General features: G+C 39.0%; 1 protein-coding gene across 1 annotated transcript; it reads right to left on the bottom strand.

Moving 5' to 3' along the window:
• Positions 1 to 23726: 23726 nt before the first annotated feature.
• crhr1 (corticotropin releasing hormone receptor 1) lies at positions 23727 to 95134 on the bottom strand. Its single transcript, XM_066699980.1, has 16 exons — positions 95111 to 95134; positions 94410 to 94475; positions 78779 to 78866; positions 66519 to 66560; positions 64765 to 64775; positions 64432 to 64591; positions 55620 to 55705; positions 47626 to 47732; positions 35461 to 35581; positions 31230 to 31383; positions 30399 to 30459; positions 29594 to 29666; positions 28862 to 28947; positions 28216 to 28351; positions 26645 to 26686; positions 23727 to 23878 (listed from the first exon to the last, which is right to left on the bottom strand). Exons 1-16 carry the CDS (start codon positions 95132 to 95134, stop codon positions 23738 to 23740), a joined length of 1398 nt encoding a protein of 465 aa, XP_066556077.1. The 3' UTR covers positions 23727 to 23737.
• Positions 95135 to 144179: the final 49045 nt, after the last annotated feature.

Below are 144179 nucleotides of genomic sequence, written 5' to 3'. Positions count from 1 at the left end.
TACTTCCATATTTCAATTTTTTCTCTTTAATTTTCACTGTCATTTACTGTAACTTACCCTTTTCCTGCCTTGCACCCTATGCCTGCCGGGATCGGCTTGGGTTTCCCCGTGACCCTCACCAGGATAAGCGGTTTTGAAAATGGATGGATGGATGGATGAATATCTTACCCTTAAACGTCTTCAGTTTGAGCATTCAAGTTTTAAATAATTTCACAAAATAGGACACCACAAGAAGGGTCTGAATACTTTTGCACAGCACTGTATATTCTATATTGCTATGGAAAAAAGAAACCCACTAAATATTCAAATTTTATGTTAGGCCCATTACTAAACCACAACTGCAATAAATCATTCCCCCCATTGCAGAAATGTAATGTATTGCACTCTGTTCCTATTAATGTCTTTGTGCAGCAAACAACGCTTTACTCCTTTACAAACGCCACACAGTTAATTTTGTTATAGCATGCTATCCCTGCTGGAAATTCAGTGCCAGGTTAGCTGCTGACATTGTGTGATAAATGATATGAATGGTATATCTATTAGTCAGGGAGAATGAGAACAGCATCACTCTCCAGCAGAAAACAGGAACAACCTGCTAACGTGCGTATAAAACAAAACAGAAGTGCCACCAAATTGAATTAGCCTTTAAGTGTGGAATGCCCTAATCATTTTCTATGAAAAAGGTGCAACAGTGCAACAGGACATTATTTTCTGGAGAAGCAGAGGTAAGATTATGTCTGGAGAATTGGTAAGTCTGGACTAAACACAACCATTTTAAGTATCTAGTTTGCTCCCATCTACCTCTTTGAAACAGCCTTTAAGAAAGATGTTGCAAATCAGCCAAAATGCTCTCAAATCATGTGTCCTTTGCAAACAATACACAAACAACTCTTAGCAGGAAGAGATGGACATGCTCAGATGTAAAGAGATGGTTGTTTTGAGGTGTTCTCATAGATTACAGCTTGGGGGGGGAGGGGGTTTGGGGGAGGGAGAGAAGCACAGCAGTGAGGCATGCTGAAAACACAATATATGGTAGTTGGCATGTTTCCCATTAATTAAAAGTCACTTTCATTCAAAACCAACAGCATAAGAGTGCTTCCTTCTTCCTCTGATGCTCTGAAATTTGTATTTTCTTTTTTTTTTTTTTAATATCCCTGCCACTGCACAATTTCCACCTGTATACATTTATGAACCCATTAGTTGGGGGTAACACATATCCCACTTTCTGAAAATGCCCCTTTTCCCTCCTTGTAGAATTCAAACCGGCTGCATCAGCATTTTCATTCAGTTTCGTGGCAGGAAACTCCAGACAAATATCAATGTGGCTGCCTGATGTTATTCACCTTTGCTCTAATGGAATTTGTAATAAGGTATCGACTTTCCATGCCATTGTTCAATCTTTTCAGTTCTTCCATACCGTTCTCACCAGGCTTGAGAAGCTTGTAGTTTGCAATCTAGATTTGAATCAAAACATTAATTTGGGTAACTCTAATCCCAAGCCTTCCCAAATCCCAAATTTAAACACATTACTAGAAATATAGATATTTTGTAATTATAATTAATCTGAAGAAAAGGTGCTAATTACATTCCCACCTTAAGTGTTTCCATCCATTGAATGATGATGGGTTTTGTTTTGTTTTTGTGAGAACATTTTAAAATACACCTTCAAAACATCAATATTTCATTTCTGGGTCAGTCAAGGAATAAGTGACACATTAGCATGTAATATAGGTAAGGCACCCAAGTGAAATACACAATTAGGCAGCTTCCTAATCCTTTAATTCAAGCAGAGATGTCTCATGCAGTAAGCAGCCCTGCATTATGAAAGATTGATTTTAGCACACGTTTTTATTTTAAGTACTGTCCATTCCTGTTCACAGAGCCTCCTTCTGAACAGATAACGGAAGCACAAAAAGTTTGAAACGAGCTGTGCAAATTCACCTCACGTCATCAGCCAATTACACCCGATTAATGTCTTCAGAAATACCAGAAAATAAGGTATGAAGCAGTTTACCTTTGGAGCAGCAAACTGTAGGAGCATTGGTATATCATGGAACTGACATAGTCCAGCACACTTGCAATATGGCAAAAACCACAGGAGTGACAGCCAGTGGAAAATGAACAAAACCATGAGAGCATGAAATGATGTACCTTTCTCAATTGATCTCCGGGCCCTGTTTCAGATGATGCTTTCCATTTGTTATTCATACGCTGTTGTGGTTGTCTGTTCAGGGATTGTTGACTACCATGGTAGTAGTTTAAACATGAATCGAGTGAACAGAACTCAACCCATACACAGATCATATTGTTTTGCTTAATGGTTCTTTATTTTGTTTTGCTGAAAGTCATTGTATTTATTGTACAATAGGCCAAAGTATCAGACCCTCTGGTGGTTTCTATTAAGACCAAGAAAAGAAATACAGGATGTCTCTACAATCTGCTTAGAATGAATTTGGTTAGTTTGCCAGCATTAAAAACAACGAAAACACAAAGAAACACAGTAACATTTCTAAACAACATGCAGAGCACATTAAGAAAGGGGAAAGGGTTCGCCATCCCATGCTTTATGGTCAGAGATTTTTAAAATCGATTAAATTGTCCCCTTTTCAGAACAAGGAACATAGCAATTAAGCCACTTATAGATAAATAGGTTTATTGAATTTCCCCCAATGAAAAGCTACTAGGAGATTTTTTCCTGAGGTCTTCACTTCTTTTATATGAATATGCCACAAACAAAAGAATTACCTTGCAATCAGAAAACATTTATAGAGGAAGGAAAGCAGACGAATAAACAAGTAAACAAGTTTAAGTCAAACCAATCAATATGAAATTCAAAGTAATTAAATAATAAAAAATATAAAATAAAAAAGCAGGAGCCGATGTGTGGCTGTGTGGTGATGCACTTTTTACGATTCGCTTCACAGTGAGCGAGTGCCAAGGTATCTTACCAAACACTCATCAGTATTCTTTGGGGTTGCCTGCCAGCGCGCTCGTGTCTGGTGTCTGTCAGGGATGAGGGATGGGTACAGGACACTTGTAAGACACAGTTTATCTCTCAAGATACAAGCAGCTTCCCTGAAGCGTGACGACACATTACGCGGATAATGGGACTGCGGTTGTCAGCAGTGCCTGAAACAGTGGCTGCATTAGAACGGGAGAGTAATGCACAGGAGGATGATGCGTTTCATTACACTTCACACATTATTTTACAAGAAGGCTGCTTCACCAGAGACAAGTCCTGTTTACCCGGGTATTCCTGAATTCAGTCAATGAACGAATGAAAAATTAGCTAAGCTTACTGATTCGTAAGCCAAGCTTCCAACATTACATGGTGACTGCACATTTCAGTGTGTGTTTCCTGTATTATGCTGTGGCATTTTTCTAACTTTCTTCCTTGCCTAAAGAGAGTTAGTGGTCACAACCCACAGGGAAACAAAGGCACAGGATCTAAATGCATTATCCTCAACAAAATGTGCAGAACTTTAGACAAGAATTAGATTTTTGAAAAATAATAAAAAGATAATGTTGAACTGTAGAATACTTCCCATGACAATGTAATTACATTTACAGCTTCCAATTATAGCAAATTAGGATTTTAATGGCAAACTAACATGCATACAAATACAAATGTTTGACAGATTTCCATGTTTCCCTGAGTATAAACAGCGATAATACCAGTTTATCAGTAACCATTAGACAACAACAAAGAGAGACAAGTTTACATCAAATAATAGATAATTACAATATAACAACAATAGTTGCTATTCTTACAGCCCTTTACTGAATGACTAAGCAATTATATACTTGCTATAAGAGAGTTTAGAACACTTCATAAATATGAAAAGTTAACATTATTATTATTGCATGTTCAGCCGTGTAGTACAGAGACTAAATTTCAGAAAAACGAATAAAAATTTTTTTAAAACTTTAAAAGGACTTTGTGAAAGGAGGACAACCAATGTTCCTCCTGCACTCTTGTCAAGGCACGGTGGTTTCAGCATTCATCTGTGACCTCTGATGTAACATGATCGATGAATGGGGATGTGTTCAATTTCACTGAAAGACGATCCAGGATTGAGATAAACCCATCAACCTCTAGAGCTACAAGACATGATATTTCCAGATAACTCTCAGTCACTTTCGGATGCTTACAGTACGCTGAGATTTTCCTTCTTTCCTTTCTTTCCTCCAGGGACCAGGAAGGTCACAGCGTGCAATACAAGGTGTAATACATTCAGCTTTATTGATTTGGTGGGGGAACTCTGTTGTCATGATCTAGCAAGAAGATGGTTTATCTTAAAAGGGACATTTTCCGCTAGATGTCTTAGCTTGTTATCATCCATCTTCAGCAAAATCAGGGAGTTCTGGTGTGATAAATGTAACTGATTTGAATTTTCTGGAAAGCAAAGGTTTTTTATTTACCAGGTCAAGTATCAGGCTAATTTCTGTGGACGTTCTTTCAGCCAAGTCTCAAATATGTGTACTTGTACTTTGGTAGCCAATCCTTAAACTGTTATGGCACAGTTTTACATTTCTGCATTCGCATTTCTTGAAACTGGGCTGATGATTAAACATGTGGTTTTACTGCAAGCACAGAAGCCTAGGCAGTCGAACGTGAGTGAAATCTAAACTGTGGTAAAATTCACATGCAGGTATCCAGAACGCCAATGAGCTTAAAGACCTGAGGGAAAAGAAAAGAAAAGAATGACAAACAAACCTATATACCAAGAGAAAGTGTTCTTTTCTGAACCATATCCAGAGTATTGAGTTACAATGAACACCTCAGGATCATGGGAGTAATCATGGCCATCTGTTTGAGCTCTCTGCCAGGCTTAATGTAGGTGGAGTGCTGGATATCTCCAGTCAGGGACAGCAGGGATGGACCAGGAGCGCTTGTGGGGACGGCGTCAGACAGTGACGCGTGATTAACTTGTTTTGATGTTGCTTTTTTTGTAAAAGCAATATTTTGTGGTTAACAGAAAACAGTACAACAATCCATATTTTACAGAAGTGCCTTCAATGCCCATGGAGAGAGATATCAGCCAACTGCATTGGGCCCTATATGACACTCATGATACATGCCAATTCTTTATTTTTTTAATTCTATTCATGAAGAAACCTGTTTATTTCCATCAAATCCATCCAAAAAACAAGCAATGAAAATAAATTTCAATTTCAATATTCAATTTTTCCTTATTGTGAGTTAGATAGACTGCAAAAACAAGACAAAACCGCAAAATAGGATACAGGACGCAGATACTAAAACAAGGATGAGGAAAGGAGAACACCACAGTGTTTGGGTTCATTTCACAGCTGAAAACGGCTACAACTCACAGCCAATCTGAATCTTAACTTTGATGTAATGCACGAACCGAAGAGGCGCTTACAAACAGTGCTGGCCTTAAACACATTCCCGACACCCTGAAAGAATATGCCGTGATAATAATTTGACCCATGAGACAGACCCCGAGAGTGATGAGATCTCCAATTACTACTTCAGGATCCCTTAGCATCACGCGCACAATAGACAGTGATTTATCTGTGTTTTTATCCATGCTGCGCTCCTCGGGGCTGATAAGTAAATAACATCTGAAAAGCCATTCCACATAAAAATAGCCTGCCAGCAATATGCTACACCATCCCTGTAGGGACATCCAATTTGCAAAGTGTATTACAAACCTCCCAGGTTTAAAATCTCTTGATAGCCGGTACTGTAGATGTCCTGAGTGGTCTGTGAGTGGGGTCACCGAGCCCATTGCTCAGTGAATATAGAAAAAAAGAGCTACACAAACACTAGCCTTATTGACTTATGTGGCTTACGTGCTGTGCGTTAGCAAGGTCATCGTGCTCCTGGGATATGGGCTTATCAATGTCAAACACTGTTGTCGTCTATTCTACAGAGCAGCGTTCCCTTCTTAAAATGAGTTTGCCAGTATGGTAACTAAAACACTGTGTCGACTCTGAGGGCAAAGATACTCCATCCATCCATCTTCGAAACCACTTATCCTGGCAAGGGTCATGGGGAAGCCAGGGCTAATCCCAGCAGGCATGGGGCGCAAGGCAGGAATACACCCAGGACAGGACAGCAGTCCATCACTGGGCAACACACACAGACACATGTCAATTTAGAGAGACCAACCAACCTAACATGCATGTTTTTGGACTGTGGGAGGAAACCAGAGTGCCTGGAGAAAACCCATGCAGACATGGGGAGAACATTCAAACTCCACACAGACAGGCTCCCCCAAGCCAGGACTTGAACCCAGGACCTTGGAGCTGTGAGGCAACAGCACTAATAACTACCGTGCCACCCTGGCAAGTGTACAAAATAAATGTTGCCTTCCAGGATCATTCTGGCCCAGGGGAATCGGTAATGAAGTCCGTGGTTAAGGCAGCGAGAACCTGATTTACCATGCCATGCTTCTGCTCATGTACTTCACAGTCACCCCCTGCATCCAAGAGGATCCACAGAGCTGAAGAAGCAAAGGGCAATTACCTTGTGATGCTGTGACACCCAAGCCATATAGAAAGAAGGAAAGAGAAAGAAAGGAAGAAAGACAGTATCTTACCTTCCTGTTTCACCCAAGGATTTACTTTTTAAAATCAATCTGAAGCAGTCATAGGTTTATTGTGGCTGTGTCCTGACTGATTTTGTTGAGAAGTGACAGCTATGGGAGAATGTATCACAGATTGATAGGCTAAAGTGCAATCAGAGCATAAGACACAGACTTGTCAAAAGAATGAGAGGAGAGATAAACAATTTCATTATTTATTTTTGTATCTTCTGCTTGTTCTGGTGACATGTGTACCAAGAACAGCATTAGGCCTACCAGAGCATTCAAAATCCCTGAAGATTCATTCTTTAGTTTGTTGAATAATGGGTAATAAGCCGATACATTATAAAAACGGTGAAGTCAAATAAAAATATAAAATGTACCCACAGTTACACACCCACATATACAACCAGAAACATATTGCAGGGTTCAAAATAACATGTATCTTTTTTCTTTTTTAAAACATTTTTCCCTTAATTCAAAACAGAAACAAACAAATACAAAAACCTTGTTTTCCTAAAACACTGATAGCTAAATCTCATGCTAAAGCAGAATGACATGCATTACATACATTGCAAAACCTTTCTACTTAGTGAGATTCCAACAATCCTATTGGGTGTTGAAATGAATCATTGTTGTGTTCATTAGTGGATTAGAAACTTGCTTTGGCTTTTGACAACTTTGCTAAGGGAATGATATCTTAGCCATGTGGATGAGACTAAGAAAATAGATTGAAAAATAAGACAAATTGCAATTTAGCCCTAGCAATGTGTGGCCAGGTACCCCTGATTTACTGTAGGTGGGTGTTTTAATTTAAAAGGGCTTGTCAAACATACATGGGGAACAACAAAAATTGAAATAAGCGGAAGCTGCAGTGACAAATGAACTTGACAAGTGCGGCTGCAGCAGGTCACCGGCTCCAGTCTTAGCGTGCCTCTCAACAAGTGCTGTCTCCTTGTGGGAGAGTGAGAAGTCTGCTACTGATAAATAATAGGTAATGGAGGGCCGGGGAGACCAATTGTAAACTGTAGCTCCCCGGCTGCAGTCTCACATTGAGACGTTTTCTCCCCCTCGGGGCCTGTTTGCTTTGTGCGACACGGGAATTTGTCTAATTGCCTGGACACTGACTGATAGCAGCCCACCCACCCGAAGGTCAACAAATTGATCTGAATCAACAAAATGAAAGTGAGGAACATGAGGTAGACAGACAGCTACAAAGTGCAAAGTCTCCCTCCCTGGATCGTGTGGGATATTAATTGCAACACAACAAACAAGGATGAACATTTTTAATGCAGCATGTAATCAAACTGACCCCCAAGTCCATTATTAATGTATGTATGTATTTTACTTATCTATTTATCAATTTTGCTAAAAGTTATTGGATTCTTATTAAACCAATTTATACAAGACATGACATAATTAATCTTCACCTTTTTTTTATACTTAACAGAAAAGCTAATAAGAAATGTAATCATGTGTAGCACTCGGTAATGATGGGCAATTAATTCGTGAAACTCTTATGTTTTCCACATGAGCACTGCACCTCAACCTCAAAAACAAAACAACAACAGGGAATTATTTTTATTGGATGTATGCCGGTCCCAGATCTTTTCTTTGACAGCCTTGAAGAGATATCTGTCAAGTGCATGACTTGACAGAATGCTGTGAATTTAAATTCCTTCAGACCTTTGGCTCAGGCTACTAAGTGGGTTGCTGCCTAAAGTTACACTGTGAGCTTTCATTGCCCAGTGAACTCAAACCGGCCTCAGTGCCATCATTTTTATGGCTGTATGTACATTCTGCGGGAGGTGACAACTGCATGGCCCTGCAGGTAAGACTTATGAAATGCTAGCTATAGAAACAAATAAGGAAAACAAGAGTAGGTGTGAAATGCATGTATTTTAAGCACACGCTTTGTGGTGAAGGTCAGTTCTGTTTTGCGGCGAACGGCGTGGGGATGAGAGCCAGCTGAAACCATGACTGCTCTTAGACTTACTCCGGTCGTCTCTTGGGGCAGTTCACTGGCCACATTTAAAAGGGGAAAGAAGCTGATCAAACTGAGAGAAAAGGAGAAAAAAATGAATACACTTCCTTGAATAGTCTGTTAATTAGAACAGATCTCACTCTCTTAGTCCTATGCACATACATACATATACATAAAATGATGGCTATGTGCTTTGAATGCCTGGGGAAGGCTTATTGCCTCCTGCAATTGTGGAAATGCTATGAGTCAGTGTTGACGCTAAGCACACATGAGCCCTGGATGTCTCAGGAAGAAAGCGGAGACATTTACAGAGGCATTCGTTCTAATTCTGTCTGCATTATATTGTGTTTAGGTTAAATGGTGCTAACAAGACTTGCTATAATTAGTCACTTTGGGAACACTTTTGTTCAACATCTCACGTCCTTTCACCCCTTCACCTTGCCTGCACTCAGTTTAGACCGTTTTTTATTAATCAAGTGTTTCCAAAGCCAATATATAATCAGATGCTTTGCAAAGTATTGACTGTGACTTGCTGAAGCCTCCCGAACTTGGAGCACTTTAAAACAATGTCAGCAAATTAGGCAAAAAGCTTGGGGTTTGTGTTTGGATGTTGGATGTGTCAACTATTGCATAACTATCGATAAACAACCTTAATTGAGAGCAGCCCATCGACTGTGTAATTGCTGGTGTTACACAATCGGAGGGCAGAGAGCATCTTAAGCAGCGTCTGATCTGCCCTTTCTCCTGAGCTTTTTTTTATCATTTTACAACATCATTGAACTTTTTGATGTGCGATTTGTTTCAGAAATTTGACGTGATTCATGAAATTTTACCCACCCCCCCTCTCAACCCCCACCTACTTAGCACAGAAGCAGCTGTCTGAAGCACTTGTCAGGGAAACTCTATAATTTACAAAGAGGTTTTGTAAATCATATTCTCTTGGCATTGAGCAGATTGGGTTCCCTCTGTCTGGCATCCACCTGTCAGTAGCATTTGTTTTCTGCCAGGCTTTCAAGGATGGGGTTTCACTATATAATAGATCAGAGGAAAAACAGACACCTTGAACTCTAAGCGATATACAGTATATTATTATAAATAAAACAGTAATAAAAAAGTGTTTACATTCGCAGACAAATACATTATTTCCACTGAGGTGTAGATTTTACACCGAGCAGCCTACATTTTGATTTTTTTTTTCCATAAGGGTTTTCTTAAAGCATCCCTGTGACTGGAATTGTCAAAACAAGTTTGTGTGTTTTTTACACAGAACTCTAAATTGGCTGTGACAGGAAGAGAAACCACTAATGACAGGTTGTCAAATATAATCCAAACAGTTAAAAATAATGCTATTTTATTCATCCTTGCATAGGTAACAAAAACATGTCGTTGTGAATAAATAACCTTTGTCAACTTATTTTCTCTTAAAAACTGTTAATACCCAAAGAGACTGCTTTCCCTGTTTGGTCTAGTACCCAGAATGCTTTGGCATGAAACAGTGAGTTTGTGTGAGATTGTAGCCCACGTGTATTGAGTGTTGTTTGTTTTGTTTTCAACTGGGTGGAAGATTAAAAAACAGTGGAGTGGAGCTGTGAAACTGTGCGATCCTGTGGAGTTTAGTAATGAGGCACTTCACTCAAGTGTTTTATTTGCAAAATCATGACTAATTGTTATTTTCAAATATATCATGTCAAGTGTTTTATTTTTTATTTTTTTTACATTGTATGGAAACCACACCCAGCTGTTCATCACTCTTATGATGAAGGATTAATTTATCTGTAAGAAAACATGAGATATTGGAGAAAATAAATTCAGTCTGAAAACATAAGTCTGAAACAGAAGATGTATAAATGAGTGTTGGCACAACAATACTCTAATTGGGGTTTTGGCTTTGCTACCTCTCAGAGGTTGTATCTCAAACACCACCGATGGGATTTATATGCAATGTATGTCATTTATCTTAAGATCCAATTCGGGCGCACCCTTTAAGGACATGAAAGAACAGAAAGAGCATATGCTACACGATGACAGAGTGCATGATGAAGAGGCTCTCATCAGATTGACTTTGAAGGTGCCCCTGGGTGTGAGCCGTCCAGTCCAGTGAGACATAACCTCTAATGCCTGGTATGGAATTCACGCTTTAAAGAAAGTCTGGGTCTAAATGGCAAAAGGTGTAAAATTCAAGAGGGAGAGGTGTGAACAGAGTTACTGCAAGAAGCTACTGTGCTGTCACTTGTCACTCAGTCTGAGGGCTGTGCCTTTTGTTCAGCCGTGGCAACCCTGAAACATCTTTCTTCAGGAGGTGGTCATATCTGGGAGCAACACAGCCCTACCTGCACAGATGGACTTCCGCGTTGTTCATCAGAACATCTGCAGCAATTGGCCAGCTACCTCGCCTGCCTCGACTGTAAGGGTTGATGATTCAAGGTTGGGGGGAGCCGGGTCAAGGGAAAGATAACATTACTGACTACAGCTATATGAGTTGCAATTTAAATCAAATGCTTCAGCAGCAATCTAGATTAATGTTGAATTAAAGTCATAAGGCTCAGAATTTAGACTTCTGCCTCAGGTGAATTCATATAGGTATCTAACAGGGCAGGTTTCAGGGATCAGGTTTAGGTGGGTGTTGGTTGCTGCAAGCTAACCTAAATTGAGCCATTTGGGCATCACATGGTGATCACATACTGTCAGGGACGTACAGAGACAATGCAGAAATTTTCAAGGGGAGAAATTTAGTCCCTGAATAGATAGGTGGACAAGGAACACTCAGGGCCTGATTTAAGTAGAACAATACCAAACATAGATTATTCAGCTATAACGAAGTGCTCTGGAGATGGCCAGTCGGAGGGGCTCATCTGAAGTTTTTTGAACATGCTATCATATAGGAGATTTCTCACTTTGGTGAGCTGGCAACCCTGTGAGGTGCCCCAAACATTATCACATTCATCTTGGTCATCTGGCCTCTATATGACCTTAAAAGACAGTTGTGTTTGTCCTAAAACAAAACACTAACTACACAGACACTAAACTGAGTCTGGCCAATACAAAAAGCTGTGCACATAATTTACACAATATTGCAGCAACAGAAATACAAATAATATATTTGGCATTTAGACAGGGCACTGTCCTGCATCAGAGTAGAAGTATAGCTTAAGGAACAAGATTTATTCAAACTAAACAAAATCACTGAATCACCTCGATTCAGGCGAAGGGTGTGAATATTACCAGCTACAGCTGTATGCTTTGTGCTCCCCTCGATGTTACGGCTTATTCACGAAAGCTGTGCAGAGAACATCCGTCTCATCCCAGTCAATCAATAATCATGAAGATTAGGCCGGATGGCAGCAATGAAGGGAGCACCTGTCGTTTGGGTTTTTGGTTTGTTTTGTTTTTCTTCAATTTTTAATCAGATTAGTTATGATATGCTGTTCGGATGACAGAGGCGGCTGAGTGATTGAGGTTCACTGATGAATAACTGCAATAAGACAGGGAGCACAGTGAAATTAATACAGAGAAAAGAGAAACAAAACCACAGCAGCAACAACATAAATCAGAGGCCGACATTTCAAACCAGTGTATATGCCAATGAAGGGGTACACAAGTGTACTGCATGATTACAGATTACAGAATATGTTGCAGATACTTACGGAGCAATGAGAGGACATTCATTCACGTGTTGTAATTTTGAGGTGCAAAGGTCCTTGCTGTGGGCTATTTCATTAGCAGTCCTCCCATTCGAATTTTTCTTTTTAAATACATTTTTTAAATGTCTGATCTTTCCTTCTGTCACCATGTTAACAAAATGTGTTGCTTTAAAAAAAAACTATCATCCTTTAGTCTTCACAGCCCTCCCATGTATATTAACAATGACAGGTGCTAAACAGTGACACACACATGCAGGCTGAGCAAAACCACTATTAAGGTTTTCTTTCTGACGTTCGTTTTTTCTTTAAAATATCACAAATATCATGTTTTGTTCCTTTCTTTTTTATATTTTTTTGTTATGCTGTGGTTTCTAAAATGACCCCTTTCCAATGGCAGAGTGGCACATAAAAGCCTGTTTGTATGAAAACAACTGTCAGGGAAAGAGGACAATTAACTTTGAATCTATCAAAACAAGGATGAGAAGAAAACATCAAAAACAAGACACTACAGTGTTATAGTGAGATATACTGCCAATGTGTCTGATTGTGTAACAGAAAAATGAATTAAGATGTGTATATTCTTTGTACTATCATCAATTTTTGTATTATTAAAATACCTGTTTGAAGGCTGATTAGTGTGCAGGAAGTCTGTTCAAGGAGATTAATTCCCCTTTGGAGTAAAGTTTTACAATGACATTTTGTTTCCTGAATCATTCGATGACGACCGTCATTTGTAAGAGGTTTTCTCATTTTTTTTCTGTTTGTTTGTTTGTTTCTTTCTTACCTGTGAAGCAAAGAAAAGAAAACAACAAAAATTAGCAGAGATTACTTTGACTAACAAATCTCTTCTTTGGAATGAAACATCCAGTTTGTATCACGAGTGACTTATAAATCTACTGACTGATTGATTGATTAGATGCAGGGTATTTGAAATCCAACTCCCATAGGCCACGGTACTGAACCTCATTCTAGCCAGGAGCCATTTCTTCACATTTATTTTCCTTCAAGGGATATTACTGGGAAAAAGAGAAAGAATCTAGCCCCAGGAGGCAGAGGCAGCAAACAATTATAATCATGCATCTGACATCAAGGCAGAGAACTATTGAAATCAAAATCCATGACCAGCATTCCCCTTAGCTCTTCAATGACTGTCTGGGCTCGCTCTTAACATAAAAAATAACAACAACAACAACAACAACAACAACAAAAAGCACAAAACTCCTTCATCATCCTCTAGAATCAGGATGAATCTGTGTCAGTTGTTGTTGTTGGGTGAGATTACAGAGAACGTCAGACTGCTGCCAATCTGCCAATTCTTAAAAGAAAACTTGTCTGCAACCTTGTGTAATCGAGTAGGCTCTGCATAACGAATAATAATTGTAAACAAATCCAAGAATCCTTGAAAATATCCAAGAAAGGGTCTTTTGAAGTAAATTACACTTGGCCTAAATCCTTTGCATCTATCTGTTTTCATGACTTTTAAATTTGTCTTAGTGATTAATGCTATAAAACATCTACAAAATATTCTAACGGCCACAAGGGGGCCGGAGCCGCCCAGGCTCATTAGTATGCGTGCCGCTGGGAAGCAGCCCACTGGACATTAAAGTGGACAGTATGGGATGTTTGGGGTTTGGGGATGTTTGTTTGTGTACTGCATTTTGTTTCCCTATGTCCTCCCACTGTATGTGTCCCTCTGTCTAATGTTCTGTTCCCCCCCGAGTTATCTCGTCTGGGATGGAAACAGCCTTCCCCACCTTTCATGTCTTTGTTGAGTTCTTTCTGCTGCCAATTCCTGCCTTTATAAAAGCGGGTTGTAAGTGCATGCGAGGAAATAAAGAGCGTATTGAGTTGATCACATTCATGAGTCTCATGTTTTTGAACCCTTGTTTGACAGTATGCTTGAAAACTGTTACAATATGAAGGAAAATCACACAGTTTAGCACATGTGCCCCCAGTGGAATGGCAACAACACTTTTTCTTCCTTTTCTTCTTTCTATTTCTTTTTTCAGTCTATCACACATTAATGCAATAACTCCATCCAGTCTGTTTATGAGGTGACATTTCAATCTCTCTTGGTTTTACAGTTCCATCTATATGGACACCCCCATGCTATTAGGCAGCTTAACCCATGTTGTAAATGGCTCCATCTTTATTAGTGTGGAGGTGATTGAATTGGTGGAAAGAAAAAAGAAAAAAATAAATTTCCCCCAAAACATCAGAAATTAAGGATTCGGAGACAGGGAAGCTGGAAATTAACCTCTGGATCCATTAAGTACTTTAAAAACTAACGGTGTGGAACAAGATATTGTATAATGGGAAATTTAGGTGGGGAACTGTTTCTGGCGTTTTTGGCAGGTTTGATTGAATCGCCAATTATACTTCCATCAAGCAAGCAATCCCACCCTCAAATGTGTTGCAGGGAGCAAAAGAGGAAATTGTTAACAGGGTTTGGACCAGCAATTTATTAAACTGTAGCAATGTCAATTTTAAAATACTTTAAGCGGTTAGATGGTCTGTCTGAAGTACCGGATAGTGAACACCTTGGTCGCCATGTTTTTGAAGACTCCCAGGCTGTGTGGAGAAAAGGCCTAGCATGACCTGTTCTTGACTTCCGCTGGAATTCCCCATTAAAAGTGGTTGAATATTAAATAATTATCTCAACTGTTAAGTACCAGGCACCTTTATTTATTCAGGTGTTTCACAGAGAGTTAGTGAAGTGCTTTAAACCATCTTGCCAGATTCACATGTCATTATGGCAAAGAGACTAGTGTTCCTGATTAATGAAATCTGTACTTTGAAAAAGTACTTTGCGGGAAATTGTACAGGAAATTGTTCTGAAGAACACCTGGAGCTTTGTGAAGATAAAAGACCTCCACTTTAATAAATACAGAGCAAGGGATATTTATAGAGTGAGGAAATATCACGCCACATGCCAGAAAAAAAATACATACATCAGTTTTTGCTACACAATGAAGTTTTGCTATGCGTGTGGTGTATATTTTTTCAATTTCGAGATTCTTTTTTCTCTCCGAGGTCTTCAAATTGGTGAAAATGGGCAGTTATAGCAGCATTTCAGAAATGTCAGCAAAGCCATAATCTCTTGGAATGCTGGAGGAGGCAACACACTGGATTATTCCAACGTGTAGTCTTACACAATGCAGTTTAGTTTCTTCAAAATGTTTGCGTCGCATTTAGAACGGTAACTCTTATTTTACGCAGATTGTGCATTTGAAAGAGCAGGTCTGTTGCAGATAGATAGCTTTTTTTTTAATTCCTCACTGCTCTGGTGGGTGAGGAATGAGATAAATCATTTCAGATCCACTGCTATCTCAGAACAGTTTGTGGCAGAAAGGGATACATTTGATTATGTTGGCGTTTCACAGGTTTATCAGGAGGACATTTATCACAAATCATCTAAACGATATAAGCCATACACTCATCATAAATTATGTGGTGAAAAAAGTAACCTACATGACCAATAAATAGTCTTCTACTAAACTGACTGGAAGTGACACTGGCTTGGAATGTGTTTACTGTAATTTATGTAAGGTAATGGTCAGCAGTTCTAATTTAATTGAATTTGGTCAGTCCCCTACTGACATTTAAAGGACAATCACTTTTTGTCTGCATGCATGAAAAGTACAATACCTTGGAGGTCCAAAACCATTTATGCTTAATTTATTTCAATGTTATTTTGATATTGCCCTTATATAAAAATGTTCTTCACCCTCGAAGCCTTTAATGGAAACTGTCCTGCCTATATCTTAAGACCAGGTCCAAGCTGGGGATTAGCCAGAAGCAGCTGCGAGTATAAAATATAATTAAACGAGTCTAGTGACTGAACGCTGTGCCTGTCCAAGCATTAGTCACCTCGCTGATGATATGAGTGGCAACCATTTTAATTATAATAGAATAACAAGACAATGTGACATTATTAGAAGACACTGAATCATTGAATGTGCAATACTGTGATAAACCGGCAAACATGCAATCCGAGACTGAAAACAATACCTCCAGAGCAATGATCCATCTCAAATCAGTCATGTGCAAGGAGAAAATAAAGGCACGGCTCTCCTCACAACTTACAAAAACACATTTTAATGCAACAATGTATTAAGCACTACTTCATATAGACTCACAGAGGAGCACTTTCCATCTTCACTTTTCATTTTTTTCTCTCCACTTTTTTTACAAAGTATTTACAATTCTTCACTTTTCCAAAATCTAACATGTACAAAGACAAACAAACAAACAAACAAACAACAACAACAACAAAACAGAACAAAACCAAAAGTAAATAAATATCCTCTTCTGTTCCACAATATCGGAAACAAAGCCATTGCAAGTTTGTCCCATAAAATTATGAAAGAATAAACCAAAACATGTTATACTATACACTTAGAACGTCTTTCTTAATTACTGTAAAGATATTCTTCACAAAGGAACACCCAAGACTGAATGTTTTTTAAAATATATATTATAATACACAAAATTGACCCTGTGCACTTTCAGGTTAATACTCTTAAATAAATGATAAATATAAAACTCTTTATGTGATAAATATACTTAAATACAAACATATATATATATATATATATATATATATATATATATATATATATATATATATATATATGTGTGTGTGTGCATATATATACACATATATATATATATATATATATATATATATATATACACACACACACATATATAGTATGTGTTTTGTATTTATACATATACTATAGAAACATATTAGCATATACAAATATAAGTAAAAGAATGTAATAGAGCACATGGACATATTATTGTATTAAAATAACTCTCTGACGCGGGGCTAGTGCTGTTTAAAGAGTGAAATAAAAAATGCCATAGGTATACAACAGGATTGAATAACTGCACTTCTGTCAGTGGCGTAGTTGTCAAAACTACCCTAATACAGCTTCTTACATAGAGAGGTAATGTGAACCACATATGTAACACTGATCAGATTGTGCAAGTCTGTATCACTGTTAAGCACATTGTGGTTGATCAGTCTAATTACAAAAGATTAAAAACAAACATATACAAAACACTGACATTTTGTGACATACAAACTTATTTATGTGCCTCTTGAGACTGTAAGCAAAGTTCCTAAGTGTAGTTTGACAAAAGACATCAAGTCTTCCCTTAACAAAAAGTTTGGCTTTTGGAGAAAGACTTGAATTATTTTGCCCCAAGATAGTATTTAGCAGGCTTGTTCAGTGGTTGTCCCTGTGTACAGTGAAGTGTTTACAGTTTAATTTGAAGGTGTACTGCATATTTTGTAATATAATAATTTTGTTAGATAGATCTTAATGAAGTTACAGATAAAATCAACACTATATGATTCACCAAAACCCCTTAAATTGAGTTTTGGAAAGAAGGAAATTAATTCAGTGGGTTTTATTTTCTGCTCTGTTTTACCCCAGACAACTGAATTCCTGACCACAGTGTGAGTAAACGAAAAGCTATACAGTGCAACACTGGCTCCTTTTAATTAAAAAGGCCCTGTATATCCTTCAACCTGATGAGAATTAGCCCCATGCAACTTTAGTGATGTCAACATCATATTCCTTAGTCAATACACAGATCCTAAGGCAAGCGTGAAGATATTGTCCTGTAACTGAACGTAGAATTGTTCACAAAAAAAAAAAAGATTAAATTGTGTTGCCTCCTGAAAGGCCAGCAATGAAATGATACCGATAGTTCTTCTGAACAAAGACGTAGTTTCTGCCAGAGTCATCGGATTTCATATTTCAGTCAGAGTCTGACTCTCACACAGCGCAGCCTTCTTACAGCAGTGCCCGCCTCGCTTGAAGAGCCGAGGCTTTGGGAATGCCAGCGAAACAGATGCCATGACAGAACATGCTGGATCGCATTTTCTTTCTTTTTTCCCTTGACACTCCTTGTGGCCTACTTCTACAGAGATACAGCTGACTCCATACAATGACAGATTCCAGCCCTGTGTTTGGGAACGGCAATGTTATGGCTGTTATGAGATTCCTACATGCATCTGCTAGGAGAAAGTGCTTAGAAAGGCCATTTTCAGGAAAAAATACATGGACCTACATTTATCTTTCAGTGTAGATTTAAATTATAACGCACTTTGGTAACTAAGAATATAATAATATCCAAATTAAGTTTTAATATTTGTTGGGATCTCACTATAAAACAAAACCAGTCTGTCCCCTATTTGTTCATATTTAATAATAATAATCATAATCATAATATATCTTTAGCTAAGCTGATATTAGCTGCTGTTTAGACACAACATGTGAGACTCCAGGCTGATTTCTATGTTAGACTGTGGTACGCCTGCTACTTGGGTTTTCCTTCCACCAAAAGATGACTGATCTGAAACGACTCAAGATGCAACCTGCCTGGGCAGAGAACCCCGGCCAACTCCTGTCAACACAGCCAACTCTCTCCGGCAGACATGAACAAGGATTCTTGTCCAAGCGTCTCTTTTACTGTTTTCTTCTACTGGCTGATGCTTTTATGGCAAATAGTTTTGAGGCTAATTATAGCAAATATGTTAATTTAAAATGAGATGACCTCATGCATTAAGCCTTTGCAGTCTAATTACCTTTCCTAGAAAAGCTTTGCATTCTAAACACAGAACAAAGCTTGTGCTCCTTAATTAGTTTCTCTGTGCAGAGCTATGAAGATATTCTGCAAACCTTCAAAACACTGGGCTGTGTGACCAGTGAAGCCACATCTGCTGAATATTCGTTGAATCGAATGCATATTTAGTTCATGTACAGCGGGTGTAGGAGTATCACTCAATTTCAGGATACAAAAAACATTGATATATATATACACACACATCTATAAATCTTCTGTGACCCTTCACTTTAGTTCAGTGACAACCTGCGATGCGGAATCTAAGGATAATCACAAAAATAACTCAACTCACTGGTAAAGAAATACAAGCGGAAACCTAAACGTCCTTCTGGCCAAAGGCGACGAGAGTTAAAATGAATTCCTAGCCTGTTGTGGTTTAGAAACACTGTATTTTAAAGGTCTGTGGTTCAAGGTGTACTCAGTCCTTGCAGTTTCAAAAGGCGCTATTGGGAAAATAGGATTTGTCCTACCTCTAATATCACTGTCATTAGGAATAGGCAGAGAGAATACGGACACCACAAATGGCTGCTTCGATCAAAATGTCACAGCATTTTTAAGGCTGGCACAGCATCAGAATTGCAATGCAGGAGCCTGCTGTTACAGTAGATACTGGCCTATCCATGCCAATGAAGTTGGTTGGCAACTATTTCTTAATCCACCCGACACTTCATTTTTAATTACATGAATTTAATTGACATTTGCTGCAAGCACATTTACCAACACTGAGATGCAACAATAACGCATCAAAGGCTCGTCGTGACTCTGAGACGAAGCTGAACAGCCAGCCATCTGAGGTGATTCTCTATCCTCCGGCGTGGGCTACACCTGCACCTCCTGTAATCCTCTCTTGCTTGGATACGACACTAGCCCCAGGGATGAGTCACATTCTCCTGTTAGCACGGCTCAGAAAAGTCAAACCTGTTGTTATTTTGCAGTAAAATCAGATTGTGGGGGGATTATAATATGATTTGTTCAGATTTCATTCTGTTTGGATCCAAGTAAAAAAAGGCATTGTAGGTTTTCTCACCATAAGAACACAATTTGAAGGTCTAAAATGCCGCCTACCTCTCCCTGTTTAATTAAAGATCCCTGTTGGCAATTTATTCATTTGGTCTTGCAATTCCACAATACATTTTGTGTTTTTTATAATTCATAGTTTTTGGTAATCACTATCTCTCTCCCCCTCCCTCCTTGGGGATAATAAAAGAAAGTTGGAAAAGAGTCAGTTGCATTATTGTATTCTGCCCATGAATGTGACAAATCAGGTGATTAACGTGGTCAGGAACGGGTAAGTTATTACCAGCTTCCTGATCATGAAGGTGAGCTTCAGCAACTACCTAATCACTTTCTCGACACACCAAGGTGAGGAAAGGTGGGCCTAAACTGGAGTGGCAAGGAGTGGACTGAGACAACAACAACAAAGAATCTTATGAAATGTTACTGCTACATCATCGTCCAAAATTTGGGATTTTTGTGAATCCTCACCCTCCTTCTTAAACAGTTAACATGTAGGGCTTTGAGTGAAGTGTTGCCATTTATGGTTTCAGTGTTGAGAAGAATCTTAATAACTCTCACTTCACTCTTCTGCTACCCTTTAAGGTGGTCCTTACTTCATGTACGTACGTGATTAACTGCCAAAAATTATCCACGGTACAAAATATTTCAGATTCCTATGGAAAGCTGACCCCGAATTGATTAGATTGAGTAATACTGTGCGATGCTGCGAAAACAGAGAGGATTACACAGTGCGCTTCAGCAGGAGAGCGGCTGTGCAAATTGGGGTAATGAGATATGAGAGGGCAGCAAATTTGTCTAAAATGACACGGCAAATATACATTTTCCCGAGGTATAATGCTCAATTTACAAATTAGATTAATTTTAGGGGCAATTATATAAACCTATCCTGGCTCATAGTGTCTGAGGGAATTATGATGCCAGATTGCACAATCTTACCCCAAACCAACACTTACAATAAGAGAATGGGCTGGCCATGTGATTCTCCCATCAAGGATCTGGTGTTGCTATTTCAGAGGGCTATGGTAAAGCCTGGAGGGAGCATAGCTGGATCTGTTATTAATTCAGAGAAACTGGCTTACCTCCAAAGGCATGCAGATTCAGACAAGATAATGCTAATTTCTGACAAAAAAGACATTGCATTCACTGGAGGAGAGAGTTAAAAGCAGGGAATAGACTAAGCTGGAAACTCCGTCCTCTGTTCCAAATCTATTTAAATGTTTTTTTCGACACTTTGAATTTTGTTTTGTTTTGCTTTTTCCAAGTCCCCCCTGCCAGTAATACCTGTTAACCTGAATGAAAAACATATTTGAAGAAATCTTGCATAATCTTGTGAGATCAACTGTTATTAGTCATTTAAAGGCTAAGCTCTATCTGACAGAGCTTCTCCAGAGACGTCAAGTTTAGTCAAATTTCACGTTCTTCCTTTCCCTGGGGTTCCACTGTAAAACCAGCCCGGCTGTGACAGCGCTTCATGCGTTCATTTAAATTAAATTCATGATCTGGCCCATGATACAGCTCAGATCTTTTTAAAATGTAAGTCCTTAGAACACAAAGCCTTCCTTCCTTAAAAATAAAATAAAAACTAAAAATGGTACTACTGTGCTGGCACCTGCCAAGCATGAATAAATTATAATGGGTACATTATTTATTCTCCAGGATCCTGTGATTCTTGGTTTACACAACTGGGTAAACTGGTTTCCTGGTTTTCTACAGCCTGACTGATGATTTGAATTGGCAGTTGATAAAGCTACAGCATGGCCCTGGATCTTAAGATGCTTCCTGAAGTTAATTTGTACAAATCTCTTTTATCAGGGTCAAAGTAAATGCATTATAGATGGGGAAGCCTTGAATAGGAACGGTAGCTCTCTCTCTCTCTCTCTCTCTCTCTCTCTCTCACACACACACACACACACACACACACAAACACAGTGGCTCCAATAAGAATATAAGAATATAGTAAAGACACTGCTATTATAAACTCACTTTAAGTCTATAAGTCTTGATTCCTGTTCAGAATGAAAGAAATAATGACTGGAATGGGATTTTCAAAATGGCAATATTTAAATGTTACTTCTTAATGGACCACTGCTTTGGAAATGTGTGATGGTTAATTAATGATAATAGGGAAAGAAGTAAATGTGATTACAGTGCAATTTGTGTGAAGACTAGTAACTGGAATCACTAGTTGGAATTGTCTCTATCTCTATCTCAGGAACGACACGTCCTGTGTCTGCATCTCCTTTGAAGAAAGGAGACTGTGTGATGGATAAATACATTCATTCTTTAGAGAATTGCAATGTTGTGCAATAGAATTGTACAAATGGTGACCCACCCCCCCTGCTCCCCCAAGAATGTAGAACATTGATTACTGATGTTAAAGAAAAAAAATATTTTCCTCTCTCAAGGCTCAAGTCAAATCTCTTACTGTGTGTTAAATTTGAAATCCCAAGCACTGCTGTGTTACAAATTAAAATAATTGCACATATCAGGGGAAAAATACAGGGGGAAAAAGGGCTAGACCAAATCAAAACTTTGACCCACCCATAGATGGCAAATTATGGAGTTGTACCCTATTGCATTTTGTTTTATAAATAATAGAAAGTGGCTGCTAACAATACATTAAACCACCACAGGGTACAGATTTGTACTTGGATTTGGAAGGTCAAAGTTTTGATTTGGTCTAGCCTTAAAATTGTCTTGCTTATCAAAACATCAATGAGATAAAAACCTGGCACTCTTCAAAAATATAATAGCACTTTTAATACCACGCAATGCATTCAGAGTATACATTCATTTTTCACATAACATAGTGTGAGCAAAAGAAGTGTCACAAGATGACTACATTTCTTCCCACTTTCTCTGCAACACACCTGATTATTATGCAAATTTTAAACCATTTTGTGCTTAAACATTTTGTTGAGTGCCAGGTGATCCTTTCTGCTTGCAGCCTCCACTCAGCAAATACGGCAGATAGGGCCATTATAACTAATGTAAAGAATATCATGAATTTACATTAGATATCTCTCTATATGCCTTCCTTCCATTTTCAGATCACACGATCAATGAAAAGGAAAAAGAAGATGAATTTATCCTATTATATGCTTTATGATAGTCGATCGCAAAAAAGGAGGCAAGAAAAGCCTTTTCCACTGAAAGGCTGTGGCCCCCAGAAGTAAGAAAAACACATTTAAACTCTGCTCTTACTCTGACGCTGGCTGAAGTCAAAGGTTTTACAGTGCTATAGAGAATAATATAAAGAGTGTTACTGAAGCAGGAAAAATACACCGTTGTACGTGGAAACTGACTGAAGGTATCCAGATTAAGTCTCCTTCTCCAAATTGCTCTTCATTCCTCCGTCTTTTTTCACAACAGCACTGTGCTCCTCAGAAATCCACACAGCTCCCCCTGATATTACCATCGTTATCTGCGTAGCACAGTATTGTAGGTTTCAGAAATACTCTGACCCTCAAATAAGCAGCCAGCGCAAACAGAATGGAGCACTGCATTGGTTTTTCAAAAGAAAATGAAAACGTTTTTTTGTTTTTTTTAAGTCAGACAAGAAGTAAAAGGAAAACCCTCTCTTAAAGCTATAGAAATCAGATTGTTTTGGACTTGAGTACATTTCTCCCCCACACATCTTTAGTTACAATTTCTTTGGTGGCTTCGGTCCACCCCACACTCACAGAGAGAGAGGCCTTTTATTTCTTCTTTTTTTCTCTACAGAATAGGAAGGTAAGGTCTCCGTTCCTGTGTTTGTGTCTCCACTTCATGATGCTGTAAGCTTGTACCCTGTTTGCACCATTGTGTGTTCCCTGGTTTAGTCTGTTGGGGGTTCGGTTTCCCCGCGTGGCCTCCCCCACCCCTACCCCACCACCCCGTCTGGTTTGCTGGCTCTGTCCTCACACCGCGGTGGACTGCTTAATGCTGTGAAAGCTGACACGTGTGGGCGAGGTGGGAATGGACATGGCTCGAGCCACTCGTGCCCGGATTGAATGCTTGTCTTGCCACCGGTGCCAGCGTTTCCTCACCGCGGATCGTACCTGCAAGGAAAATCAAGGGGGGGAACAAAAACAATCAAACAAAATACATAAAAAGCTAATTTGCATAATTGATATTCTACAAAACACAAATTAACTTTCCTGTTCATTCTTTTATTGTTTGTGCCTATGTTTGTGATCGCTTTTGCTTAGTTCTCTCCAATGAGAGAAAACAACAGCAGGCAGAAATAATGTGGTGAAATTCTTCCAGGATCAATTTGTATCTTTCTTTCCCTGTCTTTTGGGACACAGATCTCAAAAGGATCAGCATTTAAGCTCTCTGGCTTTCACACATCACCTTTCCCTCCCTACCAGAGGCTTCAACGACAAATCTGGATGTCTGAAAATTGCACCACAAAAAAAAAATGTATCAAAAAAGAACAGTTCGTTGCTTGCCTCTGTGTCTCAGTTAAATACCGGGGATTATTAGTCAGGGCTGAGCCCAGCCTTCAGGGGTTTATACAATCAAGCACTGAGCAGAATCTTTTAATCCGTCGGCTTTTTGTGCTTATCTAGCATATCTATAACGACTCAAACCTTTATGATCGGTATTATGTAAGCCGGGGTTAAAAAGCAAGAGAAGGAATGAAGAAAGGATTTTATACAGTAAAGTAGCTGAAGACGAGTTCATAAATACTTCTTCAAAACTGCAGCTCTGAATCACAGGGGCTTTAGAAGAAAACATCAGCTCATCTATAGAACCCACATTGAAATTAAATTTTAATGATGCATCAATTCAAAATCCTGTTATGTTATTCTGTGGTTTCGCAAATGTCCGCTGAATACTTAGGGATACATATTAATGTGACAAACTGACAAGTGTAATTAATGTCACTCTCATATGGAAGGCAACCCCACATTTTCTTCTATGAGCGTGAACATTATAACTCCACCAAATACAATGTAAAATGCAGTCATAACTTAACTCAGATGCCCACATTTTGGATAAAACTATCAAGAGAGAATAATTCTCATTGAAATACACTAAAAATCACAGTTCTAAGAAATGCACATTCATTACAGAGTCATATATGAATCCAGGTAAACAAACAGAGAAATGGGTTACAAATGTGTATTACATGAGGAAATCTGGGACCATTTCTGTCTCAAAATATATCGTGCTAGTGAAGCCAGGCTGTTTATTCTTTCTTTAGATATAAAACCTGACAGTTTGTGAGTCTGCCGTGTTAAAGCTCTTTGGAAAATGTCACTTATCGTCTTGCTGATGTTACACTCCTGACAAGTCAGTTTATGGCGCATAAGACGAATTAATAAAGTACTGTCTGGGCGAAATTTGTGTGATGGTGTTTTGAATGCATGCCTGCACACACTGAAGAGCGAGTGAAAAGTGAAGAATCTGCAAAATCAGACATCAGCTGAAGATGCTAAAAGAGTACACAAACGTAGCTCAGATCAGGAGGGGTTGTGACACATGACCTATGTCTGCTGAATCAAGATCAAGAAACATTTGAAAATTCATATTCTGATTATTGTATTATTATTATTATTATTATTATTATTATTATTATTATTATTATTATTATTATTATTATTATTATTATTTCTTGTCAGGCGCCCTCATCCAGGGCAACTCACAGTTTACACACAAGCATTGCAAAAGCATCACATTAGCATAATCAGGCAGGTTATTATATTTGAACCTTTCTCCGGATCAATAACATGAAGTTCATATCTGTAGTGTTTATGTATTCAAAAAGGAGACCTTGCGAAAGCTGGCAGATACATGCTGTTTGGAGCTGATCCTGTGACCTCACACCCCCTCCCCACCCCCTCTCCCGGTTTTACAACTTCCAGCAACTGCAGGGCAATCAATACATGTATCACCCCACAATCAACAATTGTGTTTATGATTTTGTTACCCATTATTGTATGACTGTAACATGTGGGATTGAACTGACTTACAGTTATAGCATTCTGATCCAGAAACTGTTTCACTGAAAAGTGTCCCTGAGTCATTCTTGTAAAAGTTGACGACAAAGGCCAAAATAAAAAGGTAGGCATATGTACTTTTTTTTTAATCACAACAAATTAAGAAAGTAGCTTTAAAGCGGATTCTTAGAGAGATATCCAACATTTTTCACAGTAGATAGACAGGAGAAAGGATTACGGATTTTTTCCCAGAAGGCATCGCAATGCATTGTAGACATTTCCTCATAATTTGCCTGCAACCAGTTTTGAATTTGAAAGAGATCAACAGGATCATTCTTGAGGTTATGTTCGTAAATTGAAACATGCCCTTCCTAAGTTTGGAATGAATTAAATTAAGGGAAATGGTTTTGTGTGGATGTATGTTTTTAAAATTGTCATCCAATGGAATGGAGAGGGTTTGTATTACAGGCCGATCGATCACACGGACTACACTGAGGTATATTATAGGAGCACTTTCAGGAGCTAAAAATACCTCGGAAAAATACAATACTCTGGAAACCCAGTAATCTGTACCAGATTTAGCCTGGTTGCATGAATATTTGATGATAAGTAATTTTAACTGGTATCGACTGAAAAAGGGGAGACATTACATTTGACTGCTCAATGTGTTCTCATTGATTTCCACCACACAGCCGGCAATCTACAGCCCATGCTCAAATTATCCTCCTAGTCTGTTTTGCATTGCGGGCCAGGCTATTGATTTGTACGTTTCAGTGATGGAACACACACACAGGCCAGACAACCTGTATCGAGTACACAGTGTCAGAGGTGGCAAGGGCTGGACACCACTGTTTGAATAAAGGTCACGGATGCGCTCACCTCACTGTTCAAGAAGCAGTAAAAGACGGAGACGAAGAAGCCCTAAAAGGAAGGATAAACAAACAAAATCAAGTTTTAAAAGAGATATCTACTTACAAAACATCACACTTAAAATGCCAACAGCCCGATAACCTCAACGCTGAAATTTCTTGGCCTTTCAAGATACAAACCACACCTCCTCAAACTTCTCACAAAGGATTGCTTCGTCACTCCCTGTTTTAGTGCCATGTGCTTTTCTCACAATGGAAAATGAAGACCTGTACAGTCATACAAGTTACAGTTATAAAAGGTCTGTCACTAGACTAGGCAGAATAGCACAGCTGGAGTAAAATATATGAAAACCAAGAAATTAAATAAATATTGCTATATATAGTCTTGGAAACTGTAGCCCTTTCAACAAGTCTATTCGCTACTATTTCATAGCATTATATATAACTTATATATACACCGATCAGCCATAACATTATGACCATCTGCCTAATATTGTGTAGGTCCCCCTTTTGCTGTCAAAACAGCCCTGACCCGTCGAGGCATGGACTCCACTAGACCTCTGAAGGTGTGCTGTGGTATCTGGCACCAAGACGTTAGCAGCAGATCCTTTAAGTCCTGTAATTTGCGAGGTGGGGCCTCCATGGATCGGACTTGTTTGTCCAGCACATCCCACAGATGCTCGATTGGATTGAGATCTGGGGAATTTGGATGCCAAGTCAACACCTTGAACTTGTGATTCATCAGACCAGGCTACCTTCTTCCATTGCTCCGGGGTCCAGTTCTGATGCCCACGTGCCCATTGTAGGCGCTTTCGGCAGTGCACAGGGGTCAGCATGGGCACCCTGACTGGTCTGTGGCTACGCAGCCCCATACGCAACAAACTGCAAAGCACTGTGTGTTCTGACACCTTTCTATCAGAACCAGCATTCACTTTTTCAACAATTTGAGCTACAGTAGCTCGTCTGTTGGATCGGACCACACGGGCCAGCCTTCACTCCCCACGTGCATCAATGAGCCTTGGCCGCCCATGACCCTGTCGCTGGTTCACCGCTTTTCCTTCCTTGGACCACTTTTGATAGGTACTGACCACTGCAGACCGGGAACACCCCACAAGAGCTGCAGTTTTGGAGATGCTCTGACCCAGTCGTCTAGCCATCACAATAAGTCGCTCAGATCCGTACTCTTGCCTATTTTTCCTGCTTCTAACACATCAACTTTGAGGACAAAATGTTCACTTGCTGCCTAATATATCCCACCCACTGACAGGTGCCATGATAATGAGATTATCAGTGTTATTCACTTCACCTGTCAGTGGTCATAATGTTGATCGGTGTATATATAAATATATATATAAATGTGCTGAAAGCATCATGTAAACCAGTTCCACATTGTTTATTATTATCTGTGTGAAACTACAGTTGGTTTTTGTTTTTTAAATCCTAAGAAACCCCAAACATGGGTGAGTTTCTGCCTGGACTCAGTGATGAGGTATTGTTGGACAAACCTATGACTATTCAAATGAATGTCATATAACTTTTTGGCACCAACATGAGAAAGGGGGGGAATGCTGCATAACACACCTGAAAAGACTCCAAAAAGGAGTTGAAATATATAAAGACAATCTGGGAAATTTCATCCTCTCCAGGGTTGACAAAAAACAGCATGTAGGTGATCCCCAGGAGTGGCAACAACACCAAGGTGGCTTTCACAGCTTTCCTTTAAGAGGCAGAGAAGGGAGGGTATTAAAAGAACCTCATAATATTCATCATCAATTCACCATCATCATCATCATCATCATCATCAGTGTAAATATAAACATAGTGTGAAAAGCCGGATTAGAATGTTGTACATTATAGAACCATAAGCAGATCAATTAAAATCGGTACATCATAATAAAAGATAAATGTCCTACTATAATAAAAGTGTTACCAAATCATCAGAGAACAAAGTGTGTCAGGAGCTGATTAAGTCAGCCTGTTTCACATCTATGTGCATGTGGTGTTATAGTGACAGCGACCACTCTTTTGCCAACTGTTAAAAACACAAAAACAGGCATATTCAATTTCATTTAAAAATAAAAACCACATTCCTCAATTATCTTGTGTCACACATTCGATCAGTTACTTATTTGCAACCTGTTATGAACCTATTTTAATTTAATTAATTATGTATTTTAACCCGTCTGTAATTTAAGTTTCGGGGGGGGGGGTTCGGTTATGACTTTACCTGTACTGTATAGTTTCTGATGTAGTTGAGGCTCTGAGTTTTGTCATCAGAATTCTTACAATGTTGAACAGAAAGATAAAATTGATCTGGAAAAAAACAAAAACAAGAAACAATGTCAGAAGTTGAGTTGCATGATACAAATTCCATCACCATCTTCAGAAATCAAATTCACCTTAAATAAAATCAAAGTAATATATGCATGTTGGTTCCTTACATGCCATAGACAATGTCTACGTGGAGTCTTTTTTATTGATAGATTATTAACATTCCCTGCAATTGATAGGAATTCAACACTTTTCTCGAGCTGATGCTCACATCATCTTTATAAGTATCATCATGTTTTAAAGAGCTCTTTTAAAATGGCCAGGATCATCACATAAAAACTCTATAAACACACCAGTGAATATATTATTGCCTATATCATAATTATATAGTAGTATTACATAAAATATTGTTGGTGATGAATCCTAATCTTTGCTGTGCTCTAACCCAGATTCTGGTAGAGACATTTATAGAGATTATAATCAGTAATTAAATTCAATCTTTCTTGCTTGAAGGACGAATTCAAGTTATGCATCATAACATATAGAATAAGGAGCATTTATGTGCGAGTAAAAGGGACAATTCTTCGTGTCAGGATTTATTGCTAAGAAGCAATAAATGCTCAACAGTGGATCCATCTTAAAAAGTGAAAGAAGCGAAAAAAGGACTGATGAGACAGATGATACTTACCAGCAGCACTAAAATCATGGGACCTTGATAGATATAATCGGTGTACACTCCAGCCCGCTTCCCAAACCAGCACCTGATATATCACACGCCAAAAGGGTAAAATGTTAAAGTCAAGTTCGCAGCTCTAACAAAAGTCAAATGCAGTGAGCTTGTCAAATAATAGGAAATGTGTAACTCCTACAACAAAGCAAGACAAAACAACAATAACAACAACAACATAAACAAATACTACGAGATCAACAACCACACTAAGACAGCCTAAATACTATGCAGCCCTTGTTTTGCTGTCTTCCTCTCCTTAGGGCTGTTTGTCTCTCTTACTCTATTTTCAGTAATGGTTCATTTTCCCATTCTGATTAGACTGATAAAAACGATAAATCCTGGATGAGTTTAATTATTCTATAATTGAACTGTGCAGTGTCACCTACATCAAGTACATCTGCTTAGATTACACCTGCAGACCTTTTCTGATCTTCTCTGGCCTTCATTTTATTCAATGTAGTGTGTGCACATAATGTTTTTAAGCTGTAGCTGATTTGTTGTAGTGATGATGCTGAGCAGATGTTATATAATAATAAAATAAACTTGTGATTAAATGACTCACTTTGCAATGGATTTGCAATGGATTGTGTATCGATCTGGGGAGAATGTTGTAAATAAGCTGAGTTAATGAATGACATCCATCTATCTAATGATGAGGCTTGGGTTATGACAGGCTTAAAGCAGAACAGACTGCTTGAGCATAGACATCTGCATGGGGGGGAAATGCTGTTTACTATTCAGACAAACGGGAGATTTGACTTACTTTTCATTGTCATAATAAAGCTTCCCGATAGCCCAGGCAACAATGATTGGAAACGGAATGCCTGCAAGCAAAATCCATGTTAATTCCCTTGCCCTTTTAATTAAATCACCTGGTTTAATTGCATAGAAAGGGATAATTATTTGTAGCTTTTGCTAAGCAGGGCATGAACATATTTCTTTACGAAAGCCTCAGCCGGGGAGTATTAATTTCTACTGCCAATAAGATTGCTTGGTTCTGCCTGTTACAGTGCATTCAAATCCAGAGAAAAGCTTAAAATCTATTAATTTTGATCCAAACATATGCAATGATATTTAATTTATATATATATATATATATATTTGGCATAAATAAGAGAAAATGTGCAGCTATATTCTACAAACCTTTTGACAGCAGAAAGGGGAACAAATCTGGGAACTCACATCAATAATGTAGCACTGCTCCAGTTTTGGCTGTAAAGCTGAGTGCAAATTTGTAACACTTTTGGAATATGGGTTTTATATTTTAGTCCCGTAGAAGATGAGAGGCTTTTTAAAGTGAACAAAGTTGTTCGGGTGCCGTCCTGAATTTCAGGAAGAGGCCTTCTGCAAAAAGATCTGCATCTTTCCAAAATATGGGACACTGGAGAACATTTGCAAATAAAGGCCTAAACCACATGCAAAACTCCAACCAATCCATGAGCAGCAGGTGACATAATTGCACCATATTTTATTGCCGGAGGTCACTTTCTACCACTTATAAATGAAAAACACAAGGTTAATTCACAGGCGGTGAATATTTTGATTTCTCCCGGCCAGAGGGCGACTGTTATTGCAGAGTTAGGGCTCAACTCACACCATCCAATGCAGATGAACATCCACTTGCGCAGTTTGTCCGTGGAGTAGGTGAGGACGATGGCGGTGTGGAGGTAGCATCCCTCTCCGAACATCCAGAAGAAATTCGTCACGTGGAAGTAATTGTATGCAGCTGTGACCAGTCGACACCAGATCTGAAAAACACATACAAAACACCACGTTTGAAGAGGTGTCACTTCCCTTTTACATTACAACAGTGCCTCGAGGGGGTATTATTCTCATACAGACAAAGGCAAACCTAGAGAGTTATAATAGCCCTTCTGTAGATGGACAGTCGGGGGTGGAGGTGATGCAGAGGAGTGGCACTCCTTGCAGTTAATAGAAAAATAAAATAGGTCCTTTAGAAGGCAGGAGCAGATCTATAAAAGCACCTCTGTTATTGGAAAAGGTAGTCAGTGAAAGAAGCCATGCTGTCGCAAATTACCAAAGGCCCGCCTTGCATTTCTCCTAAAGGCAATGTTCCCCTTGTTTTTTAATGACACATTTAAGGGGGTGTTTTCAGGATCACATTCATTATCCCACTAGGACTTATCCGCCGCCCGCTATGGTTCGATGTGTGTACTGAGAGTAATTGTTATCAAGATACGATTGCATGTGAGAAGGAATGGCCTCTCTGACAGTCAGCCTGCAAGGGATAGAGATTCTCTTTGGGAGAGAATGTGTTTCTCCTGTTGCATGGCTCTCCAGACATGTTGTAAAACTGTGTGCCTTACGATCTCTTACCATATGTTAAAACACTACATGTGGTAGAGCTGCCTCAGTTGCTACCAAGCAAGAGCAAAGATGCTTCTCTCCCAAGTACCACTGTGCAGAATGAGCTAAGAATGCCTGGTGTCACTACATTGACCTTGTGTTGCAGTGGCCATGTTGTGCAGCATTCATCAGGGACTTGGAAGTGGGACTCTGATGGATGTCTGAAGCCGTACATTTCCCAACTGATATACACAGCTGAAGAAAACTGTCACATTGAGATGGTGATGGATCTGCACGCTTTCCCTTGGAACAGAAACATTTGTTCGAGTCCACAGTGCATCCCAAAAGGCAATGCTGTGTGCTGTGTCCTTCTCATAGCAGGAGAAGTGAGTTTGGGAATAATAGAATAGCAATTGGGATAGCATAATGTTTGGCTCAAACCCCAAAGCAGCATTTGCAGTCTCTCCCTGGATTGCTCTCAAAGATAATACATTTGATGGCTGGGGTGGTAAGAACTACAGAAACTATTACTATGGCACCAGATTTGTGTTAATTTGCGGTTTTAGAAATACGCCAGTTTGTGGTTTGTGGAAATGCTTCTTTCTCTTTCTGTGTTAATGCTGTTGTATTGATTTGGAAAGGAGATATCTTCTAAAAGGACCTGGTTCTGAATTGTCCATGCTGTGGACTATTGTGCCCAAGGACTTCTGTCCCTGGAGACAAGCACTGTGAAAGTAAGTGTCCTCCTGATTTTGACCACAACACTGAGAGTGCTGCTGGCTCTGAAAGAAGAACTATGCCTTTGGGAATCAGACCTCTTAAAGGGTGAATCAGGTGCTCAGAATGCTTTCTGAATCAAGCACAAAGAGAGAGAGAGAGAGAGAGAGAGGAAAAAAATCGTTTTTGAAGTTTCTTGGATGCAGTTGCGCATTGTGCGGCCTAGAACAGACCACAGCATTTCAACAAACTTCAAAGTCGTCTGTATTCAACCAAACTGCTTTCTTTCATTTTTCCAAAACCAAACAAACAAAACCTTGTTATTCTCTGTTGCTTCTCCTATCTGTCCTCGCCTCTCAAACAGTACCGGCCAGGGACACTTATGTAAGCAGTGGGATGAGTCTAAAGTTTCGGTCAACAGATTTTGTTTACCACTGTAGAGATACACTCTGCCTTCACACAGAAATAAATAAAGAATAAGGGTACAGTAAACAGGAGGCCATTTATAATTTGTCAGAGCAGCTGTTTCATAACTACTTGATTAGATGCAAAATAACCTGAAAAACACACACACATAAAACAGCTGTTTACCATACAGGGCCTAGAATAGTGCATCTGGTAAAAGCCTCCACACAGTGTATAAGATGTGCCCATTCGAGTCCTATTGCTATTGATGACTTTAGCTGGGACTTCACAGGGGGCAGTGCACCAAAAGCCAAGTGTTGCCGAATCCCATGTGGGTGGAATTCAGCTGGGCAACCCTCACTCTACACAAGCGTCTCCCGGTGGCTTCTCGGGCACCGGCAGGTTCTGATTTCCAGAGGTTCCAGCTGCATCAGATCCTCCAAATTGGCGGTATAACTATGATGTGGGCGCCTTGTGCTTACAGTGTAAAAACAAAGCGTATGGCTTTGACAAATGGTGTTTCTGAATATAAATATTTTATGTGCAATGTTTCCATGAGCAATGACATTCTGGTCTCTGCAGATTGGAGAAAAGGCCAGAACAGACATCAGCGCATGCAATTATCCGGAAAAGACAATCCCCTTACTGTGCGTTCTGCTCACATCACAGTTGTTTCCCTATACAAAGACTGCATCGCTGCATTATAATACACATTTGGCCAGATTGGGTGACACAGTTTATTTGTGAGATAATGGCCCCCGCCGATCGGTGACCTCATTGACAGTGATAGCTGATTGGGTGAGAGCCCACAGAAAGAAGACGTCTTAGTCAGCACTAGCATTGACTATTCCTATTTCATCGAATCTTTCAAGGATCTTACGATTAGTCTGAAATGAGCAACTTCCTATCAAATGAAGCTGGCGTTAGAATAATGCAACTTCAAACCCTGATGTTGGATCATGCATGTTTTCATGTATCATACATAAACAGGAATAGACCTTACATTTGATCTCCTTTCTGAGAAACTTTTTCAGGACACTGTACTCGTATACAGAAGAAAACTGTACACTTTAATGTATGGCATAAAAAAACAAGTCTCCTAAATCTTTTGTCTTCTCTTAAACAAAACTTCCATCGTGATTTGAAAGATGTATTTATCATATAAACCAGTTTATCTGCAATTAAATGTATGTATTTAAATGATTGTGCTTAGTATTGCTAATTGTTTATGATACTGCTTGTGTCTATGCTATTATATTTCCTCACTACTTGATACAAATTTTATATTCTGTTTAAATATTTTTGTAATATAAATATCAAGTAATAATATATTTCAATCCCATTTAAATTATGCAGTAAAACTATTATTTTAAAGAGTTAAATCTGAATCTCTAGGCCGTTTATCAGATAAAATAATCAATTTAGAACCATTTCAAGAATTTAAAGCTTTATGATATCCATAAAAAAGACGTGCTTTTCTTGGGCTGGACATGTCACTGCTGGTTGCCAAAGTCTTCAATTACAAATTCCTCTGCCTCGGCTGCTTTTGTTCTGATCTAGTCCCAGCTTCAGATGTAATTGCCTAGGGAGTTGTGTGATACTCCTGCAACAGCACTTGCCTGTACTGTTTGTGCCGGGGTTTGTCTTCATGTCTCCCATGCATATATGAAGCACTAAACAGAATTATTTAATGATTGACAAAAATGTACATAATTACAGATTATTATTATTTTTTAATAAAAATCCTTTTCTTATGCCCATTAACATAACTCCAAAAGAAAGGAAATATCGCTATCCCAAGAATTGACGATATGACAGATATATAATGGGATATAAAGTAGAAGTAAAATCCAAGTGCGATAAGGCTGAAACCTGTCAGTAAACCTACATAAAACAAACAAATGCACTGATGTCTAATGTGTGACATCTAGTGCACACTTTCAGGTGCATTTGCAAGTAGTCAGGATTATATATTTAGGTTTTAAAAAGCTGATGATCAAATGGATTTAAACCTCTAACTGAAGACTATGTTATCTTTAAGTGTTATAGCAGTCTGTTAACCTGTTGGCTAGGCTCACAGTACCGCAGGCCTGGATTAAACCAGATCTGTCCGCCACCAACATCACATTCCACACACAGCATTTAAAAGCGAAAAAGTCTGATACACAAAGCAGTCTCTCGATACAGTGACAAACTTTGGAATTAATGAATTGATAATCAATTTAAAGACAATTCATGTACTATTTTATTTCTGTTTTATTTGGAAAAAATAAATAAAATAGTCCATTGCTTCCAATCTTGTCACTTTGAACAGTGCAGATATCATTCTATGGGCTGAGTCACACCGTGTGTGAGTGGCCGTGACTGTAGCTGTGCGTGATAATCACAGAACTTACCACGTTGCTTTCATGCACCTCTGGGTTCATAGTCAGCTGGACCACAAACCAGGTGGCATTGCGAAGAATGAAAGCGCTGATTAAATTCCAGTGGATTATGTTTCTCAGGCATCGGATGCTCCTGTCAAGAAGAGAAAGTGCCACAAAAATTAAATGCTTAGGAAGAGAAAACAATAATAAAATAATCAAAAGCTTACAAATTTTCACAAGATGTTTATTTTCAAGGGGTGAACGAACTTTAATCTGTTACTTTCCCCCCTCTGTGTCCTAGGTGCATTACAGACACTTATAATTCCTTGGAAGTATTACCATTGAATATGCCCTTCTAAGCATGTAAAAATTAATTTATTTGAAACTGCCATCCCATTAGTCATTTATGCGCTATTCATAGATATCTTGATCTTTAAAATCTTGCTTTCCCCTTTTATGATTCACATCAAAAACTGATTTCATGCCAAAAATGCTAAATACTTTCTTTCACCTTGAATCATACTATACTGTTCATATTGGCATTGATATTAAATTCTTGTAAACTTCTGAGATCAGCAAGGGAGAGATTACTTTTTAATCCTCAAGTGATTGGAACAGATTACTTGCAGGCTTCTGAACTAGCAACACTTTGAATGTATTTAAAATCAGAAGTGCACATATCCTCTCCAGAAAAAAGTATTTGATCCCCTGCTGATTTTGTACGTTTGCCCACTGACAAAAAAATGATTAGTCTAGAATTTTAATGGTAGGTGTATTTTAACAGTAAGAGACAGAATAACAACACAAAAATCCAGAAAAACGCATTTCAAAAAAGTTATAAATTGATTTGCATGTTAATGAGTGAAATAAGTATTTGACCCCTTCGACTTAGTACTTGGTGGCAAAACCCTTGTTGGTAATCACAGAGGTCAGACGTTTCTTGTAGTTGGCCACCAGGTTTGCACACATCTCAGGAGGGATTTTGTCCCACTCCTCTTTGCAGATCCTCTCCAAGTCATTAAGGTTTCGAGGCTGACGTTTGGCAACTCAAACCTTCAGCTCCCTCCACAGATTTTCTATGGGATTAAGGTCTGGAGACTGGCTAGGCCACTGCAGGACCTTAATGTGCTTCTTCTTGAGCCACTCCTTTGTTGCCTTGGCTGTGTGTTTTGGGTCATTGTCATGCTGGAATACCCATCCACGAATCATTTTCAATGCCCTGGCTGAGGGAAGGAGGTTCTCACCCAAGATTTGACGGTACATGGCCCCGTCCATCGTTCCTTTGATGCGGTGCAGTTGTCCTGTCCCCTTAGCAGAAAAACACCCCCAAAGCATAATGTTTCCACCTCCATGTTTGACGGTGGGGATGGTGTTCTTGGGGTCATTCCTCCTCCTCCAAACACAGCGAGTTGAGTTGATGCCAAAGAGCTCGATTTTGGTCTCATCTGACCACAACACATTCACCCAGTTCTCCTCTGAATCATTCAGATGTTCATTGGCAAACTTCAGACGGGCCTGTAGATGTGCTTTCTTGAGCAGGGGGACCTTGCGGACGCTGCAGGATTTCAGTCCTTCACGGCTTAGTGTGTTACCAATTGTGTTCTTGGTGACTATGGTCCCAGCTGCCTTGAGATCATTAACAAGATCCTCCCGTGTAGTTCTGGGCTGATTCCTCACCGTTCTCATGATCATTGAAACTCCACGAGGTGAGATCTTGCCTGGAGCCCCAGACCGAGGGAGACTGACAGTTATTTTGTGTTTCTTCCATTTGCGAATAATCGCACCACCTGTTGTCACCTTCTCACCAAGCTGCTTGGCGATGGTCTTGTAGCCCATTCCAGCCTTGTGTAGGTCTACAATCTTGTCCCTGACATCCTTGGACAGCTCTTTGGTCTTGGCCATGGTGGAGAGTTTGGAATCTGATTGATTGATTGCTTCTGTGGACAGGTGTCTTTTATACAGGTCACGAGCTGAGATTAGGAGCACTCCCTTAAAGAGAGAGCTGTATAAAAGACACCTGGGAGCCAGAAATCTTGCTGATTGATAGGGGATCAAATACTTATTTCACTCATTAACATGCAAATCAATTTATAACTTTTTTGAAATGCGTTTTTCTGGATTTTTTTGTTGTTATTCTGTCCCTCACTGTTAAAATACACAGATAGACTGATCATTTCTTTGTCAGTGGGCAAACGTACAAAATCAGCAGGGGATCAAATACTTTTTTCCCACACTGTAGCTGCTAAAAGGATTTTTTAAAGCATTGTTCTTAATTACGTGAATCTTTATTCATTTTATTTATTCATCATTTCATTTTTGAATGTAAACTTATCACAGAATGTGTCCTTGGTTAGGTATAATTTTAAATAGTGTTTTTACTTAAATAATCTTCCAGTAACAAGATTGTTTCCCATTTCAAGTCAATTCTTTATTAAATCTAACAGAATAATACATATATTTTCAATAGAAACCATACATCAAGCTCCGCTTGTAAATACAAGGTTAAGGGATCTCATTAAATGATGGAAATTAGTTTTCTATGAGCTATACATTGTATAAGAGAACATCCTAATATTAAGAGCATCAAAGCAGTTCTTTGATTTGTTTTTCTTTGTTTGAATTGACTACCAAATAACAACGTGGCTTTGAAAAGCATGAGGGACCATAATTGAAGTGCTGAACGGATTTTTCCATCTTGTAATTTATTTTTATATTAGCCTTACATTTTGTTCTCCCTCATTACAATGCGTAAAGCATCACAAGATGCTAAAGGAATTGAAGATACTTGTTAATGGCTCTTTCCTCAGACCCTAAGCAGAAGGATACAGATTGTGGCGTAGGTAGAGCAAATTGGGAAAGTTTGCTTGAATTCTCAGGTTGACTTCTTACTCCAGAAGATGTGGGGAAGCCATATTGACTCAGACGCTTCAAATCTGCCAACCATCAGCTGATCAGAAAAGATAGTCTCGCTCTTCCCCAGAGGTCAGCACTGATCTGAATCAAGATGGGGGACACACACCCTGGATGATTTGATTTGGTTCTTAGAACAAAATGTCAAATACATCATTCTGCAAAATCGTGCATCTGTAAGACCCCAATGCTAGGCGCTACAAATAAAAGTAATGTCCTATGTTGATAAAAATGTCTGCATTCTACTTCCAGGGCTTTGTCTGAGGGATGGTTCTTTATATCTATACCTAACAGAGATCTATGGAGACGCTCACAGCAAAGGCACAAAAGGGTTGATTCGTCTGAACACCTGATGCTAGGCTACCTCAGAAGGCGCTGTCATGGGGTTCAGTTCAAACGGTTCAAGGAGCCCCTCGAGGCACATGGAAGAAGGATGCTCATAACAGGAAGGAGTTGTGAATCGATGACTCATAGTGGCAGAGTTTCGTACTAAAATTCCAGCAAAATAACTGCATTTATTTGAAGTGAGTCCAGTGAACAGAACCACCCTTGGGCCAAACCAGCATACAATGCACTGAGAGTAGGAAAACCTTCAAGAAGCTGCTTCCACAACTAAAAAGTGATGGACCATGGATTATACACTGTAATGGACAACCATCATTATCAACGTCCTAATCACGCTCGGGTCTGCGTTGCCCATGTGTAAACACAGCAAAGGAATACTCCTTCCACCAAACAGCAAGTGAGCGGAAAACAATCACAAGAGCTTAACTTAATTTGAACACTAATAATAATAAAATATTTTTTTAAATAAAAATGTATATATATATATATATATATATATATATATATATATATATATATATATATATATATATATATACGAAAACAGTTTACTTAAACTTAATTGGTTTCTTTAACTCTTGAAATGAATCCAACCATATGAACCTCATTTCCAAGCAGGCTTCTTAAAATAAATAGCTTTCACTCAGGTTTTTAATTTAATTTCACCAGGATTCCCTGCTGTTCCACATTGAACACACATGGTTTGGTAACAAGTCACTTGTTTACCCAGGTGTAATGCTAATCGCTCCAGTTGTACCGGGACAACGGAGAGCCAATTTCTGGAGCCAGAGAGAAGAACAGTCTGTCTCCGGGGGGGGGCTTGGCAGTGTGCAGCTGATGCAGCTCATCTGCTTTCCATGGCGTCTCACTCACACAGTCACTACAGTACACCACTGGAAGCCACTGACATCGTTGGCAGTGGACCACAGACAAAAAGCAGTGATCTGCATATATATATATATTTCCCTCCGGGGGCCAAGGATGCTGGCCCAGTACAGGAAATAGCAGGCCAATTAAATAGAAATGCTTTGTGCCAGGACATGGCAAAAGAAACATGCACAGTATAGATCAAGTAAAATACAAAGAAAACCTATAAGAACCCTACACTGCCAACCCCCCCCTTCCCCGGAAACATACTGTTCTTCTCTCTGGCTTCAAAAATTGGCACACCCTGGTGTCTCATTCCTAACCGTAGCGTATGCATTCCACATAACATAACGGCTTTCTCTGAAAATGCTTTGATATTTATATAATGCAACATGTTAATATGCATATGTTACTTTCCGTAGTACAATTTCGTCTGAAAGAGTGAAAATTACAGAAAAACCCTGTGAAAGTTTGTACTCATTCCAGGCTACTCCTAAACACCTTGTAGCAAAACTCCAGTTTTTACAGTGTCCTGTATGAAAACTGGTACCACAGTACGCAAAACCTGATAACAAAACTGTACGGATGCGTTTGTATACTTTAGGTGGATTTTTTTGTCTGGGTCATAAAGAAGATCTTAAGACCTTAATAAGTCACAGATCCACGAACATAGAGTGTGAGAATCTGATCTAGTCACTGAGCCATTAATTTTTCACTCTGTGGGAATAGGTATTTGTATGGGTTTCACATACAAGCGCTGGTGTGTTCATTCCAGAGAAGGATTTGCCAGGCTTTTTGGTTATGTCTCTTTTTTCATTCCAGGAGACTAACACGGTTCACTACAGCTTGTGCTCTGTCTTTCTCTCTGACCCATCCTCTTTTATTCTCTCGGTCAAGGACATTTTCCCGCTTGGAAGTAATACAGATCATGCTCAACCTAGCGTTAAACGGGGGCAATGCTCGCCTCAGTGGTGGCCAGGTGAGGAGACCAAACCACACTGAAGAGTTGGCCCATAATGGCCTTGGCTTCTTCCTCTGAACTGAACCCCTGGATATCACAGACAGCAGTGTTTATTTACCACTGAGCAAGAGGGATCTGTGCACAGTATCTCAGGAGTGGATACAAGTCTGGAATAAATTAATCTTATACTTATTTTAATTGTGCATTACCAAACATTTGGAGTGAAAGAGATCCTATAGGATAGGTGGAGGTTAATGCTGACGACAATGATGACAACAACAACAACAACAACAAGAAAATAAATAAAAGGGGAAGGTCTTATTTAATTATATAACAGGAGAATGTAAAATGTGTGGCGATATTGCAAAATTGTAATTCAACAAAGCAAACAGCCTGAGTGCAGTGTTGTTGGATCATTCCTGAGTGGGGGCTACTGATACTGGGTAATTTAACTAGATTGCACCAGTAAAAAAACTCTGTAAATGGGTAATTGTACGTACCAATAATGTGATATATTGTAGGTTGCCCTGGATAAGGGCGTCTACTAAGAAATAATTATAATAATCAGGACTGGAATCTGACCACACCTGACCCCTTCAGATGAGTGGATAGCTGTTTGATTCCCACATTGTCTCCATTCCCTCCTGGGCTCTGCTGGCTGCTGAACAGCTCATGCTGTTCTTGAAAGCAGTCAATACAAAAGCAAAAGCTTGCATCAGTGCAGTGTAGTCATTTTATGTTGTGTAGTTGATATGAATAATTATTCATAATAAAAGTGTTTTAGTTACTTTCAAGTTTAAATTAAATATGGCAAAGTATAGTCACATGATTTAAAAAAAAAAATGAAATAGGTCCGGATGCAGTGACTGCAACGAAGAAAAACCTAATTATTATTAAAAAAAAAAAGTGCAAAGAGCTGAACAAAAGTATGAGTATTCAAGTAGAATAATACAGATTTTGCAGTTAGCAGGTGTACTTCGAAGGACTTTTTTCCTTTTTCTTTTTTTACTTTCACATTTTCTTCCCTCAAGAAGCTCATCAGACACCTTTTCCTTGACGTGACCTGCTTAGTACTTGACAATAGCTTAGCAAAGATGTAGTGGTGAATACATACATACATTTGAATAATAACACAGCCTTCCCGTAAGCAATCTGAACAGAGATAGATTTACCAAAACGAAACAAAAATACCCCCAGCAAAAGCCATTATCCTGAAAAAAACAAAACCTCACACACTGACTGCTGTGTGCTCCACGGTCGAATGCTGTGTTTTGGCAAAGGCCTGCTGACACAGAAAAAAAATGGCAGTGGACCACATTACTGTTATAACCAGCCGGCATGTCAGAGTCGACTCGACACTGTCTCATAAACCCTGCTCCTCTTTATGAATGACCTCATTACTGAAGCCTTCGTGTTTGCTTTGCTGTCCCCGCTGGTCAGGGTGACTCTAAAATAGAAACTCACACTCCTATCAGTTAATCTTTTTGAAAAGAGGGACCCGTGAAGCACTCCACAACCCGACCTTGCTAATTTGGCCTGGACGGTCACTTTGGAGCTGGGGTTGCTGATGCATTAATGCTCTTCCCATCTCCCTGGCTACATGGCTATGGCGCTGACTAAACAAGGATGCTGAAGTTACTATCCTCTGGGTCAGAGACATTTTGTAGTCTGACTAATGTTTCAGCTTTCTGTACAAGTTGTACATATTTTGTAGATGGTGTATTTATGTATTAGTTAGTTCTTTTTATGACCCACTTTGTAAATACTCTATGTTCTACTGTGGGAACTACACTGTAAATTTGTCTTTGAAGCAGATTTTTTTCCAATCAAGTTTACGTAGTAATGAGGGTTTAAAAAAAACAACAAAAAAACAAAAACATGAACTCCTAAGGTCGCAATAAAAAACCTAACCTTCTCATGAGGACTTAATCAGAGAAGAAAATTAAGTTTCTGCTGCTCTGTGAGGCCCCGCCACACTCCCCCTGCACACCACTGCCGAGATCTTGATTCCTTCCAATGAAAAACACTCTTCTGCTGTGGGGTCTGCTGTACTGCTAGGTCGTAATTGCCCACTGGTGTGCTCATGCTATTGTACGTGTCAATCTCGCGGCTGGAGGCTGGAGACTTGGCTGTGGCTCGCCATCTCAAGCAGGGTCCATGTGCTGTGAAATTCTGGTGCCTTTCAGCAGTTGAAATGTCCAAGCCCATTCCCAAAACATGGGGATTCTGAAATGACTACATAGCATTAAAAAGCTTGGCGAATCCTTGAAGTAACTATATGCACTGGTTAGGACTTTGTGACCAGAGTATAATGTGCCTCTTCCAACTTTCCTTTTCCCCGAAGCACATTAAGCTTGTAAGAATTGTGGGTGAACTGAGGGAAAAGCCTACATTGGCACTGACACAATAATTGCATAAAAATAATAGAGACTAATAGAGATTAATGCCAGCAAGAAGCATACAAAGTTCTGGACAAAATGATTACCAGGTCAGTGACTATTAATTTACCTCAGAGGTGAAAGGGATGTATTCAGACTATTTACTTGGTAAAGTGTCTGGATAAAAAAAGAAAAGAAATGGTGATATGAAATGATATTGCATGAAACAATTTGAGGAGGATGGTGGATGACTGATACTCACAGCAGCTGCTCCTGAACGTAATGTTATTAGCTTTTGCACATACCTCTTCTGTCTGTCTTTACACTGCCACGTAATACTCCTTTCTGCAATACAATCTTCAATAAAACAATCCAGGCAATTTCTTAAGGAAGATTAAAGCAAATGAGAATGCTGTGATGTTATGGAAGATGCCAGTTTGAAAACCTGCTTTGAATGGAGCCTAAACGTCTACAGATAACATTTTTTTTAAAAGTGAGATTCCATACTTTCAAGTACAGCTCAATTAAATCTCCTGCCAAGACTGTTCTAGACGCAGATTATCCTTAGATAATCTTCTCTTGGCAATCCTTATTACTATACCTTCAGATCCTGTGCATCTAACCAATTGATTTCATTCACTTTCAATAACAAACTGCTAAGCAACTGAACCGTACATTGGTCGCCTGAATGCATCCTGCCACCACAGAAAGAAGTGAAGCAGAATAAGATGCATCGCCAAACTAGGCTGACGCAGTGCATTCGCTTCTGGGTTCCTCTACATACACTGACTTTTGTTTCTTTTGATGGGGATGGTGGTAGTAGCACAATCAGTCAAAGCTGAAAGCTGGCAGGAGAAATTATATATATATATATATATATATATATATACACTCACCTAAAGGATTATTAGGAACACCATACTAATACTGTGTTTGACCCCCTTTCGCCTTCAGAACTGCCTTAATTCTACGTGGCATTGATTCAACAAGGTGATTAAAGCATTCTTTAGAAATGTTGGCCCATATTGATAGGATAGCATCTTGCAGTTGATGGAGATTAGTGGGATGCACATCCAGGGCACGAAGCTCCCGTTCCACCACATCCCAAAGATGCTCTATTGGGTTGAGATCTGGTGACTGTGGGGGCCAGTTTAGTACAGTGAACTCATTGTCATGTTCAAGAAACCAATTTGAAATGATTCGACCTTTGTGACATGGTGCATTATCCTGCTGGAAGTAGCCATCAGAGGATGGGTACATGGTGGTCATAAAGGGATGGACATGGTCAGAAACAATGCTCAGGTAGGCCGTGGCATTTAAATGATGCCCAATTGGCACTAAGGGGCCTAAAGTGTGCCAAGAAAACATCCCCCACACCATTACACCACCACCACCAGCCTGCACAGTGGTAACAAGGCATGATGGATCCATGTTCTCATTCTGTTTACGCCAAATTCTGACTCTACCATCTGAATGTCTCAACAGAAATCGAGACTCATCAGACCAGGCAACATTTTTCCAGTCTTCAACTGTCCAATTTTGGTGAGCTTGTGCAAATTGTAGCCTCTTTTTCCTATTTGTAGTGGAGATGAGTGGTACCCGGTGGGGTCTTCTGCTGTTGTAGCCCATCCGCCTCAAGGTTGTACGTGTTGTGGCTTCACAAATGCTTTGCTGCATACCTCGGTTGTAACGAGTGGTTATTTCAGTCAAAGTTGCTCTTCTATCAGCTTGAATCAGTCGGCCCATTCTCCTCTGACCTCTAGCATCAACAAGGCATTTTCGCCCACAGGACTGCCGCATACTGGATGTTTTTCCCTTTTCACACCATTCTTTGTAACCCTAGAAATGGTTGTGCGTGAAAATCCCAGTAACTGAGCAGATTGTGAAATACTCAGACCGGCCCGTCTGGCACCAACAACCATGCCACGCTCAAAATTGCTTAAATCACCTTTCTTTCCCATTCAGACATTCAGTTTGGAGTTCAGGAGATTGTCTTGACCAGGACCACACCCCTAAATGCATTGAAGCAACTGCCATGTGATTGGTTGGTTAGATAATTGCATTAATGAGAAATTGAACAGGTGTTCCTAATAATCCTTTAGGTGAGTGTATATATATATATATTAGGGCTGTGCGATATGACGATATATATCGTATGACTATATAAAAACGTCTATCGTTTCATATTATGCTATATCGTTTATATCGTAGTGTCGCAAATTGCAATCTTTACGGCAGTATTTTTCGTCATTAGGACGCTTTGCGTTCTTCCGGTTCTTCCACACGTGTCGGATGCGGCAAGAAATGAGCATCAGAAACACAGACACACATGAGCAGAGAGACCCGACACACAATAACCAACACAACCAAGAGATACTTTAGTGCGCAAGCGCACACGCTGCGCCCCGCTCTCGTCGCCGGGCTGAACTCGATCTGCAGGCACCCCCACCCCCGCTAATTTAGACTGATATCATTTGTATAAAATTAATAATAACGTTTGTTTCCATTTCAATAAATTGGAAAGCAATGCAAACACATGCAGAAAGTATCATTTTATTTTTATTAAGATGGTGAAGTGGTTCAACATTAACTATTTCTAGCAGATGTTAATGCGCCACTATAAACCCGGCTGTGCTAAATCTCCCTGAATCTGGACCTTTACAGCGCATGTGTTGCGTGATCACTATTACTGGTGTTATTGTTGTTATGTGACAGTAAATCATACTGTGTATATGCATATATGTGCTCTGAGGAAGATCACTTTTTTTCTAATAAATAATTTTTGAGACATCGGTGAATATGGACTGTTTTTAGACGGGAGCTGCTGTACCATCCTAATATAATACGGATAATTGTTCTATATAAAATCCCTGGGATAAGGCACCCCGCATTTAAGATTTATTAAAACTATTGTAACGCCAGCTATTTTTAAACTTATGTATATATGTATATACATTTTTAAACTTATGTGTGTATATACACACACACACACGTATATTTATCCCATAACAACATAACACATGTAATAGTAGTCACACAACACTTGCCCTGTAATGTGTTGCATTCTGCATATATTTACCATGACAGCCTGCATGTAGTATTTGTTAGTTTTGCTTATTGAAGGATTAACGAAATACTTGTAGTTTGAATGTCTGAAGTTTGAAAACAAGAAATATCGATATATATCGTGTATTGCCCAAACTTCTAAAAATATCGAGATATTATTTTTAAGTCATATCGCCCAGCCCTATATATATATATATATATATATATATATATATATATATAAAGGTAATATTGATTAAAACAAATGTGGAAACTATACATAACAGCTGATTTTCTCTTTTTGTGGGGTCTCTTGTGTATTTGGATTGCAATGCCTCTAGTTGCCCTATTTTATTTTTAACCTGGGAACATTGGTATCTGTATATAAGCATTCTGTAATGAAATAAATGCGAATCGGTTTAACTTCTGCAGGAAGCATTGGGGGCATGTGAAAACTTTATGGCCCAATTTCTGTGTGCAAAAGAAATCCTACTCCTACTGACAAGGAAAAAAAAGGATTACAAATGAGCGCTAAAAGGTTCTCCATTAAAATGCATTTGTACAACTTTACCTAAGGCTTATGGTATAATTACAGGCTCCGAGGCCAGCAGCAGCTGTCTTTATCAATAAGTTTGTAATACAATGCAGCACTGGCGCTTTCAGTGCATGCCGACAGAAGTCCTTGAGAAGCACACCAGGGCAAATACAACAAGAAGCTTTATATAAAACAATCCCATAGTGCTTAGTCAAGTGTCCATAATTTTAACCTATATTCGATTAGATACAGAATGCATGTTCCTTGTCAGCACTTGGCAGATCAATTTATGTGCTTATAGGTGGTGACACTGAGTTACTTACATGCTTTCAGAGGAGGTCTAGTGCCTAACTGAATTACACAGGTCTGAAGTGGGATTTTTTTACAATCCATGTAGCAAAAAAGACAACAGAGGGTGTGTTTCTGTTTGTAACAACAGTAGCGGTATTTTTCTGACTGACACCATCTTTCACAGCCCATTAGGTTTTTACACCTCAGCTCAGCTATTGAAATGCCTGACAGATCAACTATTTTCTTTTCTTTAATTTTCTTTCTCTGCCGTGAAATCAAGATGGGTTAAGCTAGGCACCACTGAGAAGAGTTTGAGATTAAACTGGTCCCAAGATAAAATAATAAAATATCTTTCTTTAATTGTATTCACCATCTTGAATCAAAGCCCACCTGGAGAGCACTTAAAAAAAACATTTGAATGTATTGCATATTAAGTGCAAAAATTAAAAAGCTATGAAAATAGAAACAGTACACAGTTGTTGTTTATTTTTTTTAAAGGAGATTTTCTGGCAACAAGCATACATACAAAACAAAGAAACACAAGTCTGTACTTGTGAAATAGGTTTAGCCAGAAAAACGTTTGGGTTCTTCAGTAGATTCCTGGAAGAAGTGACCGAGTTGCTTTACAGTGTAATGAAACACCTCTGACGGGATACAGGGAACGGAAATCACAAGAACCTCAATGGCACTTCCCTCCCCTTCCCTTGCCACCCCTTTAAGGGTTTCCTTATAGAGTTAAGAACACTTTTCACATTCATTGTTTTATACTTCAATTTCAACCAACTGCCAAATACCACCATGCTGGCTGCACTGAGAGTTTTCCGGTCAGGATGATCAGGTCGCAAGAAGGGTTAGGGTCTTACCTTAACCGCATGAAAAGGACAAAGGCCACAAGGAGAGCCCCAAGCGAGATGCAGTGGCCCAGGTAATTTATGATCACGGCAATATGGTAGTGAAGCTTGCTCTTTTTCTAGAGAGAAAATAAAAAGACAACACACACTAAGAAGCCATGTACCAAATGCCAACGTAACTCCCACCAACAAAAGAAAACATTTAAACCGTCAAACAAACAAAAAAAACTTTTATCAGATCCCTGGCTTTGCTCGAATCCCTCATCATTCAGTTTATTTTTCAGGAATTTAATAAGTCTTCAAAAAAAGCATGTGTTGCATCATTTAAACTGAGCCGATTTGCATGTAGTCTGAATCATGTCTGATGGTATTAAAGAAGATTGGAGGGGATGAAGCACTTACAGTGATGTCTAGTGACTAAATACATGACACAGAGACTTGACCTCCTTGTGATTTCATTAGTTGTGTGTTTTAATGACAACTGCTGTGGAGGCTTGATATGCAAATATAATACAAAAAAATACTACTACATGCTGTATAGACATCAGAGAGTGTTGTGACAAGATTGTTAGAGAGAAAAACAACTGAGAAGTAACTAATGATTAAATGTGCATATATATATATATATATATATATATATATATATATATATATATATATATTCTTTTTTTCCAGGAATATTAATATCTTCAGCCTGCATATGTATCTCTATAGAGGAAAGAGGTGGTGGGGTCAGGGTTTTTAACTATAGCTACTATAGCTTGGAAATGTTACCAATATATTTGATATGTGGGATGATTCTATATAAGATCAGCCTCCTTCTGACATGGTGCTGTTTCAAGTTAAGTCTACTTGCTGGCTTAACTGCATGGTCAAGTAATATAAATTAAACAATAGGGAAAAGGTGGAAAAAAAGTGTACATACATATTCATCAAAACAAAAAAACAAAGGCATAACACTATATCCAAAAGATTCATGGCCTTTGATCTGGGCCATCATATCAGTTCAGACAGGCCTTCATCAACTCACACAGACACTAATGGAGGATTAATTACTGCTATGCCCCACAATTAAACTTTGGCCATGATGACAGAGGCAATTTTCAAAACACGCGATGACTTGATCTGCTCTTGTTTGTTTTCTCCACTGAGGCTTCTGCCAATTTTTAATAGCTGAGCTGCTATTGAATCCGGGTTTGTACACAATGCCTTACTGTAGGAACATATTTCCGCTCCATCCGCTTGCAGGGGCATAACTGTCACAACTGATGTGTCTGCGTTGTGGAGTAAAACCCTGGGCAATGACCTGCACCCCAGCCTCACGGCCCAGGAACCGCCTGCTTGTCACGTAATGGCACGCTAAACGAACTATCAGCAACGGGGTTGTCATTGCTTTGATCAGAAGACTACAATTATCCAGTGTTATAAACCCACACAACCCACTTGCTACATCTGCCACTAATTGTCTCATGTGAAACACCAACCGCAATCGCTAAGAAACTCAGTGCAGGACTGTGATTGTGCCAGGAATACATTAATGTAACTTCAGACTAAAGAGAAAACTTGGTCGCTTGGATAAGGTCCAGATAAGGAGGAAACTCTTCACGCCGGTTGTGTGGTAAAGGGAGCCAGGAGACACACATTAGTCCGGTTTCCATCAAGTCTGTTTTTGTGATAAAAGTCCTGTCGAATAAAAAACGTAATGACAAGCTTGATGGAAACAGCAAATGTCGACTGAATTTTGCAAACATCGACCAAAAGTGTTTACATTCGACAAAAGTGGATTTTTCATAAGTCTATATGACAAATGTGACAAATGTCAGTGGAAACTGGTTTTACCAATTACAAATGCCTTGTCGAATAAGTTTGCAGTCATGTGATATGCAACTAAGTGCTTATGCAGGAAATGATGTCAACATATTTTTACATATTTTGTTTGCTACAAATCAGCTGGACAGACACACACCTCGGCATGGAAAATGGTTTGAAAGATTTCGCACAAAACGTGTTTGCTAAGTGGATATAGCTACTGACATGTTACATTACAACTCAACAAAGTCAGGAATACTGGGCTACTAACCTCATAACAAACAAATACTTCATTAACCTGCTGCTGGAAAACAATTTGGGACAAGCTGCAGTGGAGGGATAACAGTCTTTTAAGGTGTCCTCTGAGGACCATCTCTGGGCCCACGAAAGATGTCACACCAGTAGAGAAAGGAAAGGCAGATATATCCCATGACAGTCTTGTCCTACTTCCTGAGTGAGTGTGCCACATGCTGTTCCCTACAAACTAGAATCTGTTCAGGTTTGCTTGCACAATTGGTTTTTGAGAAAGGCAGACGAAATGGAGAGCAAAACGCTAACCTCGTGGAGAGAGAGAAAAAAGATAAAAGACCTCAAAGGTTGAATAATCCAGGTTACCTAGGGCTTCCTCCATTTATTTATTTATTTATTTATTTATTCTCTCAAAAGAGGAGGGGGGTCTTGTCATGAGCCTTGTCAAGCTGCATATTTTATTACTGGAGGCTTTCTTTGGAAAACAGGACACAGGAGATACTCAAAGCAGCCCTGTCGGCTCTGCTATCTCCTCTTTGCCCAGAGTAGGGTGACTGTTCTTTTGCAGCGTCGGTTGCACCAGACTCACATATCATACCTTTTTCCGGAATGCCACTTCAAGCAAATTTGCGGTTCCCAACTGACCATTTCAGTCCACTGGTGAATTTTTGCTTCTTGTGTCTCCTTGCTGAAATCATATGTACCGGGAGAGCTTCAAAGCTTTTCTTCATTACAGAGCAAAATGTGCTGCACTGGGACAAAAACTGCATTAATATGCGTTTCACCTAAAGACAAGTTGCAAAAAATATCATAAGTGGCTGGAGGAACTTTAGAGTTTCTAAGGAAAGATTACATTTCCGCACCAGAGGAAAAATAGCTTTGGAAGTCTGAGGGTGTATTTGATTGCATATCAGTTTCCTGTAATTCCTTGACACTTCATATTAAAAGAAAAGAGTTTTGTAACTGAACTGACTGTCTGCACAATTGTGCACGCAGGAAATGTATACAGTATACAGTCTGGTGTGGAATCCCAAACCCTCAGATAAGTTAATGGAAAAGTTTTAGAAACTTTTGGTACAAGTATCTCTCTAAGCTGTAATCTTTTAAGCTTCAGCACACGTCAGTCACACCCAGTTGCATTCGGCATCTTCTTCCTGGAAGATCAAGGATAGCTCTTGGGTGCAAAGTGCTTTCTTGTGTCTGGAAGTGCAGATATTCACTGCGAAGTAGGTGCTTAGGATATACTGCTTCACTGCTGTGTATAGATTAAAATGAGACTCCCAAGAAGAAGTAGGTCAAAACGCAAGCTTGAGTGACTCTCCAGTTCACTGACAAGCACCGATAGATGTGTAATACCCACTGAGAAGATGGAAATGTGGCTGTTCGCTAAGCTGGCAGAGTGATTGGAACCTTTTCCCCCATAATGCGTGTGCCAGATCTGCAAAGTGATGGCAACTGCTTTAACTTCTCTTTGTCACGGTGCGCACAGACGCAGACAACTTGTCTTCCTCCAGTGAACTTTTCAGAGGAAAAGACAAAAATAAAGAGTAATCTCGCTCCCCTTTATCTTACGCCCTGTCTCCTTCGATTGTATCAAGGCATAGTGACGGTACTCGGAAAGGTACTGAATAAATGGGCACATCTGTCTCTGAGGAAATGGTCTATGATGAACAAACACTGATATTAGACTTACTCAATGCTGGCCCAGGGAGACACGGAAGGTTACAGTTATCTAGTGAATTAGATCCAAATTCCTAATGCTTTTGGTTGAAATAACCCCCTGATTCAAATAAACCATGTCTCCTTCATTTATAAGAAGAAGAACAGAAGAAGATCCAATATCCAAGGCATTTTTTAAACTTGTCTGGCATTGCATACAATTCTAGATCTTTCCATATCCACGCACAGTAGTATGTATGCAAAGATTTGTTTTATTTTAAAATTATTTTTACAGTAAAAATGTCAGACACCACACTGAGGGCATGGAAGTAGAACTACAAATGAGAACTGAGGAGATGATTTTCTAGAATAAAAAAGCTTCTAATTATAGAATAGAAAAATGAAACACGTTTTATATGGTACAATAAAGTCTATGATGTTTAAATGGTCTAATTAAAAGTAACAGCCTCCAATTGTGCCAGGACTGCTGGAAACAGGTCAAGGCCAAGGAGGACGTAACACCATGAACTACAGCTATCCCTTTTTAAAGGAGCTGTCCAAAGTCTTGCCACTGCTCAGATGCCATAGAAATAAACGGGAAAAGGGAATGTAAAATGTGTGCTATCGATCTTCATTACACCCGCATGTTTGAGAAGTGCTGACAAGTGTTCAGCTGGTGTGGGTTTCATAAAAATGGGCTGTGATGCAGAGAAAACTCTTATGTGATTTCTTGTTTCAGGCTTCACACTATCTCTCGATATACACACAGGCAGAAACACACGCACACACACTACTGTGTCAGTTTAATTTTAGACACCTAATTATAATGCAAACCTTCCATACGACAAAACACACATAGACAACAGAACACAACAGAAAACAAGGGAAGAAAACTGAGACACATTAATGCATTTAAAAGCTCTTAATTTGGTATAACATTAAAATGGAATGATACCAGACAAACAAGCCTATTGTAAAATTCACAATTATCCACATCGCTAAGTAAAACAATGACACATTTTCTGATTTTTGAATTTCCTTTTTAAAATGTATTTTGAAATTGTTATTAAACAGCAACATTATTAGTTAATACAGATATGGCAATTAATTGAAACTTGGCCTCTATAAATATACCCAATGAAGTTAACTCAGCAGGAATGTATCCCTAACCATGAAGGATGTCTTATCTCTAACCCTAACCTGCACCACAATGTAACCCCTTTTGTCCCCGACTTCATTAAATATTGCAAAATTACCATCTCTGTAATCTTTCATTCTGAACTCTCATCAGTATCCCCAATTAAAATGTACCATTACCTAATTTGTATTTTATGTTATTATGCAAACTTTCCTTAAACATACAAAATGTTAATTTTAGCAATGACTTTGCCTTAAACCAACATAATACTGAGATTATGTATTCTGCACTGATTTTTCAGTATACATTAGGAGTCCCTGATTCTGTAAATAGCAATAAGCAGCATTTACTGCTGTAAATTGTAAAGACACTTCTGATGGCAGCCTTCATTACACCCAGGGAATTGGATCCTTAGTATCAGATCTGATAACACATTATAGATGTTACAGACAAAGATTATACTGAATATGTAATAAATTGTTGGGGTTTTAAATGTCCCATACATCTGAAAGTCTGGTGTTTAACTAGAAAATGTAGTGCTGTGCTAAACACAGAAGAACACCGCGTCGGTGTGGGTCAGGGGAGAGCACACAGATGCACGTATACCTCAGGCAATCATAGCTGAAATTCAGTTCACTGCCACTGTTTTTTGAGGCCGAGCTTGTTTGCCTTTCTTTCACTGGGAAATAAAAAGGATTACTGCAAACACAGAGCTGAGCCGCATTGCACTGGATTTATCCTGAGCTGCAAATGGGAATGTGTACGCATAAGTGAGGTGAATAATGTTGTATGACAGGGCTGTGACGGTTCTCTCAAAGGTTTTATCATTCTTATTTATTTTTCCATACAATTCTACAAATAAGTAGGTTCAAAAATGATAACAACTGCAAAATTAGATTCATGAGACAGGCTTTGAGTTTCCGGATCACTTGTTTGGAAAGTTAAGAAATTACAGTGAATTCCCTGAGTTGTTGTTTTCCTTTTTCTCATGTGGCAAGATGTGTTGGAAACTTGCTCATAGATTGTGTGGTAAAATTTCCCTTTTCTGTGATATACAGCTAATAGCTCTATAATGTTGTTTTGTTATGCGTGGATCGCAGAGGCAAGCCACATTTACACTCTATCTTGAAAGCTATACCTAGATAGATTAAATACATTTAATGTCTGTAACTTTATTAATTTGTGTCTCATTGTCCCATTATTAAAAGTAAATGGCGGTATAAGTAGAGTGTGGGACAGCAGTGTTTGACAGCTTGGTGTGGGACAGCATTGTGACCGGACCACCCAGGAATGTGACATGTCCTTAGATTTGAATCCAGATCCCTTGCACTTCTGCCAAATCACCTGATGTTATTATTGATATTATTATTATTAGTAGTAGTAGGAGTATTCATTGTTTCCACTTTATATTTTACATTTGTATTTCTTCATGCAGTCTTCATTGCTGTAGGGTGAATGAGTAAAACTGGAAATTGTGGCATAAATGTGAGCTAGACCATCCTTTCCGAATTATTGGAAAGAATATGAGGGGATGTTAATTTTTGTTCATGCCAGGCTGAATTTTTTGATGCAACTAAATAATCTTCCTGAAGTACTCGCTTGTCTTTTTTGGCTTTCTGTCCTCATAAAGGACATCCCTACTATGCACAGAACTGGGGCAGAGAAAGAGGCAGGATCTAATCTCTGGCTTGAGATCTGGGATTCATGAACCACCTGAGCCCCATTTTAAAAACAGGCCAATTCTCAAATCTTTTAACATCCCTGAAATTATTTAGATCGTTGAGATAAAGACTTAAAAACACCTGGACAGGAAGCTGCAGAAGAGAGATGAGTTTGTTTGTTTTATCCAGGCTTTCCACTTCATTAAGTGAAAGGCTTTAGCTTAACATTCAATGAAAGTAATGATGGCACAAGTATATTCATACTTCTGCCCCAAGCCGAGTCTGGGCAGCAGCTGACAGCGGGACGCAAGTTGACAGCAAGTAAATATCTTCCTTCTCTCTCCCTATATTTTCTTGCAGGCAGAAATACATTCAATTGAAAAGACAACAACTAGATGACCTGTCATGCTCTGCATACATTCACAACAAGTCTTCACAGATTATTTGAGCCAGATCCAAACATACTCTCTCAAAGCCTGCAGCTAAATGCCGAAAAGTCAAACTGCACCAGCACTGTCAAAACCCAGAAGATGCCAAAAACACTGAAGAGCTCCAATGCGCCCCTGACAGCTACAATTTTCTCCAAAGAGCCTAACTGGAAGAGAATACGTTTAATTATTTCTTATTCTTTTGACTCCCAACATTTGTTTTCCCCACTCATTAAAAATAGACCGTTGTCAGTTAAATAATTAAGCAAATGCTACTAAACGTGAATGTAAGCTACCATTCAGTCATGAAAACAAGACCACAGAAACATGTTTTTCTATTCTAAGCCGCAGTGGCAAACCTCAGAAACACACGGACATGCTCCCAACTGCTATAACTGTGACAACACTGACAACAATTCTCCCGTTCTCAGGAAGCATTTGAATACTGCTTTTGAACAACATAATAGCACATACATTATTTAGCCACTCAACGGTCCCAGTACTCAGCTTGGTAAATGAGACGTCTTTAGACGAAAGGGAAAAAACGCTCTCTCACTAAGCAACTTGGGTCAACATTCTCTCAAGCCTGTGTGGACGATAGCTGGTCAACATGCACCTTTTTATTCTGGTAGAGAACAGGGAAATTATTCATTAGTGTACAGAGGGAAAACCAAGAATGGCACACTGACACAGGGCTATAGCTCTCAAGATCAACACCATTAGGTTTGCCTTCATAACCATTAGAGCGACTGGTCTTTGAAGCGTAACTCCACAGACATCTGTATAAGTTAACAGGTCACGACCCTGGGTCGCATAGAGACACGCCTAATCGCACTAATGGAACAGAAAGTCTTAGAGGGGCATAACGGTATTGCATGGCGGTCACAGTCCAAGTAATTTGATTTTTTTTTCCATAGCTTACTTCCTTTAAAAATTAAAAAAAAGTAGATTATCATAAAATTAAGAAAGTGTTTTTTCCCATCCCGTCCCCCACCAATAAAGTATCCCAGAGGTCTTCATAAGGAATATAAGATGTGTTATGTTATCACAGGTGCACTGTACCTCTTCATTCAGAATTGCTTGGCATTGTGAATAATTGCCCTTCATTGCCCAGGTCCCATTGGAGAGGCATTCCCTGTACACATTGTCTGCAAAAGAGAGAAGGAGACTGTTATAGATGCCAAAATATATTCACTTAAATATAGACATTGACACATATATTCCACACTGACATACATGTCTTATATATAAATGATCAATGTGTCTGACATATATTATATCAAATACAGAAAAAAATATATAAATGGCACTTTATATATGTGTTGTAAGCTATTAACGTTCAGTTTAGACAAGTGTTGGTATATTAAAATAATATGAATGTGAGAGAAAATGGTGTTTATTGTTCTGAGGAAGCAAATGCATTGCTTCTCAAAAAAATATTGATTTAGTTTTGATGCCAGCCAATCCAGTTCAGGCATTCAAACAAATCCGGGCACCTAAAAACATTTAATTCTGGATTAAATCATATCAGTCCCACTTTATTGATTCACCTTGGCTTCGCTTCCTCAGCTCGGGAACAAGTATAAAAATAGTCCCTCAGTCTTCACCAAATCTCTCACAGATTCTGTATGGGGGTTTTCACAATAGAAATATATTTCCCCTGAGTTCAGGCCAGCAGACAAACATATTCGTATATCACCTTCAAAGACAATTACGGTGTACATATTTTAAAGTTAATGGGGAGAGAGAAACATGGTTGTGTAGTTATGCAGAGCAACTGACCTTACCTAGATTAAACTGCCACCATGTCTTCATTCATCATAATAATTGTTATTGTTCTGATCAATTAAAAAACAAAACAACACCAAAAAAACTGTAACCCAGTGCCTGTGCAAGAGTTTCCTACAGCCAAGAAAATGAGCGATTGTTGGCAATTGTAGCAGCAGCAAATTGATTTTAATGAGAACTCAGGCATCTTGCTCTGTGTGGATTTGCATTTCTGTGTCTTTATTAGAGCCCCCTAACAGTTAGTCTGTCTGCTGTTGCTGAAGACAGGCGAGTGACATTTACTGTGGATAGCCATCAATCAAGGCCGACAACGTGTTCAATTTATTGTCAATATGAAGTACATTAACATGCGATAGGCCGCACTGCCAACATTAATCACTTCCTCTTTGTGCTCAGCAGGAGGGCGATGCATTGTTAATAGGAAACTGGTACATGAAAAACAGTATTCCTGGACCTGTTAAGCAGAGATCAATACAAATCAAAAACTATAACTATGATTAGGTTGCGCGTTTAGGTCTCTATTCTGTCTTGTCATGACTGTAATCTGGGCATTGATCGCTGGCCTGGATTTTTGCAATTTGTACACAGTCCTCTGGGGATTTAAGACGATAAGTCACCCCCGTCAGTTGTGAAGATACTCTCAGACTTTTTTTTAGGCAGGTGGTTGCTAATTTGGCAGTCGTGTCAACGGTATTATATGTCCCATAAAAAGCTGGCATTACTTGCGTGAGTCACCGTATAGCTGTGTGTATAGACCATTGCTCCGTGGAGGTGGCTGGGGGAATGGTGGCCAGCAACCACATCAGAGCTATGTGTGCTTCAAAGCTGACCTTGAACATTATTCATTGTCATCCTTCCAACACTGTACACAGAGTCTCCCCCTCTGATACGGTATTGATTTCTAATCCATTACTATAATAAATAAATCCCTGCAGGAGAGAGAGCAGGCAGGGTCAACACAGATAAGCAAGTCTGAAAGAAAAGAACCAGGGAACTCTTTCTCCTTATTAATCTCTGAAGCTCAGAGTTTCAAAAACATTGTAAAAATCCCCAAACAGTGCCAGTCTGGCAGAGCAGCCACTCTGTACAACAGTCACCAGAAGGGATTCATGTCACGAGTATCAACGTCTTAGAGAATCACAGAAGACTTTGATTAATGTCTGGTTTTCAGACATCCTAAAAGCATTAATTTAATGCTACTTACAGACACCTTGGGTGAAGGCAATCATTCTTATGAGCCCACCAAATGTGCATCAAATTATACTTTTTCAAAGTGGCAGGGGAGGATTTTCCCAATCATACTTGTATTCAACTTTTCACTTTCCTTTGTAGGTATTTTTAGCCAAGAAACTACTTTATAGCACTTTCCTGCAACCTTCTGACATGAAAATGATAAATGCAGATGATGTTTTCCTATTATAACATGATTTTTTGATAATTCAACTTTTATCTCCATCAACATTCTATATTTTAGTCTTCAGTATTTTTGGTACACATATGTAATCTCTTTATTATGGTTGCTTAATTGTGCCACCTCAAAATTGAGTTCACACACAGTAAACCCCTATCTGGAAGAATAGGCGTGATCAAGCTTGAACAATTTAATTTCCCCTTTTATTTTTTGTATTTTCATGCATGTCTAAGCTACCATGGTCATTGTGTTCATTCATGCTGTGCCCAGCAGCTTGTGGCTTCCCAAACTCTGAGAGTCTCAGAGAATACTGCTTTCTTTTTCACCCAGGAAATATGTGCTCAGCTGCTATACATGTCCTTTCTGTTGAACAACCCTTCAAGAACAGAGACAGCTTCTTCCTCCCTCCATTTGGATTCATTACTAACAGATGATGATGTTCAGATAATTAATCTGGAACTTGGATGCATTGTGATCATTCTCCAAGAGAAATACAGACATACTGCATTCAACGCCACTGTGAAAATGACTAAGGTTTTACATAACGATGGGACTCTTAAGTTTTAAGTATGCTGCGTGGCATGCACTAAACGTCTGTGCTCTGAGACACAATCTGAGTCCAAGCCCTGCGGAGCAAAGCAGGAGATTAATGGGTTTTTAATTGCTAAGAGGATGCTTTTCATGAAATAATTAAAGTGGAATTTTAATAGGTGCACCACAACATGAAGGATCTGCAAGTGCTTCATGTCCTGGTCGCAAAAGGTATTCAGACTACTATACAATGATGTAGATAAACACTTGCGATATATTTCCAGGCATCACTTCGGAGGCAGGGCACAGTCTAACCAAGCAGAAAGACCAGAGTGGCCCTGTTAAGTATATTAGTTTTGTTAATAAATGGTTTGTTCATATTCATGAGGGGAAATCTAAGCAAATGACCAAAAATAAAAAAGTGTACATTGTCATTTTATGTTGGTTAACAACAACTGTATCCTGTATCCTTATACGATCGATGTGTGGGATATTCAGGAAGAGTGAAACTCACTTGGTTGTGTCAAAACTCTGCTGAGAGAGAGAGGGGGGAGAGAGGGAGATACTGCAGTATACTTTAACAGTCCAATCTGTTCATTGCCAACAGGTCTGTCCTTCTGCTATGTTTCTCTAAACCTTGCAAATTCATCATGTATTGGATGGGCTCTTAATAAGACTTGAGTATGCGATGTGTGCTATTCGTGTAAATTGTGTACTCCAGTGCTAAAGAGGTATGTTGCCATTGCTGCTAGTGTTATTTTTGAATGGGTGTAAATGCAGGAACAGCATTGTGACTTCTGCTAAATCAGACCAGCGGAAACAAGGAATTTGGCACCGCTATTCTTGGCAGAACCCAGTGTGGCTGGCAAGAAGGGACACTGGAGATTTTCCAAGATCTCCAGTAGTATCTCTCCCCTCACTCTCTCTTTGTCTGATTTATGACAATATTGATGGCATACAGAAATCCCGAGGTTTATTTCAAGACCAGGCAAATATTCCCCTGAAAATGACACTAAGATGATCTAACATGAATACTGAAATCATTAATGCTTTGGTGTCATTGGGAACCTGAGCAAAGTATATGTCTGATAAGACCCTAGTGCCATTTTCATGACAAGGAAGCAAGACTGACTACTCCGATGCAGACACTGCTATATTTGTGAAGGAGGACCAAAGGTCATGATAAAGATAGAGATGTCTAAACATCCTATGGATTTTGAGGTTAAATGGCACTTGGAGCTTCATGCTGCAGAAGGAATTACTGTTGGCTGGAGTCTGTTTTTATGTTTGTTTGTTTGTTTTTTAGTGCAGTGCAGATATAAAAAGTGAACAGCTTCAAAATATCCATTGTAGATATAGGAATTGTAGCAGTGGCTGACAACGTTGTCTTGCTCTTACACCTGTTGTTGTGATGAAAGGCTTCGAATACAAATGTGTTCCTATTTATAGTCTTTTTTTTCCGTACTGAAATGAAAATGGACCAGCAACATAATCAGGACTGGTAACTTAATCTACAGAGGCTTGTGAAAACTCCAGTGGAATTATCCTTTTATTGTCTTGACACTTTCGAGCGGTATATTGAGGTTATATTATATACCTGAATACTATTTGTATCTAAAAAATAAATACATAATTTGGGAGAGCACTATATTTGACAAGGATTGTTGCCTCCACGAGTAGCTGTCTGGTGTTTAAAAGCAACTCAGCTGCGTTCTTTTTCTAGATCAGATAAATGAAAGTTGTCTCATTCATATTGTGTAAACAAAATGTAACACATCACAGACTAACCTTTTCTTGATGGTTTTTATTGCATGATTGCACAATGATAATGAGAAGATAAGGGTCAATTGACAGGTAGGTGAATTTAAAACCAGGACAACTCAGACAGCAGGATTGATTCTGCTTCGGCGCAATGGAGAAATTATCAAATGTGCAGGAACAAGATCTGTAATTGCCCACAGCACTTGACATTCACATTTGTGTTTTATCTTTTGAAATGTGTCTTTATGCGGGAACATTATTTTTGCTCTTCCCTCTAAAGCAAAGGACTAAGACTAATTCAATCTGATTATGGGTTTATACATGAACATTGCTGGGTTCTTTTTATATTTTAATTGAAGGCAGGGTCAAGCATTTTGAGGTCTGCAGAAGATTCTTACAGTTTCCAGTTAATTAAATAAATGTGTTTGGTTAGAACAATAGAAAAATGTGCTGCCCTTCATCAGTTGACACGGAAACCTTGAAGCCACATATATATTATTTTCTACTATTAGTGGAGTTAAAAATACTGGCTTTTTGGGGTGAAGCAGACAGCCCTGATGAGGCTAAAAAAAGTTTAAGGTTATATTTATGAACCACTCACAATCCAAAGGATGCAATGTACTGAATGCATGCCCATATGATATAAATACACTTGATAGCTTTCCCTCTACTCCTGACATAATGCAAGGGCAATAATGCTTCTGCTTTTTTCCCAGTCCACAACTGATCTTCACACCCCCCTCCCCAGAGGAGGCCCCCAGGACAGGACGGGGTTCAGAAGGGACGAGGAAAGCCCATCTCAAGTGGCACAGACCGACACAATGTTGGCAGGAAAGTTATGTCGTGAATAGTTTGCTGTTATTTCATTTCTGAGTTGCTAATACAGGGTACCCCCAAGCCTGGTCCCTGAGAGACATGAGGTTTCTTGTTATCCAACAGAGATCTCGGCTTCTTAATAACATCGGCCTTATCCTGTCATATCATCAGATATATGCAGTATATATTTATATACACACATACATTTTAAACTTAATTAGCTATTTAGCATGAGCTTTTAGTCAAAGCACTTTAGAAAGACAAGGCAGTGGGAGAACTATGCATCAGCAGCTACTTCAGTTGAGTGGGAGCTTGCTTTAACATCCCATTCACAGGACAGCACACACGAAGGTTTATTACCTGCCTCAGAGTGACATGCAGTGAATCAATTGCACAGAAGAGGCTTGTACTGGGAACCCTCTAGATAAGAAAAAAATATCTTATTTCATGTATCCAATATAATATAAGTGACCAAGGGCTCTGCTGGAACGAATACCCAGAAGTCACCACATCTCTGTCACATTGTCTCATAATTGGAGTCAGTATAGGAGAACCATATTACCATATAACATTCATGAGGAAGGACAATATATTTTCATGAGGAAAAAATATATGACCACTATGTACTACCGACTGCATTGAAGAAGGCCCAGTTGACCTCGATTTTGGATCAAGATGGCAAGAGGAAAGGATCTAAGTGGCTTTGAAAGAAAGGTCATTATTGGGGCACACATGGCACGAGCTTCAGTCACAAAGACTGCTCAACTGGCTAGTGTTCTTGACAAGTGGGCGAGTGCAAGTGTGGCGATACCAAGAGAACAGTACAGGCTTGACTGCTTGACCCCTACAGTGAGGGGGTCCAGAGGCTCTGTTATGCTGTGGAGGGCATTTTCCTGGCATGGTTTGTGTCCACTTGCCGCCTTAGAGGGAAGGGTCACTGCAAATCATTACAAACTTATTCTGAGTGATCACCTTTGGTGAAACATTTCTATCCTGATGAGAGTGGTCTCTTCCAGGATGACAGTGCCCCCATCCACAGGGCACGAGGGCTCAGTGAATGGTTTGATGAGCATGAAATATATATATATATATATATATATATAAATTTACACAGTGGTTTTTGTGTGAATTATATGGGCACCTAAAGACTATATTTACAATATATGCTTGCAGTTTGAAGGAGCAAAGCCTCCTCTTAATTAAGAATCACAAGCCCAATGTCTCCCCCTGCCACAGTACAAATTCCCTTACTTTTTCCAGAGGCCACCTCTTGTAAGAACAAGAGCCTGTGTTGAACGAACAAGTAAGGAACGTTTACATGTATGAAATCACTCATTATTGCTTGCCAAGAATTCCCATGCTCATAATGAACCCTTTGTTTCAATCAGTGGATTTTTTAATAAGATGGAGCTAGAAGGAGAGTGGAAGCAGAAGAGAGTGATGTTAAACCTGTCAACTGAGTTTTTCTGCTCCGCAATTACTATATAGGGCCTTGTACTCTCAGCACCTCATACAAATGCCTGTTGTTTGTTTGTTTCTTAATTAATGCACTGCGTCAATGCTATTTGTATCCTCCCCACAGCATGCCAAACCAATATATTAGATGTCTATTTTTCATTTCTCTTAAAAAGCTCTGCGGTTGTCACAATAAAGCTTTCCTTGTGAAAATCTAGGTGAAAGAAAGTCAACTTCTCAGCTTATTGTTATATATAATTTAAGCGAACACTTCTTGAAGTTTACATTTCAATGTAACTAGGCTTCTACCTGGTTAAACTCAATGTTGCAGAGCAGGAAGACAGATTTAGAACTGCAGAGGACTGTAAAAAAATACGTACGAGAAAAAAAAAAAACTGTATTCCTTCTGGTAAATATAGATTTGAAAAATAAAACCATGAAATCCAAGGCGAAAAAAATGTCAAAAATGAATGATAGGCTAAAATTATTGAAAGGATCTGAGAGTGGTTTTATAAGTGGTTAAAACACATGAGGACCTGGTAGCCCGAAGTAAGGATCTGATAAAAGTGCTGGATAAATCAGTACCACTTCTATACCTGGTAATGTTTCACATGTGGGTCCAATGATCATGTATACTGTTTGTGTGCCCTCAAACTACATGAGCCCAATACATTTTTCCACATATGTTTGATGAAGGCAAGCAAGTACAGAAAAAAGGAAATAAGAGCCTGTTCGGAATGCAGGAGATTTTACTTGCGACTGCATTGAGCTTCAATACCATCACACGTACTTCTAACATTTTTTTCAGTGCATACTGGGAAGCTCTAGATTTTTAATAAATACTAAGCGTTAAAGAAAAACGCAAATGATGCAAAATTCAGGGAGGTGAGGGGGTGTAGGCCAAGAGGTGGTTGTGTTTGTGGTATTTTACAAAATGACTCAGAAATCGCTGATAAGCTTCTACATTATTAATGCTGTCTACTGTTTTCCATTAAAAAAAAAAAAATCCCCCCCAAAATTAAAAAAACAATCCAAAAGTCAGGCTTCTCCTTGCTGAAAGGAAAGACACAGTTTTCGACGAGTGACTTTGTATTTGGGCCACTTTAATTTATAAAGCTCCACATTCTGTGCAGTGATGGAGAATTCATTAAAATCGTGACAAGAATTCCCAGGGGAAGGAGCTATGCCACATACTGATGCACATACCAATCTAATTGCAGACAATTCTGCTTATTCAGCAAAGGGACCCATTATAGATGCATTGAGAAAAGGGGAACACTGCCCTCTTGGATTCAGTGACCCAGTACGGTTTTATTTTAAGTAGCTTCAGGGATCGGTTCGCACAACAATTTCTCATTTGTTCAGGGCAGGATAATCGCATGCACCCTCTGACACATGTCTGTCACAGCTTGTTTATCTGTGGATCCCATAAACACATTGAGCTCTCGCTGTTTGGACGTGTGGAAATCGATCGTCATGGGAGGTTGATTCTGTTTTTGGGACCCATCTAAAACAGAGTGTTTCTCTCTCTCTCTCTCTCTCTCTCTCTCTCTCTCTCTCTCTCTCTTTCTCTGATTCTCTGTAAATAAAAGCTCAGTGCAATTTGCTTTTCAGTTGTACGGAGACCAAAAACAAGCCCAGCGAGGATTTTTTTTTTTTTTTTTTTTCGAATTTAAGCTTGAATGTGAAGTGAGGCCGATTTTAGCTCCTCTCCTGGGCTTCGCTACAGTACATGCTGCAGCTGGGTTGTTGCAAAGCAGAAGATGTGACAAACGGGCAATTAATACTTATCTTATTCCCTAAACAGGGTTATGAATGTTACTTTAATATAATGTAGACCCCAGTAAGGGCTGGATCCTGCAAGATGTACAGAGCTATTTATTCCATCACCTACAAAAAGGCCCAGGAAAGATGTTAATAGGGATAGTTAATGGTTAATAGCTAGGTACATAACTAGTTTCAAACCAGTACTTAGGAGCTCAAGGTGGACGAAAAATCATATGCTCTGTGACCCTTGAGCACAGATTTTTTTTTTTACATGGTGTAGTTACCCTAAAGCAGAACTGCCTTGACACAACCATGACAAATGTTTATTGTGAAAAGGGCTCTTACTTGTAGTGTTGTATCGGACTCCATAGAAGTACTCAGGACAAGGTCGGGACACCAACTCCCCAGCGTTGCTTTTGGGCCAACAGGTCCCTATTCCATCTATAGACGTATTGCAGAATAAACCTGCGAGAGGAACAACAGAGGAAATTGAAATACATCGCAACTTAAATATAATGCATGATCAATACTGAACTGTGGCGGTCAGCTACAAAATATACAATTCTCCATTACTGAATCTTCATCAGTCTTGAGTGAAATTTTCAAGCATCATCATACTTCTATATATTTTCCAGTCAGATGGATTTAGTTAAGCATGTCCTCCTTTAATTACTTCACATTATGGCAGTCTAGGTGTTGCAGATGGAAAACAAGTCCAGATTAAGAATTTCAAATTTCAAAAAGCAAGCAATTTATCTTCGAAGTGCAATAATGAAATAATGTGAAATAATCACAAAAACTGCTGATATCTATAACCCATATCCCACTAGAGATGGGAGTTTTTTGTTTTAGCTGAAATATTCCTGAAACGGCTTCCCATGTGTTCAACAAGTAGGAGAATCTATTTATATCTGAAAGATATCTTTCTTTTTTGTTTTCTATTTATTTGTTTCTTCTTATGGTGTTTGGAAACAAACAAAACCATGGAAAAGTGATCATCCTTAACATATTCAACTTAGACGTTCAGTTATGGATTTGTGAAAAACAAGTGTGACAAGTAAAAATAATAGTTTTAAAATTACAACATAATATTCTTAGGTGTGAAAGTGGAATATATTTAAGATCTCATAACATGTGGCAGCAATTATTTTAACAGCTGTCTTTGACTGAAAAACATCTGCATATAATAAAGAATCCCAAAGTTCTGGGTTAAAAATTGCTAAAGCAACAAAAGCAGATAACACAACAGTAACACCCATTAAAAGATTTAAGTGGCTGTTATTCAGTCCAAGATACAAAGATTTTGTCAGGTCTTTATGGTCTATGTTTCCAAACATTGCATGTTCGCTATCAAACAACTGAAGCAATTTGTTTTCTTTTTGGTTTTTGACAAATACTCCCTTCATTGTTTTTTTTAATTTGTGTGTCTCAGTAGTAAGACTCCATTGGATTTTTTATTTAATTATTTAGTCAGGGGACTATCTGGATGAGAGGCCGGCTGACTGTGAAGCATTGTTCAATGGGTTTTCTCACCAAATTAAACCTCAAAAGTAGCAGACAGCATACTCCTACATAACCATTAAAAGTTTGATAACAAAACTTTCTAACAAAAACACATAGTGAAATGGTGGTCCCAGTTCACTTACAGAAACCAGTTTAGCAATCTACTACTGGTAACTGGTTTTATTTAGAAGAAACATCACCTAACACTAGATTATATACTTCAACTTCCCCCGAGATTCAGTCTTGTAAATTCATTAAGTAACAGGGATATTGTCAGGTCTAGCTTTGAGAAGAATCACCTAACCTATGTAAGTTTGATACAAAATTCGATTAAGATAAAATCCAATCAAAATGAACAAAGATCTTAAGAAACAAACAGCAAGGAATTAATATGCCCTCCTAACTCCTCTAGGGTGGTCTATGAGAATGTAATTTATATTCAGAATAGATTAGCCTATATATTATTCCCTTCATTTTAGTGTGATGAGAATAGACTATATATTTAGCATTTGTTGGAGATCCAAATTAAGTTGAAAAAAAGTGTTTGCGATTCCAAAGATGAATAAAAACGTAACAAGAATAATTTTAAATGGAAGCACAAATCCACACTCTGATTAAACTGGAAAATCAGCTGCTCCCTATACAGCATATTCTTTAGAATAATCAGAATGTAGTTGGAAGATTTGCATTTTTGTCAGCACATCTCTGAAATAACTTTCTTTCTCTCCTCCAGTGGAGTTTAATGCCTTAGTCTGCTGATGCTTTATGTTTCTAATTTAAACTTCTGAAAAGAAAAAAAAAATGGTAATGTATTTCTTTAAACAGTTTCTGGCGCTTGATAGAAAAAGATGATTTGCAATGTCTTATAACACACATGGAAACTTGGACACACACACAGACACATATATGAAAGAAAAGCTTTTACTCACCTGTAACATTACTGGACGTCTGATTCCAAGCTGAAGAATGAACTGAACATGAAAAGAGAAAAAAAAATATTACTCCTTCAATCAAGTAATTTGAAACCAGAAATCTTTACATGTTTTTATTAAGATAACATTATTTAAGATAGTTATTTAGTAAAGGATGGTTCACAGTAACAGTTTTGTGTTTTAAAAAGTGTTCTCCCTACCTACATTAAAAAAAATCAAGGTTTAACAAGGTATCAGGGTTGAACTATGGCACAGTACCATAGCACAGTAAGACCGTGAGACAGTGACCTTGTTCACACAGACACACAGGGAAAGAAATGCAGTTCAACATATAGCTATTTTGTATTGTATCCATTCAGCACAATCACATATCAAATGATCTAATGTGACTGAAGTATTTGGTTAAACAGCTGTGATTTCAGTACAACTTTTTTGTTGTGTTTTGTAAGGAGAACTTTTTGCTGGAAATCTACTGTTTTCAAGACCTTTGATGTGTACATTAATTATGCAAGGTTTGCTTTAAAAAAAAAAAGACATGACACAACACAGCAAATTCTTTTGGTGATGTAACAAGTCAGCTATCCTTCTAATGCAGCTTGGGGACAGTCATTCTAGGAATTGTTTGAAAATCATATGTATGTTTTTTGGAAAGAGATCAAAAGCAATGATAAGAACTGGGAGAGAACCGCAAATACATTTTGGAAGACATGCATCTGATTTGGTGAAAGAGAGTCTTTGTGGAATACACACAGCCATGAGGCACCTTCTTTGATTTAGTCACAAAAATAATTTGTAAAGAAGCGACCTCACATTTCTCAACCTGATTATGTTTTCATTAGCAAACAGCCAAGAATCCAGGACAAAACACTTACAAAACCAACAACAAGAAAACAAAGACCAACCTGAATTGCACTTAAAAGATAAAGCAGCTACCCGATAGAAAAAAAAAGTTTATTACAAGTAATGACTTGCCAGTTTCCTTGGGATTTACTATTCCCCTTATTGTTTCTGTTAAGTTTCACACAATACAATAAAGTCCATCTTTCCCAAAAACTACAATCAAGCTCAATGACGGTGCCACCACCTGGCTCTTTGCTGCTCTTGTTTGTGTTGTTTCAAGTTCACCAGTGGTATACACTCCCTGACACTGCAGCCCGGCGTAAAAGCAATATGCTTGACTGCAGTTCTCTGGTCAGCAGTTGCCTATGAAGAAGCCCTTCAAATGTGCGAACTGCAACAGAAAGCTATGCATTTACAAACACAGGCTGGCCAGTGCCATATTAAAACTCCCCCACCCCCCTTCATATAGCCATTTGACCTTTATAAAGAATCAAGTTGCAATTTTGTTTTTCTTTCGAAGGGGGATAAAAATGTATCAAGGTAGCTTATCTTGTTACTATTTGAAGGGCGTCTTCTGATCGGTTAGCAGGAATTATTCTTCTTTGTTTCTCTGTACGTAAGAGGGATCCCTCAACAGACGGGAAGCTGGGGGGGCATAGTAGGCTTATCCTTGATCTTGGTGATGTTACACTCTTTCACTGACAGTAGGGGGCCAGTGCTGCCATGTGAACAACCTTCTAATTCCTTCACATTCAGTGTGTGCTGGCGGAGGAAGTGCTGCCAGCTGATGAAGATATTAATGATGATCCTGCAGCTGCTCTGGGATTCAAGACCCTAAGACCCCAAGAGCGAGAGAGCCTCGGCAGGGCACCACGGTCTGTGAGTCAGTGAGCAAGACAGGAGAATTGCAGCATGAGGATCTATATATAGTGTGTCTGCCACCCGCTATTTACCGTGTGGGCGATGGAAACATATTTTGCCCAGCTATGCTGTGGAAAATGATTCTCTGGGATCCTTCAATCAATGGCTGGATGTGCTTAACAAACTAACAAGTTGCTCTGAAGAGCATCCTTTCCGTTGTGACTTTCTCTGAGCTTCTTGTGTTCTCATGAATTGAAACAAACAATGAGGGAATCACTTATGACTCTTTACACCTGCCCTGCGATCGAGCAACAATGACCACATTCACTGGATCCCCTTCGAATTGATGCACTTAGAGGGAGTGCAATATCTGGATCTGTACAGTACATGCAATCCAATCTTGGAGTCAAACAAGCGGTGCTCAGGCAGCTGCTTTAATTAGCGAATACCCAGCAGGGATCAGCTGGAGCAGAATTTTGCCTCATTTACACTAGCGTTCCCATACACTTCAAGCCCTCACAATATGGGTGTATTTCCACTAACAAATACCCGAGCCAAGCCAGAACCAAACTGTGAAACTCTGGTCTCGTAACATACTCGGAATCTGGCTCCAGGCTGAAGGGTGTCGTGGGTGGGGTTACAACAATTATTTTAAATTCCGAAAACACACAAAAAAAGGAGTAGTATTTGCATTGATTATTAATCAGTAATTAATTCTAAGCATAATCCCTACGTACACAAATATTCCAATATACAAAAATCTCTTAATTTTACGCCCTGTGTATTACACCCCCCTTGGCATTTTTCCTATTTTGTTGTCTTACAACCCTAAAAATAAGACAAAAAACTGAAAACTTGAGCGTGCATAACTATTCACCCGCCCAATACTTTGTAGAGCCACCTTTTGCAGCAATTACAGCTGCAAGCCTCTTGGGGTACGTCTCTATAAGCTTGGCACATCTAGCCATTGGGATTTTTGCCCATTCTTCAAGGCAAATCTGCTCCAGCTCCTTCAAGTTACAGCAATCTTTAAGTCCAATACCACAGATTCTCAATTGGATTGAGGTCTGGGCTTTGACTAGGCCATTCCAAGACATTTAAATGTTTCCCCTTAAACCACTTGAGTGTTGCTTTAGCAGTATGCTTAGGGTGATTGTCCTGCTGGAAAGTGAACCTCCGTCCCAGTCTCAAATCTCTGGAAGACTGAAACAAGAATTTCCCTGTATTTAGCACCATCCATCATTCCTTCAATTTTGACCAGTTTCCCAGTCCCTGCCGATGGTGTTCTCGGGGTGATGAGAGGTGTTGGGTTTGCGCCAGATATAGCGTTTTCCTTGATGGCCAAAAAGCTCAGATCATGTGACACTTAGATTGCACACAGGTGGACTTTATTTAACTAATTATCTGACATCTGGAGGTAATTGGTTGCACCAGATCATATTTAGGGGCTTCATATCAAAGGGGGTGAATACATATGCATGCACCACTTTTCCGTTTTTATTTTTTAGAATGTTTTAAAACAAGTTATTTTTTTCATTTCACTTCACCAATTTGGACTATGTTGTGTATGTCTATTACATGCAATCCAAATAAAAATCCATTTAAATTACAGGTTGTAATGCAACAAAATAGGAAAAATGCCAAGGGGGGTGAATACTTTCACAAAGCACAGTATGTTTACCTATGATAATAACACAACCAGAATATCGTGATCCGCCGATCTGCCATAGGAACCGTCATTTTCACTGTCTTTCACCATTACATACATAAGTTATACTGCATCATCGACTTGCTACTCAGCACGTTCAATATTCACAACGTCAATCGCTTGGCTCGCATTTCCTTAGTATAACATACCGAAGCATACCAGGCTGGCACAGTGCCACCCAGCATGGCTCGGGTACGCTAGTGTAAACCCAGCATTTCAGTCATCCAGATAGCTAGCCAGGATCCTTTCAGGATTTGATTTTGGTGTGCCATCAAAATAAGCACATATAGTTGCTTAATCTTTAGTGGGGAATTCCTTAGTTACTGGTAAAACTCATTTCCACTGGTTAATTGCTAGAGTCTAGGACTTATAAAAGTAAATGCATACTGGTTAGCTGAAACAAAACCACAGACACACACACACACACACACACACACACACACACACACACACACACACAATGTATCATGGTAAAGTAGAGCAGATAATTGAATGCACACTCATCAAATTTGCTCTGTGATCACTCCATTAGGTCTGCAGCCGACATCCCTGCTGTACAACCCAATCCCAGTCTGTTCTTAATTAGGGGCAGTTTGAGAGTTCCACAGCTGTAGTCCAATGGGACACGAAAGCCTTCGGCGGTGCAAGATCTTGTGAATCCCCATCTCATTACTGCAATGGGTCCAGTGGGAGGAAAACAAAGATGTACAACTGACTGTCAAAACCGGTCATTATAAAACGGCTTATCAGGCATCCCCCAGCATCTCCCCATTCAATCCTCTCCTTTATTATGCTTTCACAGTGTGTCGGGAGTGCATCGACCCATGGATTCTTCTATAAAGGGAAACCCTCATGAAAATTACACCTTGTAATGCTGACGGACCTGCGTAAAGAATGGGTAAAGAAATTGAATTTCTCCACAATCTCCCACACAGCACTGCGGGCAGTCCATTGCTCACTGTCGATTTCCCTGGCCCAACAGCACACTGTGTGTCAACTGGAAGAATGCATTTTTCCTGAAGATGCAAGAAACTCAAGCTGGTCGAACCTGAAAAACCTCCATTATGGTTTTGGTTTTCTGTGTAGGATGTTTTCACACTGCTCTGCACTCTCCTGCTCCTCCTTTGCCATGCTTTCACTGCACTTTGCACTAACTCTACACTTGACACTAGCCCACAGTGACACCATGGTAAATCATCATAAGGGCTTGTGATGGTACCATTATAAAGTATTTATTATGATGGTTTGTACCTTAGTGTAATATAAAATCTAATAAATGCCATGTCAGATGTGGAGAGAAACTATGATAAAAAGTGCAGAATTACCATGTTTGCCATTGCAATCAGCATTGATGTTAATATCAGAAAGGCAGTGACAGAAATCAGTCACTAAGAAGACATATAGCATACAGTTCGAATGAGGGTTAATGTTGAAATTTAAGGCAGCTACACTTAGGAACAGTGACATGATCCAATCAATCAAAAGGGCTCGACAACTACTCAAAAGCAGGCAAATAATTAATGAATGGACCAGGTGAACGAATAAAAAAAACGGGTTAATGAATAAATTATACAGTCGGGAAAAACAGTTAGATGCTGTCAACAAAGCAGAGCATGCAAAGCATTAAATATCACTTGGAAATGTGCCCTTGAAGAGAGCTTGTGCAAACCTTGCTGACAGAGAGACTACATCAGGATAAAGCACAAGGTCAGGTTCTGTAATTCAGCCCTTTTTCAAACAATAGCTCGAAGTCTAATTAGAAATCTTAGTGCTCTGATAAGGAATTGGGCATTTATAGAAGCTTTAGGAAAGAGGTGCTAATTAAAAGCCTGATCGCCTTTCTCCCTCAGCTCAGTATTAATGGGTGCCTGTCTAGGGAAGGCCAGAGAAAAGGTAAGATAAGAAACCTTTCTGCATTGCAAGAGTTTATGATGCCATAAACACAGGATAAAAAGGATAAGACAAATAATGCTATTACACCTATGTCTCTCTTAAAAAAAAAAAAAATCTAAGTAGTTAATGAATATTAAAACTTGGCTTCTGGAGTCTACTAGTATACAATAAAATGAGTTATGATATTTGTTGCTGGCCTATTCAGGATTTTTTTCTTTTTTAATCAGAGAATTAGATTAACAAAAATGATAACTTCCAATATAAATAAGATGAAGTAGTGGGAGGCCTGTTCAGTTCTTCACAGTATTTTAAATGGTATCTGTATCCTGGGAGCACACTGAACAAATTGACAACTTCTGGTAATGCCACTGTGAATTCATTTATTTTAAATGGCATTCATTATAAATGACACACAAAGGAAGGCAGGTTACAAAAATTTGTGGATGTAGCTCACTGAAGAAAAAAAAAGTGTTTCATTGAGAAAAAACTAAAATAGCAGATGTCCAAGGTTATATAAGGATATATAACAAGGATGCTTAATGCTTCCTGTCAAAATCAGTAATGTGGATTAATTATAATTGCTGTTGTTGCTGCTGTTGTTATTTGGTTCAGAAAAAAATCGAAATATGCTTTGATAGATCGATTTTCTTTGCTTCTTTTTTAATAATAAGAAGAAATGAAAGCACTGTACATGTTTTGAATGCCTCATGAACCTTAAAATTAGGATTCTCTGAAACTCTGAACTTCCCTCACTTCCATTAAGCACATCTGACAGCCATAATCCATAAAGGGAGCTTTCAGTAGTTTAAAAATATAAAATAAAAATAAGTAGTTCTGATGTGAGACGCTTAGAAGGGAAGGTTTTAATGGCCAGCTTTGTACATATTCTCCTGTATGCCATTAAACATCAGGATGCTTGATACACTAGTACAGTTAAAAAAAAACATAAGACTCTTACCCTCTCTAATTGCTAGGCTTGTGTCCCATACATCCTTCCTATACACAATACCTGCTCATCCCATTTCCAAACTGTCTATTTTCTTGAGCTTCACCAGCTCCTTGCTTATAATCATAACTCTCTTTCTCATGGTTTTGTGAAAATTAACCTTGTAGTCTGCCATGACCTGTGCACATGATTTATTTATTTTTTTAGACCACTGAAGTCCAGTGCTGGTCTGGTGTGGGAAGGGTAGAGCAGTTCAATTTGTAAAAGGATTCATTTCGATCATTATTAACTCAAGGGGAACAGGGAGAGAAAAAATATAATTAAAAAAAAAATCCTAGAGCGCTGTGGGGACTCTTGTGAATTATGCTGGCATACCAATTGCCTTACATGAATAAATAAAAAGTCTTGCTACACGCCTGTCATAGCACCAGAAGCTAACACCTGATTTGGCTACAGAGGAATGTGGAAAGATATGGAGCTACTTCCTGTGGGAGAACAAATCGATCCCCTATATATTGGGAAGCAGCCGCCTGCTGGTGCTATGTAAAGATGAACTCTGACTCAAAGACACGCAAAGACACAGAGCTAAGGCATCCCACTGGGAGAAGAGCATCTGTGTCTGAAGGCAACAGGAAATCTGCTGCAGGCCAGCAGAGAATGACTGTCTTTGCAGGGAATGCCCCACTCCGATCCCGATGGAGATTTGATTGCGGTTCCCTGAACTGGAAGACAGAAGGCTTGCCATCAGCGGAGAATTGACTGCCTGCATTGCTACTATCGCAGCTTGAAGAGGATTTATTAGTACAGAACAATCTGAGCAAATCCACGCCCATTCACAAGAAAGACAGCCGAGATAGTCTCTTTGAAATAAACACTTCTGGTTGTATTATTATTATGTATAGATGTTAGTAAAGATCACTTCATCTCTGTAGGTTGTAAATATTTTAAAAAGATTAGTGTCCTTATTCTGTGTGTGCACCAGTTAAACCACTCTCAGAGCCTCTCAAAAGTCCTCCAACATCTTGCATGCAACTTACTCCTGTTTGACTTTACCATCTTCCCATGGCACTCATTGGCTCTTGGGATCCAGACATTCTTTGATCACAACAAGGATGTTTCTGTCCTTACTATGTGTCCATACTCTGTGTCCACTCTTTAACTTGGCTAGCTCTCCTTTATGCGCATTCATATTCGGTGTCTCATTTTTGTTCATTGATTTTTCCATGCTTCCTTGGGTCATGGGTATTCTTCAGATCATCTTGGTATTCAGAGTATAGGTTTAACATCCCTACATTAGCACTGACATGCATTAAATGAATAACCTTGCTAGTTAAAGCTGTGAGAGCCGTGGCAGAGTTTTAATTTCTGGTTCTTCCCTTTGTAGGTCAAGCAGGGTGTGAATAAGGCTGTGACAACATGCACATTAATAGAACATTAATAATTCTTCTGATACAAACCCACTTACTGGTAACAGTCCAAAATTTAAAGCTCACCTTTAATATACTGCCTTTTTAAAGGCACTCAGATAAATTGCAATTATCTCTGTACATACGGAATCAACGCTAGATAGACCCTGGGTGAGGAGATTGTAGCTAGGGAGTATCCAATCTTGTGGAATTACTTAATAATATACCTTTGTAACCGATACTATGGATCCATATTAATTAAGGATAATAAAGCCATTCTACAAACCTTTTCAACCCAGAAGACAAACACAAATATTTTCTCAGCAATGGAGTTACCACACTAATTCCCTTCCTAACTCGCAATTAAACTAATGCAAAGATCGCTACTGGCGATACAATTGATCGGCAAATAAAGACCATGTTTCTCGTTAAGGTACTGGATTTAATTAAAATGATGTTAGTCTGTTCATTTTGCAACAAAGCGTGCAATAAGGGCTGTCTGAGCTTGTAAGCTGCCATCGTGGGTTTGTCCTAATTTTTTTTTAAGCTCTAATTGAATTATCAACACACAAGTCGAGAAAAAAAAAAGAAAGAAGATGAAAAGCATGAATTGTCTTGTCAGACTGCGCTACAGGACAGTATGGATCAACTGACAATGCACCCAGCACTAATAACACAGAGACACTGATGTTATAGTTTACACTCTAAAATTAGGATTTAGAACAAAAGGGAGTTTTTGATCATTTTAGTTACTGTTTCTCTATCTTTTGGGGCACACAGACTATTCTCTCCATCTTTAAGCCCCATAATTAAGATACAGTAAGGGGGAATGATCAGAAAATGAACCCAGAAGTATTTCAAACAATCTCACATTTACTTTAAGATTGATTTACTTAATTAATATGAGGGGTGATAGAGCTGGGCAATATGACTTAAAAATAACATCTCTATATTTTTAGAAGTTTGGGCGATACACGATATATATATCTCGATATTTCTTGTTTTTATCCAATCAAAACACAAAATAAGACCAAAGACATTCAAACTATTTTACAAAGTATTTCGTTAATCCTTCAATAAGCAAAACTAACAAATACTACATGCAGGATGTCATGGTAAATATATGCAGAATGCAACACATTACAGGGCAAGTGTTGTGTGATTACTATTACGTGTGTTATGTTGTTATGGGATATATATATATATATATATATATATATATATATATATATATATATATATATATACACACACATTTGTTTAAAAATAGCTGGCGTTACAATAGTTTTAATAAATCTTAAATGCGGGGTGCCTTATCCCAGGGATTTTATATAGAACAATTATCCGTATTATATTAGGATGGTACAGCAGCTCCCGTCTAAAAACAGTCCATATTCACCGATGTCTCAAAAATTATTTATTAGAGAAAAAGTGAACATCATAATAGTTACGCGTTTCGACTTATCTTCCTCAGAGCACATATATACATATACACATTATGATTTACTGTCACATAACAACAATAACACCAGTAATACTGATCACGCAACACATGCGCTGTAAAGGTCCAGATTCAGGGAGATTTAGCACAGCCGGGTTTATAGTGGCGCATTAACATCTGCTAGAAATAGTTAATGTTGAACCACTTCACCATCTTAATAAAAATAAAATGATACTTTCTGCATGTATTTGCATTGCTTTCCAATTTATTAAAATGCAAACAAACGTTATTATTAATTTTATACAAATGATATCAGTCTAAATTAGCGGGGGTGGGGGTGCCTGCAGATCGAGTTCAGCCCGGCGACGAGAGCGGGGCGCAGCGTGTGCGCTTGCGCACTAAAGTATCTCTTGGTTGTGTTGGTTATTGTGTGTCGGGTCTCTCTGCTCATGTGTGTCTGTGTTTCTGATGCTCATTTCTTGCCGCATCCGACACGTGTGGAAGAACCGGAAGAACGCAAAGCGTCCTAATGACGAAAAATACTGCCGTAAAGATTGCAATTTGCGAAACTACGATATAAACGATATAGCATAATATGAAACGATAGATGTTTTTCTATCGTCATACGATATATATCGTCATATCGCACAGCCCTAAGGGGTGATAAGATCTTGCTTTATCGATCCCCAAACCAGTGCCTATTTGGGTGGGTGGTTTGAAGTGTTTTTATCGTCAACTAATGTACAGGTTTCAGAAAACAAATGGTCTCCAGAATTCTCTGTGGGCATCTGTGGGCAGCTTGCTCATCTGGTGAATCAAGAGTGGAGTGGACAGCTTGCCTCCAGAGAAAAGAAGAAGCACCAAAAATATCATAAGCACTAAAACTGCAAGTAATTTTAAGGTGGTACATTAGTGTCGCAAGGGTTCTTTGGAATTGTTCCCGGCCAATTGATCCATTTCCAGACCCTCTAAGATACAGGATAATTGGCAAGAAAGGTAACAATACAATCTTGAGAGCAGATTCCTGTTCAATCCCTGCATTGATAAAAGTGAGAGCAGAGCAGACATGGACCAGTAACTGCTTTTACCTTCATAAAAATACAGGCTGCCATAGCCACAAGTAAAGAATAAAATTCAAAATGAATCATTCGGATTATGATATGGAAGGGGATATGAGTGCCTGCTTACTTCAGGATACCTTAATTCCGGTAAGAATACTTTAGATGCAATGTAAAGTGACTCACTACTTCGTTTGGACTCTGGATCCTATTTGTCACTGCCCTGAGCTGGTAATGCAAAATGGGTTCAGGCTTGTGATACGACAAATAATCCCTGCAAAAACACAAGACAGTGGACTGGGAGGTGGAGCAGAGCTGGGCTCATTCCAAACTGTATGCCACAGGTCAAACTGGGAGCTCTGGAGGCAGAGCAGATCTGTCCCTGGGAGCACTGGACCCAGAGATCTGGCAATTCTTCTGTTTTAGTTTTTACTTCCCTGCTCCTCCCTTTCAGCAGAATTATTTTATTTGCTTTGTAATAGTGTCCTTCCCTCATCCCTGCACTCTTTCAATGTCTCTAATCCCATAATCTCAGTTTAATTCTCCACCAAGACAACCCTAACATCATCAGAAGGCTCCACCCAGCACCCCAACTACACAACCTCACCGGAGAAAGAGTGTGACTCTAAAATCAACTACAAATGTACCAAGAATGTATTAAAAAAAAACATGTGATTTTTTTCCCACACAAATATATGCATGTAATACACACATAAGAATGTATACTATGTTTTTCGGTTCCTCATTTGTTAGTGTGTCATTGAATAATGAATGAATGCATGCATGAATGAACGAACAAAGGACTGTGTGAATGAATGAATGAATTAATGAACAGAAGGTAGGAAAACTCCTTTAGGTGTCTCAGTTCGGTTTTATAGTGACTGACAGGGGCATCTGTTCAATACGGCTTCCAAAACGGTCCATCCCTGTACCTGTTTACAGTGCTAAAGTTTACACTTCCCTGTAAGCATTGTTCCTGTCAATTAAATCCGGCACAGCTTGTTGAATGGCTGTAGGCTATTACTGTGGGCTGGATTGTGCCAGTAAGGATTAGTGATATTTTGCAAACAAAAATTACAAAATGACAAAATGCAATTGATGATTTACAGTGCTTTTTTTATGTGCTCCAACAATGGAGATTACCAAAGGGGAATTCAAAACAGCAAATAATGGCAATTTGAATGTTTCCTTTCATGGGTTTGTAACTGTTCAATTCGTTTATTTTTTTATACATGTCTTCTAGGAAAGGCTTTTATGAGAGCATATGTCCAAGCACACCCCTTCAATCAAAGGGTTAAACTATACATACAGAGTTTAAAGCCTAATCCAATTCTAGGGAATTGATGTTAGATTTATGCCTGGATTAAGCACAGTCAGAATAAAGGAAAAATTCAAATTGGAATCTTACTTACAGAGTCATAAGCTGCTTTATTTATTCATTTTATTTTGTATGAACTATTAACAGCCTGTCAGTGTTTAGCATACTTGTGATAAAATAAATCCCAGCATTTTTACACACAAGCTGTATTCTTTAAATTATTGTGGAAGGATATGAGAGTCAAATGGGGCACAAAGTAACAGATGGCTGTTGTACATCCCCTCTGCCTACTATAAAACAAAACAAAATTGGAATCTCAAACCATATACAGATATATATACAAAACATGCCATTTGTCCAGTGTAGTCAGACTTGGTCCAGATTCAAACCCCAGGCACATGAAGCACCCTGAACACCACATCAGTCTAAATCTTACTATGTTTACACTACGTCTTTTCATGTTTCTTAAGTAAGAAAATTATGTTGTTTTTCTCTCACTCCACCTGCTTAATCAGAGAGAGAGCCACACCTCTGGGCATGAGAGGCACATGGAGTCACCTCATTCTTCCAGCCCTGTCAGATAGCCATGAAAAGACTGACAATGGCTGAGGTACCCTGTTTAATATTGATCAAACTTCAAATATTGTTTTTTCTCCTATTGCTCACAATACAGTCAGTGAGCTATCCGGACACTGTCAATGATTTTGATGGAAAGCTGCCAGTTCCAGAGATTATTGCAATCCAGACACAGTAGTATATAGCCAGACAACACCAGTATGCACCTACCTGTGATGTTTCCTGATAGTATGAGCAAGGCATCACAAGACAGATCAGGAACTGCCCCCGAGATTACAGTAATCCAAATAATAAGTACCTGCAAACCAAGAAAAGAGAGACAGAGAGAGGCACAGAAAGAATTAATCTTTTTTTATCCAGACTTGGGTTAAAACACTTGAAAAAGTAACCCTCAGTTTAAGGTTTATGGAGATTTCTGGAGTGCTTTGGAGTTAGAAATTATTATATACAGACAAATGGAAAAAACAAACATTTCTTATAAGAGCTATAAAGGATTCCACTAGCAATTTATAAAGCACAGCGAGGTAATCTATTTAAATATTGATTATGGAGCCAAAGCCCAATTTTTAATTTTCTGTGTCCAAATCTGAACTGAATCACTGCAGGCTGAAGCTGCATTTGTTTTCCCATGCGGGGTTTTCTCTCTCTACTGTTGCAAAACTTGCCACCTCGTGTTGTAGCAGCTAACTGTCGTACAGAGTGTCCTGCTGAACAGAATTTATATTATTCACAATGAGCTGTAATTTCACACCTCCAATTTGTACAAACAACAATGACAGTTTAAACTGCGGCAGAGGCATGCCTAATGCTTTTTAAATTCAGTCATACAATATCTAAAATACATTCTAAAAATTGTTAGCCTATTTTGACTATATATGCAGTACATATTTTGTGGAGTGAATCGGTCTCCCCCAGAAAAATCTATGCTGATTAATATTTTCTCAATCTGTTCTATTATTGCTGTGCACACTCACACTGTGTGAGATTTATGGTAAGAGAGGTCTAATAGCTAAGGTTGTAAAAGCAACAGGTGATACTTGGGGCAGAAGTAAATTAAAAGTATAATTGTTTTGCCAACTGCAGTGTTTTCAGGCATAATCGTGCTGGCCATTATAGCATATCACTGTGCAGCTGAAGTAATTTCTAGTCATTTATATTTTTCCTCTTCGTGCATTCTGTCAGACTCCAAATGGTGTCAACTTTACAAGTCAACTCTGGCAATTTATTACTGGAAATGGTAATTGTATTTTTACAGCGGTCAATGATCATGTTCACTCAGTACCAACCACTGAGGAACGTAAAATAAATCTCTTGTAATACTTCTATCAAACTGTTTGCTAAGGTGTGTGGAGACGCATGCGGATGATTGATTAACACTAATGTTCAACTCCGATCTCCCTGTGCGTGCCAGAGTAATAATAACCTGCAATCGGTGTACAATCAGTACATTTGACATTGTTATATTTTATGCTGCCCCCCTTTTATTTGCAGAATTTCAGCAGTTATTGTTCTGCAGTAAACTAAGATCCGGAGTGGGATAACACTCCCTCCGTTATTATATTAATTGAAATGTAATGCTTGTTTCTACATCAAGAGCATCAAACACAAGCCAAATGTTCTGGCCCCAGGGAGCTTGTTCTAATTTGGGTTTCAGCAGCAAAATAGTAATTAAAAAGTATCTCTCTTTTCCTGAGGAAATAAACATGCTGGCAAGCCTCTGTGCATGAACCCAGTGTTACACCCAAGTGAAGAAGCATCTCTCCAAATGTTCCGCAATGGAATACAAGGAAGACAATTCTCCCTTTCCTGCAGCTGAGACAGAAATGACTATTCATATGGAGCATTCTTTACAGCTTTTTCCAATTCAGCTGGATTTCTTTTACACATCTCCGCGAAGGGAATTAGATAAGTGACAGCCCAGCATTTCCAAAAAGGCTGCAGTATGCTCTGCGTTAACTCCGACTTTCTGAAAGAAGCCACGAATCTGTATAAAATGTATTATATCTCAGTAGTGTTAATTGAATCTTCAATGCAGGGAGTAACTAAAAAGTAATTGAAAGATAGTATGCTGCATCCTCTTCACAGTATTTTCATTAGTAGTAGTAGCAGCAGCAGCAGCAGCGAAATATACAGTTAGGAGTATCCACCCCAATATACCTGCCTTAAGACAGGCGGACATAACTGCTCATGGTCTAAATTCTTTGCATTATATTTGTGCATTGGACGTAATGGGGGCCTGGAGGGGTATTACAGACTGGACAGTTTATCTGATAATCTCTCCACAACTCGAGTTGAGCAGACTGGCCAGCACACCACACATCTGAGTTTCCTCCCAAGAAGGCAGACAGCATGTCTTGACCTGAAGTTTTGCGGACGCAGTAATGACTTGGGTATTCCCTGCTGAACACACGACAGGTCACCAAGGAGATTTCTAGGAGTTCTTGAGACAGAAAGGCAAAGAGCTGCAGAAGTGGGGACCATAATGTGATTCCAATACCCCAAGGATGGGCTAGAACACACATCAGCTTCTGGGTGGCATACATAAATCAAATGAAGCTGTTTGCCTCTCACTCAGGCGCTGTTCACAAGGAGTTAATGCTGATTAAGACATGAGTAAATGCAGTAAATGCTTCATTATGATATAATTTTGATACAAAACACCTAATACGTTCTTTCACATCTTACAAAATGTAGTATGACCACCCACCTCATAAATTATCCTTCAGCAGCAAGGTAAGCCAAACAGTTTATGGTACATGCTCATCAGCTGTGCTCATCCAAATCCTGGCTGTTTGGATTTAGAGAAGCCGTTAAACAATATATTTATTATTGGAATATTACACTGTTCTAGAATCCTTAAATCCACACTCTAAGCTGACACATTTAAGTACAGGGATAAGCCACTGCAATTTACAGCACAAGGGGATTCCCACTGGATTTAATGCAGTAGCTATTTGCTGTTGGGTAGTTGCAGATTAACTGCTGTGCATGTTACACAGTGATAGACTAAAACCAGTTTGTAATCTCCTTCATCCTCACAGAGTCCTGGTCGTTTGAACCGTACAGGTAATTCTCCAATGTAAGTCAGTTTGGGACCCTCACTGCTGAGGAAACGGTCCGTAATCTCCAAGAAATCCCAGTGTGTTTTTGGAAGCAGAGATGTGGGCAGGATGTGGGCTATAACATGGCTCATATCACAGGACCACCCTCTGTGGGGCAATGCTAATTCCCCACCCATGGTAGCTACTGGGTTGCATGTCAGAAACCCCACACTGACTTACAAAACATTCCTACAGTACAACAGACAGTACAGTTGCAGTTGCCCCACTATCCTGTAATTTGTCCTCTAAAGAAAGGGGACTGCTCCTTTTGAATGAGTCCCCCCCAATCAGGGTCCCACTCCAGTAATGGAGTGCAGTGGGCAATTGTTCAGAGTTAATGTGAGGGAACAAACACCTTGGGTTTTAGATTCACAGATATACACACAACATGGATCTGCCATAAAACTGTGCGGAAAGATGTTAAGCATAACTACTAAAAGCTGCTCGGGCTGAGGACATAAATGACTGCATCATAAATTGTCAGGGGGGAGTATTTTCTTCCATTGGTTTTCAGTTCTGGCTGCACCATTGTGGGTAATAATAACTTTATAATTGATTAATTCCTCAATGTGATCAGTATTTACATGATTAGCGCAAAGACATTGCCGTTTTGCAAAAAATTAAGCATTCAGAGCCGAATGGTGCCAGGATATACAACAACGAGAGCAACAGCAAAATGTATATTTTTGAAAGCAAAATGCTTCTGTTATACTTCTTAGTAAATCGGGTAAGCCAACAATGCCCTGGGTAAATCAAAATAAGAGAAACAAGACTTCTAAGGCAATCCATTTTTCACCATGGCATTAATAAAATGCATACGTAATTGCAGTAGGCACAATGCTGACAAAGCGTTTATATTTGTGAAGGCTGGGAGAGATTATAGTTACTGAGCTGGAAACAATCTAGTGGCAGAAGTGACTTTGGTTCCCTTCAAAAGAAAATGTCAAAAAACAAGAAAAAAATGTATATGAGTGCCATTAAGTTTGCAGTGGGCGACACATTCGTTTTCGCTTGGTATGCTTTTGCAGAAGTGCTGTAGAACATGGAACCACAGAAAGCTCTCCTGTTTTAATTAAGGGTAGGGATCATGGCCTAAGGCTTTTCAGGAACTTTTTTCTACAACTTTCAATTTTAATTTGATCACAACCAGAAAGACCCAGAAAATGTTGATGGCCATTTTGGTTATTTATTGCAACGACATTAACGCAGAACACATATTTTAACAATCTGTGCCTTAGACTTAAACGACTGTTTCCAATATGAGTAAGGACCCCTCTCTTGCTCTATGTAATGCGATTACAATTATTTAGTTTTGAAAATTTACTGGGGACTCTAACCCTAGCCTATCACAGAAGGTAACCTTGTTAACATATATGTCAAAATACTACTTTAAAATACCAACACTACATGCATCGAATTTTACCTGCAGTCACATCTAAACCTAATTATAGTCAGTCCAAAATTTAATCCAAAAACCAATCCGAACTCTACAATACTAATGTTCCACACAGGATTAGGGTTCATGTCTGCAGTTAATTCCTGGAAACTCTTGGACAATCCTAGAGGTTTAGTAACCCCTGTAAATGCACACATCAAGTAAAGTAAATAGTACCAGTACCAGCCCTTGGAAATCCCATCAATATAAATTGCATCGCTGAGGTGCAAGCACAATCGGTTATACAAGCTTATATATGGTTGACAGGCCTCGAAGAGCAACAGCCATTGTCTGTTAATTAGGTGCTATTTATTTTTCAACCTTAAACTCCTCAGCAGACTATGTGGAGAATCTCAGTCTCATGGGGGGGGGCATTCAAGCTGTCATCTCTAAAACTATGTCTTGTATAAAAAAACAAAATAAAAAAACCCAACAATGACCAAAATCATCTCTGTTGTCCTTGGGATTCTAAAGACCAGAAGTCTGGGAAATGGGTTTGTTTATATTAAGTTAAATGTTCCCATGTCGAGTGTGTCGAGAGCGGTTTATGACCACAAGTTGTCTGTCAATTCCCTATCATATCTGCCTTGTAATTTTGGAAGCCCACCAAGTTTAACGTGCAGAGTGTCCAAAGATCAGGCCTGGGGGTTAAAGCTAGTCTAGTGGAAACTGCAGTTTAAAATACTGATGGGTCCCCATTGCTGATCTAAACCTCAATCTTAAAGCTTTTGAGATAATTCAGTTCCAGATATCACCGGGCCTAATATATAACCTATATTACCCCAGGCAAAGAGAAATTCCATCCATCTACTGGTAACGAGAGAGTCCATTTACAATGGTTATCTGTTCTGTCAGTTCCATTTAGTTTCAAATTGAATTACCTCACTAAATATAAAATATTTTAGTTGCCAGCAGAACAGGGGGAACCAGAGTACCATAAAACATTAAATGGCTTTTTTTATGTATTTATTTTTTTAGGCCAAATGTTTTGAAGAGCATTAATGTATTATCTTGGCTTTGGTAAGATACCCTGGATACTAACAAGAGACAAAGGGTTGGGGGAGGGGAAGCCTACAAAATATTGTTTCAATTTGGCTGCATTTATCTATAATATATTGTTGCTGCCATCTTCGCCCCAAACTGAGAAGTTCAAAGTATTGGGACCATGTGTCAGCCTTAATCTCCCAAAGCTGTTTCAGCCTGTTGAGACACAGCACATTAATAACCCCATTCAAAATCATTTTTTTGTAAGGATGAAGTCAGGCACAGTCGGTCTCGTTCAATAAGTGACTTAGTCTCAAATTTAATAAAAGAAAAAGAGCAATGTAAAATATCAGTTAAATGGTAAGGGATTTGGAAGGACGTCTAGTGTATGATTCCACTCCTAGCATTCTCATTTTTTTTAATCTCAAGAGGCTAACCTCACTTCGTAAGCCTGACAATCGACATGGAAAGGGCTTTGAGAATAAACAGATCTGCTATGCCTACTATACCCTGTTAGCTATCAGGATTTGACATGCCGCAGCTAGGGCGTGGGTTTTAACGGGTGACTGGGCGCAGCCTGGGAGAAGCTCTCGGACTGTCGTGTTCGAAGGACTGAATGTTGAACAGTGTGAATTCACGATTTCTCATCTTGCATGTTTGGCATTTCAGCAAATGGTCATGCTTTTTCTTGTTTGCTTTTTGCCACGGAATGTACTGTCCCTCTTAGAAACAGAGACGGGAGCCGCAGCACAATTCCCAGTCATCTCTTATCTGTGCAAAGCTAAGAATGAAAGCCTACTGTAGCAACAGCTCCTTACCTGCTGGTACCTACAGCGGACACCTTTTTTCCATGTTGTAGCTTGGATTAAGAAGGTAACATAATGTGATAGGAAATGCAGTAAATGTGATTAAAAATATATATATGACCATGACCAACACTGAACTCTCCCCCTGTATCATCAGGATGATGGCTGATACAGTAGCCTAAGTACAATTCTAAACGTATCCTATATTTCTGTTTAATTCACACAAGTAATTGCTGTTTTTGACTGGATCCACTGCAGACACCAAAAACCTGATCCAAGAGAGCAAGGCTGTAACCTTCCAGAGAGATCAAAATACCCTCTGTGTTACTGCCCTCTCGCTTACTAATGTGGAGAATTATTTAACTACATAGAGTAACAAAATATATATAACCCTCAGACAAAGGCGACCGAAAGGTTGGAAACAATTGGAAACCATTCAGGATTACATGACAAACACCTGTCAGAATAAGCCGTGTTGATAAGGTCAGCTGCATTGCACTATGGGTAAAAGCTGTGAAATGAATCAGGTAGGTTACACATGGAGTGATCAATGTATGGCTTTTGTATTCTACAAATCATAACTGATACACATAATAGGTTACACACTTCTTAGGATGCCATAGAAAGTCAAGGCCTAACAATGCAATGAAACTCTCCAAATGATCTGTCTTTCTGTTCCCGAATAATCAATGCTTTGAAAAATGAGTAATGCAAGCAAGACTACTAATCCATGAACTCCTTCTCATTCCTGGGCCATCACTTATAAAGCAACCGTGTTTATTTTTAAGGAAATATGATGGCATTCACAGTACACTATGGAAATTACCTGTGAAAAATGTATTTTAAGATTTAAATATTGTATATATATATATATATATATATATATATATATATATATATATATATATACAGTGAAGGGAAAAAAGTATTTGATCCCCTGCTGATTTTGTACGTTTGCCCACTGACAAAGAAATGATCAGTCTATAATTTTAATGGTAGGTGTATTTTAACAGTGAGAGACAGAATAACAACAAAATCCAGAAAAACGCATTTCAAAAAAGTTATAAATTGATTTGCATGTTAATGAGTGAAATAAGTATTTCATCCCCCATCAATCAGCAAGATTTCTGGCTCCCAGGTGTCTTTTATACAGGTAACGAGCTGAGATTAGGAGCACTCTCTTAAAGGGAGTGCTCCTAATCTCAGCTCGTTACCTGTATAAAAGACACCTATCCACAGAAGCAATCAATCAGATTCCAAACTCTCCACCATGGCCAAGACCAAAGAGCTGTCCAAGGATGTCAGGGACAAGATTGTAGACCTACACAAGGCTGGAATGGGCTACAAGACCATCGCCAAGCAGCTTGGTGAGAAGGTGACAACAGCTGGTGCGATTATTCGCAAATGGAAGAAACACAAAATAACTGTCAGTCTCCCTCAGTCTGGGGCTCCAGGCAAGATCTCACCTCGTGGAGTTTCAATGATCATGAGAACAGTGAGGAATCAGCCCAGAATTACACTGGAGGATCTTGTTAATGATCTCAAGGCAGCTGGGACCATAGTCACCAAGAAAACAATTGGTAACACACTACGCCGTGACGGACTGAAATCCTGCAACGCCCGCAAGGTCCCCCTGCTCAAGAAAGCACATGTACAGGCCCGTCTGAAGTTTGCCAACATCTGAATGATTCAGAGGAGAACTGGGTGAAAGTGTTGTGGTCAGATGAGACCAAAATCGAGCTCTTTGGCATCAACTCAACTCGCCGTGTTTGGAGGAGGAGGAATGACCCCAAGAACACCATCCCCACCGTCAAACATGGAGGTGGAAACATTATGCTTTGTGGGTGTTTTTCTGCTAAGGGGACAGGACAACTGCACCGCATCAAAGGGACGATGGACGGGGCCATGTACCGTCAAATCTTGGGTGAGAACCTCCTTCCCTCAGCCAGGGCATTGAAAATGGGTCGTGTTTGGGTATTCCAGCATGACAATGACCCAAAACACACAGCTAAGGCAACATAGGAGTGGCTCAAGAAGAAGCACATTAAGGTCCTGCAGTGGCCTAGCCAGTCTCCAGACCTTAATCCCATAGAAAATCTGTTGAGGGAGCTGAAGGTTCGAGTTGCCAAACGTCAGCCTCGAAACCTTAATCACTTGGAGAGGATCTGCAAAGAGGAGTGGGACAAAATCCCTCCTGAGATGTGTGCAAACCTGGTGGCCAACTACAAGAAACGTCTGACCTCTGTGATTACCAACAAGGGTTTTGCCACCAAGTACTAAGTCGAAGGGGTCAAATACTTATTTCCCTCATTAACATGCAAATCAATTTATACATTTTTTGAAATGCGTTTTTTCTGGATTTTTTTGTTGTTATTCTGTCTCTCACTGTTAAAATACACCTACCATTGCAGTTAAATTTTTTTATTTCTTAGCAGATGCCCTTATCGGTGGTGACAGCCAGGGGTGTTGCAAGGGGGTAAGCATCCTAGGCATCCTAGGCCCTGGGCTGATGGGGGCCCCCCAAATTGGAAAGGAAACCCCCCCCGCTCTCAGGGAAAAAAGCTCTGCCGCACTCCCCCCCACTCTCACGGGAGAAAACTCCGCCGCAACCCCCCCCCCGGTTTCACCATCAGGATTTATTTTGCCTGGGGCCCCCACATAACCTAGAATCACCTCTGGTGACAGCCTTACCTGGGAATAGTCACTTGTACCCAAGCCATTACTTAGTTAGTTATGCTATATCTGTTGTTATTTCCTTATTTTAACTTCCCTGATTACAACTGAATGAATCGGAGCCTTCAGGGTTGTTTTGGCTTGTTTTTCTTTCTCTTCCACCTAACAAAACAAGGCCGGACTGCGAGTACTGACAGAGATAAAAGCTGAACGCCTGGCTATAGGGCTTTTCTTCTGTCTTTGCTCCTTAGAAATGAACATCTGAACTTGGGAGAGCTGGTTAAGAAATAACAAGAAAAAGATAAACAAAGACAAACTGGTGAAGTTTGCTTCATTTGGTCTCTGTGAATCCCGAGAACAAAAATGCATTTCTGGATACAGCCTGCTGTTTTAACACCTCTATCCAGTGTTGCGGACAAAAAGTAATACCTGAGGAGAGACAACACATAAGAAAGTGTGCAAGGTGATGCTCATTAGTTTCACATCCTTTGCTTGTGTCTCCTGGCCAAGTGGTTCCCAGCTGTGCATAATAAGTCAGATATAAATCTCTGAGGAGGTGGCAAAAGCTGCTGAGGAGTGTAAATACAGATCAGTGTCCAAGCTTGTGGCAAACACAGCAGAGACACCCGGGAGAAGAGAGATTACCGACAGGGAGGATCGTTAATTCAAATCAAGGGAAAAGGGGGGGGGGGGAGTCAAACAGAGTGAGATCAAAGCGGAAGGGTGGGTGGAAACAGGGGGAGGACCGTCAGTAATTAATATACTTATCTTGCCATTATTCATGGCTAGTCTGAGGGAAGCACTTGACACAAATATGGCTGACTTTGGAGTGGCTGCTAAATTTGGAGATGCTGTAGCCATATAGAGTATTGTGACCAGTAATGAAGGTAACACCCAGAAAAGGTGTGAGACTGGAAGAACACTGTCAGAACACCTTTCAGAACAAATTTTCCTGGGTTTCTAGGTCTTCTTCAAATGAAAGCTACTTGTTTATTCTTGAACTCTGACATCTTGTGCTCATATCACCGCGGAGAAATAAGCAAACACTGTTTTCAGCAAATATATCAGGCCTATCAAACAATGTCGTCAGTCCAACTAGAAATATGCAAAATGCATGACAGAGAAAAATCTAAAGTAAACTGAAAATTCTTCACGCTTTTATGTTTTGGGTTTTAGAAAGCATGCCACAGTGATGCATGCTTTGTTGATTCAGGACTCCCAGTTGACTTATGAACAATGAACAATTCAGTCACATTAATACATCTTTCCCCCACTAGGACTTACTGCTGAGAGATGTCCCAACACAAACTCAGAGTCCAGGAACTTACACACTTGCATCTCAACATTCAAGCCCCTTTGCAGTCAATCATTATTACAAGATATCACATTATTTTTTTACATTTACCCATTAATACAGCTGAGCATTTACTGGAGACCTTGCTCAAGGGTACAACAGCAGTGCCACCAGGGATTGAACCCATGACCCTGTGCGCCACACTACTGCCCTAATTTGGGATAACATTAGTTGCAGACTGTTCTTCACCCCATTTCAGGTTGGATTGAAACACTTTAAAATAAATTGCACTGTAGTCTGGGGATCCAGTCACTGAAACAGAAACTGAGCTGATGAGAGCTAAGGGGTAGAGAGAAGTTTGCAACAAAAAAGAAACTTTGCAAAGAAGGTGTCCGTACAACTCACATCCAAACGGTGACTATTTGGTTATTACTACTTAAGGAAGAAACACTTCAACTACAGCTGTAGTGGAGTGATAGAGGTCTGAGTCCCAATATAACCAGGTAACTGTCACACACAGTAGAGCAATGGGTCTTATTTATACACATTGGTCACTGCTTTGTTTCATTCCAGCTGAGGCTTGTTTAACTGTTTTGGTTCTTCTCAAGAAGGGCGTTATTGACAATACACTTGACCTTGATAACTACAGTGCGGAACATTTTATTGCAGGGTATTAAATATGATTAATACAAGAAATGACACGGCTTGCGGTGTGGGCAGTAACAGGGAAGATAATATTCTTTCTTTATGACTGCCATTACACAGCTTTTCTGTCATGTATTTAATTACTTTGAGGCACTTGAGCTCGTTATATTGAAATTGTAGTATTACAGTCATGGAGTGGCTGAACGACACCAGTCTCCTACTTCAACTTATTAGACACTTCTGCTGTATTCTGCATGCTTTTATCTTTCTTCAGAAGCTGTTACAAGGTAAACTAAATCGACCAGCAACTCGTAGAAACTGGTGTGAAGAAACATAAATCTATATGTCTCTTTGGGAGATTTCAGATTAAAAAAAACTGTAGGAGTTTCACTGAGCCTTTCAGTATTTATTTAAACTTGAATATAAATGTAAATGGTTTTATCTGGGGATGCAAATCTTGCATTAATGATACACATTAGACCAGCAGAATCATTGACCAAGTTCTCCTCTCATGTTTAACCTGAATCTTGAGTGGCTTTTTTTGTCACTTAAGAACAGAAATAGCCTGTAGTGAAAGATGGAAGAAGCCCAAGATTAAAGCAAGTGCTGCTAAATAATATGTCACAAAACAAAAGAAAATAAAAAACGAGCCATTCCCTTATTATCGCCAATGGGTGGGCAGAAATATTTTAGGTCTAGTTTGAGCTTTCCCGCTTTTTGGGTATTTATTTTACTTGTGATTTCAAACAAGATCGCATAGAAATGGAAGGACTTTGCCACAGATCACTTTCACTCAGCTCAGAGTTGTAAAATTGCCAGTGCATCATGGGAAGACAGTGTTTATAGCCTGCGCACCGAGCCTATCGAGCATCTGGTGCGTGGTTTTCCACAGTCTGCTGTAAAAGTCTAAATGAAATGCCATTACTGCCAAGCAAACTCAGGGGCTCCAGTGAGAAAGGCTTCAAAAGGAACATCTGAAAGAAATCATAGTGATAAAGAAGATTGAGTCTGCAGGTGAACGATAGGGATCTGATAGCAAATTATCCAGGTGAGGTCCTCTTTAATAAATATGGTCGACTTATTTACCCATAATAATAATAATAATAATAATAATAATAATAATAATAATAATAATAATAATAATAATAATAATAATAATAATAATTTATTATATTATTTATTAACAACAACAAATGATTGGCTAAATTCATAGAAATCAATCTAATTTAACCAACTGATATTAGTGAAATCAATGTAAAAGGCTGCCATTGTGTATTGCACAGTTTAACATAGAACTTTAAATATGCATATTGAACAGTCTTTGCAATTTTAGCAGATCTTTAGATCTTTAGAATCTTAGATTTGTCTGTCCATAATACTTTTTTCCAATCTTCCTCTGTCCAGTGTCTGTGTTCTTTTGCCCATCTTAATCTTTTATTTTTATTGGCCAGTCTGAGAAATGGCTTTTTCTTTGCAACTCTGCATCCCGGAGTCGCCTCTGCACTATTGACGTTGAGACGGGTGTTTTGCAGGTACTATTTAATGAAGCTGCCAGTTGAGGACCTGTGAGGTCTCTGTTTCTCAAACTAGACACTCTAATGTATTCGTCCTCTTACTCAGTTGTGCACCGGGGCCTCAAACTCCTCTTTCTATTCTGGTTAGAGCCAGTTTGCGCTGTTCTGTGAAGGGAGGAGTACACAGCGTTGTATGAGATCTTCAGTGTCTTGGCAATTTCTCGCATGGAATAGCCTTCATTTTTCAGAACAAGAATAGACTGATGAGTTTCAGAAGAAAGTTCTTTGTTTCTGGCCATTTTGAGCCTGTACCGAACCCACAATTGCTCCAGATACTCAACTAGTCTATAGAAGGCCAGTTTTATTGCTTCTTTAATCAGCACAACAGTTTTCAGCTGTGCTAACATAATTGCAAAAGGGTTTTCTAATGATCAATTAGCCTTTTAAAATGATAAATCTGGATTAGCAAACACAACGTGCCAGTGGAACACAGGACTGATGGTTGCTGATAATGGGCCTCTGTATGCCTATGTAGATATTCCAATACAAATCAGCCGTTTCCAGATACAATAGTCATTTACAACATTAACAATGTCTACATTGTATTTCTGATCAATTTGATATTTTAATGGACAACAAATTTGCTTTTCTTTTGAAAACAAGGACATTTCTAAGTGACCCCAAACTTTTGAACGGTAGTGCATATTTGTCAAAATCTTTGTGACTATGTTAAATGTTTTCAATAAGTAGAAACCAAAAACAAATGCCAACATTGCTAAGCAGTGTCTGTTAAAATGCATAGCCTTGGATTTCCATTTTAATAATAAGATTAATCTGAAGACATTTAAAAATGCAACGTGTTTTACATTCACTTGGCCTTCCAGTAGCAGATGAAACAATCATGTTATATTTTCAGCTCTGTTTAGGAGGTAATTAACAGCCACAAATGAATAAAAATGCTCGGACCAATTTACATGCCACAAGGATTGGTGCTCTTTGTTAATTATGAGACTGATGAAAATGCTCTACTGCAACATTGTCTACAGTGTGTCTAATATATCAACATAAAATGGCAAACTAACGAACAACAACAACACAATTTAACCCAGAATATATGCATGACCAGCTATAGAAACCTCAAACACTAGGTACATGGTTTGTCCTCTTGTGAATGCTTGCATATTTTTCCTTTAACTCCCCCCCACCCACTCTCTCTTTCCTGTTATTACACCGAAATTTTAATAAATCATCTCTCACACACACCAAATAAATTGTGTGCATACTGTACATACAGTGCCTTGCAAAAGTACCCTTCCTATGGTGTACCGTTTTGTGAAATTACAAAATGTTGCATGTACACATTTTTTGTACTTCATTTTTATTCAACACTTTAAAGGGTAAAATAAGCTACAGTAAATGTCATCAAAAACTAAGGAGAGAAAATTGAAATATGCTAATTGCATAAGTACATTGCTTCTCTGTGTGTGAAATTATCTACTGATCTACTAGAAATATGTGGACCCACTGATGTATTCCTGCAAAAACTAAATTTAATCTGTAGAGAGAAAATTGTAAATATACAATGTTTACACATGCTGTTTTGGGTGTAGATGCGAGTGACTTTAATGGTAAATGGTTTCAACAATAGGTGGAGTGAGGAGAATAACTTTGGTAGCCACTGCTAGTCCCAAATTTAGTGAAGAAATGCGATCTACGATTCAGTATTCATCTTTCAATCTGTTGCCAATACAGCCAGCTGCACCTAACCACGTCAAATTCATGGTCTATCTAGGAATGTTCTCTTTATTGCTGAGTGGAAGAACTCATGCACTACAACACTGTTTGCAAAGCACTAGACACACTGCATCAGCTGCCATTATTCGCCACTTTATTATTTACCCAATAAGAAGAACAAGACCCATTAGTTTGTTGTTTTAATAAAATGTACAATTAGTGTGTTGCAAAATCACTGAAAAAATTGTTACCTCATGTGTTCTCAAAAGTCATTCAAATGTAGGCCTACTTAAGTTATGACAGGAAATATGAGGAAATAACTAATCTACTAACATACAACTTTTTTGAAGCAATGTATTCTAACACACTGTTACCAAATCATGGTCCTGGGGACCCAATGTCCTGCTAGTTTTTGTTCTCTCAATTCTTTAATTGAACTAATAATTGGACTAATCAGAGCTTATTAATAATTTTAACCTTTGGACAAGTGAGGATAAATATAAAAGTTTATAAGGCATCAACAAGCAAAGCTACAAGGAGCAATGCCAGTATGGACCCGATTGGTAAACCAGATGGCGTGAAGCACTGTTTTGTACTTTTGTAAGTTGATAATCACTTACAAAAGTTGTTAAAACGAAAAATACACACTGTCTAGTTATTAAAATATCAAACACACTGCATGTTTCTGGAATGGTGTTCGGCTCATACAAATATGCACACACAATAATGATTTACTCGCTTTGTAACGATTAACATTTTATCTAGGTGGAAATAAACAACATTTAGCATCCATGGATGGGACGCGTTTCTCCTGTCCTCTGGCCTGCCATTCACGTATGGTTGCACATGGAGTACGCTATGCTAATCGTTACATTATTTAACGCTGCAAGTCCCAATCTGTGTGTGTGTGTGTGTGTGTGTGTGTGAGTGTGTGTGTGTGTGAGAGAGAGAGAGAGAGAGAGAGAGATGAGAGAGAGAGAGTTGGGGGGCAACTCAAATGTGAAGGATTATGTTCGCTCACAGGCACTGTGTACACATCCCCTGTCTTTCTCTAAAAGGATGAGGAAGGGGAACGAATACAAGTTTTAAAATATCTAACGCTTCAATAAACACCATTTCATATGTAACTTTGCAGAAGCTTTAAAATAATAAATCGGAAATCATCAACAGATTCTCTATAGAATTACTAAGAGCGTAAAATACACAAATGGGGTTCTTCTTTATCTATTACTATACATACTACAGTTCATAATAATATGTCGTGGTGGTAGTAGTAGTAGTAGTAGTAGTAGTAGTAGTAGTAGTAGTAGTAGTAGTAGTATGACCACGTTCATTCTTATTAGGAACCCCCTTATTAATTCATATTAGATTTTTTTTCTCCATTGGACAGAAGCAATTTGAAAGGAATACGTCAGATTCTTTTTCCTTATCAAATGGCTACACCCTGTTCCCTCACAGCCCATTCTGTTGTATTTATGAAGGACTTCAGAATGGTAAGCTGTCTGTAATAGTTTAAATCAATGTCGGGACACCTCCTCCCACATGTGGCCCAGGCGTAGAGATCCCTGTCAGGCATTCTCACCTCTTCTCTGCTGTCACTTGGACAAACGCACAGCACAGGCATTGTCAGGGATCTGGGGTGCAATTCCTCATACAGAGGCCAGTGATCCGGTGAGGGTCCCCCAGCTGACGGGCTGACAGTTGTCGGCGAATCTCCTTTCCTGTGCTCGCACGCAGGCACAGACAGTGGGTGCACTGGGGCTCAACTCGCTGCGGCTGCACTGTAACTATATTTGCATTGACTATTTACCCAGAACATCGATTTCTTGTTGTACCATGCATCCTAATGCGACACCACGAGTGACCACTCCACGCCAGCACATGAATAAACTACCCTTCCTAAACGTCAGTGACTGGGGCAAAGCTTAAGAGCACGGGCTTGGATAAACTATGAGGCTGTTATATTATAAGCAAGCATTTGCGGCGACGGGTACCTTAATGTCTGGTACAGGCGACGCTTAACAACAATCTTGAAAGGCAAACACTATTTGAACAAATGAACTTAAAATGTCAGAACTGTTTATTAACCTTTACTCTTTATTATGATGATGAATAATTACTGGAATCGCCAGTTTTCAAACATGTTTGGGGGATACAGTGGGCTGCATTAGTTTTCTAGTTTCTTCAAAAGAATATATTTCCTGATGTAATTAAAACATTCAACACATTGTACAGACATGCATGCTATGGAGCAGGATTGTGTCTAGAGCAAGAGACCCCGATCCAGCGTTTCCTTTGCGCTCCAGCCCTCTCCACAGCCGCCGCTTGGCACCGGCTGCCCGGCGCACTCACTCACCTGCAGGATCTCCATGCACAGCATTTTTCGGCCGGTGAAGGAGCAGGCGAGTCTTCCCGCAGAAAATACAGATCTCGGTCTCTTTCGTTGCCGATGCCTTTGGCCAAGTGATGTCTCTTCCTTAGGTGCGACCGGAGGAGACAAAATGTTTCACACTGTCTTTCGGAGTTAGTGTTGTATCGATTCCACACTTGGCGCGGCCATAGTGCAGTCCAGCTAATTTTGCCTGTTTCGGCACATCATCGCAAGGCTTTCTTTCTCTTTCTTTTTTTCTGACACATCAATAGTTTTTAAGAACATGTAGCCCAGAGAAACTGCAAAGGACCACTTTATACATGCGCTACATTGTGTACATGTGTACATTTAGCCCCTGTAAAGGGACGGTAAGAAGTTCAGTGCGTATCTCTTCAACGGTTATAGTTCCCTATGTTCTCTATTGGGATGGAAATGTTAGTATTATCAATTCGCACAATCACATCCCCAAAAAACAGGTGCTGGCAGGTTGATTCCTATGATGGTGTTTATTTATACAATCAGCGTAACCGGTCTCCCTGTCTAATAATACTTGAAAAGTGCTTAGCCTCACTTACCCTATCTCTGACCTACAAGCGCTTTATCTCATTTTAGAGATTATGGGGAAATGAAAAATAGAAAAACTAGGATTCGGTGATCTGCAGTTCACCCGGTGCTGTGAATGCAGAATAGGAACTCCCGGCATCGTTAGGAAAAGCGGTTTGTTGTTCATTATGATTATGATTATGATTATTTATGTATATTCGATTTTACACACATATTGCATTCTGATTCCGGTTCGTAGTCTCACTTTGTTTGCTTGGCGTGTGGTTCCGTTTGTGTCTTGGCTTCAGCCTCCCAAAGAAACCTCTGACCGCATTGGTGTGGGTTTCTCTGTCAGTATTTACACATCCACTGATCCACTGAGTGAAAACTGCGGTGGGAAATCCTGGTCTGCGCGGAGAGCTCCTCTGCGTCCTTTCCAAAGGAAAAAAAATGAAACACACTGAACAGCAATCAACTTAATCTAGAACTTAAAATGTATGCGATGTATTGATATCCGGTGTTGCAGGTTCAGATGTATATCCTGTCTAAGGACGAGCATGTCTTCCGATGCCCTTCATTTGCGTCCGAGCAGTCCCGTTTGGTGGTGGGAGGCTTTCCGTGCCACGCTATACTTCTGACTGAATCTCTGACGAGAGCCGGGCTGCAACCCTGTCCTTTGGGTTTACTGTTCTCGCATTACTCTTCTCCGCCGTTGACTTTGAAATGCATTGGCCAGCTTGTGGTCATGTATTGCACTGTGCAACTTTGCACAGGACTGTGCGTGCGCTGCTGATAATGACGACAGATGATTGCTATTAATAAGGACTTTCAGCTGCGAGTTAACAGTGCGTAATTGCGCTTTTTTTCTTTTTTGGCGTACATTGCGGTCTTCTTATGCTCCCTTGTTTAAGTTTGAAGGACGCCCCTGTAACTGTGACGGTGTGGTGTCAGCATAGTCCTTCCTAAAATATTACCCAGTTGCTTCTAGTTGGTGTCCCGCCTTGCCAATGTCGCTCCTGTCGGATTTATATGTTAACTAAAAAGCCCTTTTTGGTCACAGACCGTGTCGCCGGCTCCTGCCAGTAAGGATGTAGATCTGAAACAGCAGTGGAGCAGAGCAGCAAATCCTATCTGGATCCAAATGTGGGGCAGTTGTATTTTATCTTGGGAAGCTCCCACCTAGATACAATACGACGTAAATTATTCCGGCAAGCTGCCATACTAGCTGCGAGTGTGTGTGTATGTATTTGTTGTCTGTGGATGTGTGTATAATTGGAATTGAAGACGTATGCCCGATATTTGTGGTTGGGTTGCTTGATTGATTTAATTTGGTTTGTGTGGTGTTATAAATATCGTGCCTTCAGCTCAGTTTGATACAACTCAGGTCATATAGCTATAGCACGCAGATGCAGTTTAGCGACTTAATTGGAAACGAGATGACTATTATCCCACAGTTTAGCCCGATCTCGGATGTTATAAAGTGTGTCGGATGCATTTCATTACATTGTGATGCGCGTTTCATTCATGAATAGGGAAGGTAAAGGTAACACTTTGATAGATGACAGGACACCGAGATCCGCAGTGGGAAGCTATTAAGGCGCCGATAGATACTGCTGCTTTCTACCCCCATCCCTCATGTGATGCTGTCACACAGAAAAACACATTTCTTCGGATCTCCGTCCAATCTCATGAGTTTTATGTCCGCCTCTCTCTGTCGATCATGGATATCCCGGTTCTGAAGCATTTTTTTTAAGGGGAAAGTAAAAAAATAAAGAAAAAGACTGCAAAATGTCTAAAACCTTATGTGGGTCACTTAAAAAACACCATTCAATTGATTAATATTATATGATGAATCACCCGCTTTCTTCACATTTAACCTATGATATTCTGAGAGCAAATTTCAAACCTGTGATTTCTTACACAGGAACTCAAGACATTAAATGTTTTCCTAATTTAAAAATACAAATTGTACTTACAAAAAAAATCTATCAATCAAAAATTGACCTCTTAAACATGCATTAATAAACAATCAACAACAATTCAGCTTAAATTGTAGTGGAATTGCAAGACTGCTAAATTCACTCTGTTCTATATTGAAAAAGCGCAGCATTTGATGTGATGCACTAATGTATTGCAAGGTATACAGAAAACCCAGCTCCGGCACTCCAGGGCAGTACAGCTGATCACCATGAGGGACAGACGTGCCCCCAGCTCCGTCACCTCATCGGCGATGGATGGAGGAACTGCCAAAAACACACAGCTTAAAAAATGTATAAATAAATATTTTGTATATGCCTATAACTGCAAAAGCAATGCAAATGTACCTATTATGCAATTTCAATGCAAATTGGATGTAGTCCATTTTAGTCATGAACAGGTAATTTACATCAATGAATTAACCTTACAATAGCACAATACCGATTATTTGTTTTAAAGCTAAAGTCAAACCAAGCATTTCCAAACATGTAATAATAGCTGGTGTATTGGTTTGTTTTAAAGTGATGGATGCCTGCATTTATTTCCCCATCTCAGGGCTCTCGTTGCTCTGTAAAATAGACCTTTCACACTTGAAAGATTGATCTCCAAAGACTGTCTCTGGGGAAAGTAGTATATGACAAAGCCCCGTTCCTCGTTGCATCGGGCCAGCCACCTACATGAATGGGGGAGCGCAAACCTAGCTGATGCGATGTCTTTTACTCGGGAAGTCTGTTGGCAGCCGGATGTAAAGCGTTTATTTGTATACACCAGGGTATGACAAACTGGTGTAATAACCATTGTGAGGAAACAGCACAGGATCGTTCCAAAGCTCTGAATAGTATTACTCTCTCTAGGACAGTGCTTTTCAAACCGGTCCTGGAGTACCCCCTGCCCTGTTGGTTTTTGTTCCAACTGAGGTCTTAATTGCTTAATTGAATTCTTAATTGACCTAACAAAGCAATATACCATTCAATTAAGTAATTAAGACCAAGGTTGGAACAAAAACCAGCATGGCAGGGGGTACTCCAAGACCGGTTTGAATCTGGCCTAGGCGCAATAACCGTTACCTCCACATTATGTAACCAGACACCTAGTTTTAAAATTGAAACTACAAGAATGGTGGTCACTGTGATAGAAACTTTTCCCCAAAAGGTTTACCTTGGAAAGATGATGAAATTAGATCACTTATTGTATGGAAGGAGAGTGACATACCGGATCAATTGCTAGTTAGAAATGTAATAGTTTGAGTGAATGGACAACATCCTTTCAATTGCCATGTTTACAAACCAACGCTACTTCCGGTAATAATCAATCCCAGAATTCCCAGTGTGCCAGAAAGCTGTTTGACCCCTACTAGGGTCTCACATTCACTTCCTGGGGCACCAATTGAAAATGCACTGTTCAGGTGTAGGGGTGCAGCACTGGCAGTGGAAACAGAGTAATGCATAGTCATCATTCTCAAACAAACCCCTTGTCACATTTCCCCTGCGCAGCTGCAGAAAGGCGTTATGTTGCTGAGGAACAGAATTTGTATTGTAAGAGTGCAACTAATTTGCAGATGTTGTGGTGTGATAAGCCTTTTATAACTACAAGACGCCAGCTACAAGTTGATAATGGGAGATAATTAAAGGCTGAGAGACACACTGGGGAAAATATATTGAGTAGCATCCTAATTGTAAATTATTTATTGGGGTGAAACCAAAGGTGGAAGGGACTTCTTCTCATAAATGATCAGCCCAACTCTGTCATGAATCAAGCAGGCAGTTTGCATAGTGCATTATGGCCCACTTAAACAGAAGGCACATAAAGACTTAGACAGTGTAAACGACGGGGCGCACACCTGGCAAATTCAATTTGAATGTAGACAAGTCCAGAGTGTAAGAAGAAGCTCCATAAATATAACATGGGATGTACTGAGCTTGGAGCAGCTACTTGTTTAATCTGTTTTAGTTATCAATTCCTTATTATACTTTATTAGACAATGCTGGAAAGCAATAACATAGACAAAGAAAGGTACAGGGTGAGAAACAAATAAAGGCAGGTCCAGGACTGTCAGAAAGTTGTCTTCTAAACTGAAACGCTGTGCTGCTAAGATCACAAGCCTTATAACCCTACAATTATAGCTGCCAAGCCCTTCACATCAGATCTCCCTTGAAAGATAAAACTACCTTCTTTCTGAAGGTGATGGATGTGCATTATTGTTGTTGGTATATTTATTTATTTTTAGAATTCCTTTATATTTCAGATTTATAATTTGGAACAAATGTACTGCACAGTATGATCGTGTATACCACAAAATAATATGAGTTACAGATTATGTTGTTGTTTGTGCACTGACAGAAAAAAGAAACAGACTTCCATACCAACAGGAGACTTTGCCAGTAGGATGGACAATGCACAATACAATTAATTAATTAATAAATAATTATAGCCTGATAATAAATAATGGCAACTATTTTTTAATATTTATTCATTATTAATGTGTTAATAATAATATTGGATACCCATACACATTGTATCTACATTCTCCACAACATGTAGAATGGTGTCCCCTGAAAGTAGAAGTGAAAATGTAAAAGCAACATATTTCATTCTACATTTTCTAGCCAAATGGAGACAGGTGTTCCCTCAGCTTTATAATGAAAAATCCATCATATGTTTACAGTGTGGGTTACACACCGACAACGTGAAAACAGCTTTGTGCTGTTCTTTATATAGTATCTTCCCATTGGCGCTTGTCACAGGGCAAGAGTGCAAAGAAAAATGCCAGGACTTATAACACTCCAATTTGCAACTAAGAAAGGGTGAACACCATTTAAGAAGCCCAGGAGCGAAATAGTAAAGTTGCAGAAATGGCTGTAATGGGGAGGACGTTTTTTATCCTGGGTACGTATTCATACCAGTCTGAATTAATACAGAGACCTCAAGGGTGTAGGCCCAGGGGGTCCCACAGAATGAAAGAAGAAAATCTAAACTGAAATTGACTGTGTTTTTAATTCCTGTGCTTTTAATAGAAAATGAGAAAATAGCATGTTTCTTGGTTAGTTGATTGCACTACACTTCAGCAAAAATTATGTTGCATGGATTTTTCTTTTTAATTTCAGCCGTTTATAAAGAGGAATCCCGTAGCTGGTTGGGGAACTCCAGTTGTTAGTTTTGAGCTTTTTAATTAGGATCGAAAAATTAGTTTCTGCCCTCTCCTATGGTGCCCTGTAGAGCAACACACTGTGGGAGCTAGTCATTTATGTCCATTAAGAAAAGCTTTCACCTTTCTCACTCAGACCCTGCTCACCATATGGTACAATTTTTGGAGTGTAATTTCCAGTGAATGGGACACACAGGCTCTGGAGAGTTTGGGGTAGGGTTATGCATTTGCCGTTGCTACACAACCCTCTTACATACACACTCATTGGAAAACAGACCGTTATTAATTCCCCATAATTTTTCTGTCTTTGTTGTGTCTGTACTGTAACCTTGTAACCCTGTAATGAACTCTTTGTCGTGTCATCACGTCATCATACTTAATTGGTGCAAATGACCATACAAGCGTGACTGAAGACACAAATATCTAGCACTGGGCTTATCTCTTTATTTGCCAATTTGACCTACATGTAAATTCGAAACTTCGGTTAGCCGTTAACATATTTACACCCCATCTGCCATTTGCATTAGTGCAGCAAACCTTTCCAGTTCCTTCCCAGTTCTGTACAGTTTTCAGTGTGTGTGCCAGCTATCCTTTTAACTTGACAGAAAATGGATAAAGCAAGTTGTTATTGTAGTTTGATGTTTCATGAGTACAATGGTTTCTATAGGGAATGGCAGATAAGGAGAGTCTGGAGAAAAGAAGTCTGCCTCTTTGCTTTCTTTCTTTCCCTGGTTATATGTAACAATTTAATGTTTTAAGCAGCGTTTTTTCATTTTTAGCAGCAAACCCCCACCTCCCAACGGGAATAGATAATCTCTAATGATTACCCGTCTGACTGTGTGGAGGGAAGAATAGCTTCATCCCTTTGAAAAGGTGTAAATAAATAAATGAATCAATGAACAGTACGTCCTTCATTCAGAGTTGGGGTCGGTTCAGTTACTCAATCATAAATCCCCTTCTGAGGGTTCACTGTGTCTCCATATCCATGGCACGTTGCTTGTGTTGGCTACTTTAATGCTTAAGTTTGCAAAGGCTCCTGGGATGCTGAGTGATAAATGCACCACAGCCTTCTCTGGCTCCCATTCAAACAAAGAATGAAACCTAACAGATTTGTGTTGCAACCTGTGGGCCTAACACAAGACCCTGTCCATCAAATGAGCTTTTTATTTATTTATTTTTATTTGGGTTGATATGAGAACATAGACACAATACCAGTATCACAATGAAGTTGTTTCTGTGTGGATGTTTTAAAATGCTCTGATGCTCAGTGCAGTGCTCCCACTCATCCATGTGTAGGTCCCTACTGCCTAACTGAAAGTAATGCATCAGAGAATCATAACAACAGAGTGAGATAGACTTCAGCCTCTGATTCTTATCTGTCAAGATTTTTTCTATGTAAAGAAAACTGAAAGGCGTATTACTTAAGCAGCTGAAAGACAAGTGGGAGGGTAGAGCACTGCATTACTGGGAACTCCAATATTTGCACTTTAGAGTATGGCAACTTGCTAAAACTAGTATTGTTGGCGTTGTTGCAGTGGGTAAAAGATGAAACTTTTAAGCCTGCTAAAACAACATATCAAGGATATAAACTATAGAATGGAAAGCCTTTTTTTTCTCTCTTCCCCCTACAACAAAGGTTGGTTATTTCACATTTCTGCCAGGCTGAATCAACAGTAAGGTGTCAGAAGGCCTATCTCTGCCATTCTCCTGTGGTCCCGTATTCCTTCAAGCTTGTCAAGAGGGCTGATAACATGTCGCGGCTTCTGTTCCATCCTTTACATCCATTGATTTGGCATCTCTACACAACACAGAAAGTCATGCTCATTCTCTTCTGTCATTTCAGGAGTACCACCATTTCTTCTGTGTCCATTACTACCCTCCTAAGATAAGATGACAGCAACCTGTTAATAACATAACCTCAGGTGACGTGCAAGAAGAACATTTTGTTTTCTGTCCCTAGAGGGGTGTAAAAAACGTACTGTTGACAGGGAAAGATGCTCTTTATAAGGACAATCAGCTGCGTTTCCTGTTAAAGACTTGTTTTTCTTCATCCCTCCACACTTGTTTTTTTCCCTCCACACTTGTCATGGGAGTGTAGAATTTTGCTTCCTCATTTTGGAGGACATATCCAGGAGACCCAAACTAAGGTCCTTCCTATTGTACAAAGAACAGTGGATCGTCCCTCATGTGGAGCGAGAAGGGATATTGCTGAAGTCACTATCTCGAAGAAGAACCTTTTGAGAGATCTGTGTTTTTTTTTCATCCCCATTAAAAAAAGCACTTACACGTAGCTTTCCAATTCCCATCCATGGCGAATAAAGTGTCAGTTCTGCCTGACATTCATTCAGCAAGGGTGTACAGTTGGTCCTGGATTTCATTTCCACTTTCATTTGCCATTCAGGGTAAATCCTACAAAACATTCCCTTAAAAGCTTTTTCCAGCACTGCTCCACGAGCTCATGTGGTATTCATTTGATGATAATTTCCCACTCATAATAGGAATTGATGTGCTGTCGCTGGAAGATGATCCATTTCAGAGACAATAGCTTATAGCAGTCAAAACCTTTCTTTGACATAAGTGTGGCAGTTCAAAGCTGGAGTCGTGCAAGGCTACTGCTGAGCAGTTTTGTGGGCTATCATTTGCTTGATCATGTAACCTCCTGGGATTTCCATTTGGTGCTTTCAACTTCTCTTTTGTGCACACAATCTCTTTGTTGTTAGCATCATGCATGCAGCCTTTTGACTGTGTACAAAGCAAGTGATATTGCAGTGTGACTATGCCCCTTTCACTGCAGTGCCTATTAATAACCTGCTGTTGCATCTCATTCTGTCATGTATAGTCAGTACGGTGGCCAGCTCTGCAATTCGGGAGGTTTTATCCTATCATGATGTCACCGCCTACTGGGTGATTAGGGGTGCCACGCTGCATGACCACGCCACCTCTTTTGTTGGACAAGAGAGGACCTCGTTTACCCACGCTAATTCTCTTCCCAGACAGACTCGACTGGACCCCAGAACACCACCACACAAAAAGGCAAGTTTTTCAACAATGAACAAACATTTATTTCTTATACAGTTAGGACAGGGCATGAGAACTTTACTATAGTAGGGAACACATTAGGTTAGGAATTCGGAAGCTAAATGTACAAAAACCTAATCTAAAATTGCCTTTAATAAATTGGGCAATAAAACTAATAAAAACCCTACCCAAAATAACACAAAAGAAATAATAAAGAAGGGAGCTAAGTTAAGAAGAAGTAAAACCCAATTTCCCTATTCTAAAATACCAATAGCAGCAACCATTAATTTACAATCTCTTAATTCAATCATAGAAAAATGCAATTGCGCAAGATGGACTCCCCCTTCTTCTTGGACGTGAAGTCCCGTTCAGCAGTAACCAAAGCCCTGTCGTCCAAATGGGACCTCAACCAGGCTGCAGGTAAGTCTTAAATTGCACAAGCCCAATGTAATTGTTCACTGTCTTTCTCTCTTTCTTTCTTTCGTTTTATTTGCAGGCACGGATCCGCAGGGACTATGAAGAAGGAAACCCAACGACAGTTTCCATAACCCAGCACAGGGACCCTTCTCCATCCAAGTAAACAGCAGCAAGAGAAGATAACTGTCCAACAGGTCTCAATAAAGAAGATTTAATATTTACTCCGTGTATGCTCCTTTCCTTCTAACTACAGTGAGGGAAAAAAGTATTTGATCCCCTGCTGATTTTGTACGTTTGCCCACTGACAAAGAAATGATCAGTCTATAATTTTAATGGTAGGTATATTTTAACAGTGACAGACAGAATAACAACAAAATAATCCAGAAAAACGCATTTCAAAAAAGTTATAAATTGATTTGCATGTTAATGAGGGAAATAAGTATTTGATCCCCTATCAATCAGCAAGATTTCTGGCTTTATACAGGAAACGAGCTGAGATTAGGAGCACTCTCTTAAAGGGAGTGCTCCTAATCTCAGCTCGTTACCTGTATAAAAGACACCTGTCCACAGAAGCAATCAATCAATCAGATTCCAAACTCTCCACCATGGTCAAGACCAAAGAGCTGTCCAAGGATGTCAGGGACAAGATTGTAGACCTACACAAGGCTGGAATGGGCTACAAGACCATCGCCAAGCAGCTTGGTGAGAAGGTGACAACAGTTGGTGCGATTATTCGCAAATAGAAGAAACACAAAATAACTGTCAGTCTCCCTCGGTCTGGGGCTCCATGCAAGATCTCACCTCGTAGAGTTTCAATGATCATGAGAACGGTGAGGAATCAGCCCAGAACTACACAGGAGGATCTTGTTAATGATCTCAAGGCAGCTGGGACCATAGTCACCAAGAAAACAATTGGTAACACACTACACCATGAAGGACTGAAATCCTGCAGCCCCCTGCTCAAGAAAGCACATGTACAGGCCTGTCTGAAGTTTGCCAATGAACATCTGAATGATTCAGAGGAGAACTGGGTGAAAGTGTTGTGGTCAGATGAGACCAAAATCGAGCTCTTTGGCATCAACTCAACTCGCCGTGTTTGGAGGAGGAGGAATGACCCCAAGAACACCATCACCACCGTCAAACATGGAGGTGGAAACATTATGCTTTGGGGGTGTTTTTCTGCTAAGGGGACAGGACAACTGCACCGCATCAAAGGGATGATGGACGGGGCCATGTACCGTCAAATCTTGGGTGAGAACCTCCTTCCCTCAGCCAGGGCATTGAAAATGGGTCGTGGATGGGTATTCCAGCATGACAATGACCCAAAACACACAGCCAAGGCATCAAAGGAGTGGCTTAAGAAGAAGCACATTAAGGTCCTGCAGTGGCCTAGCCAGTCTCCAGACCTTAATCCCATAGAAAATCTGTGGAGGGAGCTGAAGGTTCGAGTTGCCAAACGTCAGCCTCGAAACCTTAATGACTTGGAGAGGATCTGCAAAGAGGAGTGGGACAAAATCCCTCCTGAGATGTGTGCAAACCTGGTGGCCAACTACAAGAAACGTCTGACCTCTGTGATTGCCAACAAGGGTTTTGCCACCAAGTACTAAGTCGAAGGGGTCAAATACTTATTTCCCTCATTAACATGCAAATCAATGTATAACTTTTTTGAAATGTGTTTTTCTGGATTTTTTTGTTGTTATTCTGTCTCTCACTGTTAAAATATACCTACCATTAAAATTATAGACTAATCATTTCTTTGTCAGTGGGCAAATGTACAAAATCAGCAGGGGATCAAATACTTTTTTCCCCTCACTGTATATCCTTCACCGAGAAACAAAGCAGAATACTTAACGCTCCGTAGACTTCTCTGTCGTCTCTAGCGATTTAAGCCTCTTTCTCCTTCATCAGCAATCCATCTAAAATAGGTTGCTTTTGTTCTCCCTGTCTTTCGCCACCTCTGCTGGTCTACTTCCCACCAGCCCTGTGCCTTCTAATTTGGGTGTCGGTCGGGAGGTCGCTACGCCCCGTACCTCCTCTCCATGCGCTCAGTCAGTTGGTTGCTGCTCAAATGACACTGTCTCTGCACTTAAGTACCAAACAAAGAGGTAGGGGTGCAGGGGAAGGCAGTCAATGAGAAGACGTGCAGGTAAGTCCAGGTGAGAATGTAGGCGACGGCATGTTCTTTACACTGAAGATAGTTCTTAATGACTTTTGCTGTATGTTTGGGGTCGTTGTCATGCTGCAGAATACATTTGAGGCCAATCAGATGCCTCCCTGATGTTATTGCAATATTGCAATAACAATACAAACTTGCAAGGAACCTCCAGCATGCTTCACTGTTGCCTGCAGACACTCATTCTTGTACCGCTCTTGTATCTGCCTTCTGCTAAAGCCAGATATTTCAAATTTTGACTCATCATTCCAGAGCACCTGCTGCCATTTTTCTGCACCCCAGTTCCTGTGTTTTTTGCATAGTTGAGTCGCTTGGCCTTGTTGCCATGTCACCACTGCGTCTACGGTCCTCAATGTTGCCCATTTCTTTGTGCTTCTTCAAAAGACCTTGGACGGCACATCTGGAAACCCCTGTCTGCCTTGAAATGTCTGCCTGGGAGAGACCTTGCTGATGCAGTATAACTACCTTGTGTCTTGTTGCTGTGCTCAGTCTTGCTATGGCGGTCACACTAAATATGGATTTGATTTAGATTTTTCTTCTGTTCACTCACTTTGCATTTAGTTAATTGATAAATATAATCTATTAACATGTCTCTTTTTGACAGCATTTTTTCACACCCGCCTAAAACTTTTGCAGAGGACTTGTTTGTAGGCTGGGTCTGGTCTTGAAACACACGGTAGGGAGGCAGGCAGAGGCTACAAAACAGACTCAATGTTGTTTTATTGTTTCCCTCAATGGCGGCACAGTGTGAAAATAAAACAAAACCTAGCTCTGTTCGACCACTAACAAAACATAAATAGTCCCCAACTACAAACAAAACACTAATACTAATACATTTAACAGTAAATGCAGAGCCGAACACCAGGCAGACCAAAGTACATAGGGATAAAGCAGGTTTATAATCAAAGTTCGTAATCTAAGTTCATTACCAGTGGGAGGTTATCAGACAGTCCGGGGTTCAAAAGGGAGAATGGTCCAGGTACAGAAAAAGGGTCTCAAGTCAGTGAATCAGTCAACTTCACACTTCACACTCCCGGTCTCCCGGTCTCCCGGTCTCCCGGTCTCCCGGTCTCCCGGTCTCCCGGTCTCCCGGTCTCCCGGTCTTCTTCTCGCCCTCCTGTACACCTTACTACCCCAACCAAAAATGCACACACTGGTCTGTTTCCTGCTTCCTTTTATAGAGGAAGTGGTGGGTGGGGCTCTGGCCATCAGGAGCCCTGCTGGCTTCTGGGGTTTGGAGTCTTGGAGGAGAGGTTTTGTAGTCTCCTCCACTGAAAGATCTGCCCTGACCCCGGCCTTGCCTCTCACACTGCTACAATATATATATTTCACTTTGTATTGCACTTATGTTGTAAGTCGCCCTGGATAAGTCGCCATCTGCCAAAAAATAAAAATAATAATAATAATAAGTGAGTGAGAGAGACTCGTCTTGGAATGGCAACTGCTGTTGTAAATGGCTCGTCCAATGGATTGTAAATTACAGATTTGGAACTCGGAGTCTTGCATCATCGAAGAGCAATGATAGAGCATTCATCCATCTACCATTCCTGAGGGGAGCTGACATTCCTTTAAAGGAAATGACAATGATTTATTTCTAATACTTCCCTCAAAAACGTATATTTAGACACTATACTTTGATTTGTTGCAGATACCAAAAACCTTGTCTTGGAGCTGTATTTTTTAATATACTATACACTTGCATAGGTATTACGTCGAGCATAGAATATTACATTGTTGAATTATGACAATGATTATTATGCTTTATATTTATTTTATTTGATCCTAACATCTAACAAATGTCCAAATGTACAGCTCACATATCAAAAGAATAGATAGCTTCACTATCCTCAATTCTCTTTTGTAGGAATCGAATGCAAAATATAAATTATTCTCAATGGCAAAAATATGTTAACCTACTGATACTTATTGAGAGCATATTGAGAGGTTTATTTTGAAACATTCATTTGCTTAGAATGGATAAGAGAGAGAGACTCGATTTGCAAAAAGCCAAATGCAAGCTGCCAGACTGTAGGATGAAATAAAGTTGCAGATGTTTGGCATCATGCATCAGATGGATATTTTTTTTAAGTATGGTATCCTTACCTTTAATGTACAGTGGAAAAGGGAGAGGGGCAGTGTAAGTGGTGTCAGCGTTAATGCGGTTTGGACGGATACAAGCCCTTGAACTCAGCCAGTAAATGCCCACCTTTGGCAAACCTTGCAAAATGTAATATAATGTGTTATTGATCCAGAGGCACTCAAATCCCATTAAAAGAAAGATGATGAATTAAATACCAGGCTTCTTTATATATTGTGGCATGGCACAGTGTCACAATATATTTATAAATAAACCACGAGGAGTTGCACATAAACAAAATTAAATGATCAGCCAGTTTGGCAAAACATTAATATTGGCTAGATAGAAAATGTGGGTGTTATCCTGACTACTTTGTTATGTAAAACCAATAGATCACCACATTTGTTATGTCTTAAATAACCAAGCAATATTACTCTCTTACAATATTTTAAATGCAAAATCCAATCTCAGCTGTCCATCTGATCTGATTTCCTACACACACAACTGTGGTTTGTTTTTTCCTTATGCATTTTAGATTCTGCATGGACATATACTGTAATTTGTAAATTGAATGTGAATGTGGATGTCATGTAACCTGCTGTATTCAGAATAATTATAATAATACAATATACAAATTTCCTTATTTTTTAAGTATTTAAATTGTTGTTTGCTAAGCTTTAAAAAAAATACACATTTGTTTTCAGTTTTCATTGTCATGATTTTTGGTTTCTGAGCATTTTTTAGTTCTGGGACTTTTTTAAAGTATTGAATTGCTCCAGGATATGCAGGCAGCATAATTTAATATTATACAAATATGTACAGGATTGTGAAGGAAAGTTGACGGGACTTTCATTTTTCAAATGGCATTAGTCTGAGTCATGTCTGTGTATGAAGACCCTGTATTAAAGGCTTGCATGCACAGAGCAAAAGCTGCAGGGCCAGATTAATTGTGAAAAGCTGTTTGGTTTTTCTGTGTACACTTTGGAAGAACCAGAGTTACGTCTTTGCCCGAACATACTGTATTTAACAGTTGTAGTTGTATCTTGGAATTCTTAAGTACTGAACAACAAGCAAGAAAGTCCTATTAACTAAATGAAGTGCAATCAGCTGTCAATAAAATAATGGAGAACTCATGTGGAATGTGGAGCAGAATAAACATTGTATCCTGAGGACTAGGTTGTGGTAGGTCTGTGTCTAGGTTTTGAACTGTATATAATGGATACGCCTCAGGCTTCTCTTCAGCCCTGTTCATCTGCGCTGAAGAGGAGCCTGTAATCTCTTTTAATCCCCTCTTTCTTGGATATTAGAGCTGGAGAGCTCATTTGATGTAGAAATGGGTCCTTGTTTAAAATGTGCTTATTAAAAAGGCAGCTCCTGTCAGAATATTGATAATCTGAGAGATTCCCCAGTTGGTCAGCTGACAGCAATTTTTATCAGTTTGCAAATCTCCTTATGGAAAAAAAAAGATCCTTAGTTTGTTTCTGACTTACATTTCACTTATAAATGCTCACATTCACAGATACAATTACAGAGTGAATGTGTAGGAACAAAGATTGTATAAGATCAAGTGTAAGACAAGTCCAAAAATCAAACTTGATGTACAGTCCAGTAAAACCTGAGAAATTGCTATTAATGTTCACAAGATGGGAAATAAATGCTTGATAGTGATTAGAATTAATCAGATATAAACTGCTTTAGTGAAATTCCCAGATTTGTCACTTAAAATATCTGGGAAGCATTTTATTTGTAGCATTTATTTTGTGTGTGTGTATGAGAGAGAGAGAGAGAGAGAGAGAGAGAGAGAGAGAGAGAGAGAGAGAGAGAGAGAGAGAGAGAGAGAGAGAGCAGTGCTTGCAGATCAGCTACAGTTTATTAAACCACTACTGTTATAAAGGTCTTGCTATTTTGAGCCACAGACATATATCTCTGAAGAGGACAACAAAGATGCCATATAAAAAATCATGGTGTAGATTACATTTTGGTCTGGGAATGTGTTTTATTTATATATATACGTATATATACATATACATATATATATATATATATATATAGATAGATAGATAGACAGATATTTCTATTTCTATTTCTATTTTTCTTTAATTTAATTATCTTCATTTATTTGAATTAAAAACAATAGCTATGTAATGTATCACGGGAGTGTGTGTTGTTCTTCTTTATCTTGTCAGTCTTTAAAGTCTTGTTCACAATTCAGAACAGCCTCCAGTAGAGGCCTCGGAGGATAACAGATGTGGGGTAATCTAAAAATACAGATGTCTTCAATTCACACAGATTGAACTTGGCAAACGGAAGACAGACATTTTAAATCTGAATTTAATTCCTGCATTCTGTGTGCCGAGAAGAAAGAGCAGCAGCCGCTCTCACTAACGAAAATTGTTATGAATAATTTAAACTTAATTGATTTTTATATATATTTATTATATTATTATAGAAAACCTTTATGTTTCCAAAATAGTTAACATAATAAGTGTGGATGGTTGCTATTATTATTTTTAACTTCTTTGCATTTTCTTTACATTACAAGTATGAATTCCACTTCCAATTAGAGGGTTTGAATCTACTCCTAATTTAGTGTAACAAATGTCTTGTTTAAGTACCACCTTTTAATAAAATACAAACAAGAAAAATACAAAAAACAAAAAATAGGCCTATTTATCCCTTTTTGCCAATGCTTTACAGAGCTATGATACGTATTTAGCAATAAATAGCAGTCACTTGAAATAAGCGGCCTGTGATTTTATCACAGTGGTCTGTGATCATAACAAATTAGGTCTCTCATGCATTTTTTAAGGGTGTTATTACGACAATGATTATTAAGAGTGGTTGTGATGATCGTATTAGTAATGTCCTTTGTTGCGATCAGATGTGAATCAGACAGGTAAATGTGAATATGACAGGTAAAGGTCAGTTGTAAGTCAACACCTCAGCTTCTAAGCTATTTAGATCTGCTGGTTTTTGTTTTGTTGAGTTTTGTTCACCTACAGTTTACAGGTGCTGTCGTGTTGTTATGTCACAAGGAGAAGGAAATTGGACAACAAGAGGCACATAAGAGCTCTTCCTCTGATTGGTGTTTTATGAGTAGAGAAATGAAACATGATGCAGAAAAAAGGATTATAGAGCTCGTTTCAGATACCCCAGATTAGCACTAGTCTTGGAGCACTCGATGTTACAGGGTAGTCCAAGGTTAGCGTTAATTGCAGCTGGAAAGTGTTAAAGATGCAGGTACAGAAACAATCTGCATGATTTCAGATTTCAACCCATACATATTGTGGGCATTTGTAACGATGACATAAGCAATGTAAAGCACGTTTTATTGCAGCAGAGCATTCATGCGGATCTAATCCGATCCTGAGTAAGATAATTTTTAGCAGCTGCGCAGTAAGCATTTAGCACCCTCTTGAGGATTCTGGAGTTGAAATACATATCAGTGATGGGTGAGTGTATTTAAATATTTATCTACTCTTCAAGAAAGATGCTGTATCACTGTTGCCGATTCCTGTTCATCTTGCTATGTAACTTAAGTCCTGGGTGAAGGAGAACTGCATCAAAATAAACACAAACCCTAAACAACAGATCACTTCTGTTTGGCCGGAAATGTCATCACCATTTAGACCTGTTCTCTTTGTATGTGATGGTATGTTTGGTTTGAGTGCTTGTCTTTAAAATGAAATGCTAAGCAGTTCAAAATGTGTGGATTTCCAAAATATCCCATGACCATCTACTATGACTATTATGTTCCCTAAATCACTATCATTTGAAGAAGCACTTCATTCTCTGATGATTGGGAAAGGTCTTATGATTGCTTGGCCATGCAGATAACAATTTGAGATTTTTTCCTACACAGCACATTAGTTACAGATGTATTTATTTATGTATGTATGTATGTATTTATTTATTTACTTATTTTAATTACATGTGACATTTGATCTCAGTTTATTTCAGCTGCATAATAAAGTCGCAGAAAAACAGTGTACAGGAAATGACAGGGCCACCTAAAGTTACAGAAGCACGGATCACTGCTCTAATGCTATCTCATTAACCCTTTTACAGGCTGGACTGAGATGTGCGGGGCCATTCCCTCAGGAAGTCTAATGAATTATGAGCTGGATTTATTTAGTTTTGAATGTCTTTTTAAATGCGTCTCTAATTGGTTCTGAATGAACTTGTTCATATGGAGATCATTTATATTCATGATGCTGTCTGATACCATTAAAAAACAAACTGCCATACATGATTCATGAAAGATAAGATTATTTTATTGTTTTATCTAAAAATATAGTTTCCTTCAGGAATAAGGGATTTATAACTTTGCACTATCACTCAAAAGTTACTTTTACCAGGGAGAAATATTAGGTTGATGATGTCATTGCTTTCATAAGACCTGTTAGTAGGCAACGACCGGAGGCGAAAGTATGTTGGGAAATGTTTAAAGTCAGGTCAGGATATGGGAGTTTTTCCTTGTCTGCAGTTTAGAGCTTAATCAGAAGTGATCAATTATTAAAGGCAGAAAGGATTTCTGTGATTTGTTTTCCCATTTGTTTTTATTCATTTTGCTCCTCCCTCGCCTGATTCATATCTGCGGTTCTGAACCCCATCAGATTTAGTCATGTTCACGCTGAGATTTCAGAATGACTCAGATTCTCTGCCTGATTTCTCAATAAAAATAACACATTTCCTATCCCAAGGCAGCATCTATCTCCCCTCTGCCCCTAAGGTTTTAAATTGCTTGCCTGATGTAGTTAAGAGGGCTGCGATGCCTTTTGCTTGCTTTTGTTTTGTACTTGAGACTCGAGGCACATTTGTTCAATCGTTTCCGAATACTTAGTTTTAATGGCTGAATATTTTGAAGCCCGGTATGGAACATCTGCTTGGATTTGATGGTAAAAGGTGAAGGTTTATTACTTTAGTTAGAAGTACATTCTTGGCAGGGGGTGGGATTAGGAGGGATCTTTTAGCAGGATGTTAGCTGGGTCATTGCCCTCACACTTTCAGGAGCCTTCCAGTCTGAGAGCCTGGGTGAAAGATACCAAGTGCCCCCACTGACATATGCAGCACCCCCCCAGAGAAAGCTCTAAAACCTAAATGCTCTTACCTTTAAGATCTTTAAGACTGTTACCTACCTTCAATGTTATCAATTAAGAATTTTGATTTCAGTATAGGAATCTTTGACCTTTTAGGAATCATTATTTATTCATTTTCCTCTTGGTTCGAAACACTTAGATTGTTGTAACTCCCCTGGATGGAACGTCACATTTCGGCACTGGAGATCAGAGGCCATTTCACCCCCTGCTCCCAGCTGCAGGGAGCTGCTGATGAATTTGGCCCTGGAGCATTGGCCTTTGCTCCAGTAATCTGCCTCCCTGACCCAGCCTCGAACCTGCACACCAAGAGTTGCTTTGGAGCCATTACGGGTGCACAGAATGCCAATAAATCCCACAGACTCATACCAGAGACTCGTATTGTGCTTATCTTCACCCACACATGCAGGTGTGCTCCTCCCCGCTCTCTTATACATGTTACACAAAATTAATCAGCTAAAAGGGGCAACATATAATATCCATGTTACCCTGCTTTTATTCCTCCCCCCCCCAGCCGCCGTCAAGTACATGCAGTTTCTCTGCAACACGTCTCTCGAGCTCCTGTTCAGAAATACAAACAGAGCACCAAGGGCAGGTTCATTTATCAGGAGCCCTGTATCATCTCCTGTGACTGTCATCTCTCCACCAGCTCCTGTCTCCACAACAGACATTGTCGATGCATCATTAACCGCAGCCCCTGTTTGTGTCTTTTTTATTTTTATTGATATCATTACCCGGGAACTCCTGCACTATTAAAAGTCACCCTTTCTCTAATAACAATCCCTTCCCCTCTCCTTCACAGATTGAATTGAATTGCTATTCATGCCGGAATAATGGAGGGCAGTTGCATAATCAGTGACCCAGCTCTTCCCTGAGCTGAAATACTATCATTTAGGTAGATAAGTACGCACGGCACCTATGCCTCGCTTTTTGATGCCTGTCAAAGCCGTAAAACATTGCTTGATTGCACTGCTTCCTCCGATAACAAGGCCTTTTCATACCCTATATTTGCACAAATACAATACACTGTTGAATCACCAACTTACTTCAGATCCTCTGTTGTTTGTTTTATAGACCCCTATTTCCCTTCATACTCTTACAGTGTTTTCCTTTTCCATGCACATAATCACTTCCTAATTCCGGAATTATATCTGCAGAAATGCATCCCCCATACACGTGCACTCACACACCCACACACACGCACACCCCCACACACACACACACTCACTGACACGCACACGGATATATGTATTCAGCACATCCAATTTATCCCAAATTGTATCTGGTAAAGCACAGAACATCTTGAATATTGATTCACAATGTTAAAGGGCATAGACATTTTGCAAGCTCAGGAATGCTGTGTCATGACTGAATTTTGGAAGTGCTGTGAAAATTCATCAATCCATCAAATAAATAACAGGTGGTGTTAGTTATAATGTACCTGAAATAAACCGCTAGGAAAAAACAAACTGTAAGTGAATGTAGAAGCTTTCTTGAAACTCTCATCTTTTCATATCTCACTAGAAATGCATTACAATTATTTACAAGCATTGGACTCAAAGCTCTGTAACTCAAGATATTTTAAGTAACTGTACGGATACACTATTGTCATTCTATGGCAATGTCTCAATAAAATTCCACAGTCCTTTCCTATTAATGTTATTTTTATGTTTGAATATCTGAACAGTTAGCTATCCCAGTTGTAATGCAGTGTTTATAAAATAGCTGTCAGTTGAATAATCAGCTACAGCAGAAGCTTGTGTTGGCTCCGTTCAAGACATTAATCGCATATTACACTTCTGGGACAGTTTAAATTTCTGGCAAAGACAGACGGCATAACCCATGGTGCATAGTTAATGAGGAATGGCCAGTCGGTTCCAGGAGCATGCTTTTTTAGATATTTTGTTTTTGAAAATACTAGGCTCAAAGAACTTTGATAGGAGAGTGTGAACAGACCCCACATAAAATTGGAAAAATACAGATTTTGTAAAAAAAAGAAGCCTTACAACAAAGTTTTGTGTGTGTGTGTGTGTGTGTGTGTGTGTGTGTGTGTGTGTGTGTGTGTGTGCAATCAGCCTTTGAAAAGTGAAAGGATAAAAGTACATATACATTAATGTGCCCATATTAATGCACAGGTGGCAGAAACGTCTGGTTGAGCTCAGTGGGTTTTTGACACATTCAGAGGAAATATTTTAGAATCTCTCCTTGTTTCTCTCTCCTGCCAGACTCTCCTTCATACCTGCTTCCCACGATGCACCACTCTAGACCACTGTCCAGCATACAAGCATGCAAAGTTTAAACTCAAGTCACAAGTTTTTCCGAACTAACCCCAGGTAGTGACCCGCCCAATTAACCACTCCAGCTCTGCCCCTTGGGAATCCCCTGCACAGTTGGCTAATGGCATATCCCATATTTAAACCTCAATCTACCGAAGCCAACCTGTAAGTCCAAGCAGATCATGTAACTCCATCAGCCTTCAACAATCTCTGAATAATAATGTTGCTAGACAGAGAGCTTAAATCAGTGCATCTGAGCGTGTAGCCCAGTTGGTGTGACATCTGGAGTAATATTTTGATAAGGCTCTGAGAAAGGTTTACTTTAAGCAGTATGGAGAATACATGAAAGAAATGAAACGGCAGGAAAAAGCAGACCATGCAAAATCCTCTGTTCAAGCTTATTCCTCAGCATGTTTTTGGAAAGTGCCAGCGACCGACAGGCTCAGTCTTCACAGGTCACCTTGTACAGATCTGCCAGTCTCTAAACACCTCAACTCCTTACCTAGAGCCGGGTACAGAAAGACCCTTGGCAAGTGTAACATGGTTTAATGCTGTAATAATCTCCTATTTTCTTTTTACTTTTAAACAAGAAAATGTTCTTCGGGAACAGCAGTACAGTGATTCCATGTTTTCCATCTACGTTACCAGAGGTGTCACAATCCCAGCAGGTTTGACCGGTCTCTCTCAATCACCAATTACTGGATACCTTGAATGCATGGACATTTTGACTAATTAAGATTTGAGGGTATACGCAGACTTATGCCCACATGCCCACGTAAATTTGGAAGATCTTGCGATTACACCCCTATAAGAAATTATATTCTTTGTCCGCTATTCCCCCATTGATGAAATTAACAGCACCCCTATACTGGAATTAGAGTATACCCACTACATCACAGTCACCACTATGGCACTGCTCACAATTGGCTTAATAAAACAATTAACAATCTGAATAAAGCAAAATCCAGGAGGCATTGCGGCCTTACAGGACTGGCTCAGAGGATTCTGCAAACCGACTCCAAGAGGATCTTTGACAAGAACACATTATATACAGCACATTTCTTTAGCTGAATCCTGAAATGCTTTTTATTTTATTATTCATTAATTAATATAACATTCAGCCTGACAGTACAGCATAAAATGTACATAACGTACATGACATGAGTTTCTGTTGTTTAATTTATTTTCCTTGTATTACAGCAGCTTTGAAACTAGTCATCCATGAAATAATGGGGAAAATAGGCTGCGTATTTCTAATGTAAACATCAACATTGTTAATATTTCACTAAAGTTAAAGTAAAGCAAAAACCTAAAGGAACATGGAATATGAAAACTTTGGGACAGAGAGATACATAAAAAGATCCCTGCGCATCTTGTTTGACACAATCAAGAAAATTGGTGGCAAAACCTACAGAAGCTGAATTAATTTACGTTTCATCCAAATTTATTTAACACATCAAGGCTATGTGATCGTTTCTGATTAAAAACACCCATTGTGGAAATCCAATATGCCCTAAAGCATTTTGGTTACAGACAGTGAGAAAATATATGTAGAACAGTAGAATGGTCTAAAACAATGATGGATTTTCACTTGTGTTCCTCCAAATGGGAGAATAGACTGGCATGTTTCCATTGTTGGCAGGTGTCTGTGCATATTGTTTTCCATCTGTATTTTATCATTCACTTTTCACCCTCTGAATCTAACATATATCCAGTCTGTCACATATTGTTATTGATTTCTGTACCTGATCCTTGCTGTGCAGTGTAGAGATGCATTCTGAGCTGAAAAAAGGCACTTGTATCCCCACTTGCCCTTAAGAGAAAAAAAAGGAAAAAATAAAAACCTAGGAGCCGTAGCCATCTTGCCCAGCTAATTCAATTTCTGACAAGCCCGTTATTCCTTATTATTTATGGACTTTGGCTGTATGGGTTTCCTCTGTCAAACTATCTATATATGTCAAGGCAAGATTACCTGTTCTCTGATTTTTCTGATAAAAAAAAAAAAAGGTAATGGAAAAAAATAAACTTGGAGACGTGATGATAACTTAATGGGAAAGGATGGAAACTTCCTAAATTAAAAAAAATGTTCCAATCAGTGTAATTACAGGCTTCCCTTTTTTAACAATCACATTTTCTCTTGTTTATATTAACTCTTCTCGTCCAACTGCTCTCTCTGTGTCAGGTGTGTTGTAGGTATTGTGTTCAGCACCTGTCTGCCACCCAACAGTAAGATTCTAAAGTGGGTTCTTTTAATAGATAATTTAACTTGGCACTACCACGTGTGTTTATTGTGGGTGTATAGGGGTGAACGTATAGGGGTGAACGTTCAGTTAAGCTCCTGTTTCAGTTCTCTTTGATCTGTTTTCTCTGGCTTCTGAGCTTTGAATCGCTCTTCCTAAGCCCTCCTTGATTGACTGGTGACTGGTGTCTGTCGATAGTGATTTTTTGTGTGCTTTTTATCATCTGCATATATTCAGCGTTCCTTTCCTTCAGTCAAGTGTTGCTGGTTTGGGCTACGTGAATCCTGCTCAGAATAAATGAATAACAAGGGACAAGGGAGAAAAGGAGGCATTTAAAAAGAAAGAAAGGAAACATTCAAGGGATGCCAACTCTTTACAGAAATGAATGCTGGTTATTCCATCTAATTTTCACCCAAAATACTGCCAACAGTAAACCGAAGAAGGACTATTTTTATTGTTTAAATCAATGTTTATTTGTGTTTCAAAGTATACACCAACAAAGCACACATTCTCAGGGCACTCCACGGCATGGTAACAATAAACCCTGGATTGAGAAATACAGGTAATCAAAACGTTAGGTTGTGCATCGACTATAATGCATCTTCTACTTAGGCCTTTTAGTCTTTCTGTTAGTCTTTCCCTCACTCTGCAATAAGAGTCATGATCCATCAGCCTTTTACTGACAGAGATTTCACAACAGCCCCGGTGCTTACTGTAGCAGGACGTGTGAGTCTTACTCGTATAATGCACAAAGAAGGATTCGATTCTGTGAAAGTTTGGGTGATTAGGCCCAGATTCCTTATCCTGCCCTTGAATTACAAAGTGTTTGGCTCTCAATGTTTAGGCACTGCCATTTCAAAGTAGAGTTAGCTAAATTTGTATTATATATATATATATATATATATATATATATATATATATATATATATATATATATATATATATATATATACACACCATGTGTACACACACACACACACACACACACACACACACACACAGTGGAATTTTTCTCTCAACACGTCTGCACCAATATTAGTGCCCTGCAGGAGCATTTGAGTCAGATGCGAGGGCCGGCTGTCAAATGCTGTAGTGTTTGTGTCCACTATTCTTTTATGCTTGGAGTGGTGTGGCACACATCTTACCTCTACATCAGGGCTGTGGGTATTAAAATGGCTGGGCTCCGTTGAAAAAGGAAATCTACTGTGATTAGCCTGCAGTGTTTTCACAGTGAGCCGTGAGCTGAAGAAGGCAATGCCCCTGGAGAAGTCTGCTTAAAAACGCACAGTGTGGGGGTCTCAAAATAAACTGTTGTGATTAGATTATACAATTCAAAGAATGAATGAATGGCTTAAATGGCAGACAGCAGGGGTTCCTAAAAGTATAGTAGCTGCTTCAAACATTTAAGTAATGTGCCTGTCATTTTTGTCTTCGTCTTCACATCCTGAAAATTTAAAAAGAAAGAAAATAACTTTTGAGTTCTAAGTCCAGTGCAGTTGGCTCCGAGATGAAAGCCTGCGTTTGCGCATCCTTGGTGCTTCCTCCAGATTGCTTTCTGTCAAGTGTCTTTCTCAGCTGCCGGCGAAATTCAGGCTACACTGCCATCACATCAATGTTTAGAAAGTATAAACCAAAAATGTATTTTCTTTTGGTGTGTAGAAATAAAATTCAGACATTTTGTGTGACAATCAGACACAACCCATTCCCAGTAGTTTAAACCTCAATTTAGAATATTTACACCATAGACTACCTACACCAATTTAAGCCCTTGAAGATGCCTGAACTCCAACCCTGCTTATCACCAAAATTTCAAGATAGGCAAAATTAATCTAAAAAAAAAAAAAAAAGAAATACCTGTATTAATATAACCATGAGATGGTAGCATCATCTGTACTGTATAGCCATTGCCAAATTAAACCTCAGAATTAGATGTTTCACTTTCTCCAATACAGAGGTAAACATGAATGACCTTAACATTTAAATAATATTAGTATTATGAACCGTGAATCTGCAGTGCTGGCCATTTCAGAATCCTTACGTTACAAGTCAACATAACCTTTGACCTTTCTAAATGACTCACCTGCTGCGGATCACATGTGAGTGGGACTAGTTAATGTGAATTGACATAAATTGCTGTGCATTTATTTGTATTATATGTCTGCTTGTTTCTTAAACGTATTCAAGCGTGATTGAAAGCATTGGTGCTTTCAACAACGTCATTCAAAACGGCGTTTTTAAAGGTTTGAAACATCACACTAATGTGTTTAATTATTTATATTATTTATTATGGATTCATCTTACATTCATGCATTGACACTTATCATTGAAACGTGTTATTGATTCAACCGATTCAGGATGCATGAAACAGATCCTGAAGTTTAGTTCATGGGATGTGTGCAGATGTGTGCAGGTTTCACAGATGGTGTCACATGTCATTCTTGTTTGACTGTGATGACACTTGGACAGCAGTTTGTATGAAATACACGACATTTCTGTTTGATAGGTACAAAATGCAGGGAGCATTTACAAGACATAAGTATTTACAAGTTGCCACAGACAGAGTACAGGTGAGAGGCAGCCATCTTGTTGTGTGACTAGTTTCAGACCAGTTAGCATTCCTCATTTTGTCAAGTTATTTTTTAAGTTTGTTGAAGTCAATTCAGTTCGGCTGCTGAGTTGGTGAAATTAAATAGGTGGTAGAAAGGTGATTTAATCAAGGACTTGCAGGAATGCTGTTGCAGGAGGAGCCAGGTGGGGCCAGTTGGGTGTGAATTGGTGGCAGGTAGACAAAAGCTACTTACAGCAGCTGTTGAGAAAGAGCTGCGCTGTTTCTCAGTGATAAAAAGTTGAGCAGTTGACTAGGGTACAGGTACCAAGAGCCAGAAACCAAACCAAACCAAACCAAACCAAACCAAAAAGAAAAAGAAAAAGAAAAAGAAAAAGAAAAAGAAAAAGAAAAACTAACATTTAGAAGCATGTGGCCACTACAGCGTCAGGTTTGCAGAATGATTGCCTTCCTGGATGAACTCATCCAAGATTTAATTTGTGAACGCATTTGAAATCCTAGAGATCAAGGTCTGTGATCTTGAGGCTCAGCTTGTTGATCTGCACTGTATTGATATAAAAGAATTGGTCAATCAGCCCATGAGAGAGATGGTGTGCACGCCAAAACCTAGGAGAGTTGAAACCTTAGAGCAGGACAGTGTAGAGAACTGCTGGGTTACAGTAGGTTGTAACCGCAGAAAATACTGTTTTAATTAGTAAGTATTTTACATTACAAGATAAAAACATACAAAAATTGTAATACTTATAATTTTTTTTTTAAACAATTCTAAAATCACTTAAAACTTTTTAAAATCTTAATGTGATTATAACAAACCAATATACCAAATAACTCAAAATATAATTGTGCAATAAATCAATCAAAACAATAAACTTGTGATTAAAGGGCAAAACTGCCAAATGAAACACAATTAAACAAAATGGTCAAATGCATTGTAATTAACTGAAAATGCACCAGATAAATAAATAAAACAATTAAAAGAATAAAATAAAGACAAAACCTAAACAATCTGGTGCATTTAAAATTAAAATCATAACAGTCAATGCATTTCACAAAACAACCAAACAAAACAAGTGGATTTAAAATCAACACATTTCATTAAAAGACAAATATTAATCAATAAAAGGTTGAAAGATCTTAGACTGTAACCGTAGAAAAGGGCGTGCACATCCCTAGAGACACTCCAAGAGCTAGAATTACCCTACAGGTTCCAACTGCTGGCCACCGAATTGGACAATGACGGCTCAGAGGGTGATGGGAGGCCAGCTGAGCACCAGAGCACCATGGTGCCCACCCCCCCCAGATCTGGAGGTAGTTAAAAGTAGGAGACTCATTTCTTTTAGGAGGGTCGATCACACAGTGTGTTCTAGTGATAAGGAGACCCGCATGGTATCTTGCCTGCCTGGTGCTCAGGTTACAGATCTCCCTAAACTAGTAGACAGGCTACTGGCCAAAGCCGGGGGGAATCCACTGGTCAAGGTCCACATTGGAACCAATGACATAGTAAAAGGTAGGGCAGAGGTTCTGCAAGACAAATTTAAAGAGTTAGGAACAAAACTAAAGAGCAGAACCACCACGGTAGTTTTCTCTGAAATACTTCCAGTACCACGTGCCAGGCCAGGGAGACAGGCAGAGATTAGGAAGTTTAACACGTGGTTGAAATCTTAGTGTAGGGAAGAGGGTTTTATATTTATGGAGCATTGGTCTTTCTTCTGGGATAGATTGGATCTGTACAAACCAGACAGTCTACATCTAAACAGAAGGGAGGCTAATGCATTGGGAGAGCATATGTGCAGTGAAATTGAGAATCTTTTAAACTAGGGACCAGGGGGACCGGGACCTCTGACAATGGGAGATGTTCCACTAAGGAAAGAAAACCAAGGGAAACGTCTAGTAAGAAAGTCCTGAAATGTTTGTACCTCAATGCCAGGACTATAAGGAACAAGATGTTAAACCTAGAAGCCACAGTGCTTAGGAGGGACATGCAAAATCGAAGAGGTGGTGGGGTAGCATTATATGTCAGAAATGACATTGAGGCAGAAGAACTCAAATTAGATCCTATTAACCAAATAGAATCTTTGTGGCTTAAGCTTTTAAATAAAAGATCCAGAGGATTAGTGGTAGCAGTGTGTTACAGACCACCCAACTCAGATATTCAGAAAGATGTTGCACTGTACAGTGTAATCAGGATTGCATGTAGCAAGGATGTGGCTGTTATAATCGGGGATTTCAATTTCCCAATCATAGACTGGGAAAGCCCAGTTGGGACTACAGAAGCAGAAGCAGAAATGGTTGAGATGGTACATGACTGCTTTCTAACGCAATCTGTCAGGGAACCAACCAGAGAGCGTGCATGCATTGACTTGATCTTTTCAAATGACCAAGATCGAGTGACACTAGTTAGAGAACCAATGGCAAATAGTGATCACAATATGGTTAGCTTTGAGTCATTTTTTAAAAAACAAGGGCCAAGTCTAAAACAATGGTCTACAATTTTAGAAAAGCAAACCTTGAAGGGATGAGGCGGCACTTAGAAGAGGTAGACTGGAGCAAACTGGATACAGATTCAGTCGAAAATGGATGGGTATGTTTTAAGAATATATTACTTGAGGCTCAGGAGAAATTTGTACCATAATGTAGGAAATTGAGGACCAAAAAACACTGGCCAAAATTGTTCGATAGAAGTATGCAAAAAAAACTCAAGAGAAAGAAAATGTTGTATAGCACATACAAAAGGGATAGGGATGAAACAAAATACAAAGAATATGTTGAACTGCAAAGAGATCTTAAGAAAGGGATCAGGAAAGCAAAGAGGGAAATAGAAAGAAACATAGCTCTTGGAGCTAAAACCAATGCAAAGAGTTTTTTTCAAAACTACAACTATCAGTGCAGTCAAACCCTTAGAGAGATCAGGATAAATGAGGAGGAAGTACTAAAGGGACTAGCAGAATTAAAATCAAACAAATCACCTGGGCCAGATGTTATATTTCCAACAGTACTTAAAGAAATGAGGGAAATGATTTATAGGCCACTAACTCAAATATTCCAAATGACACTTAGAACAGGGGATGTGCCAACTGACTGGAAGACAGCAAATGTCATCCAATCCACAAGAAAGAGGACAAAACTGAGCCAGGAAATTACAGACCAATCAGTCTCACCTGCATCACCTGTAAAATGTTGGAAAAAAATAGACAGAAAATATAGGAGCATCTTAATGAAAACCATATTCTTGGAGATAGTCAACATGGGTTTAGACGAGGCAGATCATGTCTAACTAATCTATTAGAGTTCTTTGAACATGTAACTGCAGCTGTAGATCACGTGAAAGCATATGATGTGATATACTTAGATTTTCAAAAAGCTTTTGATAAGGTTCCACACCAACGACTGATCCTCAAATTTGAAGCTGTAGGCATTCAGGGTAATGTAAGTAGATGGATTATGAACTGGTTGATGTATAGGAAACAGAGGGTGTCGATTAGAGGAGTCGCTTCTAACTGGAGTGAGGTTGTTAGTGAAGTTCCACAGGGATCAGTACTAGGGCCTTTGCTTTTTCTAATCTATATTAATGATCTGGACTCTGGGATAGTTAGCAAACTTGTCACATTTGCAGATGATACTAAAATAGGTGGCTCAGCAGATACAATCTCAGGCTATTCAAAGGGACTTAGATAATATTCAGTTGTGGGCCGACACCTGGCCGATGAAATTCAATGTGGACAAGTGCAAGGTATTACATGCAGGTAACAAAAATGTCCACTATAATTACACTATGGGAGGAATGGAACTAAATGAAATAATGCCTGTGAAAGACCTAGGAGTCTACATGGACTCCTCACTTTCTCCATCCAAACAATGTAGGGAAGCAATAAAAAAGGCAAACAGAATATTAGGGCATATTGTCAAAAGTGTAGAATTTAAAACAAGGGCAGTGATGTTCAGACAGTACAAGTTAGAGCTCATCTGGATACTGTGTACAGTTCTGGGCTCCACACTTCAAGAAAGATATCGCTGCTCTAGAGGCAGTTCAGAGGAGAGCAACCAGACTTATTCCAGGTCTGAAGGGAAAGTCCTACTGAGAGACTGAGGAACTGAACCTTTTCACCCTGGAACAGAGGAGACTACGTGGGGACTTGATTTAAGTCTTCAAAATCATGAAGGGCATCGACCACATCAAACCAGAGGAGCTTTTCCAGATCAGCAGGGACACACGCACCCGGGGACACAAATGGAAATTGGGCTTCAAGACATTCAAGACAGAAAACAGGAGACACTTCTTCACACAGAGAGGCGTCACAATCTGGAACAAACTCCCCAGCGATGTGATTGATGCTGAAAATTTGGGAACATTTAAAATCAGACTGGATATGATCCTTGTATCACTTAGTTATTAATGGACACCAAACGAGCACGATGGGTCGAATGGCCTCCTCTCCTCCTCCTCCTCTCAAACTTTCTTATTGACCACTGTGAAAGTCCTCTATTTACACATGTCTTTTGTTTTGCTCCTTGTACAGTACTGTGTATGTAAGGCTCATTGTTGCTTACAAATTTCTACAGGAGGGTTAGGAAATACTGACAAATAAATATTTACATGTTTCCATATTACAATCCTTATTTACATGAAGCAGATTGGACCTAATCATATTGTGGATGCAGGCACTGGGTGATGAATAGTGATCCAGTTAGAATCCATTATAAAATTAGTTTTGTGGTGTCAGGTGAAAATTGTGTATTTTCTCTGGTGTGGCATTCATTTTCATGTGCTTTTGATTAAAAGCTCAAGAACAGTGAATAAATCAATCTTGTCAAGGGGGATTACACTTCCGTAAAGATTGCCAGGTTTGAGATTTCCACTGAGAGCAATACACACAAAAACCTGCACTATGTATTTGGATATTTGGAATAACAAACCTTAAGCCAGTCGGATTGTACGACAGACCCTAATTCAGTGCATTGAGGAACAGCTTCTATCTCACTCACATTCCAAGACTTATGCATTCAATTTTTCACCTGGGTCCAAAATGACAGTTTTTCAATCATAAGGAAATAAATAACAATTGTAGTCGAAGAGAGGTGTAGTAATTGACTCATTTGATTTGCAGTGTTTTGTTTTTCAGACACTTTGAGGTCAGGGTATGTGATAAAGTGACTAATCAGATGCCATTATGAAATCGATCCGGGTCTTTGAAGAAAAGCAGTACTTAAGTAAACTGTTGGCATTAAGTGGGAGAGTAAGTACAAACTCTAGGAAGTTATGAAACATTCAACAAAGTATTTTGACAGTTGTGATCTCCCAAGAATTACACATCATGGCAGGAGCTGCAGTACTCAAACACATGACACCAGTCTTCTAGCATTTTTGCACAGCAGAACCTTAGTTATGACATTTCCTTGAACATTGAATTTGTTATTTCGCAAGTCTGAGATCTATGGAACAGAACGAGTTATAATGTTTCTTCACAACTTGTGCTAGTATCGGAGATGATTAATCTTTTGGTGATCTTTTGTGTAAGGCTACAAATCTTTCCTTGCTCAAGCATGTATCCTAGATTAAGCTAAAATCCTTACTGATAACAGAGATTGGCAAACAGCTGAGATGCAGGAGGATTCTGTGGATGGTATTTTTAACTTTGTGATTACTGCAGTTGGTGAAGCCCAAAGAATTGTGTTTCTTGGGAATACCATCCTCCACATCAACTGGCAAAATAAAGCTGAATCTTTCTATGAATAATGTGCTCATTTTCAGACGGATCTATCAATTCACTTGATTTGTATTAGTTTTCCGGTAGATCCAGAATTCGTTTGGTGTTATGAAATTGTCTTTGTTGTGGCAGACTTCTTTAATGCATTCCATTCAGACTTCTGTGTCTACTGGGAGTCACAGAGGTTGTACGGTCATTCGTTTTTTTGTTTTTCTCCTCAATAAAACAAGTTATACTTAGAGCTTTTAGTCACTGTGTTCTAGAGTGGTAGAAAAACAAAAGCACACAGGGGCTTCTATTTTTACTTTGTGTGTGTGTGTGTGTCCATGATTAAACACTTACAGCACTTTATTGTGTAGCTTCTGTGACTTTGGAGATTGATCTTGTTGCATTATTGTTTTCTACATGAGGAAGTTAATGCCCCGATTCTAAAGTAGAACGTGACAATCCTAGAACACTACATTGTATTTAGGACCAGCTGTATCTAAATATAGTACAACCGCACACATATCTGGCTCTTTGTTGAACTTTTTAAAACCTATTAAAAGCCTTTTGTTCCACAGTTCTGCAAAGTTACAATAATCTAGCACGGAAGATAAATCAATATATATATATATATATATATATATATATATATATATATATATATATTTTTTTTTTTTACATTGCGCTTTAAGTGTAAGTATTGACAAATGCTATATAAGCAGTTTAATATTTAAGCTTGTAAACTGTATGATAAATATGATGTACATCCATCTGTTCCATTGTTTCCCCAAATTTAACACTTTTATTTGCACATAAAGGATTAACCCCAGACATTAATTCTAAACAAATAGTTTACAATGATGTAATTCCGCACTTTGTATTGTGCTTATTTTGTATGTCACCCTGGATAAGAGCGTCTGCCAAGAAATAATAAATAAATAAATAAATAAATAAATAATAATGTAAGGTTTAATATTGAAAAAAAGTACAGTGTAGGCACTGCTGCCAACTTCCAAAATCAGAAAATATGTCTTAAAAATATATAATGTACATTTGCATTGCATTTGGAACTAAACAAGTTATAAATAAATATATTGTTTCTTCACAAGGACAAGTATTGGCACTCCTCCATTGCAATCACAAGTAGTACATTTGCTAATACGTGATGTCTGAAGTATATGGTATCTTAATGCCTATGAAAATAACTTAGTATTTACCGCTGTCTGTAAAGCTTCTGTATCTTTTTGTTTTGTTTCTTCATGGATTTACTCATGTATTTATTTATTTAATGGTTTACGTTTGTGTGATTCATGTCTCTTTCTCTAATCTTTAACTTTTAATTGGGACCTTTAGAATAACCCTCTACAAAGCAGTTTTTTTTCCAGAAATAAAATATTAGTGTGAAAGCTTTTCAGTACTTAAATTATACTTTCATGGTTGTTGACTGCATCATTTTCTCTAAAACATTTGTGTTGCTAATTGATGTCTCCACAATAATTTAGTCTGACATGCATGTCCACAAATAAAATACTGAGCTTCGGCAGTTATGTTTACAATTTGCATTTGTGTGCAAATCCTATATTCACAATTAATCACAATTAGAACTACAGTGTTCTGCTTAACTCTTGGCAACTAAACAACTTATAGATTCTACAGGAAAAGCATTTTTAGAATGCTCATGAGATTTCATCAGCAGTTCTGTTTTATTATAAATAGTTCCTAAATAAACAAGTGCAGTTTTACAGTTTTACATGTGTGCATTATCTTTAACCTGCTTTATTTTCAAACACTTGATAGACTTATGTTTCTATACATTTTAAATGTAGACTATAACTACCTTTTGACTGTGACAAAACATAGGTTTTCAGCTGTGTTCCACAGGGAGACTTCACACTCCTAGTGCACCTACAGAAGAATTGGATACTGGGAGGCAACTGTATGGCAAGCCAAATTGTCATTTAGAGATATCTCAAAATACAATTCAAGATATCTGAAATAGGACAGGAATTCAATTTGAGATATCTAATTTCAACCTCCAATTTGAGATATCTTGAAACGGAGCGTTAAATGAGATATCTCAAATTGACTTCCTGTCCTATTTCAGATATCTCAAATTGAATTTGAGATATCTCGAACTGAATTTAAGATATCTGAAATAGAATTTGAGATATCTCAAATTCAATTCGAGATATCTTGAAATGGTGTTAGTTTGAGATATCTGCAATTCAATTTAAGATATCTTGAATTGTATTTTGAGATATCTCTAAATGACAGTTTGGCTTGCCATACAACTGTGCAGAAAGGTACAGAGGCATCAAGAAAAGCCTCTGAAAGATGCATGGAATGGGAACTGGTCCAGTATGTGGTCACAAAGCACCAGGACTGGGGGGATAACAAGAATGACTCAAGCAGGAACGTCCAAAGAGAAAGACAATTCTAATGCACCTGTTAAAGATGCTTAATGCTCTTTGATCATGAGTGTAGAACACTGATGGGCCAAGGCAGATAATTAAACAAAATCTTGAAATTTCTCCCTGCCAGTATTTCATCAACCAGGGTGATTCAGCTATGGGGAGGTGGTAATTCACTTTTATTATGATGATTATATTTCTTAGCAGATGTTCATATCCACTTGAAGGTAATCCCTGGGACTGAACACTTTGTAAGGTGTGTGGTTCCCTTGTTTAAATTGTGTGGTTGTCCCTGGTTGCCTGAAGTGGAAGTTGGCCTTAAAATAAGTTCTGTCAGACTTGTATCATCTCCCTCTGCTGACATGTAGAAGTTTAATCTTGAAGCTGTCTTTGAAAAGAGGGGAATTTTCCACATGAGAGTAACTGTGTAAAAATGAATATAAAATTCCTATCTTTGGATAGCTTCTTATTTTATGTAGCTGTAGCTGTGTGCTCGCTCTGGCATATCTTGCAAGGCAGGCAATGTATGAATTTACATTTACATTGGAGGCAGGAATGGAGAACACAGATTTCTGGACTAGATCAGTCAAGCATGTTCATTTTCTGTATTTGAGGCTCAATGTTTTTTCCATCTTTATTAACTTTACATTTTGGTTTCATGTAGTGCAGGAACGAGTCTTCAAAAACTCCAGAGAAAATAATGCTGAACTCTTGTTTTACTGTGGTCAAGATCATTTAGATGTTGGTAGAAACTGGAAAGATAACAAGCATTTCACTACTTACAAAATGTAACCTTATTAGCGGGGTAATCATGCACTGCTTTTCCTGTATTCCTGTCACTTGTATGAATGCTTTTAGTGCAGAACTTACTGTGATGCTAATGGTTCTTGTCAATTATTACCAAGTACTAACCTAGCTAGGCGAAAGCAGCGAGATGGAATATGGTCCTTTCCTCGTTTGAACTCCTGGTCTAGTTTAGCCCCTCTGTGGAGACCAGCGTCCCAGCCTGGTGCAGGTTGAGAGAGGGCACGTTCTTCAGCCTTTCCCAGAGTCCACAGGGATTAGGTCTTCTCTCTGATTTCTTGACCAAGAGGTGCAGACAGTTCAACTGCTTTCTCTGCCTTTTGGTGTGAAACTATAGAACTTTTATACGCTTGGCAAAGGAACACCAGGGTTGTTTGAGCTCCGCCCACTTGTATTGTGTGTCTAGGTAATTAAGGTGACAGTCTCTGTTAAAGATCTGTTAAAGATCTATGACCGTGTGTGTCCCTAGTACTTTTCTGTCATGCAAGTTGACGTACTCTGACATAATCTGCATCATTCCCTGTGGGATGGTAATGGGTACCACTCACTGTGATCTGTGATGAAAGACACATATTGAGCAATTGATAAAGGGAGACAGATTGGAAGGGTTGACAGCAGATGTGTTGCAGTATCCACTAAGGATTGCTAAATGGAAACATCTTTGAAAATATGAGCCTTAGAGGAGTTTTTTGAGAGTATTTTTAAGATGACCATAAGGAAGTTGAAGTGCGCAGCTTAAGGTTACCAGCGACGATAGTCGTTTTTGTAATCTGTTTCAAAGGCCAGCGCTGTAGCAGCAGACACAGTGAAGGATAAGCATTAGTTATAGAGAATGGACAGAGGCCCTGCATATTACCATTCTGTAATTACTTTTGTAATTCCAGTAAAGGCGTTTGTGATCATTTACTTTTGTTGTTGCAGTTTAATGTCGGTACAAGTAGAGATAGAAACATTGAACAAATAATAAAAATAACAATCTTGTAAAAAGGCAGTATTATGTGTGTTGCAGATTAATTCAACAATTACTCCTGCAAGCCAATTAAGGCATTACCACATACTTGAAAGGAAATTGTAATTGCCTTAAATTAAACTTATTTTAGGAGACTATCAGACTAGGGTAAACCTATTTGTAAAGTCAGTTCCATCAGAAATGTAGGTGGGTCAATGACAAATAAGTTTTTCAAAATGAAAAAAACAAAACAATGCACAGCAAAATGGATGTAAAATGTTTGTTTTAAAGCTTTTAACATGGCATTTATACATTTTTTTGTAAGATTTCCGATTTTACAGCCCAAGAAATGAAAAAGTATGTACACTACCGGTCAAAAGTTGTAGAACACTTACATTTTTCCAGTTTGTATTGAAATGTACACAGTTTAATGTCTCAATGTATTCTTTCTACAATGGAAATCAAAAATTGTTCGAAAAGTTCTTCCCAACACTGTTGCAGAAGTTCCCACAAGTGTGTTGCACTTTTCTTTCACCCTTCTGTCCAGTTTGTCCCATGTTTTGGGTCATTATCTTTCTGTAGGATGAACCCCTGACTAACTAGGCATATATCAGAGGGCATTGCATGGCGCTACAAAATGCTGTGGTAGCCGTTTTGGTTCAGGGTGCCACTCACTCTGTGCGAGTCTCCGACTCTGGATCCAGCAAAAGAGCCCCAGACCATCACCTCCTCCATGTTTGACAGTTGGTGTCACACTCTGAGGAACCATTCTTTCTCCTACTTGACAGCGTACAAAAACTGAAGATTTCAAATTTTGATTCATCGGTCCAAAAGACCTTCTTCCAGTCTTCAGTAGTCCACTGGTGGTGCTTCATGGGCCAGGCAAGCCTCTGTTTCTTATTTTGCCATCTTAGCAATGGCTTTCTTACTGCCACTTGACCTGTCAGACCTGTAGCTCAAAGTCTTCTCTTCACAGTTGAAATTGAGACTTGCTTACTTCGACCAGTGTTAAGCTGTGCTTGAAGCTGTTGTCCTGTGAGCCGCCTATCACGCAAACGTTTTTAAAACTGTAAAAAAAAAATGTACACATTATATAAGGTGTTCAAGTTATATTTATGACTTAACTTTGCAGTTGCAATGAAAATGGATGCTTTAAAATGTAAATGTGCTGGTTGCACCACCTGATATGCTCAATAACAATTGGTTATCACAAAATAACAAGAAAGAAGGTAATGCATTTTATTCTGGTTTCTTTTGGTTTTAAACTTCTTAGACTACGTTTTAATATTTTTTTATATTAACTTTTTATTATGGACATTATAAGGAATACAGGTATGTGACACTTATCAAATTAAAATAGACAAACTGTACTATAATTGTCTGCATAGTTGATCATTATTAGACAAACTATATTACACTACTACCAAGTTTTTATTTCAGAAAAGCAGAAATGCGTTTTTTGAATTTTTTTTTTTTTACCTTTTCCTCCAAAATGGAAATTGTGAGATTAAACTTTTATGTTAAAATACATCTCAAATTTAAATTTGAAAAAGTTGTTTGGTGAAAATAGCATACAAAATGAAGCAATAATGTGCATTTGAAAGAAAAAAGGGAAAGGGTGTGACACAAGGTTGACACAAGGGTGTGAAAAGGGAAAAACATCCAGTACGCGGCAGTCCTGTGGGCGAAAATGCCTTGTTGATGCTAGAGGTCAGAGGAGAATGGGCCGACTGATTCAAGCTGATAGAAGAGCAACTTTGACTGAAATAACCACTCGTTATAACCGAGGTATGCAGCAAAGCATTTGTGAAGCCACAACACGTACAGCCTTGAGGCGGATGGGCTACAACAGCAGAAGACCCCACCGGGTACCACTCATCTCCACTACAAATAGGAAAAAGAGGCTACAATTTGCACAAGCTCACCAAAATTGGACAGTTGAAGACTGGAAAAATGTTGCCTGGTCTGATGAGTCTCGATTTCTGTTGAGACATTCAGATGGTAGAGTCAGAATTTGGCGTAAACAGAATGAGAACATGGATCCATCATGCCTTGTTACCACTGTGCAGGCTGGTGGTGGTGGTGTAATGGTGTGGGGGATGTTTTCTTGGCACACTTTAGGCCCCTTAGTGCCAATTGGGCATCGTTTAAATGCCACGGCCTACCTGAGCATTGTTTCTGACCATGTCCATCCCTTTATGACCACCATGTACCCATCCTCTGATGGCTACTTCCAGCAGGATAATGCACCATGTCACAAAGGTCCAATCATTTCAAATTGGTTTCTTGAACATGACAATGAGTTCACTGTACTAAACTGGCCACCACAGTCACCAGATGTCAACCCAATAGAGCATCTTTGGGATGTGGTGGAACGGGAGCTTCGTGCCCTGGATGTGCATCCCACAAATCTCCATCAACTGCAAGATGCTATCCTATCAATATGGGCCAACATTTCTAAAGAATGCTTTCAGCACCTTGTTGAATCAATGCCACGTAGAATTAAGGCAGTTCTGAAGGCGAAAGGGGGTCAAACACAGTATTAGTATGGTGTTCCTAATAATCCTTTAGGTGAGTGTGTATATATATATATATATATATATATATATATACACACACACAATAGTTAGGCATAGTATTCTGCTTGAAGGTTGTGCGGGACTTTTGGACTCTGGACATCCCTGTATTTTTCCTTGGAGAACCTGTCGGCCCCTACCCACACAGGAGAACACGCTTGGTGGGGAGTTGTGTGACAATTTCAATAAAATGAAATTGGTTCCATATAAAGCAGATAGCATAGAATAATTTTATATATTACATGTATTATATGTGTAAAAAAAAAGGAAAATAATGGCTTCGGACACAATAAATGCACGTCATGTCATTGACCCAGGTGCATAAATCTTTGTAGAGAAATTCATGGATTTATTAACCTTAAAATGGAACCTGGGACTGAAAAGGTTAAGTTACGCACATAATTAATCCTGTATTGTATGTTTGAAGTGAATACACTGCTGACAGTTTTTTTCATTTTAATACGCTAGTAAATTTAGAAGAGCAAGTACTTTAAACTCCAGCTGTTAACATATTCATATTGGCAGTGGCAGCCACCAGAGGGCTGTGTCTTCAGTCCTCTGCAAAATACTAGAGCAGCTTACAAGTTATCAAAGAGCGTTTTTTGTTTTTTTGGGGTATTTAAAATTCAGCTGAGTTTTCCTTATCAGGAACTATAGATTGCATTTTCGTGAGAACATACAGAGTCTTGTTCTAATTTTTTATCAAAGTAGTAATAGTATAATTTAGGCTAGGAGCAATGTGCACTCGTAATCGTATGTAAAAGTAGGTTAGCAGTTGTAGTAGTGCAATAGCATGTATGTTAATATTCATCACGGTGTGCAAGTCACAATAAGTATATGTATTTATTATTATTATTATTATTATTATTATTATTATTATTATTATTATTATTATTGATCATACAATGGAAACAGCCCCGAGAAAATGTAAGCTGTTTTTGCATCATAACCCCTTTATAATACGCAAAGAAATGCCCAAAAAGGAAAAGACACAGTGTAGATGGCAACTTAAAAGTATCATAAGAGAACAAGAAATGTCATTTCGGACCATGGGCTAAATATTACAATGTGACATTGCTGTCCACTAAATTTGTAGTGTGGTGTACTGTGGTATAAATACAGTAAGGTGTAGTGGGGGCTTTATGTGTTAACTTTGGGTGCCACCCAGCCCAGATCCATACAGGCCTGATATTCTTTATACTTCCTATGAGAATCAATTTGATAATACTGTAATGCCTACTATGCCGAATTCTTGTACAAATGTATCCACCGCCTTGTCTTAACATGCATCCTTATAATCCAACTGAAATAGTCAACGTAAAACTTAGTGAAGAAAAAGTGGGTGTCTCCATCGGCAATGGAAAACAACTTTTTCCATTCTTTTATCCATTCACTGTGAGTACTAGAATGTAATTGCAGTTCGTAGTATACAATACAACAATACACTGTCCTTAATTGGAGCTGTCTAGCCCTTCAGCACTTTCAGGACCAAGATCTAAACTGAGATAAAATGGCCAATTGGAAGGAGTCAATAAATCATAAACACCTTAGCACCTTTGCGGCCAGTTAAAGAAAGTAATTTTGATAGTCTGCCTGAAAACGTAAGCTGCTCATAAGTCTCAAATAAGATGATGACTGCTATTATTGTCTGTGACACTTTCTTGTTCTAATGTTGGTGGGTTTTTGTGTGTGTTTTGTTTTTGAATGTGTGCAACTATTGCCTTTTGCACAACAGTAATCCATTCCAGGGTCTTGTGTATCAACCAACAAAAGTTGAAGAACATCATGCACTTATTTCCTTATTTTCAGTCAATTTACATAGACTTTAAGAGGATTTTAGCTTTTTTGCTCGTTATCCATCCAAAAAGCAGCAGGTTGTGTGAATGTTGTCTGTGCTAGAAGCCAATTGTGTGTGTGTCTGTGTGGAGGGGGAATAATATGATCAAAGTGCTATATGCATTTGACTAGTCTAACAGTTAGATTATATATAGTAACATGACAGAGTGTGCAACATAGTATATCTCTGAAGTGTGGACTGTGATATAGTACGCCTTCAATGTTCTAGGTCCAGTGGTCAATTAGCACTTGCAGGTGTTTAAACAATTAACGGGGATGCCGCGCTGTGAGTCTGGTGTAAGATGGATGGCTCGAAGCCTACTTCCACAATTTTCAATGTCACACTAATATGTTATCGAAGTTCCCTTTCACAAGCAATTGTTGTGACGGATTGTCTTTTAATGGGTCTGTTTTAACAGAGGTCCCATTCTTGGAAAGCAAATAACTGCACAGAGAGGCAGATCAGCAAGTTCTTATTCACCCCCTCAGTATTATTATCACTTTAAACTGACACGCACCATTACCGAATCGCTCTTCTTCATTATTTTACCCATTGTGCATCTCTTCTGAGTACAAAAAGCTGTACGTAGGCCTACTGTTCCCTATTCAACATGCATCACTCTTTGTGATAAAATGGAAAAATGCTTCATTACAAACCTTCCATTTTACATCCTGTATTGTTTGTTACATTTGCTTAATTTACTGTGAATAATGGGTACAGTTTTGATATGGACCTTGACATTTTTTTTAAGCCTTTCATGAACAGATTAAGGAGAAGGTAAGTGTAGTACATGCAAAGTACTTTGCCAAGGAAACCCCAGAGACATAGTCATGTTGTTCTATATAATTTATTCATTGTTTTGCAAATGTAAGTGGTTAACTGTTAACATTCACCATACCTTCAATATCTTTGACCTCAAAACAATTTACCTATGTTTTTATATATACAGTACAAAGATATCCACTGGGATTGCAAGAATACTCAGTTTTGGTGTTTAGTTTCTTCATTTAATTGTTTTTAAAGGGGGTGTATTCATTTGTTTCGCAAATGCTGGATCATCACACACATACACAAAACACATATAATCCTGCTGCATATATTTATGAATGCATCAAGATTTTCACAACTGATATCTTGTTGGAATAGTATTTTTTGTGGGTGAACAGTTTGCTGTTCTCTAAAAAAACTTAATTAAGGGCTTTCCAATATAACAGTCTGTTCACCAGGCCAAGCTGTTGCTGTAAGGAGTTGTACACTTGTATACAACCGTGTGAATGGTGGGTTTCAGTAATATAATCAAATTCTCATACAGAAATATGATGAAGGATTTAAGTTACTCTTATATAAAGGGGATTCAATCACTGTTCTGCAGGCCCCATCCCATTCCCCAAAGTGTTCTCACTTTATTTTATAGTTGTATGAGATTTCCAGTCACATTTGGTTTGGGCACCCATGCAAAAATGATGAATGTGTTATATAAGAAGCATCAGCAAGGCTAATGAACAAATAGAGAGAGAGGAAAAAAAAAGAATACCAATTAATTAATATCATTGCCTGTTATAATTAGGAAGCATTAAATCAATTCCATTTTTATGCGTCAGTAATTTATTAAGATGCAGAAATTAAATAGATTGAGAATATGTATGTCAAAAGAAAAGCAATACCCTTGGCCCCCTTCACCCCTCCCAGCCTGTCTGCAAGTGTCTACAATAATCAATTAAAGGCTCTCCCAAGTTGATATTGCTCATTAGGGCTGTTAAAATCAGAAGTTTGCTTTTAATTCAGTACAGTGCATATATATATATATATATATATATATATATATATATATATATGTATATGTGTGTGTGTGTGTGTGTGTGTGTGTGGTGCGTCAAAGACATTGATGGAGTCATGCATTTTTATTGCTGATTACCATGCTAAGTGTTTATATTTTTCCCAGGTAGCAATGATATCGTGGGCATTCAAATTTGTTTTTTCAATCAAATTGATCTTGCATTCCACTCAAATCCACTCAAACCGTGTGGCAGTCGCACAATCACAGTTATGAATTGCAAGGTGCAGTTACATCTCAGAACATTTTTTATATTATATATATATATATATATATATGTGTATATTATATAAAGCATATGTTTGTAATAGTATGGCAGAAGAGAAATGTCAGTCTGAACAGATTGTTTGTGGCACATGATTTAGTTGAGGCTCAGCCAAGAGCTTCATCGATGCAAATTCCTCAGATGCCACTCACACCTCTTGCTTTCACCCCAGGCAACATACCTTTAGACCTAGCTCCACTGTGAGATGAGTAAAGCAGGCTCTGTTTAGCCACAGCTGGAAGTCTGCCCGTATCCCAACACCCTATCTGCAAAAACTGATGACTCGGGAAGAAGGCTTGTCTCTGGGAGAGAACAGGTTTAAGTCGTGACTTTGGCGTTGACTCAGAGGGTTACATGTTACATGACTCCTCGAGCAGGAGCTTCCTCTACCCTTGAAGATGTGGGGTAAAACTAGGTTAACTCCACAGCTGTAGTTATAGGTGCATAGGCATGCCCCCTTCCCCCCCACATACACACAAAAATAAAAAATAAACAACTGCTTCGGAGGAAGACATTTGCTAGATAACAGATTATTGATGACAGCCTTTTTTTTACCCCAGTGATGAAGGATGTTTAAAGAGCTGTAAGCAGATCACTGCTTCAGATGATTGGGGTTAACTAGGAGAAAGATAATGTAGTCAAATGCAGTGAGCAGACTGCTTGTAAAGTGCCATTCCCAGTGTTACACACAATCCCTGCCTGAATTTGTTAAATGTTGCACAGGAAGTCTGATGTCTCCCTTGGGTGTCCAAATCCTCAGTGCTTAACATATAATGTAAGATACAAAGGTCCCGTCTCATCCCATTGTTCTCACTGTGCTTTGAGACAGTCATGCTTCCTCGTGTGAAGAATTAGCTCCACAGAACGGAATAGATATTTGGTCTCATTAGCCCATATGATTATATTTTCTTAACCTAATTACTTCTGAAATGAGCCATTGCGATTCCACTGTGGTTTAAGATTTTTACTTATTTACTTATGTATCGGAATAGCTTTTGCACAGATCACTGAGTCATTGCACAATCTTCTGGAAAATGCAGGCACCCGTAGGAAAACTGTGACTCACCTGTCAGTCCTTTTTGTTTACTCTGCCCAACTAACTAAAGTCCTGGTTTTACATCTCTTTGGCTAGCAGACAGGGATCTGACTTTAATGTGGAATGTGCTTCAAGGCTAATTTGCAGTTAGTGGAAATAAAACGATTATCATGTTTGCCATGTCCTGGTGTGTATTGTGTAGTGGAGATGAAAACAATAATGGATCTGAGTGTCCCAAAGCTCAGCAGATCTTTCTTTTTATTTTAATCAACTGGTGGGCTGTCCCTATTTAAAATGTCTTTATTGACTGGAGTGACATTGTTGATTCCCAGTATGTACACATGCTCTTATGATGAATTTATCACTGGTTTAAATCAGATTTTGGATTATGATGGATTATTGATTCACTATACCCAAAAATGTGAGAGATTAGCCAACATTCCAGACTCAAAAACGGTACACCAAAAGCATCTGCTTATTTAATAACATGTTTAAACAACTTTAATTAAATACAATTCTATGATTACAGAGACAGCCTGCACTGTTTAAATAACTGATGGAGGGCATTAATTTGAATGAAACATCTTTGCTTTGAAGTTCAGTAGACTTGGATTTTACTTGTACTGGCAGAGATAGGGTAAAGATAACAGATTTTTGTTCTTTTTCCATTTTTTTTTATTAAGAAAAACACTGGTTTGCCCTTCATTATTTTAAAGCAATTTGAAGTGGCAAGTAGAACAGAGGGAACATATGTCTGTTAAACTTCTAAATAATGTAAATGTTGCAGCCAATTTAATTATTGTATGCAATGTACAGTTAAAACATTTGCGACCTGAGATAGGGATTCATTTTAAAAAGGTAGAAGACACAAATATTACAAATTAAACTCTCTAGGCATTTAGCATTCCCTGACAAAGACTGGATGTGGCAGCACCCGTATTGATCATGAGGGCAATCTGTCCTGTATTCTTTGTAATGATTAATCAACTTGATTTTTCAGGTTTCGATTAAGTGTTTCTTTCCTTTATTTAATTAATCATTTGACTATCTTTTCTAAGCGACAAGAGTTTACCAGTAGCTCATCTCTTGTGTCACTGAGAGGAAAATGAGCCTTGCAGAAAGCTATGTCCTGGTGTATATAAATAGCGCTGGAAAATACGTGATTCAGGTCCGTGATGAGAGAATGGGCGGGAGCAGCTGTTGGGTGTTTGTCATGAGTCACTTCATCATTGTACACACCTAGTACCTGACTGCCATAAAAAAAAAAAACATCCAAGTCGTACTGATATGCATGCTTGGCTGCCACTCTGCTAGCCGAGTTCTTGGAACATTTTTCGAAATTAAGAATGGAACCTGTGGCAGTTTTACGATCCCAACTGCCAGCAATGTCAACCTGAATAATCTTACCACCTTGATCAACTGTCAACCTCTGGCACGGCTCAAAGCTGTGGAAGGCTTCATCGTGAGCGAAGCAGGAGGCCGCGTGGCTTTAATCTGGGGACTGTCGCGTAAGAATTTGAAATTGAGACGCTTGGCTACGGCCTCCGGATGGGAACATTTCTGTTGGGGGTGTGAGGTCAGAAAGTAGTGTTCTCTGTGACTCTTAAACATGAATTACAGCAGTCAGTTCTTACTCTTAAGGAAAGGAAGAACACTACGATTTTTGTTTCTTTGTTTTGTATTTAGTGGTAGCTAGTGGATTTAATTATCAAAATTTCATTTAATAAATGCTGTCTTCTCATTAGTAGTAGTAGCAGAGTATGTAGTTTTAGTAGTCTATCTATTCGTCTTTTGCATTTATTATGAGGCCCTCACAGCTATGCCTCCTGTAGTATACTAATTAAACTTTAAATTGACAGGAACGCTTTATTAATGGGAGGTCTTTAGGGGGGATGGTTTGATAAACTGCATTCCTCGTCTAATTTATTCCTTGATGGAGATGCATACTTATTTACAAGCTCTTAGGAGACTTCAAGCTTTCGTCACACCTATGGTGTCTTCTTAACAGAGATCCAATCATTGGTGTTGATTTATCAAAACCAGGGAAAGTGGTTCCTCTTTTCCCTTGATGGCTTTCACAAAGATCCCCTGCACACCTCCGTGCAACTCAAAGGGCAAGGAGCAGGGATTCAAAAAATATTTCACTACACACCCTTTCCTACAGCTGATAAAGAAATATGCTTTGTCATTTGCTCTTTTGTGCTTTTGAGTAAATGGGTACGTGTCCAGATTAATAATCTTGCACAAACAGACGGCATTTGTTTTTGCTTGTTTTGCAATATTTGTTGTTTTACATCAACCTCCAGACAGTAGGGATGCAAATTACTTCAATTTTGCTTTCCGAACCAAAATTTGCACAGAAAAAAAAGAACAGTGTATCAATCTGTCTTGTTTCCTCATCTTGAAAGACATTAAATATTTAGGGATTTCTAAAGTGAGGGGAGAGGAGGAGAAGGAGGGTTGTGAGGGGTTGTGCCACAAACGAAAAGCCAATCAAAAAATGACAGGTGTTTTCATTTATTTCATGATAGGATCCAGCTGTGGATTTTTTGCCAAAGGAATCAGGGGAGATAAACCGAATGAGATCTTGCTGTCTTAAATAGACAGGCAGAATTGTGTTCAAATATCAGCATTCTAATAACTGAAATAATACGCCAAGAAAAAACTAATCTCCTAAACCATACAACACTAATTAGTACTATTACAATATGCAAAAGCCCTTGGCTGAAGAGCAGCTATTTGGATTCCATCGCCTTTGCCTGAAGACAATGTAATTTTCTCCTGAAATGTGGTAATGAGTGATGAACATGTGTAGCATTTAAACAGGTTCTTATATATTTATATATTTTTAAGTAGTCTTCACAGCCTACAGGCTTCCAGGCAGTGTGAATGGTGGATTTTAAAAACACAAAATGTTTTTCACCATTAGACTTAAGTAGTCCATCCCAAAGCTATTACCAGATTCAGCATTTGCTTGGCAGCAAAGCATATTCAGTGATTTTCGATGTATCATCCTTTTCATACTCTCGCTAGTCTCCTTGACAAGACCCGCTGCGGTGTAAGTGTAATTCGGCAATTAGAAGCCAACATCTGGACAGCTCTCTGCCTAATGCCAGAATTAATCCGGGTCAGGATGATTCGAATCGAGACCAATCAGTGGGGTTGGCCATGTTTCCAGATTTTATTCGTACTCGACAGAGCTGTCATCTCAGGGCTGGGTTTCAGGTTGTTTTTTGCAGTGCTCGAGACTCACCCAGCATGGTTGTTTTGACAGTTTTCACAGCCAGAAACCAAGAAACAGATATTGTACTATTCCACCAATTTGAGATTTGAGTTTTCTCCATTAAGTTATTTTTTGTGATGCAGAATACTTTTCTAGAATCATGTATATACATTTTTTTTCTTTGGCCAAGTCTGTCTGCTTTTGGTGGTGGAGGCTTTGCTTCTTTCAATTCCAGAAGTTGGCAGGCTTGGGAGAGAGAATTGTCTAGGCGTAGGGTCCCTTCACCATGTCACTTCATATCAGCTGGATAATAAATGGAGGTGAAACGAAAGATTGTCTGACTGCCGTGAGAGTGAACTTTCAAATACGGTTGAAATGATTCTCCTACAGGCCACCTCTGGCCAGCAAAGTGAAACGGATGACCCGCTGATAGTAAGAGTTTTGCTCATTTGGGATGGGGGGCACCTCAGCCACAGTCCCTCCCCTGTAAGGATGATGTAGTATGGTACGTCATATTAACTTTTTTATTTTGTCATGTATCACTTTGCTACCAAGCAGCCATTTAAGATTGACTTTCTTTTGATGTTAATATGGTCATAAGTTGATCCTAATCTACTGCTATTAAACTGTCAGTCTAGAACTGTCCTTTTCACATTTGGGAATCGGGAATTTCTCTTTTATAGGAAAAAATATTATAATCAGAGAATCATATGTGTAAAAATATTAACACCTGTTTACAGTGTAGCAGATGTCATATTTTGCATCAAGTGCTGCCACACTTTGATAATTGCAACCTGTTGCTCTGGAATGTTATTCAATTCAACTCAGATCCCACCTAATGTATAATGATGGCCAACCTTCACAGACTGTTGTGTGTGTGTGTGTATGGGTGTGTAAGTGTCTGTGTGTGTGTGTCTTCGGAGATAGAAAAGGATTATAGGAGAAGTGGCACAGCAGAGAACAGTAAAATCCAGGGCTTTGAATCAGTTGTTTAAGGCTTTGAAATTTTAAATAGAGGGGAAGAACACTTTGAAATCCGTACCATACATGACTATTTATGTATTCACTGTCACTCTGGCAATATGTTAGAAGTTCAAATGGTGTAGTGCCAGCTGTTAAATGAGATCTAAAGACCAGTTGAAATCTGAGAAATGTGGGGTTGATTTCGTTAATCTGCAAGGTTTTCTGCATGAGAGAGTTAATTACTGTCCAAAAAAAAAGGCAGTTGCAATTCACAGACCCTGCATTTAAAAACGAATACATGAATAAATCAGATTAATCCATGTTGTTGAAAATATATTAAGATTTTTGTTTTGCAATGGAAATGAAGAGCATGTCTTTTGTTATTGCATTTGAGACACTTTCCTCTGGGGACTCTTGCAGATGTAGAACACAACAAACGCCTTCACGTCTTAAGAGAAAGATTGCTAGGAACCTGGACCCATAATGCATCTCACTTAAAAACAAATATTTGCATCTGTCTTATCATAGTGTGGAATCCTGGGAAGCTCCTGTATCCAGCAGCACTAGCCTGGCTTCTGACGGCATGTGGCACTACATTTAAATCACACTTTGGATGAATTACTCTTCAGAAATCTGCTGTGGGTGAGTCCTCACCTTATCGGTACCTCTCGACACGAGGACAGCGCTGTGTAGCTGTGATGGTACAGTTTGTCATTTCCAGGCACATTTAATTTTTTGGCCCCCATACAACACTAACAGAGAAACTAGATGTTACATCGAGGATGGGAGGATGTCTCCCAACTGCTACCCTCCTCTTAGTCACACCGCCCTGATTTTGACCTGATTTTCTGTAGTTTGCATCATGGTTTACTATATCCCTCCATATCATAAAACCACCATATCGACTGTACCTCCCAAAATCCTGTCAAAGAACAGGAAATAAATCATTCAGGATAATATGTTTCGACGGGAAAGTCAATCACCTATTTATCATTGTTACTCTTTGTCAGTTATCATAGTTTTTGCGAGAGACATTCTAGTAAATTAAACTCTGGTTGCTTGACTGATGTGGAACCATTTCTGTCCCCTATATTTAACTATCTGTGTCCATATAGTCAGAAATTCCTGGGAATCTTTTTTTAATAAGCTACACAGAGTTGTAGTTGTAGTTGTGACTGGGCTGCAGTATCATGGTTTAATTCCAGCTAGCTACGATGACAAGCCCTCTGTATATTAAAGCTACTTAACCTTGGAATACAGTTAGTCTGCCCCCTTACAATTGTGGATTAAGTTAATGAGCCCTGCTAATGCAAGACTGTTACTGGTGGTTGGGAATGTACCACTCGTTATCCAAAGCTAATTATTCTGCCAGCTCAACCATGTCTCCGATATCCTGCAAATCTGTCGGTATAATTTTTATTAGGCTTCATTAATGTTTTTATATTTTAGGCATCTTCTGTCATTCTCTCATAACATCTACATGTCTTAGATGGAGCCATACAGTAAGTAACATCCATCTCTCTGCAGATGGGCTGGACCTCCATTTTGATTAGATGTCAATGGGGCTGTATTGTTTTTCCACTGACACTCTGATTGACATGAATATTTAGCTTTTACTAGTTCAGAGAGGTCAAATCCAAATCAGAATCACAGCAGTGTTGTTTATTGATCAATGCCTGAACCAACAATAGGCTTGTCAAAGATATACACTACAATACCCAGTCACAGGAGAAGTTTCAAGATAGAACTGACGCTAGTACTGGATTGTACCGCAAAGTAAATTGCCCACATACCGTACATGGGCGCAGATTTAATTTTTTTCTTTCATTAAGCTGTTGCAGTGTATGGTACGTGACTAAGGAGCATATTACGTTGTCAAGATTAGAGAGTGATGCATTCTCTGCATTGCCAGGACTCAATCTACAAAATTGATCAGGC

Source organism: Amia ocellicauda, chromosome 3, assembly GCF_036373705.1.
Source record: "Amia ocellicauda isolate fAmiCal2 chromosome 3, fAmiCal2.hap1, whole genome shotgun sequence".
Lineage (NCBI taxonomy): Eukaryota > Metazoa > Chordata > Actinopteri > Amiiformes > Amiidae > Amia > Amia ocellicauda.
The sequence above is the reverse complement of the archived record's forward strand: the minus strand, read 5'-3'. Positions and strand labels throughout refer to the sequence as shown.

Bases quoted from the DNA above. Each gene is read 5' to 3' on its own strand.
- crhr1 (XM_066699980.1), bottom strand. From the start codon at position 95,134: ATGCTGTGCATGGAGATCCTGCAG. The intron at 78,867-94,409 runs GTATGAGGAATT...CTTGGTTTGCAG, and splicing joins TCACCGGATCACTGGCCTCT to GTACTTATTATTTGGATTAC. The intron at 28,948-29,593 runs GTAAGTATCATC...GTTTTTTTCCAG, and splicing joins CCATGATTTTAGTGCTGCTG to ATCAATTTTATCTTTCTGTT.